This window comes from Protopterus annectens, chromosome 1.part0 (genome assembly GCF_019279795.1).
Source record: "Protopterus annectens isolate FY-2018-M chromosome 1.part0, PAN1.0, whole genome shotgun sequence".
In the NCBI taxonomy this organism is placed as follows: Eukaryota; Metazoa; Chordata; order Ceratodontiformes; family Protopteridae; genus Protopterus; species Protopterus annectens.
The window spans coordinates 288645426-288789604 of NC_056725.1; positions in this window are offsets into that span (position 1 = coordinate 288645426).

Below are 144179 nucleotides of genomic sequence, written 5' to 3' on the forward strand. Positions count from 1 at the left end.
CAGTCGACGACCGCAATACCGAAAAAACGCAAAGACAAGGATAAAGACAGGCATCCGAAGTCCAAAACCTCTTCTAGGCCAGTCGCCGGTTCGCTGGTTCTCAGTGAGGTGCTTTTGCAGCCCCTGACACCCGCTACCTCAGAGCCACAGGCCGGCTCCAACTCCCACGTGGAGACAATTAGGCCTCTGGAAACTCAAGATATTGGGCCAATGGAAACTAATCCCTCAGATGGGTCCGGAGCCGCTGAGCAGGCATCGGCTTCTGGGGGTGTTTTCAGACCTTCACAACTTACCATTAAAGCAACAGCCAAGACAAAAGTACCATTAAACAGCATTCTCCTGGGCAGTCCTCCATGCCTAAGAAACAGATGCTTAAAATGGCCAAAAACCTCATTACTCTAATCAGGGGTTCCCATCCCCCTCCTGAGAAAAGGCCTAGGCAGGATACAGACTATGATTCCTCTGATCAAGTTTCCATTTCCTCGGATTCCTCTTCAGACCAGGGATACTCTCTACCCCCCTATGAGGACTCGGATGCTGAAGAATCTATCCCTTCAGCCTCTCCCCCTGAGGATTATTCTTTTGGGGAAACTTTACATACCATGAGGGAGCATTTCCATTGGGAAAGTCAGGATTACTCAGAATCCAAGAAAAGGCTCAGGGATTTCTTTTTATTACCTCAGCACAGGCCCCTGGCTATTCCGCCTGTGCTACATATTGTGGATGATGTGTTCTCTGAATCCAGCTTATCTCCTGATTCTTTGCCCCCTGCACCAGCCAAGCCAGATAGGTATTATGGAGTCCCTGACTCTCACACGTTTCTGTATAAAAATCCTTCTGCTGATCCAGAAACTATTTCCCAGGGTCCAAAAGGGGTTAAGGCTTCCATTGCAAAAAATCCAGTACCCTCTGACAGAGATTCCAGAGCTTTGGATAGATGGGGGAAGAAAGTATACACTTCTGCAACTTTAGCAGTAAGAGCTTTAAATTGCCAGTTTCACATGCTTAAGTACCAACAATATTTAATGGCTCAGTTAAAACAGAAAATGCTTGCAAGCTCAGAAGCTCAGGATTGTAAAGAAATGCAGGATTTACTGCATGCAGTTGAACAGGTGGGAAAACATACTCTGCAATGTGGTTTTGATTCTTTAGAGGCCTCTTGTAGAGCCGCAGTTACAGGTTCTGTGATTTGAAGACATGCTTGGTTAAAAGAACAGAGTTTACCTGATCATGTTAAGGCAAAATTATTGGATGCTCCTTTACAGCATGATACCTTGTTTGGTGTTAAGGCAGAAGAGGTGTTAAAGAAAATGGAGGATAAAGCTAAATCTATGCAAACAGTCAAGGATTTCTTACTGGTACAGCCACCTCGATTTAGCAGAAATTGGCCAACAAAGAATTGGTCCTTTCCAGTGTCAGACAGGCCACAGAGAGGCAGATACAGACGCCCAAGAGGCAGATCTCAACCCTAAGGCTCAAACAGACCGAGAGTGGGGCACCTCAACCCCAAAAGGAGGTGAGGATATGTCTCAACCTTACAGGAAACAGTCACAATGACTTTCCCCTTTGTACGCCAAGCACTTCCCTTTTGGAAGCCCCCTTAGGGGGAAAACTAGCACTTTTTTTTTTCAAAACTGGCAATCACCAAAGACAAATGGGTTCTGAATATTGTGTCTCAAGGTTACAGGTTCCACTTTCATACTTTACCAAGGCTAAAAGGAATGCCAGACCTGCCACAAAATCAATGGGCAGTGGCACAAAAACAAATTTCAGCCCTCATGGACATGAGAGCTATTCAAAAAGTACCAAAACAGGAACAAGGACAAGGATTTTACTCAAGACTCTTCCTGGTCCACAGAAAGGACAAGGCCTGGAGGCCCATACTAGACCTTTCAATTCTAAATACTTACCTGTATATTCCGAAATTCAAAATGTTGACATTACAGCAGCTTCTACCCATGCTGGGCAAGAAGGCTTGGCTTGTTACTCTGGACCTCAGAGGCATACCTGCATGTCCCTATCAGACAAAATTGCAGAAGATACCTCAGATTCAAAGCTGGTACAATGCACTACCAATTCTCTGTACTGCCCTTTGGCTTATCTACTGTGCCCAGGGTCTTCACTAAGTGCCTGGCACCAGTAATTGCATTCTGCAGACAAAAAGGAATTCAAATATATCCATACCTGGACGACTGCCTCATTCAAGCAGAGATAAAGGACATTTTTCTACAGCATCTGGCGTTTGTAAAAAGGTTGCTAATTTCTCTAGGGTACACAGTAAATGAAAAGTCAAAACTAGTGCCTCATAACAAATTACATTCCTGGGTGCCAGCTTAAATACAACGGCCCAGATGGCTTACCTCACGCCAGACAAGTTCAACTAACTCAATATTTTCAATTACTGGAAAAAAAGTCCCATCTCCCTGCAAGAAAAATTCTGCAGGCCCTGGGATTCATGGCATCCTGCATACTACTAATACCATATGCCAGACTGCATATGAGGAAATTACAACTGTACCTAAAAAGTGTTTGGACTCAACACTCTCACAGTTTAGAAGCAGTAATACCAATGATTCCCTGCCTACAACAGGAGTTTCGATGGTGGGCACAGGCATGTCACCTAAACAAGGGTCAGCCTTTTACTCTACCCGCAGCCAGGTAACAACAGATGCTTTGGATTACGCCTGGGGAGCACACATGGCAGGAAAATGCATTCAGGGCAAGTGGACTACAGACCAGATGCATCTTCACATCAATCAAAAAGAGATGTTGGCTGTTCAAAATGCCCTAACAGCTTTCAAGGACCTTCTACATCCAGGACAATTACTACTAAAGACAGACAATACCACAGTAATGTGGTACATAAACAAGCAAGGGGGCACTCATTCTTATCCCATATGCAGGCAAGCCATGCCCTTGTGGAACACATCTGTAACGTATCAAGTTCATCTGCAAGCACAATTCCTGCCAGGAAAGAAAAATACTCTGGCAGACGATCTATGCAGAAATATCATGGACCCTCACGAATGGAAATTGAATCCACAAATCTTCAGCATGGTAACGCAAAAATGGGGGATGCCCTGACATAGATCCTTTTGCCTCCCCACTGAATTGCCAAATACAAAAATTCTGCACAAGGACTTATCACACACAAGCATGGAAAGTGGATGCTCTCTCATTCAGCTGGAAAACCTAAAAGTTTATGCCTTCCCACCACTGCCTCTCCTTTCAAAGGTACTCCTAAAAGCCATACAAGAAAAACCACAGATGATCCTGATTGCTCCAGACTGGCAACGCCAGCACTGGTACTCAATCTTAAAGAACTTAACTCAAGGCCCACCATGGATTTTGCTTCAAATTCCACACCTTCTGACTCAACAAAACAGATCCTGCACGGTCAGCTCAAAACCCTAAACCTGGCTACATGGCAGATTCATTAGTCAAACAGGCAACACCTCTCTCTAAAGCTGTTATGGATGTCATTTTGGAGGCCAGGAGGCCTAGCACCAGGAAAGCTTACTCAGAAAAATGGAAGAGATTCTGCGCCTGGAACCAGGCTCAAAGCCTTGACCCAAACATTCCTCAGATTTTACAATACTTAACTGAGATGCTTGACAAAGGCCTATCCTTCTTATCAATTAAGATCCACGCCTCTGCCATTTCAGCACATTACAACATGGATCCTCCTTTATTCTCTCATCCCTTGCTAAAGCAGTACCTCAGAGGGGCTAAAAACATAAGACCACCCCAGAGAGCACAAACACCAACTTGGGACCTCAATTTAGTTTTGGAAAAACTGACCCTGCCACCTTTTGAGCCAGCCAATACAGCTGATCTAAAATTTTTATCATGGAAAACAGCTCTGCTCCTGGCAGTAACATCAGCACAGAGTCTCAGAGCTACAGGCATTAATGGCGGTGGAACCTTTTATTATTTTTCATCTGGACGGGGTTTCTTTAAGGACAAACCCTACCTTTATGCCAAAGGTGGTATCTAGTGTGGCTCTTAACCAAACCATCCATTTGACAACTTTTTATCCAATCCCCCAGAATAAAGGGGAAAAACTTCTGCACTCTTTGGACATACACAGGCAGCTATGCTTCTACTTGGACAAAACAAAAGCTTTCAGGAAAACTGAGCAACTGTTTGTAGCGTATGCTCCAGGATCACAGGGCAAAGCTATCTCAAAGCAGACTATCTCCAAATGGATAGGACACTGTATTCATTACTGCTACACACAGCATGGAAAATCAGTCCCTAATAACATTAGGCCACATTCCACCAGGGAAAAAGCCACTTCAACAGCCTTTCTCAGAGGAGTACGTACCAAGGATATTTTGGAGGATGCAACTTGAAGTTCAGTGCACACCTTTACCAAGCATTACCACTTGCCTCTTTACTCTAAATCCAGAGCAGGATTTGCCACTGCAGTTCTGCAGGGCCTCATAGCCAATCCTAACTCTTTATAGACCAGTCACCCAACCTTAGCTTTGGGATTCTACCCAAGTGTAATGACTGCAGCAGTGTAACATGATGAACATAGTACAGTTTTGTACCTACCATAAATGTAGATGTTCGAGTGTTCACACTGCTGCAGTCCAGGTTACCCTCCCTCCATCCCCTCTGTCCTAGCTGGATTTATCTATACCTTTCTATACTATACAACCTTTGTGGTGTATTTGCTTGTAACTGAAGGTATTGTTTTTATTTTATGTATATATATATTTTTTATTAGCAATATGTATTGCCTACCTATTGGGGACACCTGACATCTGGGGCAGGAAAAACTGAAGAAAATGGCGTCGGATGTATCTTGTATACCCCTGGCGCACTGACGTCAGGGAAGAAGCGACAGCAACCGACGCCGGACCAAGACTTTGGAACTCTGGCCGACTGCGGGGACCGCCTGACGACAGGATAACCCAAGTGTAATGACTGCAGCAGTGTGAACACTCGAACATCTACATTTATGGTAGGTACAAAACTGTACTTTAACCATTAAACCCTCTGTTAAGTCTAAGCCCCCACTTAAAAAGAAAAGAAACAGACACAACTCTCTCCAGGACAGGCTTCCATGCCTAAGAAACAAATGCTAAAAATGGCCGAGGACCTAATCACCCTGATCAGGGGGTCCCATCCCCCTCCTGATAAAAGGCCCAGACAGGATGCAAACTATAAATCTTCTGACCAGGTGTCCATTTCCTCAGACTCTTCCTCGGACCTAGGATATTCTTTACCCCCTTATGAGGATTCTGATGCTGAGGAATCAATTCCATCAGCCTCTCCACCTGAGGATTACTCCTTTGGGGAGACATTGCATACCATGAGGGAGCATTTCCATTGGGAAGGCCAGGATTACTCAGAATCCAAGAAAAGACTCAGAGACTTCCTTTTATTGCCTCAACACAGACCCCTTGCTATCCCGCCAGTTTTAGACATTGTGGATGATGTGTACACTGAATCCAGTTTGAACCCTGACTCCTTACCCCCAGCCCCAGTTAAACCTGATGGATATTACAGAGTCCCTGACTCTCACAAATTTCTGTACAAAAGCCCTGTTGCTGACCCTGAAACTATTTCTCAGGGACCCAAAGGGATTAAGACCTCATCAGCAAAAAACCCAGTTCCCTCTGACAGAGATTCCAGAGCATTAGACAGATGGGGAAAGAAGGTATATACGTCTGCAACTTTAGCAATGAGAGCCTTGAATTGCCAGTTTCACATGCTAAAATATCAGCAATTTTTGATGTCTCAGTTGAAACAAAAGATGCTTCCAGATTCAGATCCTCCTAACTTAAAAGAAATGCAGGATTTATTGCATGCAGCTGAACAAGTGAGAAAACATACTTTGCAATGTGGGTTTGATTCCTTAGAGGCCTCCTGTAGAGCAGCAGTTACAGGCTCTGTCATCAGAAGGCATGCTTGGTTAAAAGAAATACGTTACCAGATCATGTTAAGGTCAGATTATTGGATGCACCTTTGCAGCAGGATGTGCTGTTTGGAGTTAAGGCAGAGGAGGTATTAAAGAAGATGGAGGATAAGGCAAAATCTATGCAAACGGTGAAAGATTTGTTACAGGTTCAGCCTCCTCGTTTTAGCAGAAATTGGCCAACAAAGAATTGGTCCTTTCCAGTCACAGATAGACCTCAAAGGGGCAGATACAGACGTCCAAGAGGTAGAGGTCAGACACAAGGCCCTTACAGGCCTCGACAATGGGGCACACCAGGCCAGAAAGAAGGGGAAGATGGGCCTCAACCTTATAAAAAACAGCCTCAATGACTTTCCACTACAGCTGCCAAACAGCTCTCTCTTGGCAGCCCCCTTAGGAGGAAAACTGGCACTTTTCTATCACAACTGGCATTGCATCACCAAAGATAAATGGGTTCTCAACATTGTATCTCAAGGTTACAGGTTCCATTTTCACACCCTGCCAAGGCTAAAAGGAATGCCAAATCTGCCACCAAATCAACAGGCAGAGGCTCAAAAATAAATTACAGCACTCATGGACATGAGAGCTATTCAAAAGGTACCACCACAGGAACAAGGACAAGGATTTTACTCAAGACTCTTTCTGGTTCCCAGAAAGGACAAAGCCTGGAGACCCATTCTGGACCCTTCTACACTAAACACTTACCTGGATGTTCCGAAATTCAAGATGTTGACACTACAGCAGCTTCTTCCCATGCTGGGCAAGAAAGCTTGGCTCGTGACTCTGGACCTCAAAGAGGCATACCTGCATGTCCCTATCAGACAAAACTGCAGAAGATACTTCAGATTTCTAGCTGATTCAATGCACTATCAATTCTCTGCACTGCCCTTTGGCTTATCTACTGCGCCCAGGGTCTTCACAAAGTGCCTGGCACCAGTAATTGCATTTTGCAGGCAAAAAGGAATTCAAATTTATCCATACCTGGACAACTGCCTGATTCAAGCAGAGAGCAAGGCCATTCTACTAAAGCATCTGGCGTACGTAAAAAAGTTATTAAGTTGCCTGGGGTACACAGTAAACAAAAATAAATCAAAACTAGTGCCCTCACAACAGATAATATTCCTGGGTGCCAGCTTGAACACAGTGGCCTAGATGGCTTATCTCACGCCAGACAAGCAAGGACAAACTGACTCAATATTTTCAATTAATGGCAACAAAGACCCAACTCCCTGCAAGAACAATTCTGCAGGCCTTGGGCTACATGGCATCTTGCATACTACTAATTCCATATGCCAGACTGCATATGAGGAAATTACAATGGTACCTAAAGAGCATATGGTCTCAACACTGTCAAAGTTTGGAAACAGTTATACCACTAATTCCTTGCCTACAACAGGAGTTTCGATGGTGGGCACAAGCTTGTCACCTCAATAAGAGACAGCCTTTCACTCAACCCACAGCCAGGCCGACACTGACAACAGATGCATCGGATTACGCCTGGAGAGCACACATGGCAGGAAAATGTATCCAGGGCGAGTAGCCCACAGAGCAAAGACATCTCCACATCAAAAAGATGCTAGGTGTACAAAATGCTATTATAGCTTTCAAGGGCCTACTGCATCCAGGACAATTACTACTAAAGACAGACAACACCACAGTTATGTGGTGCATAAACAAGCAAGGGGGCACACACTCCTACCCCCTCTGCAGACAAGCCATGACCTTGTTGAACATAGCTCTAAACTACCAAGTTCATCTGCAAGCACAATTCCTGCCAGGAGAGAAAAACACACTGGCAAACGACCTAAGCAGAAACATTATGGACCCACACGAATGGGAACTGAACCCACAAATATTCAGAATGATAACACAAAAATGGTGGACAAAAAACACCAAAATACAGCAACAAAACCAAGAAAACTCAGGGATGCCCACTAGTGATGGAAACCAAGACCAATAGTAGTAAGGAAATCCAATCTTTATTGAACGACCACAGAATATATGACAGAATGAAATCCAAAATGAGATCAAGCACTTTCGCTCGGTTAATACCGAGCTTTCTCAAGATAAAAACCAAAGTGCAGTGCCGTCAATAAATAGGTAGTAGTAAGTCACCTGACTCATTCATTAACATAATTGTATAATTAGTAAGAACTTAATAGGCTAAATACAAAAGTATTATTAAAGTTCATATTTAAAAAGCCATTGTTAAAAAACACAATTATATTCATAAAACTTAGTGTGGATATGTATTAATAAACATATAAAAAACATCAAAACCACTTACAATCCTTGCTGCATAAAACTGGTAAAAACCTGTTGTACAAACTCAATTCAAGTGCATAAATGACCCTCATCTGAGCATTTAAATACCTAACTACACTTCCAACCTAATATAAAACTTTAAAGTGCACAGAAGTAAATAATAAATTTATACAAATTGGGAAAAATCTTACTCATCAAGGTCCATGATGAAAAAAACTTAAAAATACATTTAAAAATAAGTAAATGTGTAAAAAATGTGATGTTTAATACATCCTGTTAAAAACACTTGTAAGTTGAATAATGACAAAAAATAAAACAGTAAACTGTGCAAAAACCTTCATGAAGAGATCTATAGAGGTTACTCATAATCGGGCCATCCTCAGCTTCAAGACACTACTGATATTAATGTTTTCATTGAGACCCGGGGGGTTTTCCAGCATCTAACCTAAGTTGCCAGAGGAACTCTTTGTATTCCAACCTGGTCTCCCAGTCCCCACCCCTAGCATCTTGTGTCACTTGTTCTAAAACCATGAATTTAAGCTCCATCTTGGGACAAAGGCTAAAATGTTTATAAAAAGCACTAGTCTCTACTTCTGGAGACATCATAGAGGTGTTCATAAATCCTCCTTCTCAGGGGCCTTTCAGTTTTCCCTGTATAGAAATTGAAACAGCATGCGCATAGACCTAAATAAACTACGCCTTTCGTTCCACAATTCGAGTAACGATCAGCGTGAAAAAGGAACTTCCTGTATGGAATATAGAGTGTACTGTCATTAATAATGGCAGTACACTGCTTACAAGCCCCACATTTATAAGTACCCGATCTGGAATTTCCTGATGATGACCTTGAAATTTGTTTCCTTTCAAACAATTCCTCTAAATTAACATCTCTTCTCCTAAAAAATCTAGGATGTTTTTGAACCACATTCTTCAGTTCGTCATGTAGAGTGAGGACTAACCAATGCCTCGAGACCACATCTTCGATTTCAGAAAAACTATTAGAATAGGTGTAAATAAAATTATTGTGGAACTCAACATAATTGTCCTTTCCATCCCCTTTGGCCAAAGTGACACCACTTCCTAATAGCGGGGGATATTTAAGTTCCCTGTTCTCTATAACTTCTTGGGCCAAGGTATTAACAAGTAAAGTGGGATAACCCCTTTCAGCAAACAATGTTTTTAAAAAATTCACTTCCTCCAAAAAATAATCAAGGGTACTGGACATCCTGGATGCCCGGATGAATTGCCCTTTGACAATGCCTTTCTTTCTTTTGATGGAAAGGATGCCCACTTTCAAAATGCAAATATGAATTGGAGAATGTGGCCTTCCTATATAGCTTGGACTGAAACCTATGGTCAGTGTAGTCTTTGGAAAGGGTAACATCAAGGTAATTTAACTCATCATGACTAACATTGTAAGTAAAGGACAAAAAATGGGTGGTGGAATTAATGTAATTAATGAAATCATAGAAATTCTCAACTGTTCCATTCCATAATAAACAGATGTCATCCAGGTACCTCCTATAATGCATTATGTATTGAGCCCAACTGGTTGAAAATATAAAAGTCTGCTCCCATCTGTGTAACACCACATTTGCATAAAGGGAAGCACAGGAGGCACCCATTGCCACCCCTTTCTTCTGTCTGTAGAGTTCTCCATTAAAATAAATAAAATTATTTTCCAACACAATTTCCATGAACTCTGCTAACAAATTTGTAACCCTATTACCAAGACCAGCCTCTTCAACTAACACTTCATTGAACCATTCTAGGCCTGTGTAGTGGGGAATGCTAGGAAACAGCTCTACTATGTCGGTGGCAATCATCAAAAGATCAGGTTGAAAAAACTGGCACTTAATGCCTTTCAGAAAGTCCCATGAGTCCTTACACACATGTTGCAGAGAAGAAACAAATTTCTTTGCAACATAGTTTATGAACTTACCTAGGGGCTCCGTTATACTCCCTGCTCCAGAAACAATAGGCCTGAACTTAAGTGGATCATGTGTGTGTTAGGGATCCCAAAAATAACTGGGGTCCTGGATTTATCCACATGTAAGTAATTGAATAACCGCTCATTAATGGCCCCTTGTAGTAAATGGTCAGACAATAAAAAATTAATTTTGGAATAAGCAAGATTCATCTCATTCCTAGAAACTGATTCATATTGTTCTGTATCTTGCAACATATTGTGGAGGTATGTATCATAATCAGTGGTATACATTAAAACCGCTCCACCCCCCTTATCGGGTTTCATAACCCTACAACCTTCATTTTTGAGGTAATTAACTGAAACTCATCTAAACTTAAATTGGAAGGTGAATGTAATTTCTTAAAATTCAACATCCTAATATCCTTCTCTACAAGTTCCTCAAATACTTTGAGGGAGGGGTGTGTGGGGGGATTAAAAATACTTGTTCTCAAAAGCCCCTCCCTGTTATATGGCTGCCCCTTAAAATAAAGTGCAAGACTTAGATGTCTGACAAACAGTTTCAAATCCACAAGGGCATTGGCCATATTAAAGGAACGTACTGGTACAAAATGAGAACCTCTGGTAAATAAATCGAAAAGATCTTGATTTAGCTCAATCTCTGTAAAATTGTAAATGACAAAGTTGTTTTTCCTACTGACCGTATATTTACTACCAAATACATACGTAAGGATCTCGAAGGGAACGTTATCAACTAGTTCATTGTCTTGCTCTACTTGTATCCATTGCTCCATCCCTGTTGCTGAAATCCCTGGTCTCAATGAAAATATTAATATCAGTAGTGTCTTGAAGCTGAGGATGGCCTGATTATGAGTAACCTCTACAGATCTCTTCATGAAGGTTTTGTACAGTTTACAGTTTTATTTTTTCTGTCATTATTCAACTTACAACTGTTTTTAACAGGATGTATTAAAAATCACATTTTTTATATATTTACTTATTTTTAAATGTATTTTTAAGGTTTTTTCATCATGGACCTTGAGTAAGATGTTGTCCAATTTGTATAAATTTATTATTTACTTCTGTGCACTTTAAAGTTTTATTTTAGGTTGGAAGTGTAGTTAGGTATTTAAATGCTCAGATGAGGGTCATTTATGAACTTGAATTGAGTTTGTACAACAGGTTTTTACCAGTTTTATGCAGCAAGGATTGTAAGTGGTTTTGATGTTTTTTATATGTTTATTAATACATATCCACACTAAGTTTTACGAATATAATTGTGTTTTTTAATAACAATGGCTTTTTAAATATGAACTTTAATAATACTTTTGTATTTAGCCTATTAAGTTCTTACTAATTATACAATTATGTTAATGAATGAGTCCGGTGACTTACTACTACCTATTTATTGATGGCACTGCACTTTGGTTTTTATCTTGACAAAAATGGTGGAGCCTAGACATAGATCTGTTTTCTACCCCAAAGAACTGCCAATTACAAAAATTCTACACAAGGAGCTACCATCCACAAGCATGGAAAGTGGATGCTGTCTCATTCAGCTGGAAAAAACTACAAGTATGCGCTTTCCCTCCTTTACCTCTCCTTCCAAAGGTACTCATAAAAGCCAGGCAGGAAGAGCCAAAAATGATCCTGATTGCACCAGACTGGCCACGCCAGCACTGGTACCCAATCTTAAAGAACTTAACACAAGAACCACCCTGGATTTTACCGCAAATCCCACAGTTGCTGACACAGCACAATAATCAGATACTTCACAGCCAGCTAAAGACCTTAAATCTAGCTGCATGGAAAATTCCTTAGTCAAGCAAGCAATACCTCTCTCCAAAGCTGTTATGGATGTCATTCTGGAGGGCAGAAGGCCTAGCACCAGGAAAGCATACTCAGATAAATGGAAGAGATTCTGTGCCTGGAACCAAGCGCACAGCCTTGACCCAAACATTCCTCAGATACTGCAATACTTAACTGAGATGCTGGACAAGTGCCTCTCTTTTTCATCCATCAAGATCCACGCCTCTGCTATCTCTGCTCATTACAACACGGATCCACCAATTTTTTCTAATCATTTGCTCAAACAATACCTCGGAGGGGCTAAAAACATAAGACCACCCCGTAGAGCACCTTCACCAACTTGGGACCTCAACTTTGTTTTGGAAAAAGTAACTTTACCTCCTTCTGAGCCAGCTAACACAGCAGAATTAAAATACATCTCCTGGAAAACTGCTCTGCTACTGGCAATAACATCAGCACGAAGAGTTTCAGAATTACAGGCACTAATGGCAGTGGGACCTTTCCTCATCTTCCACCAGGACAGGTTGTCTTTAAGAACTAACCCTACGTTTATGCCAAAGGTGATATCAAGTGTGGCTCTAAACCAAACTATTCACTTGCCTACTTTTTATCCAAAACCACAGAACAAGGGGGAGAGACTACTACATTCTTTGGACATTCACAGACAGTTACGCTTCTACTTGGACAAAACCAAAGCTTTCAGAAAATCTGAGCAATTATTGGTAGCATACGCTGCAGGAGCACAGGGAAAAGCCATTTCAAAGCAGACTATTTCAAAATGGATAGGACACTGTATACATTTCTGCTATACCCACCATGGGAAACCTGTACCTATCAGCATTAGATCTCACTCCACCAGGGCAACAGCCACTTCAACTGCCTACCTCAGAGGAGTACCTACCAAGGATATTTTGGAAGCAGCAACGTGGAGTTCTGTCCATACCTTCACCAAACATTACCATTTGCCTTTATACTCCAAATCCAGAGCTGGCTTCGCCACTGCTGTACTGCAGGGCCTTATAGCCACACCTAATGCCTTATAGATCCAGCCTCCCTACCTCAGCTTTGGGATTCCACCCAAGTGTAATGACTGCAACAGCGTAACAAGATGAACATAATACAGTTTTGTACCTACCATAAATGTAGATGTTCGAGTGTAAACACTGCTGCTGTCCAGGTTACCCTCCCTCCTTCCTCTCTTACTTTCTGGTATTTACCTAGGGCATCTACCCTTTATTACCTATAGGGAGTATTTGCTGGTAACTAAAAATGGTTGTTTGCTTTTCTTTTGTATTTTTTTACTAGCAATTTGAATTGCCTACTATTTGGGGGCACCTGACATCTGGGGCAAGAAAAACTGAAGAAAATGGCATCTGCTGCATCTTATGTACCCCTGTCGCACTGACGTCAGGGAGGAGGTGACAGCAACAGACGCCGGACCAAGACTTTGGAACTCTGGCTGACTGTGGGGACCGCCTGACGGCAGGATAACCCAAGTGTAATTACTGCAGCAGTGTTTACACTCGAACATCTACATTTATGGTAGGTACAAAACTGTACTTTTTGATTCTTTAGAGGCCTCTTGCAGGGCTGCTGTTACTAGGTCTGTGCTTAGAAGGCATGCTTGGCTTAAGGAGCAATATCTGCCTGATCATGTTAAAGCAAAATTGTTGGATGCTCCTTTGCAACAGGGTCTTCTGTTTGGCCGTAAGCCTGAAGAAGTTCTAAAAAAAAGATGGAAGATAAAGCTAAATCTATGCAAACTGCAAAAGATTTCTTACAAGTACAACCTCCTAGATTTAGCAGGCCACTGGCCTACTAAGAACTGGTCCTTTCCAGCTCCTTCCAGAGCCACTCAAGCCAAACCCAGACAATCCAAAAGCACCAGGTTTCAGTCCCAAGGGACTTTCAGAACTAAGCAATGGGGTGCTTCCACTTCCAAATCTGGAAATAACAAGACTCCACCCTATGGTAAACATTCTCAGTGACTTTCCTTTAAAATTACCAAGCACTTGCCTCTTAGCCACCCCTTTAGGGGATAAACTGGCTCTTCATGCAAAAAACTGGCAACTTATAACCCAGGACAAATGGGTCTTAAATATAGTGTCACAGGGATACAGATTTCATTTCCACACACTGCCAACTCCAAACGGGTGGCCAGATCTGCCCCCAAATCAGTGGGCAGAGGCTCATAAACAAGTGCTTTCCCCTCCTAAACATGGGTGCTGTTCAACTAGTACCAGAAGAGGAAAAGGGAGAAGGTTTCTATTCCAGACTTTTCCTGGTACCCAGAAAAGACAAATCATGGCGTCCAATTCTGGACCGGTCTACTCTAAACGCCTTTCTGGACATTCCAAAATTCAAGATGCTGACTCTTCACCAGTTAATTCCAATGCTAGGCAAGGATGCCTGGCTGGCAACTCTAGATTTAAGAGGTTCACCTGCATATCCCAATCAGGGAATCTTGCAGAAGATACCTGCGCTTCAAAACAGGCTACTTGCATTATCAGTTCTCTGCACTGCCCTTTGGCTTGTCTACTGCGCCCAGGGTATTCACAAAGTGCCTGGCTCCAGTAATTGCATTTTGCAGGCATAGAAATATTCAAATATATCCATACCTGGACAATTGTCTAATTCAGGCAGAAAACCAGGCCATTCTTCTAAAACATCTGGCGTTTGTAAAAAGGGTTCTAACTTGTCTAGGGTACATCATAAACGAAACAAAATCACAACTGGTACCCTCTCAAAAAATGACTTTCTGGGTGTAAGCTTGAATACAACTGCCCAGATGGCTTTCCTTACGCCAGAAAAGCAAATTCATTTGGTGACTTGCTTCAAACAGGTGGCCACAAAAACCCTGCCATCTGCAAGACAAATCCTGCAAGCCTTAGGGTTCATGGCCTCCTGCATTCTTCTACTTCCATATGCAAGACTGCATATGAGGAAACTTCAGTGGTACTTAAAAAGTTTATGGAGTCAACATTGTCGCAGCCTGGAAACAATGATTCTTGTCATACCTTGCCTGCGCCTAGAGTTCCTGTGGTGGGAAGAGGCCTGCCACCAAAACAAGGGACTGCCATTCACACCACCCCCTGCCGCCCAAACCCTAACTACAGACTCATCAGACTATGCATGGGGGGGGGCTCATCTGGCAGGGAAGTGCATTCAAGACAAATGAAGCCCAAATAAAATGCACTGTCATATCAGTCAAAAAGAAATGCTAGCTGTACAGAATGCACTGACAGCCTTCAAGGACTACCTTCAACCAGGACAAATAATGGTAAAGACAGACAACACCACGGTTATGTGGTACATAAGCAAGCAGGGGGGTACACATTCCTACCCCCTCTGCAGACTAGCCATGGCATTGTGGAACACGGCCTTGAGCTACCAAGTACAACTACAAGCTCAATTCCTGCCAGGAAAGCTGAATATTCTGGCAGGTGAACTAAGCAGAAATCTCATGGACCCACACAAATGGAAGCTGGAACCATGGATTTTCAACATGTTGACACTCAAATGGGGGAGCCCAGACATAGATCTTTTTGCCTCACCTAAGAACTACCAGTTGGACAAATTTTGCACAAGAACACCTCATAAAAAAACCTGGAAAGTGGATGCTCTGTCCTTCAGCTGGAAAAACATATCAGTCTATGCCTTTCCCCCTCTGCCTTTGCTCTCCAAAGTTCTATTAAAAGTCAAACAGGACAAACCAAGCATGATTCTGATTGCTCCAGACTGGCCTCGCCAACACTGGTACCCACTCCTGCACAGTGTGTCACAAATGTCTCCATAGCAACTGCCTCAGACACCTTCCTTACTGTCTCAGCAGGAAGAACCAAATTCTGCACCCTCAGCTCCAAACATTGAATCTTGCAATTTGGCTAATCATTTAAATTCCCCCATAGCACCCCTCAGCAAACCTGTGATGGATGTCATTTTGGAGGTGAGAAGACTAGAAAATCTTATGTTGACAAATGGAAAAGATTCTGTGCCTGGAATCAATCTCAAAGGATGAGCACAGCAGCACCCAATTTACCTCAGATTTTGCAATACTTAACTGAGCTGCTTCACAAGGGCCTGTTTTTTTCTTCCGTAAAAATCCATGCCTCAGCCATTTCAGCTCATTATAACACAGACCCCCCCCCCCCTCTCCTCTGCTAAAGCAGTATCTAAGAGGGACTAAAAACTTGAGACCACCCAGGAGGGCTACAACCCCTACCTGGGACCTTAACTTTGTATTGGAGAAACTCACTCTAATTCCTTTCGAACCAGCTGCTACTGCAGACTTAACATTTCTTTCCTGGAAAAATGCCTTCCTTTTAGAAATCACTTCAGCTAGGAGGATATCTTAATTACAGGCCCTTATGGCAGTGGAGCCTTTCATCATCTTTCATGTGGGCAGGGTGTCTCTCAGGACAAATCCATCCTTCATGCCCAAGGTGGTATCCAGTGTGGCTCTTAATCAGTCCATTCATTTGCCAACTTTCTTTCCCAAGCCACAGAACAAGGTTGTGCGGATTCTGCATTCATTGGATGTACACAGACAGCTTAGGTTCTACTTGGACAGGACTAAATCTCAAAGAATATCTGAACAACTGCTGGTAGCATTTGCTGCAGGGGCAGAGGAGAAGGCTATTTCAAAACAAACCATTTCTAAATGGATAAGCCATTGCATTCATTTCTGCTATAAGCACCATGGAAAACCTATTCCCCAGGGGATTAGATCTCATTCCACCAGGGCTGCATCTACTTCTACAGCCTTTCTCAGAGGTGTTCCTAGCAGGGATATTCTCGAAGTTGCTACCTGGAGTTCAGTTCATACTTTCACCAAGTATTATCACTTACCAAGTTTCTCTAAATCCAGAGCTGGCTTTACCACTGCTGTTTTGCAGGGCCTTATATCTGGTCCTAATGCTGTATAAATCCATCCTCCCAACCATAGCTTTGGGAATCTACCCAAATGTAATGACTGCAACAGTGAAACACAAAGAACATAGTACAGTTGTGTGCACTTACCATAAATGTAGATGTTCAAGTGTATTCACTGTTGCAGTCCTGGTTACCCTCCCTCCAGCCCCCTGTTTTTCTCTCTCTATACCTCTACTTTCCTTTACTATGCTTAAAAGCCTTTTTGGTGTATTTGCTTTTGTTTGGAAGTATATTTTTGTGTTTTTAATTGCATATATATAGATATATATATTTTGCTCCCCATTTGTGGGGTTACCTGACATCTGGGGCAAGACAAACTGGTGTAATGGTGTCGGCTGCATGTTTTATACCCCTGACGTCATGGAAGAAGGGACAGCAACCGACGCCAGGACCCAGTACTTTGTTAATCAGGCCGACTGAGTGCAACCTGCCTGCAGATTACCCAAATGTAATGACTGCAACAGTGAGTACACTCTAACATCTACATTTATGGTAAGTGTACACAACTGTACTTTCTCAATCTCCGTATTCCGAAATGGCTTTGGTAAGCCATCCAACTACCGATCTTCCGAAAAAATGCAAGGATAAAGAGAAACATACTGCACAGGTCCAAAACTGCTGATGACGCTTCCGTTAAGCTAGTCACCAGTTCGCCAGTACTCAGGTGCTTTCGCAGCCCCCGATGCCCACTTCAGTGGGTTCGCAGACCACTACCGTGACCCATTCGGATGTCTCTACCTTGGATGGGTCCGGAGCCTCTGTGCAGGCACCGGCTTCTGAGAAAGTTCTTCTCATTACCGATATTCGACACAAATCGACGACTTTCACGTCTTCAGATGTTTGTGTTTCACTGTTGCAGTTATCACACTTGGGTTATTTGCCTGCAGGGTAGCCCTCAGTCGTCCTGAATACCCAAGAGTTAGTATTTCTGCGTCGGATGCTGTCGCTCCAGGACTGACGTCAGGTCGTCAAACAGGCAGCCAATGCCATTACATCAGTCTTTCTTGCTGAGGAGCCCAAAGCAGAAGCAGTTTGCAAGTGCCGGTTAGCCGCTACCTGAATTTCCATTTACGACTTGAATAATCCTGAAGTCTTCTAAAGCTAGTACTCCGTTGGGGATCCTTTTTTCTTGCTCTAACCGATGTCAGAACAAGTTAACAATTGTCTTGCCTGTAGAAAGCAAATACCTCACAGAGATTTTCATTCTTACTGCGTCACCTGTTTAGGCCCAGACCATGACGTACCTCGCTGTCGGTTTTGTCTTGTGTAATACCTGAACCATTTGTCGTTGGACTCTTTGTCGCTTAATTGTTTGCTTTCGATCTCCGTATTCTGAAATGGCTTCGGTAAGCCATCTGACAACTGATATTCCGAAAAAACGTAAGGATAATGACAGAGACAGACCGCATAGTTCTAAAGCTGCTGACAATGCTTCCGTTAAGCTAGTCACCAGTCTGCCAGTACTCCAGTGAGGTGCTTTTGCAGCCCCTGCTGCCCACTTCAATGGATTCACAGGCCTCTACCAAGACCCATTCGGAGTCCGCTATGCTGTGAGACTCTTCTTCGACTATGGAACCTGCAGATGTCTCTACCTTGGATGGGACAGGAGCCACTGTGCAGGCACCGGCTTCTGATGCAGTTCTTTGCTCAACCAATGTTCAACTCAAACCGATGACTTGTTTAACGAAAACGACTGCGTTTCTTAGGCCCAGAGTATGCACTATGCCTAGAAAACTGACCAAAACGCTCTGCTCCCACACCACAAAAACAAATGCTTAGAATGGCAGAAGACCTTATTATGCTGATTAGGGGAAATCAGCATTCCCATGCTAAGAGAAAAGAGACCAGTCCCCTACAGCTTCTACAGAGCAAGAGTCCGATGACTCTGAGATTTCTGATTATGAAGACATGCCCTTATCTGCTTATGAGGACTCAGATGCAGATGAATCCATTCCCTCTGCCTCCCCTCCGGAGGATTTTCTTTTGGCGAAACATTGCATACCTTAAGAGAGCATTTCCATTGGGGATGCCAAGACTATCCTCAATCCAAAAAGAGACTCAGAGAATTCCTAGAGTTGCCTCAGCATGGGCCATTAGCAGTACCCCCTGTCCTGGATGTTGTGATGACGCTTCTATGGAATCCAGTCTTATTCCTGACACTTGACCTCCTGCCCCTAGGAAACCAGACAGGTACTAATTTATTTTCAAGAGTCCTACCACTGACCTAGAGATCATTTCCCAGGAGCCTAAAGGTATTAAGCTTACTACAGCCAAGAATCCCACCCTTTTGGACAGGGAGTCCAGAGCTTTGGACAGATTGGGTAAGAAGGTATATACCTCTTCAATTCTTGCTATTAGGGCATTGAATTGTCAGTTTCACATGCTGAAGTACCAGCAGCATAATATGGAACTTATTAAACAAAAAGTGGCAATATTTACAGACTGTGCAGAAAATAAAGAATTGCAGGAGCTTATGCACTCTGCAAGCCAAGTCTGTAAGCATACCTTGCAGTGTGGCTTTGATGCCCTAGAAGCATCTTACCAGGCAGCAGTCACAGGATCTGTACTGAGAAGACATGCTTGGCTCAAGGAGCAGACCTTGCCAGACCATGTCAAATCAAAGTTACTAGACGCTTCTTTGAACAAGGACAGTTTGTTTAGCACCAAAGCAGAAGAGGTTCTTAAAAAGATGGAAGAAAAAGCTAAGTCTATGCAGGCTGTTAAAGAATTCTTTCAAGTGCAGGCCCCTAGATTCAGTAGGTATTGCCCTTCCAAACACTGGTCCTTTCCAGCCCCCTCCAAGCCTTCTCAAACCAGAACCAGGGGAAACAGACCACCCAGACTACAGTCTCAGGGTATGCAGAGATCTAAGCAATGGAGTGCCCCCACCCCTAAAGCAGGGAGTGGTAAGCCACCTCCTTATGGAAACAACTCACGATGGCTTCTTTACTCCACTCCCCAGCCCTGCCCAATTGCTTGTGCCCCTAGGAGGAAAAATTGCCCTTAATGCAAAAAAAACTGGATGTCCATCACACAGGACCAGTGGGTCCTCAACATTTGTATCCTAGGGGTACAGATTTTATTTCCATTCACTGCCAACCCCAAGTGGGTTTCCAGACCTTCCTCCAGACCAGTGGGCAGAGGGTCAAAGCCAAGTAGCTTCCCTGCTCAATATCAGAGCTATTCAGCCGGTTCCAGTAGAACAGAGAGGTCAAGGATTCTACTCCAGAGGGGTCAAGGATTCTACTCCAGACTCTTCCTGGTACCCAGGAAAGAGGGCTCTTGGCACCCAATCCTGGATCTTTCAATTCTCAACACCTTCCTGGTGGTACCAAAATGCAAAATGCTTACCCTGCAACAGCGTCTTCCTATGCTAGCCAATGATGCCTGGTTATTCACCCTAGACTTAAAAGAAGCCTATCTGCACATCCCCATAAGGGAGTCATGCAGGAAGTATCTACATTTTAGGGCAGGATTGATACATTATCAGATTTCTGCACTTCCCCTTGGCTTATCTACTGCGCCCTGAGTTTTCACAAAATACCTGGCTCCAGCCATTGCATACTGCAGGCAGAGAAATAGCCAAATATTCCCGTACTTGGACGACTGCCTGATTCAAGTGGACAGTCAGGAATTGCTGTAGCAGCACCTGACATTTGTGAAACACCTTCTCACTTCCTTGGGGTACACCATCAATGAAAAGAAATCAAAACTGGTACCCAATCAAAAGATTGTATTCCTAGGAGCAAGCATGGACACAACATCCCAGATGGCATTCCTTACTTCAGAAAAGCAAGTCTATCTGACAGCCTATTTCAAACAAATGGCCACCAGAACCCAGCTAGCCACAAGAAATATACTGCAGGCCCTAGGGTTCCTGGCCTTATGTATACTGCTAATCCAATATGCAAGACTGCATATGAGGAAACTTCAGTGGTCCTTAGAAAGTCTTTGGTGCCAACATTCTCAGGACCTGGAAACATACCCTGTCTAAGGATAGAGTTCCTTTGGTGGGCAGAAGCATGCTACCACAGCAAGGGACTACCATTTTCTCAATACCACGCCACCCAGACCCTAACCACAGATGCATTCGACTATGCCTGCGGAGCACACATGGAGGGCAAATGCATTCAGGGCCACTGGTGCCGAAGTCAAATTCATCTGCACATCAACCAAAAACAGATGCTAGCTGTGCAGAATGCCCTGACAGCTTTCAGATCCCTACTCTTTCCAGGACAACTGCTAGTAAAAACAGACAACACCACAGATGTTCTTCGTGTTTTACTGTTGCAGTCATCACATTTGGGTTATCTGCTTGCAGTAGCCCTCAGTCGGCCTGATTATCAAAGTCTTAGGTCCTGCGTCGGTTGCTGTCTCATCTTCCATGACGTCAGGTAGTCAGGGGTATAAAGAATGTAGCCAATGCCATTACATCAGTCTTTTGCCGAGCAGTGCCCGAAGCAGAAGCAATTCGCAAGTGCCAGTCAGCCGGCTCCTGAAATTTTCGTTTTCAAGTTTCAGAACTGAGGCCTTCAACTAAAGCTAAGTACCCCATTTGGGAATCTCTTTCTTGCTCTAAACCAATGTCAGCAAAAGTCAATAATTGTATTTCTTTTGGAAAGCAAATACCTCATAAAGATTTACATTTGTACTGTATTCCTTGCATAGGCCCTGACCACGACGTACCTCGCTGTAGGTTTTGTGCCTTATTTTAACTGCAAACTATTTGTAGTCGGCACATTTTCGCTTCTAAATATTTTGGTACTCAGTTCAATTATCCAGATATGTCTTCAGTAAACCACCCGACTACCGACATTCCGAAAAAACACAAAGATAAAGAAAGAGACAGGCCGCCTAGGTCCAAAGTTACCGACGATGCTTCTCCTAAGCTAGTCGCCAGTTCACCGGTACTCAGTGAGGGGTCTTCACAGCCCCTGATACCCACCACTTCAGGTTCGCAGGCCTCTACTGAGACCCATTCAGAGTCCGGTATGCCGCAAGATGCTTCAACTGTGGAACCTGCGGATGTTTCTACCTTGGATGGTTCCAGAGCCGCTGTGCAGGCACAGGCTTCTGAAGGTGTATTCAGGCCTACTGACTTGCATATTAAACTGACGCTATCTTCTTCTTCTAGGCCTAAAACTCGAACCATGCCTAGGAAACTGACGTCTAGACCGCATGGTCAGGCCTCTATGCCTAAAAAACAAATTATAAGAATGGCTGAAAACCTTATTACTTTAATCAGGGGAAGCCAACCTTCCCCGTCTGAGAGACCTAGGACTGAGTTTGCTTATGATACTTCTGACCAGTATTCTGAAATTTGTCTCCTGTGATGACCAGGATTTACCCTTATCTACCTATGAGGATTCTGATGCAGAGAACTCTATTCCCTCTGCTTCTCCCCCAGAGGATTTTTCTTTTGGTGAAACCTTGCATACTCTTACGGAGCATTTTCACTGGGAAAGCCAGGATTACTGTGATTCTAAAAAGAGTCTTAGAGATTTTTTACTCCTGCCCCAACAGAGGCCTTTAGCTATCCCTCCAATGCTGGACATTGTTGACGATGCCTTTTTGGAATCTAACTTGGCCCCTGACTCTCTACCTCCTGCTCCCAGTAAACCTGATGGATATTAAAGGGTTCCTGATTCTCACAAGTTCCTTTTTAAAAGTCCTACTGTGGATCCTGAGACCATTTCACAGGGACCCAAGGACATTAAGGCTACTGCTCCCAAAAATCCTACCCCCTCTGATAGAGATTCCAGGGCTCTGGATAGATGAGGTAAGGTGTACACCTCTGCAACCTTGGCCATCGGGGCCTTAAATTGCCAGTTTCTTATGTTAAAGTGTCAGCAGCATATTATTAGATTGTTTCACACCTCCAGGTTGGTGGCAACGCATGAAGCTTCGGAAACCATCCAGGTGCAACTAACAATAGGCAAAACTGCTCTACAAATTGTAGCATGCTACAGGCCACCCTCTCAAACTCAGGAACCCCACACAGCCTTCCTGAAGACACTGGAGGGTATAAATGTATCTCCAAACACCATCATATTGGGTGACTTCAACTACCCGAATATAGACTGGGAACATTACTCAAGCCCTAACTTTCTAGCCCAACGGTTCCTGGAGTTCATAAATTCAAATGCCATGGAACAGCTAGTCACTGTTCCCACGAGAGGAAAAAATATACTAGATCTCATTGTCACAAACATGGGGACAAAATGCTCCACACGAAGTATATCCCTCATTGGTGAGATCTGATCATAAACTAATCTCACTGGAAATCCACATCCGCCCCACCCCAAACAAAAAGACCATAGTGAAGAACTTCTCTAAAGCAAACTTCACACTACTCAAGACTGGTGTGGTATCCTTCAAGGCCCCTGAGTCAGAGGAAACCACAACCCAAGCTGCGGAAGCCCTTACAAATGCCTTCTATGAACACCTCCAGGACTGCATGGATCAGGCAATCCCAAATAAAACCAAGACTCTTTCCACAAAGGGCAAACGTCCAGTCTGGTGGACCCCAGCCATTAACAAACTTTACAATAAGAGGAGAAAGCTATTACATGATAGAACAAAATCCATAAAAGGAAGTCACCCTGATCATTATTAGTAAAAAATACGAGCACTCATAAAATCAACTAAGGCCAATTTTGAGAGAAAAATTGCCATGGATTCAAAGGACAATCATAAGGCCTTTTTCAGCTATGTTAGGAACCTGGGTGGAAACTCACAGATATGCTCAGAATTAGTCCAAAATGATACAAAAATCACTGAACCCACAGACATTGCCAACATACTGGCAGACAGGTTCAGTGCAAACTTCACCCCTCTTCCCCTAAAGGAGAGATAACTATCCCAGCCGAGTGTAGCCTCCCGGACATCTCAAATGTGCAGGTGAAAGCTGCTCTCTCTAAAGCTAAAAACACAGCATCAATGGGACGGATGGTGTCCCGGCTGTGTGCTACACGAGCTAAATGAGGAATTAAACCGCACATAAGGCAGCTGTTTAATCTCAGCCTTACCACAGGATACATGCCCAAGGAGTGGCGTACGGCAACTGTTGTCCCACTCCACAAAGGTGGCGCCTCTCGGACCCTGGTAATTACCGCCCATAAGCTTAACAAGTCTAGTCTGCAAAGCTATGGAGAGGATCATAATGGAGCTCATAAACAAAGATATAGGGGACTTGCAGACATTGGACCCGACCCAGTTTGGCTTTGTCAAGGGAAGATCATGCCTTTTGAACTTGGTCGACTTCTTGAAATAGTCACCAAGGCCATTGATGAGGAAAGGCAGTCCATACAGCCTACCTTGACCTTGCAAAGGCTTTGACACAATACCCCACTCGGGTATTGTAGAAAAACTTACCAGCTTAAATGTAAACCCATATGTCACAAGATGGGTTGCAAACTGGCTTAAGGACAGAACCCACAGGGTTAGAGTTGCTGGCGCTGTGTCAGACTCCAAGCCGGTCACAAGTGGTGTCCCACAGGGCTCGGTCCTTGGCCCCCTATTGTTTGGCATCTACTTCTCAGAAGTACAGGCCAACATGGGAGGACTTTGGCTGACAAAGTTTGAAGATGACTGCAAACTGAAGCCATAGTGGAAAGTGCATCGGACACTGATATCCTTCAGAAGGGACTCACGGAAACAGATAGCTGGTGCCAGAGCCATGGCCTGAAGTTAAACGCCAAAAATGTATAGTCATACCCTTCGGGAAAAACAAGGTAACCCCAAGCTACCATATAGGTGGCAATCCACTAAGCACAGAAGAGGTTATCAGGGACCTGGGGACCCAGGTTGACAGTGGCCTTTCTTTTGACACTCACATTGCTAAAGTGGTTAGAAAGACCTTCTACATTGCCCACCTGATCATGAAGGATTCACATCCAGATCTAGTGAGGTCATTGTTCCCCTGTACTCTTCACTTATCAGACCAATGATCGAGTACAATGCCCCATTCGGGATGTATCTCACCCGACATCTGCAGCAATTGGAGAGACCCCAAAAGTTCCTCACCAAAAGGATAAGGGACTCCAAAATCTGTCATATGCTGCCAGATTGAAGAAACTCCAGCTCTATTCAGTTGCATACCGTCTGCTCAGAGGTGACATGTGCCTGACATACAAGGCCATGTCCAACCCGAATTAATGGACATGCTCCACCTCAAAAATCCAAATCCACCAAAACCACTAGAGCAAGCGACTTAAACCTTAGCACGGATATAAATAGGACGTGCTGGAGGGATAGATTTATCACTCAGAGACTCCCTATGCTGTGGAATAAAATCCCGGTCCATGTGAGGCAGAGCACCTCGCTGACTCTGTTCAAGAGAAATCTAGACCTGTGGATGGGAGATCGTAGGTTTACCCCGGGAATCATCTCTGGGTCACTGCTGGACAGAGGCACAACAAACTAATGGGCACAGTATTTTTTCATATAAGGGGTGGCGTAAGCCACAATAATTTGGGCTAGGCTTATAAATGCCTTAGGGCAGATAGCCTAGTATAAACCTATGAACCTATGAACCTATAAACAGAAAATTATGTTGATTAACGATTGTGCTGAAAATGAGGATTTACAGGATTTAATGCATTCTGCTGAACAGGTTGGAAAACATACTTTGCAATGTGGTTTTGATTCACTAGTGGCATCTTGCAGGGCTGCTGTCACCGGGTCTGTACTTAGAAGGTATGCTTGGCTTAAGGAGCAATCTTTGCCAGATCATGTTAAAATTAAATTGCTGGATGCTCCCTTAAATCAGGACCGCCTGTTTGGCAACAAAGCAGTAGAAGTTCTTAAAAAGATGGAGGAAATAGCTAAATCTATGCAAACTTAAAAGATTTCTTGCAAGTGAAGCCTCCTAGATTTAGTAGACAGTGGCCCTCAAAAAATTGGTCCTTTCCTGCCTCTTCCAGGCCTTCTCAGTTCAAACCCAGAACCAGCAGAGCACCCAGGCTTCAGTCCCAGGGTACGCACAGGACTAAGTAGTGGGGGGCTCCCACTTCCAAATCGGGGAGTAGTAAGACTCACCCTATAGTAAGCTGTCTCAATGACTTAACTTTATAACTTCCAAGCACTTCTCAACTGACTACTCCTTTAGGGGGAAAGATTGCTCTGCAAGCAAAGAACTGGGAACTCATTACCCAGGACAAATGGGTTTTAAACATAGTTTCCCAAGGATACAAATTTCACTTCCACACGTTACCAACCCAAAACGGTTGGCCAGAGCTACCCCCAAATCAGTGGGCAGAGGCTCCAAACAAGTACTCTCTCTCTTAAGATTAAAGGCTATTCAGGCTGCACCAGAAGATGAAAAGGGACAAGGTTTCTACTCAAGACTTTTACTGGTACCCAGAAAAGATAACTCATGGCGTCCTATCCTGGACTTGTCTATCCTAGACACCTTTTTGGTGATTCCAAAATGCAAGATGCTAACTCTTCACCAGTTGCTTCCCATGATAGGCAAAGACGCCTGGATGGCAGCACTAGATTTAAAGGAAGCCTACCTGCACATCCCAATCAGGGAACCTTCCAGAAAATACCTACACTTCAAAGCAGGCTGCATGCACGATCAGTTCTCTGCGCTGCCCTTTGGCTTATCTACTGTTCCCAGGGTATTCACAAAGTGCCTATCTCCAGTCATTGCATTTTGCAGGCAAAGAAATATTCAAATATACCCATACCTGGATGATTGTCTAATTCAGGCAGAAAGCCAGGACATACTTCTGAATCATCTGGCATTTGTACAAAGGATGTTAACATGTCTGGGGTACACCATAAACGAAAAGAAATCACATCTGGTACCCTGTCAACAAATTATATTCCTGGGAGCAAGCATGAACACAACTTCCCAGATGGCTTTCCTCACGCCAGAGAAACAAATTCATTTGGCAACTTACTTTAAACTAGTGGCCACAAAAACCCAGCTATCTGCAAGGCAAATACTGCAATCCTTGGGGTTCATGGTCTTTTGTATTCTACTAATTCTATATGCAAGACTGCATATGAGGAAACTACAATGGTATCTAAAAAGCCCATGGTGTCAATATTCTCAGGATCTAGAAGCAATGATTCCTATCATACCTTGCCTATGGTTAGAATTCCTTTGGTGGGCAGAAGCCTGCCACCAAAACAAGGGACTACCATTCACTCTACCCCTTGCCGCCCAAACCCTAACAACAGAGGCATCAGACTATGCATGGGGGGCTCACCTGGCAGGGAAGTGCATTCAGGGAAAATGGAACCCAAGTCAAATGCACCTGCATATCAATCAGAAAGAAATGTTAGCTGTACAGAATGCACTGACAGCCTTCAAAGACCACATTCTTCCAGGACAGTTAATGGTAAAGACGGATAACACCACTGTTATGTGGTATATAAACAAGCAGGGGGGTACCCATTCTTACCCCCTCTGCAGACTAGTCGTGGCTCTGTGAAACACATCCTTGAGCTACCAAGTGCATCTACAGGCTCAATTCCTGCCAGGAAAACTAAATACACTGGCATACGAACTAAGAAATCTCATGGACCCACACGAGTGGAAACTGGAACCAAAGATTTTCAACATGTTTATCAACAAATGGGGGGTCCCAGATGTAGACCTGTTTGCCTCCCCCCAGAACTACCAGTTTGACAAATTCTGCACAAGGACTCCCCACAAACAAGCTTGGAATGTGGATGCTGTATCCTTCAGCTGGAAAAATCTATCAGTTTATGCCTTTCCTCCTCTGCCTCTCCTCCCCAAAGTACTACTAAAGATCAAACAGGACAAACCAAGGATGATACTGATTGCAACAGACTGGCCACACCAACATTGGTGCCCCCCTCTTGCACAGTGTGTCACACCTGGCCCCATGGCACCTACCTCAGACCCCTACCCTGCTGTCTCAGCAGGAGAGCCAGGTTCTGCACCCCCAGCTTCAAACCCTGAACCCGGCAGCCTGGCTAATTACGTAATCTCTCAGTTACCATCCTTCAGTTGAATGTCATTTTGAAGGCAAGGAGGCCTAGTACTAGAAAATATTATGCTGAAAAATGGAAAAGATTCTGCACCTGGAGCCACACTCAAGGGATGACCACAGCAGTGCCCAATTTACCTCAGATTCTTCAATACTTAACTGAGATGCTTCACAAGGGCCTTACCTTTTCCTCCATCAAAATTCACGCCTCCGCCATTTCAGCTCATTACAACACAGAACCGCCCCTCTTTTCTCACCCACCGTTCAAGCAGTTCTTCAGAGGGGCAAAAAAATTAAGACCACCCAGGAGAGTCCCAACTCCAGCCTGGGACCTTCATTTTGTATTGGAAAAACTCACTCTTCCTCCTTTTGAGCCAGCTGTAAGTGCAGAGTTAAAATTCCTTTCTTGCAAAACTGCTTTCCTTTTAGCAATCACTTCAGCAAGAAGGGTATCTGAATTACAGGCTCTTATGGCAGTGGACTCTTTTATCATCTTTCATGTGGACAGGGTGTCCCTCAGGACCAATCCCTCTTTCATGCCCAAGGTGCTATCCAGTGTGGCTCGTAATCAATCCATTCATTTGCCAACCTTCTTTTCTAATCCACAGAACAAAGGGGAACGGATACTGCACTCCTTAGATGTGCACAACCAACAGATTTTACTTGGACAGGACTAAACCTCAAAGGACATCTGAACAGCTGCTGGTGGCATTTGCTGCAGGGGCATAGGGGAAGGCTATTTCAAAGCAAACCATTTCTAAATGGATAGGCCATTGCATTCATTTCTGCTTTAAGCACCATGGCAAACCTATCCCACAGGGGATTAAACCCCATTCAACCAGGGCTGCATCTACCTCTACAGCCTTTCTCAGAGGTGTCCTTACCAGAGACATCCTAGAAGCTGCTACCTGGAGTGCTGTTTATATTCTTTCACCAAGCATTACCATTTGCCAATTTTCTCTAAATCCAGAGCTGGCTTTGCCACTGCAGTCTTGCAGGGCCTTGTAGCTGGTCCTAATGCTAAATAAATTCCTCCTCCCATCCTTAGCTTTGGGAATCTACCCAAATGTGATGACTGCAACAGTGAAACATGAAGAACATAGTACAGTTGTGTACACTTACCATAAATGTAGATGTTAGAATGTATTTACTGTTGCAGTCCTGGTTACCCTCCCTCTAGCCCCCTGTCTTCTTTTGGCTATACCTCTACTGTCCTTTACTATGCTCAAAAGCTTTTTGGTGTATTTGCTTTTTTGTTGGAGGTATAACCTTGTATATATATATGTTTAATTGCTTCCCATTAGGGGGAACCTGACATCGGGGGCAAGAAAAACTGATGTAATGGCGTAGGCTGCATGCTTTATACCCCTGACTACCTGGCGTCATGGAAGATGAGACATCAACTGATGCAGGACCCAAGACTTTGATAATCAGGCTGACTGAGGGCTACTGCAAGCAGATAACCCAAATGTGATGACTGCAACAGTGAATACACTCAGACATCTACATTTATGGTAAGTGTACACAACTGTACTTTATGTGGTACATCAACAAGCAGGGGGGAACCCACTCCTACCCACTCTGCAGGTTAGCCATGGCCGTGTAGCACACAACATTGGACATGCAAGTCCATTTGCAAGCTCAGTTCCTGCCAGGTAAATAAAACTCACTGGTAGATGACTTGAGCAGAACTCTCCTAGACCCACACGAGTGGCAGTTGGAGCCCAGAGGTGGATCTCTTTGCCTCCCCCTACAACCACCAGCTCAGCAAATTCTGCACCAGGAATTCTCACAGCAGGGCCTGGAAAGTGGATGCCCTATCTTTTAAGTGGATAAATCTCTCAATCTTTGCCTTTCCCCCTCTACCCCTTCTCTCAAGAGTATTACTCAAGATAAGACAGGACAGTCCAAGGACAATTCTGATTGCCCCGGACTGGGCACACCAGCACTGGTACCCACTTCTGTGCAGCCTGTCACCGGTGCCACCCTGGCACCTACACCAGAACCCCAACCCTGCTCTCTCAGCAGGAGGGACAGATTTTGCATCCACAACTGCAAACCCTAAATCTTGCAGCCTGGCTTATTCCTTGAATTCTCCCCCAGTAGCCCTAAGCAAGCAGCCAGAAGACCCAGTACAAGAAAATCCTATGCTGATAAGTGGAAAAGGTTCTGCTCCTGGATTCTATCTAAAGGCGGGGACACAACTCTGCCCTCCCTGCCTCTAATGGTGCTCTCCTGGATTACTTAGCAGATCTACTCCACAACGGCCTGTCCTTCTCCTCCATTAAGATACATGCCTCAGCCATTTCGGCTCATTACAACACTGAGCCACCTCTCTTCTCGCACCCTCTTATCAAACAGTTCCTGAGAGGGGCAAACAACTTAAGGCCACCAAGGAGAGCACGCACCCCTGCTTGGGACCTTAACTTTGTACTGGAAACACTCACGCTTCCACCCCTTGTACCTGCTGCATCAGCAGACTTAAAATTCCTCTCTTGGAAAACTGCCTTGCTTCTGGCCATCACTTTGGCTAGAAGAGTGTTTGAGCTGCAAGCACTTATGGCTGTGAGACCCTTCATTATTTTCCATGCTGACAGGGTTTCCCTCAGGACTAACCCTTCCTTTATGCCTAAAGTGATGTCCAGTGTGGCTCTCAACCAATCCATTCATTTGCCAACTTTCTTCCCTAATCCTCAAAATAAAAGGGAAAGGATCCTGCACTCCTTGGATGTGCAGAGACAGCTCAGATTATACATTGATAGGACTAAGCCCTTTAAGAAAATCTGACCAGTTACTAGTCAGCTTTGCAACAGGGGCAGAGGGCAAGGCCATTTCAAAACAAACAATTTCCAAATGGATAGCACACTGCATCCAATTCTGCTACAAGCACCATTGGAAACCAACCCCTCAGGGGGTCAGAATACATTCCACTAGGCTAACATCTACCTCTACAGCATTTCACAGGGAAGTCCCTACCAGGGACATTCTGGAAGTTGCTACCCAGAGTTCAGTACACACTTTAACCAAGCATTACTACCTGCCTATCTTTTCCAAATCCAGGGCAGGTTTTGCAACAACAGTCCTGCAAGGCAAACTAGCCAGTCCTAACTCTTCTTGACTGCCACCACCCTTCTTCAGCTTTGGGAATCCACCCAAGTGTAATGACTGCAACAGTGAAACACGAAGAACATTGTACAGTTGTGTACACTTACCATAAATGTAGATGTTCGAGTGTATTCACTGTTGCAGTCCTGGTTTCCCTCCCTTCAGCCCCCTGTTTTTTCTCTCTCTTTTTTATGACTATTACTCCCCCCTTTAAGAGGTATTGGTATTGTATTTACTTTTTACTCTTGTTTTCTCCACCATAAGTTTGCTCCCTATTTGGGGGGCTCCTGAAATTTGGGGCAAGAAAAACTGATGTAATGCTGTCGGCTGCCTGTTTTTATACCCCTGACGACCTGACATCAGTCCTGGAGTGACAGCATCCAAAGTAGAAATACTAAGTCTCTGGTATTCAGTGCCGACTGAGGGCTACCTGCAGGCAGATAACCCAAGTGTGATGACTGCAACAGTGAATACACTCGGAACATCTACATTTATGGTAAGGGTACACAACTTTACTTTCTAAAACTGCTGAGATGTTCATCGTGTTTCACTGTTGCAGTCATTACACTTGGGTTATCCTGCTGGCAGGCGGCCCGCAGTCGGCCCGAGTTCCAAAGTCTTGGTCCGGCGTCGGTTGCTATCGCTTCTTCCCTGACGTCAGTGTGCCAGGGGTATAAAAGTTGCAACCGACGCCATTTTCTTCTGTCTTTCTTGCCGCGCAGTGCCCGAAGCAAAAGCAGTTCGCAAGTGCCGGTCGGCCAACTCCTGAGATTTTCAAAATTGAATTTCAGAACCGAAGTCTTAAATAAAGCTAAGTACCCCATTGGGGAAACTTTTTCATGCTCCAGACCGATGTCAGTAAAAGTTAATTGTATTTCTTGTGGGAAGTAAATACTTCATAAGGACTTTCACTCTTACTGTATTCCTTGCTTAGGCCCTGACCACGACGTTACTAGTTGTCGGTTTTGTGCTAGATTCAATAAACGCACTATTAAACGTCGGTTTGATTTTGCTTTGCATTATTTTGGATGAAGATTTAATTATATAATGCCATCAGAACAACCGATGACTGGAATTTATTAAAAAAACGCAAAGACAAAGAAAAAGACAGGCATCCGAGGTCCAAAACCGATGACAAAGCCTCTTCTAGACCAGTTGCCGGTTCTCAGTGAGGCACTTTCGCAGCCCCTGACACCTGCTACCTCAGAGCCACAGGCCGTAACAGACAGCCACGGGGAGACACAGAGGCCTGTGGAAACTGAAGGTATTTGGCCTACGGAAACTATACCATCAGATGGGTCCAGAGCCGCTGAGCAGGCACCGGCTTCTGAGGGTGTTTTCAGACCTTCACAGCTTACAATTAAGGCTACTACTGCATCAAAGGCAAAGTCAAAAACTTCATTAAAGACAAGGAAACAAGTGCAGCATTCTCCAGAACAGTCATCCATGCCAAAGAAACAGATGCTTAAAATGGCCGACTACCTTATTACTTTAATCAGGGGCTCCCATCCCCCTCATGACAAAAGGCCTAGGCAAGCCACTGATTATGATTCCTCTGATCGGGTTTCCATTTCCTCTGATTCCTCTTCTGATGAGGGATATTCTCTCCCTCCTTATGAGGACTCTGATGCAGAAGAGTCCATTCCTTCTGCCTCACCGCCCGAGGATTATTCTTTTGGGGAAACCCTGCACACCATGAGGGAGCATTTCCATTGGGAGTGCCAGGATTATTCAGAATCCAAGAAAAGGCTCAGAGATTTCCTTTTTTTGCCACAGCACAGGCCTCTGGCTAATCCCCCCTGTGCTTGATATTGTAGATGTTTTTTCTGAATCCAGTCTGTCTCCAGATACTTTACCCCCTGCTCCAGTAAAGCCAGACAGGTACTACAGGGTCCCTGACTCTCATAAATTTCTTTACAAAAACCCCGCTGCAGACCCAGAAACAATTTCTCAGGGTCCCAAAGGGGTTAAGGCTTCCACTGCCAAAAATCCTGTCTCCTCAGATAGGGATTCCAGAGCTCTGGACAGATGAGGGAAAAAAGTTTACCCTTCTGCTACTTTAGCTGTAAGAGCTTTAAACTGTCAATTTCACATGCTTAAATATCATTAAGTCATGTTAAAGCAGAAATTGGTTACAAATACAGAAAGTCCTGACAGTAAAGAAATGCAGGATTTATTGCATGCAGTTGAACAAGTGGGAAAGCATACTCTGCAATGTGGTTTTGATTCATTAGAGGCTTCTTGTAGAGCCGCAGTTACAGGCTCTGTTATTCGAAGACATGCTTGGTTGAAAGAACAAAGTTTACCTGACCATGTTAAAGTAAAATTATTGGATGCTCCAATACAGCATGATACTTTGTTTGGTGTTAAGGCGGAAGAGGTGTTAAAGAAAATGGAGGATAAAGCAAAGTCGCTGCAAACGGTGAAAGATTTCTTACAGGTACAATCTCCTAGATTTAGCAGAAACTGGCCTTCAAAAAATTGGTCCTTTCCAGTGTCAGGCCACAAAGACGCAGATACAGATGCCCAAGAGGCAGATCTCAGCCCCAAGGCTCCTACAGACCTAAACAATGGGGTGCTTCAGCCCCCAAAGGAGGAGAAGAAAAATCACAACCTTATAGGAAAGAGTCACAATGACTTCCCTCTTCAAATGCCAAGCTCTTACCTGTTGACAGCACCCCTAGGGGGAAAGCTAGCACTTTTTTCAAAAATTTGGCACATGATCACCCAGGACCAATGGGTGCTGAATATTGTTTCTCAGGGTTACAGGTTACACTTCCACACGCTTCCAAAACCAAAAGGTATGCCAGACCTGCCACAAAATCAATGGGCAGAGGCACAAAAAGATTGCTACTCTTATGGACATGGGAGCTATTCAAAAAGTTCCACAAGAAGAACACGGACAAGGATTTTGCTCAAGACTTTTCTTAGTACCCAGAAAAGACAAAGCCTGGAGACCAATACTGGACCTGTCAGTCCTAAATACTTTCCTGGATGTTCCAAAATCCAAAATGTTAACACTGCAACAACTTCTGCCCATGCTGGCCAAGGAAGCTTGGCTAGTTACTTTGGATCTCAAGGAAGCATACCTGCATGTCCCAATCAGACAATTGTGCAGAAGATGCATCAGATTCATAGCAGGCTCAATGCATTACCAATTCTCTGCACTGCCCTTTGGCTTATCTACTGCACCCAGGGTCTTCACAAAATGCCTGGCACCAGTAATTACATTTTGCAGGCAAAAAGGAATTCAAATATATCCCTACTTGGATGACTGCCTTATTCAAGCAGAGAGCAAGGACATTCTTCTAAAGCACCTGGCGTTTGTAAAAAGATTGCTAATTTGCCTAGGGTACACAGTAAACGAAAATAAATCAAAACTAGTGCCCTCTCAAGAAATAATATTCCTGGGTGCAAGCTTTAATACAACTGCCCAGATGGCTTATCTCATGCCAGACAAACAACTGACTCATTACTTTTAAATGATGGCAACAAAGACCCAGCTCCCTGCAAGAAAAGTTCTGCAGGCCCTGGGCTTCATGGCATCCTGCATTCTACTAATTCCATATGCAAAACTGCATATGAGGAAACTACAATGGTATCTAAAAAGTGTTTGGACTCAGCATTGCCACAGCTTAGAGACAGTCATAACCTTGATTCCCTGCCTACAACAGGAGTTTCGATGGTGGTCCCAGGCCTGTCACCTCAACAAGGGGACAGCCTTTCACCTTACCTACAGCCAGGTAGACAGTAACAACGGATGCATCGGATTATGCCTGGGGAGCACATATGGCAGGAAAATGTGTTCAGGGCACGTGGTCCAAGGAACAAATGCATCTTCACATCAATCAAAAAGAGATGCTAGCTGTACAGAATGCCCTGACAGCCTTCAAGGACCTAATACATCCAGGACAACTATTAATAGACAGACAATACCACAGTTATGTGGTACATAAACAAGGGGGCACACATTCCTACCCCCTATGCAGATGAGCCATGACTTTGTGGAACACAGCACTGACCTACCAAGTACATCTGCAAGCACAATTCCTGCCAGGAACAAAAAATACACTGGCAGATGAACTAAGCAGAAATCTCATGGATCCTCACGAATGGAAGCTAAATCCACAAGTGTTCAGCATGATAACAAGGAAATGGGGATGCCCAGACATAGATCTTTTTGCCTCCCCTGACAATTGCCAAATACATAACTATTGCACAAGAACTTATCACTCTCAAGCATGGAAAGTGGATGCTCTGTCATTCAGCTGGGAAGGCCTGACAGTCTATGCCTTCCCTCTGATGCCTCTTCTCACCAAGGTACTACTAAAAGTCAGACAAGAAAGGCCAAAAATGATCCTGATTGCACCAGACTGGCCACGCCAGCACTGGTACCCAATCCTAAAGAGTTTGCCCCAAGGCCCACCTTGGCCTCTACCTCAAATCCCTCATCTTCTGACACAACAAAACAATCAGATTCTACACAGTCAACTCAGAACCTTAAACATGGCAGATAATGTAGCCACTCAGACTGCACCTCTCTCTAAAGCAGTTATGGATGTTATTTTGGAAGCCAGGAGGCCCAGCACTAGGAAATCTTATGCAGAAAAATGGAAGAGATTCTGTGCTTGGAACCAGGCACAAGGACTTGAACCACTTGTCCCCAATATACCTCAGATTTTGCAATACCTAACTGAGATGTTGGACAAAGGCCTATCCTTTTCATCTGTTAAGATCCATGCCTCTGCCATTTCAGCTCATTACAATATGGATCCTCCTATTTTTTCACATCCTCTACTACGACAGTACCTCAGAGGGGCAAAAAATATCAGACCCCCAAGGAGAGCACCAGTACCTACTTGGGACCTCAATTTTGTTTTAGAAAAACTAACACTGCCTCCCTTTGAACCAGCCAGCACAGCTGATCTAAAATTCTTGTCATGGAAAACTGCTCTTCTCCTAGCAATAACTTCAGCAAGAAGAGTCTCAGAGTTACAGGCATTGATGGCTGTGGAACCTTTCCTCATTTTTCATCAGGACAGGGTTTCGCTTAGGACAAACCCAACATTCATGCCAAAAGTGGTCTCCAATGTGGCCTTAAACCAAACCATTCATTTACCAACTTTCTACCCAAATCCCCAGAATAAACGGGAAAGACTTCTGCACTCTTTGGATATACACAGGCAGCTACGATTCTACTTGGACAAAACAAAAGCTTTCAGGAAAACTGAGCAACTGTTTGTATCATATGCTCCAGGATCACAAGGAAAGCCTATTACAAAGCAGACACTCTCCAAATGGATTGGACACTGCACCCGCTTCTGTTATGCACAACATGGCAAATCTGTGCCTAAGGGCATTAGGCCTCATTCTACCAGAGCAGCAGCCACTTCATCAGCTTTCCTCAGAGGAGTACCAACCAAAGACATTTTAGAAGCTGCAACCTGGAGCTCAGTGCAGACTTTCACCAAGTACTACCACTTGCCTCTCTACTCCAAATCCAGAGCAGGCTTTGCCACTGCAGTTCTGCAGGGCTTGTTAGCCTCACCAAATCCATTTTAGACCCAGCCACCCAACCTCAGCTTTGGGATTCTACCCAAGTGTAATGACTGCAACAGTGAAACGTGATGAACATAGTACAGTTGTGTACCTACCATAAATGTAGATGTTCGAGTGTATTCACTGTTGCAGTCCAGGTTACCCACCCACCATCCCCCTTTTCTTTGCTGGGACTTTTCTGTACTTCTCATCTCTATACAACCTATGTGGTGTATTTGCTTGTAGATGAAGGAAATGTTTATAGTAATATATGCATGTTTTTTGGCATATTTATATCTTTACAGCCTTCCTATCTGGGGGCACCTGACATCTGGGGCAAGAAAAACTGAAGAAAATGGCGTTGGTTGCAACTTTTATACCCCCTGGCGCACTGACGTCAGGGAAGAAGCGACAGCAACCGACGCCGGAGCAAGACTTTGGAACTCGAGCCGACTGTGGGTCGTCTGCCAGCAGGATAACCCAACAGTGGGCAGTGCCGCCTAATTGGGTTTAAACTATTCCTGGCTCCACAAAGTCTGCTCTTAACTTTTTCCCTTAGAACTGCTCTATCTCTCAATTTAAACACCATATTCTCATTCTAAGGCCCTTCACTGGTCCAATTAAGTAATCCTACAAGTTAGCACTATTAAACCATAAGCACTACTTACTCTTATACTCTCTACGATTACCCTGTCCTCTATTGGTCCATCTTAAATTCAGTTTCCCTATATTACTCTAGCATGTCCAAAGGTCAGTCAATGGTTTCCTCTCCAGTCCAGCTGGTGAATCTGGGAATTTTGAGGCAATGTTACAACTGTCTCATGTACACGGACAACCCTCTCCTCCTCCAAACAGGTTCAAATATATGTGAGAGATGCAACTATTTAGCCAAACTGGAGGCTGAGCTCTCTCATCTCAAAACTGGTGTAACCAGTCAGGAGGAGAAGGTAACCTCACACAACACAATTCTAGTATCACATAGTCCCACCACATCAGCGAACCAAACACATAAATACACAAAAACATACTCGGAGGCTCTAAATAAGAATCTACCTAAGCAACAGAGACCTCCAAAGCAGACATCCAAGCAAACGCTACCTCAAAACAAAACAAGAACAACACATAACCCACAGAGTCAGTGTGCCAAGCAGCCACAGCCCTTAAGGCTAAATAACACACCTGATACTCTTGTAACAGGTGACTCTATTGTCAGACACACTGATGTCCCGCTCACCAGGCTGAATAAAGAGAAGGTCACGGTGAGCTGCCTGTCGGGTGCTAGGATCCGCCACATAATGCAAGCACTCAGGTCACTCCAAAGCAAATACAAATATGACTCAGTCATTGTACATGCTGGTGTGTATGACCTGAGATGTACCTCCCTGGACTACATGAAAAGAGACATAGAGGAGCTTCTCTGATCATGTAGCCCAGGCTGGTATGACCCTGACCTTGAGCAGCATCTTACCCTCACCTAGAATGATACCACAGTACAAAGACAAAATGATCTATTTTAACAATTGGCTAAAATTTTGGTGTCATTCAAAGGGGATCCATTGTCTGTCAGCCTGGGATGACATGCTCGACAAGCCACGTTGCTTCCCTAGGGACGGCTTGCACCTGTCACCACTGGGCTTTCGGATATTGGCAAAGGCTCTTGCCACCCCCATAGTGCCTTTTTTAGGCAAGGCTCAAAAGTCAAACTCACCCCCATAGACAGCACAAGGAACAAGAAACTAAGGGTAATGCTGCTAAACACCAGAAGTCTTAACCTCAAGATGCACCCACTCGAAGCTCTCCTCAGTATGGAACATCGATATCTGTGCAGTGACAGAAACCTGGTTCAAGGCTCCAGAGAGCACCCCAGCACTACCAGGCTATACCTCATATCATAAAACCAAACAAGCGTTCAAACTTAGAAGACGTAAAACCGGACACAGGACACAATCAAGCAAGCCTGCGTACACCAATACAAATTTATTTTAAAAGCGTTGCACTCAGTGAGTGCACTTCATCAGAAACAATAAAACCATATGCAAATAAGGTTTAAATAAACCTGACAATTAATTCATTCAATTAAGTTTTTAAAAACCCGCCTTCCTTTCCTTAAAGTTACAATAACTAAATAATACATGGTGAACATACTTATCCTACTGCCACACTATGCATATCATATAAAAATATAAAAGTAATAATATAATCACCTAAACTGGTATTTTATGTAATCTATTGAATCACAGTACTAAATAATACATAATGAACTGATTGTCCTATTATTATATTATATATATATCATATAAAAATAGTGTAGCATATAAAAATAATAATAATGATAATGATACAAACACCTATACTGATCTAATTATGCAAACGAGGCATATATTACATAAATTAAAATGCAAAATAGTGTTTGAAAACACATAAATATATCTACATGTCACATAAGGACAACAATCAGCATTTAATGGACTTTAACTATATACAAGTTATGTATAAAGGTAAATTTTTAACAAGATCATAAACAACTATACAGTAAAAATAATAAAAATAATAATAATTTTATGAATAATAATAATTTTATGAAGGCAAATCAGCGTTTCAAACTCTTAAGTTTCAAAATGCTGCTGATTGAACAAGATTCATTCAGCCCCGGATAATTGTAAGCATTAAGCCTTATTTGCCATTCTAACTCTAATTCTTCCAACTGTAAGCAGGCTGGACCACCTCTTCTAGTTGGAATCACTTGATCAATCACTGCAAATTTAAAGCTATGGTTGCTATGTTTAAGGTTATGTTTGGCAAGTGCATTATCCAATTTCATTCTACTAATGGCATATTGATGTTCATATAACCTCTCACAGAGTCTATGCTCCGTTTTACCCACATAAAATGCAGGACAATTTTGACATTTTGCCACATAAACAACCATTCTACTATTACAATTAAATTTAGCTTTAAATTTAATATGGTGGCCATTAATCATCAAGGAATATAAATTATCCACAAATTTGCAATAATTACAGTCCTGACATTTAAACATCCCAGTAATCTTAGGGATTATTTATTATGTCCTCTCCTATATGTAACACTTGGGCCACCCCCCAATTTTACACAAATGGTGTGATTAATACCAAAAAGTTCCCAATTCTTTCTGACCATCTCATAGCATAGCTGACTGTGTATATTATATGTGGTTATCAAATTGGGAACCTTCTGAGACTCAGTGTCTTGTCCTATTATGGAGGGGTTAACACAACTTACTACCATATTATCAACAGTGGATAGTTGGTTAATACTTAATAAAGGTTGGTATATACCATTAGATCTTTTAAATTGGACTTCAACAATTAAATCATCCAACAAGGTTTTTTCTTTTTTATTATGTATATGTATGTATTTGAAAAACAATGTTTAGAATACATAAAATCTCAGAACATACGTATTTGCAAACCTGATAAAGGTGGGGGACTTGTAGTTTTTGACAATATTGACTATGAGGAAAGAATGCTTTCAGTATTGGACAATCCCGCTTATGTTTTAAGCTCTAGATCTGAGGTTAATGGAGCATACAATAAGATCAAGAGTTATATTGAAGATTTGTACATAGAAGGGAGAATTGAGCAAAATATCTACAACTTCCTTTATACATCCTTTCCTAGATATCCTTGTATTTTTGGTATTCCAAAAATACATAAAAACGAAGTTAACCCTCCATTGAGACCATTGGTTGATGGGAGGGGTTCTCCCACCTACGTATGTGCTAAAGTCGTTGATTCAATTTTGGTAAAATATGTAACCAAACAAACCCAGATATGTAAAGATTTGTGGTCTTTCCTTAAAAACCTGAATAATTTGGAACTTAGGATGGACTACAATTTCTTTACGGTGGATGTTCTCTATACTTGTATTCCACAAGAGTTGGGTATAGAATGGGTGGGTGCCCTATTACGGAAGGAAGGGGCACCAACGGACGAAATATCATTAGTTATCGAACTAATGGAAATTGTTCTTAACAATTTCTTTGTTTGGTGACAATAATTTTTACCTTCAGAAAGTTGGAGTAGCTATGGGTTCCCCGTGTGGTGCGAGTATAGCTAACTTAGTGATGGCATATTGGGAGACTGAATATGTCTTCAGTAATGAAGTGTTTAAAGAAAAAATAATATATTACACGCGGTTTTTGGATGACATTTTCATCTTTCTTAAAGGTGATCTAACTAGTAGTAATAATATATTACAAATATTTAATGAATCTACCCAATTTTTGCAATTTACGGCTTCCTTTGATACGGAATCTATAGCTTTCTTGGATGTATGGCTTGTGAAGAATAGGGAATTGGGTATAGTCACAGCTTCAATTTATAGGAAAAGAACTTACTCCAATTAATTTTTGCACTTTATATACCATCAAAAACGTTCCATTGTCAAGGGACAACTTGTGTGAGCGGCATGTATCGTGAGTGAGGATGGTGCCTTTAAGCAGGAATGCCAATTTTTAAAATCTCTGTTTTTACACAGAGGTTATCCAGCAACCTTGCTGGATGATTTAATTGTTGAAGTCCAATTCAAAAGATCTAATGGTATATACCAACCTTTATTAAGTATTAACCAACTATCCACTGTTGATAATATGGTAGTAAGTTGTGTTAACCCCTCCATAATAGGACAAGACACTGAGTCTCAGAAGGTTCCCAATTTGATAACCACATATAATATACACAGTCAGCTATGCTATGAGATAGAAAGAATTGGGAACTTTTTGGTATTAATCACACCATTTGTGTAAAATTGGGGGGTGGCCCAAGTGTTACATATAGGAGAGGACATAATCTTAAAAACCACCTTGAACGCCAACAAAGGGTAATCCCTAAGATTACTGGGATGTTTAAATGTCAGGACTGTAATTATTGCAAATTTGTGGATAATTTATATTCCTTGATGATTAATGGCCACCATATTAAATTTAAAGCTAAATTTAATTGTAATAGTAGAATGGTTGTTTATGTGGCAAAATGTCAAAATTGTCCTGCATTTTATGTGGGTAAAACGGAGCGTAGACTCTGTGAGAGGTTATATGAACATCAATATGCCATTAGTTGAATGAAATTGGATAATGCACTTGCCAAACATAACCTTAAACATAGCAACCATAGCTTTAAATTTGAAGTGATTGATCAAGTGATTCCAACTAGAAGAGGGGGTCCAGCCTGCTTACAGTTGGAAGAATTAGAGTTAGAATGGCAAATAAGGCTTAATGCTTACAATTATCCGGGGCTGAATGAATCTTGTTCAATCAGCAGCATTTTGAAACTTAAGAGTTTGAAACGCTCATTTGCCTTCATAAAATTATTATTATTATTTTTACTGTATAGTTGTTTATGATCTTGTTAAAAATTTACCTTTATACATAACTTGTGTATAGTTAAAGTCCATTAAATGCTGATTTTTGTCCTTATGTGACATGTAGATATATTTGTGTTTTCAAACACTACTTTGCGTTTTAATTTATGTAATATATGCCTCGTTTGCATAATTAGATCAGTATAGGTGTTTGTATCATTATTATTATTTTTATATGATACACTATTTTTATATGATACACTATTTTTATATGATATATATATAATATAATAATAGGACAATCAGTTCATTATGTATTATTTAGTACTGTGATTCAATAGATTACATAAAATATCAGTTTAGGTGATTATATTATTACTTTTATATTTTTATATGATATGCATAGTGTGGCAGTAGGATAAGTATGTTCACCATGTATTATTTAGTTATTGTAACTTTAAGGAAAGGAAGGTGGGTTTTTAAAAACTTAATTGAATGAATTAATTGTCAGGTTTATTTAAACCTTATTTGCATATGGTTTTATTGTTTCTGATGAAGTGCACTCACCGAGTGCACGAAAAGCGCTTAAAATAAATTTGTATTGGTGCACGCAGGCTTGCTTGATTGTGTCCTGTGTCTGGTTTTACGTCTTATACCTCATATCATGCTTTTCGGCCCCAAAACCAGGACCAAACCACAAAAGGAAGGGGAGTTTCCATATTTATCAAGGATATCCACACCTCCAGGTTAGTGGCATTGCACGAAGTATCGGAGACAGGTTAGTGGCATTGCACGAAGTATCGGAGACCATCCATGTGCAACTAACAGTGGGCAAGACTGCTTTTCAGTTTATAGCATCCTACAGACCACCCTCTCAAAGTCAGGAATCACACTCCGCTTTCCTGAAAACATTGGAGAACATGAAGATCTCTCCGAACACCATTATATTGGGCGACTTCAACTACCCAAACATTGACTGGGAGCACTACTCAAGCCCCAGCACCTTAGCCCAAAGGTTCCTGGAAATTATAAACTCAAATGCTATGGAACAACTAGTCACCACTCCCACAAGAGGGAACAACTTACCAGAAGTATATCCCTCATTGGTAAGATCAGACCATAAATTAATTTCACTGGATGTCCACATCCCGACCCCACCCCCAGCCCAGAAAACCACAGTGAAAAACTTCTCAAAAGCGAACTTCTCAAAACCGAAGTGGAATCCTTTAAGGCCCCAGGGCCAGTGGAAACTATGGCCCAAACTGCAGAATCCTATGTAAACGCATTCTACGGACATCACCAGGAATGCATGGATCATGCTATCCCAAACTAAACCAAGACCCAATCATCCAAAGGCAGGCGTTCAGTCTGGTGGACCCCTACCATAAATAAACTGTACAACAGAAGGAGGAAGCTACTACATGATAGAGCAAAATCCCTAATAGGGAAGGCATCTCTGATCAGTACTAGCAAAAAATTACGATTCCTCATAAAATCCTCCAAGGCCAGCTTCAAGAGAAAAATTGCACAGGACACCAAAGACAATCATAAGGCTTTTTTCAGTTATGTTAGAAACATGGGATGCAACTCCCAGACTTGTTCTGAGTTGATTCTAAACGACAAAAAATACACTGAACCCACAGACATCGCCAATATCCTGGCACACAGGTTCAGTGCAAACTTCTCCACCCCCCCCCCAAAAGAGCAAGTATCTATCCCAGCAGAGGGCTGCCTCCCAAACATCTCTGATGCTCAGGTGAAGGCTGCCCTCTCCAAAGCAAAAAACACTGCTTCCATGGGACCAGATGGCATCCCAGGTTGTGTCCTACATGAACTCCAAGAGGAACTAATCCCTCAAATAAAACAGCTATACAATCTCAGCCTCACTACAGGATATGTGCCCACAGAATGGCGTACAGCAACAGTGGTCCCACTCCACAAAGGTGGAGCCTCTACAGACCCTGGAAACTATCGCCCCATAAGCCTGACTAGCTTAGTCTGCAAGGCTATGGAGAGGATCATCATGCAGCTCATAAACAAAGACATTGGGGACCTACAGACACTAGATCCTGCCCAGTTCGGCTTTGTCAAGGGCAGATCCTGCCTTTTGAACCTGGTTGACTTTGAAACAGTCACCAAAGCCATAGATGAAGGGAAGGTAGTCCACACAGCCTATCTGGACCTTGCAAAGGCATTTGACACAATACCCCACTCGGGCATCATAGATAAGCTATCCAGCTTAAATATAAACCCCTATGTCACAAGATGGGTCACAAACTGGCTCAAATACAGAACCACAGAGTGAGAGTTGCTGGAGCCATGTCCGACTCGAAACCGGTCACAAGTGGCGTCCCACAGGGTTCTGTCCTGGGACCACTCTTGTTCGGTATATACTTTTCCAAGGTACAGGCAAACGTGGGAGGACTATGGCTCACCAAGTTTGCAGACGACTGCAAACTGGGCGCCATAATCAACTCTCCAGCTGACACAAACATCCTTCAAAAAGGTCTCACAGAGACAGATAACTGATGCCAGCGCCATGGTTTAAAGTTAAATGCCAAAAAATGTATAGTCATACCCTTTGGCAAAAACAATGTGCCCACAAATTACCACATAGGCGGAAACCCATTAAGTACAGAGAAAGTTATTAGGGACCTGGGGACCCAAGTTGATAGCAATCTCTCCTTTGAAAACCACATTGCCAAAGTGGTTAGAAAGACCTTCTACATAGCCCACCTCATCACGAAGGGTTTCACATCTAGATCAAGAGAGGTAATCGTGCCCCTTTATTCATCCCTCATCAGGCCCATCATAGAATACAATGCCCCTTTTGGGATGTACCTTACCCGACACCTGCAGCAATTAGAAAGACCCCAAAAGTATCTCACCAAGAGGATCAAGGGTCTCAAATAGATGCCATATGCTGCTCGGTTAAAAAAACTCCAGCTCTACTCAGTTGCATACCGCCTACTGTGAGGCGATCTATGCCTGACATACAAAGCTATGTCAAATCCAGAATTAATGGACATGCTCCACCTCAGTAAATCTAAATCCCTTAGAGCCACACGCTCGAGGGACTTGAACCTCAGCACAGAAATAAATAGAACTTGCTTGAGGGACAGGTTCATAACCCAGAGGCTCCCTTTGCTCTAGAATAGAATTCCAGTTCATGTGAGGCAGAGCACCTCACTGAATCTCTTCAAGAAGAATCTCGATAGGTGGATGGGGGGATCGTAGGTTTGTCCCAGGGATTACTCCCGTGTCACTATTGGACAGAGGCACAGTAAACTAAACCTTAAAAAGGGCACAGTATACTCCAATCAAGGGGTGGTGTAAGCCATACAGAATCGGGCTAGGCTTATAATTGCCCCAGGGCAGATAGCCTAGTATGAACCTATGAAGTGTAATGACTGCAACAGTGAATACACTCTAACATCTACATTCATGGTAGGTACACAACTGTTCTTTTCTAAGACCAAGAGTACGAGCTATGCCTAAAAAAATGATGACCAAATCTCAAGTGCCTGCTTCCTTGCCACAATCTCAAATGCTTAAAATGGCAGAAGACCTGATCATGTTGATTAGGGGAGGCCAGCCTTCCCCTGCTAAAAAAGAGAGAGAGACCTGTCCCCAGCAGCTTTAACTGACCAAGTGTCCGACTCTGAGGATGTTCATCGTGTTTCACTGTTGCAGTCATTACAATTGGGTTATCCTGCTGGCTGGCTACCTGCAGTCGGCCTGAGTTCCAAAGTCTAGGTCTGGCGTCGGTTGCTGTCGCCTCCTCCCTGATGTCAGTGCGCAGGGGTATAAAAGATGCAGCTGACGCCATTTTCTTCAGTCTTTCTTGCCACGCAGTGCCCGAAGCAAAAGCAGTTTGCAAGTGCCGGTCGGCCGACTCCTGAGATTTTCAATTTCGAATTTCAGATCCGAAGTCTTCATTAAAGCTAAGTACTCCATTGGGAAAACTTTTTTCTTGCTCCAGACCGATGTCAAAAAAAGTTAATAATTGTATTTCTTGTGGGAAGCAAATACCTCATGAGGATTTTCATTCTTACTGTATTCCTTGCCTAGGCCCTGACCACGACATTGCTAGTTGTCGGTTTTGTGTTAGATTTAACCAACGCAGTATTAAGCGTCGGTACGATTTTGCATTTCATTATTTTGGAAGAAGATTTAACTATATAATGCCGTCAGAGCAACCGACTACCGGAGTTTATAAAAAGCGCAAAGAAAAGGACAGGCACCCGAGATCCAAAACTGATGATGAGGCTTCCGCTAGGCCTGTCGCCAGTTCACCGGTTCTCACTGATGCGCTTTCGCAGCCCCTGATGCCCGCTATCTCAAAGCCACAGGCCGCTTCCAACTTCCACATGGAGCCGACTAGGCCACTGGAAACTCAAGGTGTTGGGCACTCGGAAACTATTCTCTCAGATGGGTCCGGAGCCACTGAGCAGGCATCGGCTTCTGAGGGTGTTTTCAGGCCTACACAGTTATATGTAAAACCAACTTCAGCTTCAAAGGCAAAGTCTAAAGCAGCTCTAAAGACAAAGAAACAAGTACAGCATTCTCCTGGACAGGCCTCCATGCCTAAAAAACAGATGCTTAAAATGGCCGAAGACCTAATTACTTTGATCAGGGGTTCCCATCCCCCTCCTGATAAGACGCATAGGCAAGAGATAGAATATGCATCTTGAGATCAGGTTTCCATTTCCTCTGATTCCTCTTCTGATCAGGAATATTCTCTTCCTCCCTATGAGGATTCTGATGCTGAAGAATCTATTCCTTCAGCCTCTCCTCCTGAGGATTATTCTTTTGGGGAAACCCTGCATACTTGTTGTTGTTGTGTCTTTTGGCTTTTCCCAGTTAGGGGTCGCCACAGCGGAACTCCGGTCCGCTAATGATTGGCAGTTGATTTTTACGTGCCGAGTTGCCAGCCCTGATGCACAAACTTCAAAGAAGGTACGCCCATTCACGCATGTCTCCACACAGAAGACAATCTAGCTGAGAGTCGAACCGGTCAGTGTCTTACTGTGAGGCGACAACGCTACCGCAGCACCACCACCACCCCGGATCTGGGAAACCCTGCATACTATGAGGGAGCATTTCCACTGGGAGAGCCAAGATTACTCAGAATCTAAGAAAAGGCTCAGAGACTTCCTTTTATTACCTCAGCACAGGCAGCTTGCTATTCATCCTGGTTTAGACATTGTAGATGATGTATTTTCAGAGTCCGGACGGTCTCCTGACTCTTTGCCACCAGCTCCGGTTAAGCCAGACAGATACTACAGGGTTCCTGATTCACATAAATTTCTTTATAAAAACTCTGCTGCAGACCCAGAAACAATCTCTCAGGGTCCCAAAGGGGTCAATGCGTCCACTGCAAAAAACCCTATACCCTCAGATAGGGATTCAAGAGCCCTGGACAGATGGGGGAAAAAGATATACCCTCAGATAGGGATTCAAGAGCTCTGGACAGATGGGGGAAAAAGATTTATACTTCTGCTACCTTGGCTGTAAGAGCTTTAAATTGTCAATTTCATATGCTTAAATATCAGCAATATCTAATGTCACTGCTTAAACAAAAAATGTTGACAAATTCAGAATGTGCAGAAAACAAAGAAATGCAGGATTTATTGCATGCAGCTGAACAAGTAGGAAAGCATACTTTGCAATGTGGTTTTGATTCTCTAGAGGCCTCTTGCAGGGCCGCTGTTACAGGTTCTGTCATTAGGAGACATGCTTGGTTAAAAGAACAGAATCTGCCCGATCATGTTAAAGCAAAATTATTAGATGCTCCATTACAACATGATACCTTGTTTGGTGTTAAAGCAGAAGAGGTTTTGAAGAAAATGGAGGACAAAGCTAAATCTATGCAAACAGTCAAGGATTTCTTACAGGTACAGCCTCCCAGATTTAGATTAGTACTAGGCTAGTTGCCCTTGCGAGCCGTTTTAAGCCCAGCCAATTATCCCTTGTGAGACTCAAACCCTGCACCTTGTGTTTGTAAGGCAAACACCTTAACCATTAGGCCACCCTCCCAACTTTTAGCAGGAACTGGCCTGCAAAGAATTGGTCCTTTCCAGTGTCAGACAGGCCACAAAGAGGTAGATACAGACGCCCCAGAGGCAGATCACAGCCCCAAGGCTCATACAGGCCTAAACAATGGGGTTCTTCAACCTCCAAAAGCAGAGAAGAAAAATCACAGCCATACAGGAAACGGTCTCAATGACTTTCCCCTGCCAGCACCAAGCACTCATCTTCTGGCAGCCCCTTTGGTGGGAAAACTAGCACTTTTTGCTCAAAAGTGGCATATGATCACCCAGGACAAATGGGTCTTAATATCGTATCCCAGGGCTACAGGTTCCATTTTCACACCCTGCCAAAGTCAAACAGTATGCCAGACCTACCACGCAATCAATGGGCAGAGGCACAAAAACAAGTTTCATCCCTCATGGACATGAGGGCCATTCAGCAAGTACCACAGCAAGAGCAGGGACAAGGATTTTACTCAAGGCTATTCTTGGTGCCCACTAAGGACAAAACCTGGAGACCAATATTGGACCTGTCTATCCTGAACACATTCCTGGACATTCCAAAATTCAAAATGTTAACTCTGCAGTAGCTCCTGCCCATGCTGGGCAAGAAGGCTTGGCTTGTGACTTTAAACCTAAAAGAGGCATACCTGCATGTTCCAATCAGACAATCAAGCAGAAGATACCTCAGATTTATAGCTGGCTCAATGCATTACCAATTCTTTGCACTGCCCTTTGGCTTATCTACTGAGCCCAGGGTCTTCACAAAGTGCCTGGCACCAGTAATTGCTTTTTGCAGACAAAAAGGAATTAAAATATATCCTTACTTGGATGACTGCCTTGTTCAAGCAGAGAACAAGGACACTCTACTATAGCATCTGGCGTTTGTAAAAACATTACTAGCAGGCCTAGGGTACACAGTAAACGAAAAGAAATCAAAACTCGTACCCTCTCAAGAGATAATATTCCTGGGAGCAAGCTTAAATACAACTGCCCAGATGGCTTATCTCACGCCAGACAAACACAGACAACTGACTACTTATTTCAAAATGTTGGCAACAAAGACCCAGTTAATCTGCAAGAAAAATTCTGCAGGCTTTGGGCTTCATGGCATCCTGCATTCTGCTAATTCCATATGCAAGACTGCATATGAGGAAACTTCAATAAAAAGTGTTTGGACTCAACATTGCCACAGCCTGGAAACAATAATTACTCTCATTCCCTGCCTGCAACAGGAGTTTTGATGGTGGGCAAAAGCCTGTCACCACAACACGGGACAGCCATTCACCTTACCCACAGCCAGGCAGACATTGACAACAGATGCATCAGATTATGCCTGGGGGGGCCCATATGGCATGAAGATGTATTCAGGGCACATGGTCCGCAAGTCAAATGCATCTACATATCAATCAAAAAGAGATGCTAGCAGTTCAGAATGCCCTGGCAGCCTTCAAGGATCTACTTCATCCAGGATAGCTACTGATAAAGATGGACAATACCACAGTCATGTGGTACATAAACAAGCAAGGGGGCACACATTCCTACCCCCTCTGCAGACTAGCCATGAACTTGTGGGACACAGCATTGACTTACCAAGTACATCTGCAAGCACAATTCCTGCCAGGAAGTATAAATGCTCTGGCAGACGAATTGAGCAGAAACCTAATGGAGCCCTACGAGTGGAAATTGGATCCACAAGTCTTCAGTATGATGACAAAGAACTGGGGATGCCCGGACATAGACCTATTTGCCTCTCCTCACAATTGCCAACTATAAACATTCTGCACAAGGACTTATCACAAGCAAGCATGGAAAGTGGATGCTCTATCATTCAGCTGGAAAAACCTAACAGTATATGCCTTTCCTCCTCTGCCTCTCCTCCCCAAGGTACTCCTCAAGATCAGACAAGAGAAGCCAAAAATGATTCTGATTCCCCCAGACTGGACCCGCCAGCACTGGTATCCAATCCTAAAGAGCTTGTCCCAGTGCCCAGCTTGGACGCTACCTCAAATTACTCACTTATTGACTCAACAAGACAGTCAGATACTGCACAGCCAACTCAGGACCCTAAACCTGGAAGTATGGTGGAAAATGTAGCCATTCAAGACACACCTCTTTCTAAAGCAGTTATGGATGTTATTTTGGAGGCCAGGAGGCCTAGCACCAGAAAATCTTATGCAGAAAAATGGAAGAGATTTTGTGCTTGGAACCAGGCACAAGGTATTGATTGACACGATTGTTCCAAATATTCCTCAGATTTTGCAATACTTAACTGAGATGCTGGATAAAGGCCTTTCCTTCTCATCCATTAAAATTCATGCCTCTGCCATTTCAGCTCATTACAATACAGAACTGCCTATTTTTTCCCATCCATTACTAAGGCAGTACCTCAGAGGGGCCAGAAACATAAGACCCCCCAAGGAGAGCACCAATACCTACATGGGACCTCAACTATGTCTTAGATAAAACTTACACTGCCTCCCTTTGAGCCAGCCTCTGCAGCTGATATAAAATTCTTATCCTGGAAAACAGCTCTGCTCCTAGCAATAACCTCCACTAGACTAGTCTCAGAGTTACAGGCATTCATGGCTGTGGAACCTTTTATCATTTTCCATCCTGACAGGGTTTCTCTGAGGACAAACCCTACATTTATGCCTAAGGTAGTGACCAGTGTGGCCCTTAACCAAACAATTCACCTGCCAACTTTTTACCCAAACCCACAGAATACGGGTGAGAGACTTCTGCATTCTTTGGACATTCACAGACAGCTACACTTCTACTTGGACAGAACCAAAGCTTTCAGAAAGACTGAACAACTTCTAGTAGCATATGCTGCAGGATCACAAGGAAAGCCTATCTCAAAGCAGACTGTTTCCAAGTGGATAGGCCACTGCATTCGTTTCTGCTATTCACAGCATGGCAAATCAGTGCCTAAGGGCATTAGGCCACATTCCACCAGAGCAGCAGCCACTTCAGCAGCCTTCCTCGGAGGAGTACCAACCAAAGACATCTTAGAGGCTGCAACTTGGAGTTCAGTGCATACTTTTACAAAGCACTATCACTTACCTCTCTATTCTAAATCCAGGGCAGGCTTTGCCACTGCAGTTCTGCAGGGCCCGTTAGCTTCTCCTAATCCTGTTTAGCACCAGCCTCCCGACCATAGCTTTGGGATTCAACCCAATTGTAATGACTGCAACAGTGAAACACGATGAACATAGTACAGTTGTGTACCTACCATAAATGTAGATGTTCGAGTGTATTCACTGTTGCAGTCCAGGTTAACCTCCCTCCATCCCCCTTTTCCTTGCTGGAACTTATCTGTACTTCAATATTCTATGCAACCTATGTGGTGTATTTGCTTGTAGATGAAGGAAAAGTTGTTTTTTGGTTATGCTTTTTGGCATTAGTGAGCCTACCATTTTAGGGGCACCTGACATCTGGGGAAAGAAAAACTGAAGAGAATGCCGTCTGCTGCATCTTTTATACCCCTGGCGCACTGACGTCAGGGAGGAGGTGACAGCAACCGACGCCGGACTTAGACTTTGGAACTCAGGCCGACTGCGAGTAGCCTGCCAGCCGGATAACCCAATTGTAATGACTGCAACAGTGAATACATTCTAATATCTACATTTATGGTAGGTACACAGCTGTACTTTTCTGATTATGAAGACATCCCTTTGTCTGCCTATGAGGATTCAGATGCAGAGGACTCCATTCCTTCTGCTTCCCCTCCAGAGGATTTTTCTTTTGGTGAAACCCTACATACCTTGAGAGAGCATTTCCACTAGGAATGTTAGGATTATCCTCAGTCCAAAAAGAGACTCGGGAGATTTTTAGATTTACCACAGCACAGACCTTTAGCCATCCCTCCTGATGTTCTTCGTATTTCATTGTTGCATTCATTACATTTGGGTAATCTGCTGGCAGGTTGCCCTCAGTCAGCCTGATTAACAAAGTCTTGAGTCCTGCGTCAGTTGCTGTCCCTTCTTCCATGACGTTAGGTCATCAGGGCTATAAAACATGCAGCCGACGCCATTACATCAGTCTTTCTTGCTGTGCGGTGCCCGAAGCAGAAGCAGTTGGCAAGTGCCAGTCGGCCGACTCCTGAAATTTTTGTTTTCGAGTTTCAGAACCGAAGTCTTCAACTTAAAGCTAAGTACCCCGTTGGGGGAACTTTTTCTTGCTCCTTAACAATGTCAGTAAAAGTTAATAATTACATTACTTGTGGAAAGCAAATACCTCAAAGATTTTCATTCGTACTGTATTCCTTGCCTAGGCCCTGACCACAATGTAGCTTGCTGTCGGTTTTGTGATTTATTTAATCAACGCACTATCTGTCGTCGGTACATTTTTGCCTCTAAATATTTCGGTTCTCGGTTTAATTATCCAGAAATGTCGGTTTGCCATTTGACTACTAGGATTCTGAAAAAATGCAAAGATAAAGACAGAGAGAGAGGCCGCAAAGGTCTAAAACCACTGCCGAAGCTTCTACTAAGCCAGTCGGCAGTTCGCCCGGTACTCAGTGATGTGCTTTCGCAGCCCCTGATACCCGCTACTTCTGATTCACAGGCCTCTACTGAGACCCATTTGAAGTTCAGTATGCCGTGAGATGCTTCATCTATGGAACCCGCGGAGGTCTCTACCTTGGATGGGTCCGGAGCCGCTGTGCCTGCACCGGCTTCTGAGGGTGTATTCAGGCCTACTAACTCGACTCCACCTTCATTACTAAGGCCTAAATCTTGATCTATGTCTAAAAAAAACGATGCCCAGGCCACATGATCAGGCCCCTATGCCTAAAAAGCAAATGATCAAAATGGCTAAAGATCTAATTACTCTAATCAGGGGTAGTCAACCCCCCATCTAAGAGGCCTAGGGCTGAGCTTGATTATGAATCTTCTGAACAGGATTCTGTTTCTTCTGACTCTTCTAATGACCTGGATTTGTCCATACCTACTTATGAGGATTCTGATGCAGAGGATTCCATTCTGTCTGCTTCCCCTCCTGAGGATTTTTCTTTTGGGGAACCTTTACATACTTTAAAGGAGCATTTCCACTGGGAAAGTCAGGAATTTTCTGATTCAAAAAAGAGGCTTAGGGATTTCCTTCTTCTGCCTCAGCATAGGCCTTTGGCTATACCTCCTGTACTACACATTGTTGATGATGTGTTTTTGGAATCCAGTATGGCCCCTGATTCCCTGCCTCCGGCTCTTAGTAAACCTGACAGGTACTACAGGGCACCTGAGTCCCACAAGTTCCTTTTCCAAAATCCTGTTGCAGATCCAGAAACCATTTCTCAGGGGCCCAAGGGCATTAAGGTTTCTACTGCTAAAAATCCTACCCCTTCTGATAGAGATTCAAGGGCGCTGGATAGATGGGGTAAAAAGGTTTATAGTTCTGCAACCTTTGCAATCAGAGCTTTAAACTCCCAATTTCATATGTTTAAATATCAACAGCATATTATTGGACTGCTTAAACAGAAAATGATGTTGATTCCGGACTGTGTGGAAAATAAAGATTTACAGGATTTAATGCATTCTGCTGAACTTGGAAAACATACTTTGCAATGTGGTTTTGATTCTTTAGAAGCCTCCTGCAGGACTGATGTTACTGGGTCTGTGCTTAGAAGGCATGCTTGGCATAAGGAGCAATCTTTGCCTGATCATGTTAAAGCGAAATTGTTGGGTGCTCCTTTAAATCAGGACTGTCTGTTTGGCAATAAGGCTGAAGAAGTTCAAAAAAGATGGAAGATAAAGCTAAATCCATGCAAACTGTTAGATTTCTTACAAGTGCAACCTCCAAGATTTAGTAGGCACTGGCCTACTAAAAATTGTTTTTTTTTCAGCTCCTTCCAGATCCTCTCAAACCAAACCCAGACACAGCAAAAACCCCAGGTTTCAGTCCCAGGGGACTCTCAGAACTAAGCAGTGTGGGGGGGGGGGGGTTCTCCACTTCCAAATCTGGAAATAACAAGACACCCCCCTATGGTAAACAGTCTCAATGACTTCCTTTTAAAATTACCAAACACTTACCTTTTAACCGCCCCTTTGGGGGGAAAGAGTGCTCTTCATGCAAAGAACTAGGAACTCATAACCCAGGACAAATGGGTTTTAAATATAGTGTCCCAGGGATACAGATTTCATTTCCATACATTGCCAATACCAAACGGGTGGCCAGACCTGCCCCCAAATCAGTGGGCAGAGGCTCAAAAACAAGTACTTTCCCTCTTAAACATGGGGGCTATTCAACCAGTACCAGAAGAGGAAAAGGGACAAGGTTTCTATTCCAGACTTTTTCTGGTACCCAGAAAAGGCAAATCATGGCGTCCAGTTCTGGACCTGTCAACTCTAAACACCTTTCTGGACATTCCAAAATTCAAGATGCTGAGTATTCACCAGTTACTTCCTATGCTAGGCAAAGATGCCCATTTGGCAACTCTAGATTTAAAAGAAGCATACCTGCACATCCCAATCAGGGAATCTTGCAGAAGATACCTAAGCTTCAAAGCAGGATACTTGCATTATCTGTTCTCTGCACTGCCCTTTGGCTTGTCTACTGCGCCAAGGGTTTTCACAAAGTGCCTGGCTCCAGTTATTGCATTTTGCAGGCCAAGAAATATTCAAATATATCCATACCTGGACGATTGTCTAATTCAGGCAGAAAACCAAGGCATACTTCTAAATCATCTGGCATTTGTAAAAAGGGTTCTACCTTGTCTGGGGTACACCATAAACGAAAAGAAATCACAACTGGTACCCTCTCAGCAGTTTACATTCCTGGGTGCAAGCTTGAATACAACTGCTCAGATGGCTTTCCTCATGCCAGAGAAACAAATTCATTTGGTAACTTACTTCAAACAAGTGGCCACAAAAACCCTGCTATCTGCAAGACAAATACTTGCAAGCCTTGGAGTTCATGGCCTGTTGCATTCTTCTAATTCCATATGCAAGACTGCATATGAGGAAACTACAGTGGTACTTAAAAAGTCTGTGAAGTCAACATTGTCACAGCCTGTAAACAATGATTCCTATCAAACCTTGCCTATGCCTGGAGTTCCTATGGTGGGCAGAGGCCTGCCACCAAAACAAGGGACTGCCATTCACACTACCCCCTGCCGCCCAAACCCTAACTACACATGCATCAGACTATGCATGGGGGGCTCAACTGGCAGGGAAGTGCATTCAGGGCAAATAGAACCCAAATCAAATGCACCTACATATCAATCAAAAAGAAATGTTAGCTGTACAGACTGCTCTGACAACCTTCAAGGCTACATTCTTCCAGGGCAACTAATGGTAAAGACAGACAAAACCACGGTTATGTGGTACATAAACAAGTAGGGGGGGTACACATTCCTACCCCCTCTGCAGACTAGCCATGGCATTGTGGAACACAGCCTTGAGCTACCAAGTGCACCTACAAGCTCAATTCCTGCCAGGAAAATTGAATACACTGGCAGAAGGACTAAGCAGAAAACTCATGGACCCACACAAGTGGAAACTGGAACCAGAGATTTTCAACATGTTGACAAGCAAATGGGGGAGCCCAGACATAGGTCTATTTGCCTCCCCCCAGAACTACCAGTTGGACAAGTTTTGCACAAGGACTCCTCACAAAGAAGCCTCGAAAGTGGATGCTCTGTCCTTCAGCTGGAAAAATCTCTCAGTCTACGCCTTTCCCCCTCTGCTCTCCAAAATTCTGCTAAAAGTCAAACAGGATAAACCCAGAATGATTTTGATTGTTCCAGACTGGCCTCACCAACACTGGTACCCACTCCCACGCAGTGTGTCGCAAATATCTCCATGGCACATGCCTCAGACCCCTTCCCTGCTGTCTCAGCAGGAAAACCAAATTCTGCACCCTCGGCTTCCAACATTGAACCTTGCAGCCTGGCTAATCACTTAAATTCACCCTTATCATCCCTCAGCAAACCTGTGATGGATGTCATCTTGGAGGCGAGAAGACCTAGTACTAGAAAATCTTATGCTGACAAATGGAAAAGATTCTGTCCCTGGAACCAGTCTTGAGGGATGAGCACAGCAGCGCCCAATTTACCTCAGATTTTGCAATACTTAACTGACATGCTTCACAAGGGCCTGTCTTTTTCCTCTATTAAAATCCATGTTTCAGCTATTTCAGCTCACTATAACACAGAACCACCCCTCTTCTCTCTTGCCCTGCTCAAGCAGTATCTCAGAGGGGCAAAGAACTTGAGAACACACAGGAGAGCTCCTACCCCTGCCTGGGACCTTAACTTTGTTTTGGAGAAGCTCACTCTACCTCCTTTTGAGCCATCTGCTACTGCAGACTTAAAATCTCTTTCTTGGAAAACAGCCTTCCTTTTAGCAATCACTTCAGCTAGAAGGATATCTGAATTACAGGCCCTTATGGCAGTGGAGCCTTTCATCATCTTTCATGCAGACAGGGTATCTCTCAGGACCAATCCATCCTTCATGCCCAAGGTGGTTTCCAGTGTGGCTCTTAATCAGTCCATTCATTTGCCAACCTTCTTTCCCAATCCACAGAACAAAGGGGAACGGATTCTGCATTCCTTGGATGTGCACAGACAACTTAGATTCTACTTGGACAGGACTAAATCTGGAAGAAAATCTGAACAATTGCTGGTAGCATTTGCTGCAGGGGCAGAGGGGAAGGCTATTTCAAAACAAACCATTTCTAAATGGATAAGCCATTGCATTTGTTTCTGCTATAAGCACCATGGAAAACCTATCCCCCAGGGGATCAGATCTCACTCCAGCAGGGCTGCATCTACTTCTGTAGCCTTTCTCAGAAGTGTTCCTACCAGGGATATACTAGAAGCTGCTACCTGGAGTTCTGTACATACTTTCACCAAGCATTATCATTTACTAATTTTCTCTAAATCCAGAGCTGGCTTTGCCACTGCTGTCTTGCAGGGCTTTATAGCTGGCCCTAATGCTGTATAAACTCCTCCTCCCAACCATAGCTTTGGGAATCTACCCAAATGTAATGACTGCAACAGTGAAACACGAAGAACATAGTACAGTTGTGTACACTTACCGTAAATGTAGATGTTCGAGTGTATTCACTTTTGCAGTCCTGGTTACCCTCCCTCCAGCCCCCTACATTTCTCTGGCTATACCTCTACCTTCTTTTACTATGCTTAAAAGCCTTTTTGGTATATTTGCTTTCGGTTGCAGGTATAATTTTGTGTTTCTAATTTTATTTGCTCCCCATTAGGGGAGCACCTGACATCTGGGGCAAGAAAAAATGATGTAATGGCATTGGCTGCATGTTTTGTACCCCTGACGACCTGACGTCATGGAAGAAGGGACAGCAACCGATGCAGGACCCAAGACTTTGTTAATCAGGCCGACTAAGGGCAACCTGCCAGCAGATTACCCAAATGTAATGACTGCAACAGTGAATGCACTCAAACATCTACATTTATGGTAAGTGTACACAACTGTACTTTCTGGATGTTGTGGATGATGTCTCTATGGAATCCAGTCTAACTCCTGAAACTTTACCCCTTAATCCAAAGAAACCAGACAGGTACTATAGAGTCTCTGACTCTCACAAATTTCTTTTCAAAAATCCTACTGCTGACCCAGAGGTCATCTCCCAAGGACCTAATGGAATAAAAGTAACTACAGCTAAGAATCCCACCCCTTCGGATAGGGATTCCCAAGCTTTAGACAGATGGGGTAAAAAAAGTATACACCTGTGCAACTCTCGCCATTAGAGCATTGAATTGTCAGTACACATGCTGAAATACCAGCCACATACTATGGAAGTTATTAAGCAAAAATTATCTACCTTTCCTGACTGTGCAGAAAATAAAGAATTACAGGAGCTTATGCATTCTGCAAGCCAAGTCAGCAAACATACCCTGCAATGTGGGTTTGACGCCCTAGAAGCATATTGCAGGGCAGTTGTCACCGGTTCTTTACTTAGAAGGCATGCTTGGCTTAAGGAGCAGACCTTGCCAGACTACATCAAATCAAAATTACTGGGCGTGCTTTAAACAATGACAATCTGAACAACAAAACAGAAGAGGTTTTAAAAAAGATGGAAGAAAAGGCTAAGTCTATGCAGACAAAAGATTTTTTGCAAGTGCAGCCTCCAAGATTCAGTAGGCATTGCCCCTCGAAACATTGGTCCTTTCCAGCCACCTCAAGGCCATCTCAAACTAGACCCAGGGGAAAATGACTCCCCAGATTACATACTCAGGGTATGCATAGATCTAAGCAATGGAGTACCTCCACTTCTAAAACAGGGAGTGCTAAGCCATCCCCTTACGGAAAGAATTCACAATGACTTCTCAGCTCCACTCCTCACCTCTGCCCAGTTGCTCATGCCCCTAGGAGGAAAACATGCCCACCATACAAAAAACTGGACCTCCCATCACCAATGATCGATGGGTCCTCAACATAGTATCCCAGGGGTACAAATTCTATTTCCACACGCTGCCAACCCCAAAAGGATTCCCAGACCTTCCTCCAAACCAGTGGGCAGAGGCACAAAACCAAGTTCAATCCTTGCTCTCCATAAGGGCAATTCAGCTTGTTCCTACAGAACAGGTAGGCCAAGGTTTTTATTCCAAACTTTTCCTGGTACCCAGAAAAGAGGGCACCTGGCACCCAAGCTTAGATCTATCCATTCTAAACACCTTCCTGGTGGTACCAAAATTCAAAAAGCTCCCCCTATAGCAGCTTCCCCTTATGCTTACCAAAGATGACTGGTTAGCCACCCTAGACCTAAAGGAAGCCTATCTGCACATCCCTATCAGGGAATCATGCAGGAAATATCTACGTTTCAGGGCAGGATCTATGCATTATTAGTTCTGTGCACTTCCCTTTGGCTTATTCACTTCTCCCAGAGTCTTCACAAAATGCCTGGCTCCAGCCATTGCCTATTGCAGACAGAAAATTTCAAATTTACCCTTACTTGGACGATTGCCTGTTTCAGGCAGACAGGAAAAGCTGTTGCAGCACCTGACATTTGTAAAGGACCTACTAACCTCCCTGGGGTACACTATCAATGAAAAGAAATCAAAACTAGTCCCCAGTCAAAAAATTGTATTCCTGGGAGCAAGCTTGGACACCGCATCCCAGATGGTATTCCTTACTTCAGAAAAACAAGTCTGACAGGCTACTTCGCTCAAATCACTACCAGAACCCAGCTATCTGCAAGGAAAATCCTGCAGGCTCTAGGGTTCATGGCCTTCTGCATTCTACAAATTCCATATGCCAGACTGCATATGAGGAAACTTCAGTGGTACTTAAAAAGTCTTTGGTGCCAACATTCTCAGGATCTGGAAACTATCATACCTTGTCTGAGGACAGAGTTTCTTTGGTGGGCAGCAGCATGCAACCATAACAAGGGACTTCCCTTTACACAACCCCACTCTGCCCAGACCCTAACCACAGACTCATCAGACTATGCCTGGGCTGCACGTCTGTACGGCAGGTGCATTCAGAGCCACTGGAGCCCAAACCAAATTCATCTGCACATCAACCAAAAAGAGATGCTAGCTGTTCAGCACGCTCTGATAGCTTTCAGATCCCTACTATCACCAGTGCCCTTTCTAATAAAAACCGACAACACCACAGTGATGTGGTACATCAACACGCAGGGAGGAACCCACTCATATCCCCTCTGCAGGCTATCCATAAACTTGTGGAACACGGCCTTGGCTATGCAGATTCACCTGCAAGCTGAATTCCTGCCAGACAAACAAAACGCTCTGGCAGATGACTTGAGCAGAAATCTAGACCCACATGAGTGGCAGTTAGACCTCATCACCTTCAGCCTTCTAACCCAGAAATGGGGTACCCCGAAGGTGGACCTGTTCGCCTCCCCCTACAGTCACCAGCTCTGCAAATTCTGCACCAGGGTACCTCACAGCAAGGCCTGGAAAGTAGATGCTCTATCCTTCCAGTTGGTAAACCTCTCAAATCTATGCATTTCCCCCTCTGCCTCTTCTTACAAGAGTACTACTCAAGATAAGGCAGGAAAAAAACAAGGGCAATTCTGATTGCCCCAGACTGGCTATGCCAATACTGGTACCCACTACTGCGTAGTCTGTCATCCGTGCCACCATAGCACCTACCCCAGATCCCAACCCTCCTCAGTCAGCAGGAGGGATAGATCTTCCATCCCCAACTGCAGAAACTGAACCTACCAGCCTGGCCTATTCCTTGAATTCTCCACCAGTGGCCAGCCTAAGCAAGCAGGTGCTGGACGTCATTCGTGAATCCAGAAAACCCAGTGCAAGGAATTCTATGCTAAGTGAAAAAGGTATTCATGCTAAAGGAGTGGATACAGCACAGCCCTCCTTACCTCTCATCCTGGATTACCTAGCAGACCTACTCCACAGAGGCCTATGCTTCTCTTCCATTAAGATCCATGCCTCTGCCATCTCTGCTCATTACAGCACTGAGCCACCTCTCTTCTCCCACCCTCTCATCAAACAGTTCCTGAGAGGGGCTAACAACGTAAGGCCACCAAGAAGAGCCCACACCCCTGCTTGGGACCTTAACTTTGTGCTGGAAAAGCTCACACATATCCCCCTTTGAGCCTGCAGTGTCAGCAGAGTTAAAATTAGTCTCTTGGAAAACAGCCTTGCTTCTGGCCATCACTTCAGCTAGATAAGTTTCAGAGCTACAAGCACTTATGGCCATGGAACCCTTCATTATTTTTCATGCTGACAGTGTCTTCCTCAGGACTAATCCTACTTTTATGCCTAAAGTGGTGTCCAGTGTGGCTCTCAACTAATCTGTCCATTTGCCCACCTTTTTTCCTAATCCTCAAAATAAGGGGGAAAGGATCCTACACTCTTTAGACGTGCACAGACGGCTCAAATTCTACCTTGATAGGACTAAGCCCTTCAGGAAATCTGACCAGTTACTAGTCAGCTTTGCACCAGGGGCAGAGGGTAAGGCCATATCAAAACAGACCATCTCCAAATGGATAGTACACTGTATCCATTTCTGTTTCACCATGGGAAACCACTCCCCCCTCAGGGGGTCAGAACCCAATCCACTAGGGTAACTTCAACCTTTACGGCTTTTCTCAGAGGAGTCCCTACCAGCAACATTCTGGAAGCTGCTACTTGGAGTTCTGTTCACACCTTCACCAAGCATTACAACCTGCCTATCTTTTCCAAATCCAGGGCGGGTTTTGCAACAGCAGTCCTGCAGGGCATACTAGCCAGCCCCAACTCATCTTGACTGCCTCCACCCACTTATCAGCTTTGGGAATCAACCCAAGTGTGATGACTGCAACAGTGAAACACGAAGAACATAGTACAGTTGTGTACACTTACCATAAATGTAGATGTTTGAGTGTATTCACTGTTGCTGTCCTGGTTTCTCACCCTCCAGCCCCCTTGTCTGTCTCTCTCTCTCTCTCTTTCTCCACTTCTCTATTATCTTACTCACCCCTTACAGGGCTATTGGTATTTACGTTTTGCTGGTTGTGTTTTTTCACCATAACATGGCTCCCTTTTTGGGGGGTCCTGACATTTGGGACAAGAAAAACGAATATAATGGCATCGGCTGCCTGTTTTTATACCCCTGACATCAGTCCTGAAGCGACAGCAACCGATGCAGAAATACTAAGTCTCTGGTATTCAGGCCAACTGAGGGATACCTGCTGGCAGATAACCCAAGTGTGATGACTGCAACAGCGAATACACTCTAACATCTACATTTATGTTAAGTGTACACAACTCTACTTTTTCCTCCCCTCTGTAATAAAAACAGTGGACAACAGTTCCACATCTTTCTGTTTTTTGTTATATCTGCTGCTGTGTTCTTGACATTAGCAGTATTAATTGCCCATCTAAGATTGACAGCAGTACCTGACAAGGTAAACTACAGATTATACTGTCTCTATGATATGTCATGCAGGTGGAGACAAATTTCTCTGGAAAGTATGTGAGAAGTTGAGTTTAAAAAAAAAAAAAGTAGGTGGGTTTTCCCTTTCTTTGACTCTAGTGAAGGAAATAAATGTTTTAAAAAGTACAAGCAGGTTTCTGGTACCTACACAGTGCTGGAACCATATTGTAGGGAGAAAAGAAACCGGATGATTGAGTTAAACTGTATGAGAGGGTGGAATTTTCCTTTAAAGTAAGCCAGCTGGTTAAACTCTGCTGTCCCAGTAACATCTGTTAAAACATATACATTTAATTCAGTTACAATAACACACACATGATGTTCGTGTTTCACTGTTGCAGTCATTACTCTTGGGTTATCCTGCTGGCAGGCTACCCGCAGTTGGCCTGAATTCCAAAGTCGTGGTCTGGCGTTGGTTGCTGTCGCCTCTTCCCTGATGTCTGTGCGCCAGGGGTATAAAAGATGCAGCTGACGCCATTTTCTTAAGTCTTTCTTGCCGCGTGGTGCCCGAAGCATAAGCAATTTGCAAGTGCCGGTCAGCCGACTCCTGAGATTTTCAAAATCGAATTTCAGATCCGAAGTCTTCATTAAAGCTAAGTACCTCATTGGGGAAACTTTTTTCTTGCTCCAGACCGATGTCAGAAAAAGTTAACAATTGTATTTCTTGTGGGAAGCAAATACCTCATAAGGATTTTCATTCTTAATGTATTCCTTGCCTAGGCCCTGATCACGACGTTGCTAGCTGTTGGTTTTGTGCTAGATTTAACCAACGCACTATTAAGCGTCTGTACGATTTTGCCTATGTTCATCGTGTTTCACTGTTGCAGTCATTACTCTTGGGTTATCCTGCTGGCAGGCCACCCTCAGTCGGCCAGAATTCCAAAGTCTAGGTCCGGCGTAGATTGCTGTCACCTCTTCCCTGACGTCAGTGTGCCAGGGGTATAAAAGATGCAACCGACGCTATTTTCTTCAGTCGTTCTTGCCGCACGGTGCCTGAAGCAAAAGCAGTTCGCAAGTGCCGGTTCGCCAACTCCTGAGATTTTCAAATCCAAATTTCAGAACTGAAGTCTTCATTAAAGCTAAGTGCCCGTTGGCGAAACTTTTTTCTTGCTCCAGACAGATGTCAGAAAAAGTTAACAATTGTATTTCTTGTGGGAAGCAAATACCTCATAAGGATTTTCACTCTTACTGTATTCCTTGCCTAGGCCCTGATCACAACGTTGCTAGCTGTCGGTTTTGTGCTAGATTTAACCAACGCACTATTAAGCGTCGGTTCGATTTTGCATTTCATTACTTTGGCCGAAGATTTAATTATATAATACCGTCAGAACAGCTGACAACCGGAGTTTACAAAAAACGCAAGGACAAGGATAGACATCCAAGGTCCAAAACCGACGACGAGGCCTCTGCTAGACCAGTCGCTGGTTCGCAGTGAGGCGCTTTCGCAGCCCCTGGCGCCCGCTACCCCAGAGTCACAGGCCACTTCTGACTCCCACGTGGAGCCGACTAGGCCTCTGGATACTCGAGGTATTGGACACTCGGAAATCATTCCCTCAGATGGGTCCGGAGCCGCTGAGCAGGCATTGGCTTCTGAGGGTGTCTTCAGACCTACACAACTATATATTAAGCCATCTTCAGCTTCAAAGACTAAAGCAGCTCTAAAGACAAAGAAACAAGTGCAGCATTCTCCTACTCAGTCTATCATGCCTAAAAAACAGATGCTCGAAATGGCCGAAGACCTAATTACTTTGATTAGGGGCTCCCATCCCCCGCCTGATAAGAGGCCTAGGCAAGAGACAGAGTATTATTCTTCTGATCAGGTTTCTATTTCCTCTGATTCCTCTTCTGAACAGGACTATTCCATGCTTCCCTATGAGGATTCTGATGCTGAAGAATCCATTCCTTCAGCCTCTCCTCCTGAGGATTATTCTTTTGGGGAAACCCTGCATACCATGAGGGAACATTTCCACTGGTAGAGCCAAGATTATTCTGAATCTAAGAAAAGGCTCAGACTTTCTGCTACTTCCTCAGCACAGACCCCTTGCTGTTCCACCTGTTTTAGACATTGTAGATGTATTTTCAGAATCCGGCCTGTCTCCTGACTCTTTACCCCCTGCACCTGCTAAGCCAGACAGATACTACAGGGTTCCGGATTCTCATAAATTCCTATATAAAAACCCTGCTGCTGATCCAGAAACTATATATCAGTGTCCCAAAGGGGGTTAAAGCCTCCACTGCAAAAAACCCTGTCCCCTCTGATAGGGATTCTAGGGCTCTAGACAGATGGGGGAAAAAGTATACACTTCTGCTACCTTGGCTGTAAGGGCTTTGAATTGTCAGTTTCATATGCTTAAATATCAGCAATATTTAATGTCACTGCTTAAACAGAAATTGTTGACAAATACTAAATGTTCCGAGAACAAGGAATTGCAGGGTTTATTGCATGCAGCTGAACAAGTGGGAAAGCATGCTTTGCAATGTGGTTATGATTTACTGGAGGCCTCGTGCAGGGCCGCTGTCACAGGTTCTGTTATTAGAAGGCATGCTTGGTTAAATGAACAGAATCTGCCTGATCATGTTAAAGCAAAATTATTAGATGCACCATTGCAGCATGATACTTTGGTATTAAAGCAGAAGAGGTTTTGAAAAAATGGAGGATAAAGCAAAATCCATGCAGACAGCCAAGAATTTCTTACAGGTACAGCCACCCAGATTTAGCAGGAACTGGCCTTCTAAAAATTGGTCCTTTCCAGTGTCAGACAGACCACAAAGAGGCAGATACAGGCGTCCCAGAGGCAGATCTCAGCCGCAAGGCTCAGACAGGCCTAAACAATGGGGTGCTCCTACCTCCAAAAGCGGAGAAGACAAATCACAACCTTACAGGAAACAGTCCCAATGACTTTCCTCTGCCAGATCCAAGCACTTTTCTTTTGACAGCCCCCTTAGGGGGAAAACTAGCACTTTTTTCATCAAATTGGCAAATGATTACCCAAGACAAATGGGTCCTGAACATAGTGTCCCAAGGCTACAGGTTCCATTTTCACACTCTACCAAGGTCAAAAGGTATGCCAGACCTGCCGCACAATTAGTGGGCAGAGGCACAAAAACTAATTACAGTCCTCATGGACATGAGGGCCATTCAGCAAGTACCACAACAAGAGCAGGGGCAAGGATTTTACTCCAGACTTTTCCTAGAACCAAGGAAGGACAGAACCTGGAGGCCAATACTGGACCTATCTATACTAAATACGTTTCTGGAAGTTCCAAAATTCAAGATGTTGACTCTACAGCAGCTACTGCCCATGCTGGGCAAGAAGGCTTGGCTCGTAACTTTGGACCTAAAAGAGGCATACCTGCATGTCCCAATCAGGCAATCTTGCAGAAGATACCTCAGATTCATAGCTGGCTCAATGCATTACCAATTCTCTACACTGCCCTTTGGCTTATCTACTGCGCCCAGGGTCTTCACAAAGTGCCTGGCACCAGTAATTGCATTTTGCAGACAAAGAGGAATTCAAATATATCCCTACTTGGACGACTGCCTAATTCAAGCAGAGAACAAAGACATTCTTCTAAAGCATCTGGCATTTGTAAAAAGATTATTCATTGGCCTAGGGTACACAGTAAATGAAAAGAAATCAAAACTAGTGCCCTCCCAAGAGATAATATTCCTGGGTGCAAGCTTAAATACAGCTGCCCAGATGGCTTATCTCATGCCAGACAAACAAAAGCAATTGACTTCTTACTTCAAGAAATTGGCAACAAAAACACACTTATCTGCAAGGAAAATCCTGCAGGCCCTGGGTTTCATGGAATCCTGCATTCTACTAATACCATATGCCAGACTGCATATGAGGAAACTACAATGGTATCTAAAAAGTGTTTGGACTCAGCATTGCCACAGCCTGGAGACAGTAATTGCACTCATTCCCTGCCTGCAACAGGAGTTTCGATGGTGGGCAGAAGCCTGTCACCACAACACGGGTCTGCCATTCAATTTACCCACAACCAGACAGACACTGACAACGGATGCATCAGATTATGCCTGGGGGTCCCATATGGCAGGAAAATGTATTAAGGGAACATGGCCTGCAAACCAGATGCATCTTCCCATCAATCAAAAAGAGATGCTAGCTGTTCAAAATGCCCTGACAGCTTTCAAGGACCTGCTTCATCCAGGACAACTACTGATAAAGACAGACAATACTACAGTCATGTGGTACATAAACAAACAGGGAGGTACCCATTCCTACCCTCTCTGCAGACAAGCAATGACCTTATGGGACACAGCATTGGCTTTTCAAATTCACCTGCGAGCACAATTCTTGCCAGGAAAAACATACACTCTGGCAGACGAACTAAGCAGAAACCTCATGGATCCCCACGAATGGAAACTGGATCCACAAGTCTTCAGCATGATAATAAGGAAATAGGGATGCCCAGACATAGATCTATTTGCCTCCCCTCACAACTGCCAATTGCAGAGATTTTGCACAAGGACTTATCACAAGCAAGTATGGAAAATGGACGCCCTATCCTTCAGCTGGAAAAATCTAACAGTATATGCCTTTCCTCCACTGCCTCTCCTTCCCAGGGTACTCCTAAAGGTCAGACAAGAGAAGCCAAAAATGATACTGATTGCACCAGACTGGCCCCCGCCAGCACTGGTACCCAGTCCTAAAGAGCTTGTCTCAAGGTCCTGCATGGATATTGCCTCAAACTTCTCACTTGCTGACCCAACAAAACAATCAGATCCTGCACAGCCAAATCAGGACCTTAAATCTGGTAGCATGGCGGATAATGTAACCATTCAGAACACTCCTCTTTCAAAAGCTGTTATGGATGTTATCTTGGAGGCCAGGAGGCCCACTACCAGAAAATCTTATGCAGAAAAATGGAAGAGATTCTGTGCTTAGAACCAGGAACAAGGCATTGACACGTGTGTACCAAATATACCTCAGATTTTACAATACCTAACTGAGATGCTGAACAAAGGCCTTTCTTTCTCATCAATTAAGATTCATGCCTCTGCCATTTCAGCCCATTACAATACGGAACCACCTATCTTTTCTCATCCTTTAATAAGGCAGTACCTCAGAGGGGCCAAAAACATTAGGCCTCCAAGGAGAGCACCAATTCCGGCCTGGGACCTAAATTATGTTTTGGAAAAACTCACACTGCCTCCTTTCGAGCCAGCTTCAACAGCAGATATAGCATTTTTATCCTGGAAAACGGCTCTACTCCTCGCAATAACCTCTACAAGGTGAGTCTTGGAGTTACAAGCACTCATGGCTGTGGAACTTTTATCATTTTTCATCCAGACAGGGTTTCTCCGAGGACAAATCCTACATTCATGCCTAAGGTGGTATCCAGTGTGGCCCTCAACCAAACCATTCACTTGCCTACCTTTTATCCAGATCCACAGAACAAGGGTGAGAAAATTCTGCATTATTTGGACATACACAGGCAGTTACGTTTCTACTTGGACAGAACTAAAGCTTTCAGAAAAAATGAGCAACTTTTAGTGACATATGCTGCAGGATCACAAGGAAAGGCTATCTCAAAACAGACTATTTCTAAATGGATAGGCCATTGCATCCGTTTCTATTTTCAACATGGCAAATCAGTGCCTAAGGGCATTAGGCCTCATTCCACCAGAGCAGCAGCCACTTCAGCAGCCTTCCTCAGAGGAGTACCAACCAAAGATAACTTAGAGGCTGCTACTTGGAGTTCAGTGCACACTTTCACAAAGCACTACCACTTAACTCTTTACTCTACGTCCAGAGCAGGCTTTGCCACTGCAGTTCTGCAGGGCCTCATAGCCTCTCCTAATCCTATTTAGCCCAGCCACCCTTCCTCAGCTTTGGTATTCAACCCAAGAGTAATGACTGCAACAGTGAAACATGAACATAGTACAGTTGTGTACCTACCATAAATGTAGATGTTCGAGTGTATTCACTGTTGCAGTCCAGGTTACCCACCCACCCACCATCCCCCTTCTCTTTGCTAGGACTTTTCTGCATTTCTCTATCCTATACAACCTATTTGGTTGTATTTGCTTGTAGACAAAGGGAATGTTATTTTTGTGCATGTATTTTTATTGGCATATTTTTTCAGCCTACCAATTTGGGGGCACCTGACATCTGGGGCAAGAAAAACTGAAGAAAATGGCGTCTGCTGCATCTTTTATACCCCTGGCGCACTGACATCAGGGAAGAGGCGACAGCAACCGACGCCGGACCTAGACTTTGGAATTCTGGCCGACTGAGGGTGGCCTGCCAGCAGGATAACCCAAGAGTAAAGACTGCAACAGTGAATACACTCGAACATCTACACTTATGGTAGGTACACAACTGTCCTTTCATTACTTTGGCCAAAGGTTTAATTATATAATGCCGTCGGAACAGCCGACGACTGGAGTTTATAAAATGCGCAAGGAAAAGGACAGGCATCTGAGGTCCAAAACCAACGAGGCCCCCACTAGGCCAGTCGCCGGTTCACAGTGAGGCGCTTTCGTAGCTCCTGACACCCGCTACCTCAGAGCCACACAGCTCTAAAGACAAAGAAACAAGTACAGCATTCTCCTGGACAGACTTCCATGCCTAAATAACAGATGCTTAAAATGGTCGAAGACCTAATTACTTTGATCAGGGGTTCCCATCCCCCTCCTGATAAGAGGCTTAGGCAAGAGACAGACTATGACTCTTCTGATCAGGTTTCAATTTCCACTGATTCCTCTTCTGAACAGGGATACACTTTTCCTCCCTATGAGGATTCTCATGCTGAAGAATCTATTCTTTCAGCCTCTCCTCCTGAGGATTATTCTTTTGGGGAAACACTGCATACCATGAGGGAGCATTTTCACTGGGAGAGCCAAGATTACTCAGAATCTAAGAAAGGCTCAGAGACTTTCTTTTACTACCTCAGCACAGACCTCTTGCTATTCCACCTGTTCTAGACATTGCAGATGATGTATTTTCAGAGTCCGGCCTGTCTCCTGACTCTTTACCCCCTGCACCTGCTAAGCCAGACAGATACTACAGGGTTCCAGACTCTCATAAATTTCTAGATAAAAACCCTGCTGCTGACCCAGAAACTATATCTCAGGGTCCCAAAGGGGTCAAGGCTTCCACTGCAAAAAACCCTGTCCCCTCTGATAGGGATTCTAGGGCACTGGACCGATGGGGGAAAAAAATTTACACTTCTGCTACCTTGGCTGTAAGGGCTTTAAATTGTAAGTTTCATATGCTTAAATATCAGCAATACTTAATGTCACAGCTTAAACAGAAAATGTTGACAAATTCTGAATGTTCTGTTAACAAGGAAATGCAGGATTTATTGCATGCAGCTGAACAAAGTGGGAAAGCATACTTTGCAATGTGGTTTTGTTTCACTGGAGGCCTCTTGCAGGGCCGCTGTTACGGGTTCTGTCATTAGAAGGCATGCTTGGTTAAAGGAACAGAATCTGCCTGATCATGTTAAAGCAAAATTATTGGATGCTCCATTACAGCATGATACATAACGCACGTGTTTTTTTTTCATTCCAGCATGGTGCAATGTTGATACATTTTAACACAAGCAAACCTCACAAATACATTTTCAGCACAAGCATCTGTACAAATTGGTACGATATACAAATGACAGTTATTTATAACATTCCAGCTAGCTGTGATGGCATGTTACAAATCCACTACCCTATTTCTCCTGGCATGTCTCGCAGTACCTCCTGTCATCACACCTCTCCCCCCTTTGAAGACTCAAACTAGTTTTTCAAGTGCCCCTTGAGAAATGCTTGAGAGGAATGAGTGTATCTGGGAATACATTATGCCATACCCTGTCATAAGATCTCATCTGCCTTGGCATTACAGACCCCACTACAGTACTGCCCTGTCATATGTCTGCAGCTTGTTGTGTCTGACAGGAATGAAAACCATAACCTGCTGCTCCACAGCATTCACTCTGGCTTGAGCATTCCTGTCATACCAGACCTTTTTCTGCTGTTGGGCTCCTGACAGGTTCTTCTGGGCCAAACCCATGGGCTTCCCTGAGCCTTGTCCTGAGGTTTAGGACATATTCCACATGCCACAACAGACTCCTTGTGGGAGTCACACTCACCCTCCCACTCATCACGAATCATCTAAAGGTCCCCTCACCCTATGCCCATACAGCAACTCAAATGGTGAAAAACCTGTGGATTCCTGGGGTTTCTCTCTCTGAAATAAACAGCAGGTTGGGCAAATATTTGTCTCTCTCTCAAACTGGTTGCAAATGCCCATAGCATGTTTTTTAGTGTATAGAATTTAATCTCGCCACAAGACCATCAGTCTGGAGGTGGTAGGGGGTGGCCTTTAGCTGCTTCACCCCACAGCACTCCCACAGACAAGCCTGCAGGTCTGATATGAAATTGGCACCTCTGTCAGTCAGTATTTCTCTTGGGGAAACTTACCGTGCCTCTAGCAAAACATTTGCCACCTTCTCTGCCTCAGTGGAGGACAGAGCTATGTATGGCCTTAGGGTATCTAGTAGCATAGTCTACTACCACTAGGATATACTTCCCTGTAGAACATTGGGTACTCAGAGGCCCCACACTATCCATAGCTACCTCTGAAATGGCTCCTCAGTTATAGGCAAAGGCATCAAAGGGGCTTTGACCTTGTATCCTGCTTTGCCTACTTATTGGCACAGCTCACAGGTCCTGCAGTACCCTGTTGCATCCCTGGCAATCCCAGGCCAGTAAAAGTTCTGCATAATATCTCTCTTGGTACATGACCTGCAAAAGGAATGTCATGGGCTGTGGCTAGAAGTGCCAGATGATATGCTCGGGGCACTACCAACTGCTGTGTTACCTCACTCTTCAGCCCTCCCTCAGGGGTTTACTCTCTGCACAGTAACCCTTTGATGTTCTTCCTGTTTCACTGTTGCAGTCCTCACACTTGGGTTATCTGCCTTGCAGGTAGCCCTCAGTCGGCCCAAATACAAGAGAGGTAGTCAGGGGTATACAAACAGGCAGCCAACGCCATTACATCAGTCTTTCTTGCTGAGGAGGAGCTCGAAGCAGAAGCAGTTCACAACTGCTGGTTGGCCACTATCTGAAGCTTTTCATTTTCGTTGAATAATCCTGAAGTCTTCTAAAGCTAAGTACCCCGTTGGGGACCCTTTTTCCTTGCTTTAACCGATGTCAGAAAAAGTTAACAATTGTCTTGCCTGTGGAAAGCAAATACCTCACAGAGATTTTCACTCTTACTGTGTCTCCTGTTTAGGCCCAGACCACAGTATCCCTCACTGTCAGTTTCGTGCCTTAACGCCCGAAGTATTCATCGGGCTTTTTTTTGTCGTTAAAGTATTTCACTCTCTATCTCCGTATTCTGAAATGGCTTCAGTAAGCCATTTGACTACCGATTTTTCAAAACGTAAGGATAAAGACAGACTGCATAGGTCAAAAACTGCCGACGACGCTTTAAGCTAAGTTGCCAGTCTGCCAGTACTCAGTGAGGCTCCTTTGCAGCCCCTGATGCCCGCTTCAACGGATCCGCAGGCCTCTGCTGAGACCCATTCGGAGTTCTGTATGCCGCGAGATGGTTCTTCGACTATGGAATCTGCTGATGTCTCTACCTTGGATGGGTCCAGAGCCGCTGTGTAGGTACCGGCTTTTGAGGCAGTTCTTCGCTCTACCGATGTTAAACCGACAACTTCATTTCTAACCAAAACTACCGAGTTTCTTAGGCCCAGAGTATGCACTACAGCTAGAAAACAGACAACCAAAGTGCATGCTCAGGCCCTTATGCCACAAAAACAAATGCTTAGAATGGCTGAAGACCTTATTACACTGATTAGGGGAAGTCAGCCTTCCCCTGCAGAGAGACGAAGAACGCAGTCCCCTTCAGGTTCTACAGACCAGGAGTCAGATGACTCTGACATTTCTGATTATGAAGACATGCCCTTATCCTCCTATGAGGATTCAGATGCAGAGGAATCCATTCCCCCTGTCTCCCCTCCAGAGGACTTTTCTTTTGGTGAAACCTTGCATACTTTAAGAGAGCATTTCCTTTGGGAATGCCAAGACTATCCTCAGTCCAAAATGAGACTCCGATAATTTTTAGAGTTACCTCAGCACAGGCCTTTTGCTATATCCCCTGTCCTAGATGTTGTGGATGATGTTTTCATGGAGTCCAGTCTTACTCCTGACACTTTACCTCCTGCCCCTAGGAAACCTGACAGGTACTACAGAGTACCTGATACTCACAAGTTTCTGTTCAAGAATCCTACTTCTGACCCAGTGATCATTTTCCGGGGGTCTAAAGGTATCAAGGCTACTACAGCCAAGAATCCCATCCCTTCGGACAGGGATTCCAGAGCGTTGGACAGATGAGGTAAGAATGTATATACCTCTGCAACTCTTGCTATCAGGGCTTTGAATTGCCAGTTTCACATGCTGAAGTACCAGCAACATATTATGGAACTTATTAAACAAAAAATGGTAACTTTTCCAGACTGTGCAGAAAATAAAGAATTGCAGGAGCTTATGCACTCTCCAAACCAAGTCAGTAAGCATATTTTGCAGTGTGGCTTTGATGCCCTAGAAGCATCTTGCAGGGCAGCAGTCACTGGCTCTGTACTGAGAAAACATGCTTGGCTGAAGGAGCAGACCTTGCCAGATCATCCCAAATCTAAGTTACTAGACGCTCCTTTGAGTATGGACTCTTTGTTTGGCACCAAAGCAGAGGAAGTTCTTAAAAAGATGGAAGAAAAAGCTAAATCTATGCAGACTGTTAAATAATTCTTCCAAGTGCAACCCCCTAGATTCAGTAGGCATTGCCCTTCGAAACACTGGTCCTTTCCAGCCCCCTCCAGGCCTTCTTAAACAAGACCCAGGGGAAACAGACCACCCAGACTACAGTCTCAGGGTATGCAGAGATCTAAGCAATGGAGTGCCCCTACCCCTAAAGCAGGGAGTGATAAGCCACCTCCTTATGAAAAAATCACACAATGATTTCTTCAATCCACTTCCCAGCCCTGTCCAACTGCTTGTGCCCCTAGGAGGAAAACTTGCCCTTCATGCAAAAAACGGGATGTCCATCACCCAGGACCAATGGGTCCTCAACATTGTATCCCAGGGGTACAAATTTTATTTCCATTCTCTGCCAACCCCAAGCAGGTTTCCAGACTTTCCTCCAAACCAGTGGGCAGAGGGTCAAAACAAAGTACTTTCCCTGCTCAATATCAGAGCTATTCAGCATTTTCCAGTAGAACAGAGGGGTCAAGGATTCTACTCCAGACTCTTCCTGATACCCAGGAAAGAGGGCTCCTGGCACCCAATCCTGGATCTTTCCATTCTAAACACCTTTCTGGTGATACCAACGTTCAAAATGCTTACCCTGCAACAGTTTCTTCCTATGTTAGCCAAGGATGCCTGGTTAGTCACCCTAGACTTAAAGGATGCCTATCTGCACATCCCTATAAGGGAGTCATGCAGGAAGTATCTACGTTTCAGGGCAGGATCTATGCATTATCAGTTCTCTGCACTTCCCTTTGGCTTATCTACTGCACCCAGGGTATTCACAAAATGCCTGGCTCCAGCCATTGCATATTGCAGGCAGAGAAATATCCAAATTTACCCATACTTGGACAACTGCCTGATTCAAGTGGACAGTCAGGAATTGCTACTTCAGCACCTGGCATTTGTAAAAAAAACCTTCTCACTTCCTTGGGGGTACACTATCAACTGGTACCCAGTCAAAAGATTGTATTCCTGGGAGAAAGCTTGGACACAACTTCCCAGATGGCGTTCCTCACGCAAGAAAAATACTGCAAGCCCTAGGGATTATGGCATCATGTATACTGTTAATGCCATATGCAAGACTGCATATGAGGAAACTTCAGTGGTACTTAAAAAGTCTTTGATGCCAACATTCTCAGGACCTGGAAACAGTCATTCTTATCATACCCTGTCTAAGGACAAGAGTTCCTTTAGTGGGTAGAAGCATGCAACCACAAGGGACTGACATTCACTCTACCCCACGCCACCCAGACCCTGACCACAGATGCATCAGACTATGCATGGGGGGGGCTTACATGGCTGGCAAATGTATTCAGGGCCACTGGAGCAAAAGTCAAATTCATCTGCACATCAACCAAAAAGACATGCTAACTGTGCAAATTGCCCTGACTGCTTTCAGATCCCTACTCCTTCCAGGACAACTGCTGATAAAAACAGACAACACCACAGTTATGTTGCACATCAACAAGCAGGGGGGAACCCATTCCTACCCACTCTGCAGGTTAGTAGTGGCCCTGTGGACCATGGCCTTGGACATCCAAGTCCATCTACAAGCTCATTTCCTGCCAGACAAACTAAACTCACCGGCAGACAACTTAAGCAGAAATCTCCTAGACCCACATGAGTGGAAATTGGAGCCTAGCACCTTCAATCTTCTGATTCAGAAATGGGGACCCCAGAGGTGGATCTCTTTGCCTCCCCCTACAACCACCAGCTCAGGAAATTCTGCACCAGGAATCCTCACAACAGGGCATGGAAAGTGGATGTCCTATCCTTTCAATGGGAAAACCTATCAGTCTATGTCTTTCCCCCTCTGCCCCTTCTCTGAAGAGTATTACTCAAGATAAAACAGGACAGGCCAAGGACAATTCTGATTGCTCTGGACTGGCCACGCCAGCACTGGCACCCACTCTTGCGCAGTATGACAATGGTGCCAACCTGGCCCCTACCTACACCAGATCCCAACCCTACTCTCTCAGCAGGAGGGACAGATCTTGCATCCACATTTGCAAACCCTAAATCTTGCAGCCTGGCTTATCCCTTGAATAAACGAACATCAAGCGAAGAGCCACCAAACTGGAAGAACAAATATTTTATTTAAACACTGAGATATAATAAAGCAATAAAAAGTTTCTCTGTTATCACTTCTCTGTGGATCACTTGTGGATTAACAGAGAAACTTTTTATTGTTTTATTATATCTCTGTGTTTAAATAAAATATTTGTTCTTCCAGTTTGGTGGCTCTTCGCTTGACGTTCATTTCTTCAGTTTGTTTGGTCTTGTTTTTTATTTATCCCTTGAATACCCCACCAGCAGCCCTAAGCAAACGGGTGCTGGATGTCATCCTTGAAGCCAGAAGGTCCAGAATTAGGAAATCCTATGCTAAGTGGAAAAGGTATTGTTTTTGGATTCAGTCGAAAGGAGAGGAGACAGCAGTGCCCTCCTTACCTCTAATCCTGGATTACCTAGCAGAACTACTCCACAGAGGCCTATCCTTCTCCATTAAGATCCATGCCTCTGCCATCTCGGCTCATTACAACACTGAGCCACCTCTTTTCTCTCACCCTCTCATCAAACAATTCCTGAGAGGGGCAAACAACTTAAGGCCACTAAGGAGAGCACTCACCCCTGCTTGGGACCTTAACTTTGTACTGGAAAAGCTCACGCTTCCCCCCCTTTGAACCTGCTACTTCAGCCTTGCTTCTAGTCATCACTTCAGCTAGAAGAGTGTCTGAGCTACAAGCACCGATGGCTGTGGAACCCTTCATTATTTTCCATGCTGACAGGGTCTCCCTTAGGACTAACACTTCATTTATGCCTAAAGTGGTGTCCAGTGTGGCTCTCAACCAATCCATCCATTTGCCAACCTTCTTCCCTAAGCCTCAAAAGAAAGGGGAAAGGATCTTGCACTCTTTGGGCGTGCACAGACAGGTCAGATTCTACCTTGATAGGACTAAACCGTTCAGAAAATCTGACCAGTTACTAGTCAGCTTTGCAACAGGGGCAGAGGGCAAGGCCATTTCAAAACAAACCATTTCCAAATGGTTAGCACACTCCATCCATTTCTGCTACAAGCACCATGGAAAACCAACCCCTCAGGGGGTTAGAACACATTTCACTAGGGCAACATCTACCTTCACAGCATTTCTCAGGGTAGTCCCTACCAGGGACATCCTGGAAGCTACCTGGAGCTCTGTACACACCTTCACCAAGCATTACCACTCGCCTATCCTTTCCAAATCCAGGGCAGGTTTTGCTACAGCAGTCTTGCAACGCTTCCTAGCCAGCCCTAACTCTTCTTGACTGCCTCCACCCTTCCTCAGCTTTGGGAATTCACCCAAGTGTGATGACTGCAACAATGAAACATGAAGAACATAGTACAGTTGTGTACACTTACCATAAATGTAGATGTTCAAGTGTATTCACTGTTGCAGTCCTGGTTTCCCTCCCACCAGCCCCCTGTTTTTTGTCTCTCCTCTCTATGGCTATTTCTACTGGTATTGGTATTTACTTTTTACTGGTGGTGTTAACCCACCATAACCTAGCTCCCTATTTGGGGGCTCCTGACATTTGGGGCAAGAAAAACTGATGTAATGGCATTGGCTGCCTGTTTTTATACCCCTGATGTCAGTCCAGGAGTGACAGCATCTGACACAGAAATTCTAAGTCTCTGGTATTCGGGCCGACTGAGGGCTACATGCAAGGCAGATAACCCAAGTGTGATGACTGCAACAGTGCATACACTAGAATATCTACATTTATGGTAAGTGTACACAACTGTACTTTCCATTGTACAGACTCCCCTTTTCCTTGAGAATCAGGCACCTCCCTAGCTACCTCCCTCAAGCCTTGTAATGTAGGGTCTGAGAGCTGAGCCTTTCTCAACTCTATCTTTGTGACTTTTCCCAGCTCCCCATCCACAGGAAGCCTGATATCTTTTGACAGTGGTGCCTCACTGTCAGCCCGGGTACTACCACTCACCTCAGCCCTTGCAGTCACCCTCTCCCGGGGAACATTGATACTTCCCAGCAGTTGTGGTTCATCTTCAGGCTCACTGCTACAGGATAGGTCCCTCCCTGAATTAGTCACATCCCCAGTCCTGGCTTCAGGGATGTGGTCTCACCCTCTCCCGGGGAACATTGATACTTCCCAGCAGTTGTGGTTCATCTTCAGGCTCACTGCTACAGGATAGGTCCCTCCCTGAATTAGTCACATCCCCAGTCCTGGCTTCAGGGATGTGGTCTGTCTGGGTCTCCCCCAGGCTACCAGACCCACATGCCTTTCTCCAAGCCTGACTGCATGTAACTACATGCACACAAGGTACTACATTATCAAAATCATTCCCCATCAAGACATCTGCAGGGATATCCTCAAACACTCCTTCTTGCTTGTTTCCTTTACCCTCCCAGTCAAAACGAACCCTGGCCGAAGACATTTGGAATGGGCTTCCTCCTAAAGCTCTGACTGGAGTGGACTGGCCAAGCAAGTACTGCTACTGTTTAACCCCTACAGGCTTCACAATGGATAAATCAGCGGCTTTGTCTTTGTTGCTATTGACCTGTTTTCCATCCACCAAAATAGGATACAAACTTTGGTGGTAGTATGGTACCCCTGTTGTCTGCAGACAGCTTGCCACTGGCATTTTGTTGTTTCCACTTGCTGACTCCCCATTTTTTGTTCCCCACCTTGCCTCTGTGAACATCTATATGGTACATGACCCCACTGGTTACATTTAAAACATTTAACTCGATCCTGTCCATGTACCTGTACTAGTGGCTTCCCCAGTTACTGGCGGAGTCTGTTAGGATAGTTTAGGCTGCCCACCATGGATTTCCTTATGTCCATGTGCAGCGCTGTGTATCCCTTTCCTGTGCAGTGATGCCCTGTTTGCTAAGCAAAGATCCCCTTGTTTCCCCAGCTCATCTACAGAGTTGTGTTCACTGTTTGTCAACCAGATTCTCATGTCCTCAAGCAAAGTGCTAAGAGCTTGTTCCCTCACCAAAAGGTCTGCCAGCCCTTGAAAAGTGGTGACCTGACACCCACTTACCCACCTATAAAAATAACTGCTTAACTCCGCAATTTAATCACACATTTTCATCTGCCTTGCATCTATGAATTCAAAACTTTTTTTTCTGTAAGCTTCAGGTGTTAATACATTCCAATAAACATTTTTTTAATTGTATCATAGTTTAAGATGTTCTTCATGTTTCACTGTTGCAGTCATTACATTTGGGTAATCTGCTGGCAGGTTGCCCTCAGTCGGCCTGAATAACAAAGTATTGGTTCCTGTGCCGGTTGCTGCCTCCTCTTCCATGACGTCAGGTCGTCAGGGGTATAAAACATGCAGCCGACGCCATTTTATTCAGTCTTTCTTGCACGCGGTGCCTGAAGCAGAAGCAGTTCGCAAGTGCCAGTCGTCCGACTCCTGAAATTTTCGCATTCGTTTTTCAGAACCGAAGTCTTCAACTAAAGCTAAGTACCCCATTGGGGAAACTTTTTCTTGCTCCTTACCAATGTCAGTAAATGTTAATAATTGCATTACTTGTGGGAAGCAAATTCCTCATAAGGATTTTCATTTGTACTGTATTCCTTGCCTAGGCCCAGATCATAACGTGCCTTGCTGTCAGTTTTGTGCTAGATTTAACCAATGCACTATTAAGCGTCTGTATATCTTTGCTTCTAAATATTTTGGATCCAGATTTAATTACCCTGAAATGTCGTCGGTTAGCAATCCCGACTACCAGAGTTCACAAAAAACGCAAAGAAAAAGACAGAGACAGACCATCGAGGTCCAAAACCGACGAAACTTCTCCCAAGCCTGTCACCGGTACTCAATGAGGCCCTTTCGCAGCCCCTGATACCTGCTACTTTTGAGTCGCAGGCCTCTACCGAGACCCATGCGGAGTCCGGTGTGCCGCGAGATTCAGAGTATTGAACCCGCAGATGTCTCTCCCTTGGATGTGTTCGGAGCTGCTGAGCAGGCACCAGCTTCTGAGGGTGTTTTTCAGGCCTCAACATTTTTATATAAAACTGACGCCAGCCTCAAAAACAAGATCAAAAACATCTATGTCTAAAAAAACCGACGCATGAGCAGCGTGCTCTGGGCCCTATGCCTAAAAACAGATGATTAAAATGGCAGAGGACTTCATTACCTTTAATGGGGTTCCCAACGCCCCCCTTCTAAGAGGCCTAGGCAAGGCACTGATTATGAATCTTCAGATCAGATTTCCATTTCTTCTGATTCCTCTTCTGATCAGGAATTTTCTATTCCACCCTATGAGGATTCTGATGCAGAAGAATCCATCCCATCTGCATCTCCTCCTGAGCATTATTCTTTTGGAGAAACCTTACATACTTTAAGGGAACATTTTCACTGGGAGAGTCAGGATTTCTCTGAATCAAAAAAGAGGCTTAGGGATTTCCTCCTCCTTCCTCAGCATAGGCCTTTGGCAATACCTCCTGTATGAGACATTGATGATGATGTGTTTTTGGAATCAAGCATGGCTCCTGATTCCCTACCTCCGGCTCCTAGTAAGCCAGACAGATATTACAGGGTTCCTGACTCCCACAAATTTCTATTCAAAAATCCTGCTGCTGATCCTGAGACTATCTCACAGGGTCCCAAAGGTGTAAAGGCCTCTACAGCCAAACATCCTACCCCCTCTTATAGAGATTCCAGGGCACTAGATAGATGGGGAAAGAAGGTTTATACGTCTGCAACCTTGGCAATTACGGCTTTAAACTGCCAGTTTCATATGCTTAAATATCAACAGCATGTTATGGGCTTATTGAAACAGAAAATGATGTTGCTTTCTGATTGTGTGGAAAATAAAGAATTGCAGGAATTATTGCATTCAGCAGAACAGGTTGGAAAGCATACTTTGCAATGTGGTTTTGATTCCTTGGAGGCCTCTTGCAGAGCCGCAGTTACTGGATCTGTGATTAGAAGGCATGCCTGGCTCAAGGAGCAAAATCTGCCTGATCATGTTAAAACTAAATTGTTGAATGCCCCCTTGCAGCATGATACTGTGTTTGGTAATAAGGCAGAAGAGGTTTTAAAGAAAATGGTAGACAAAGCTAAATCTATGCAAACTGTAAAGGATTTCTTACATGTGCAGCCAGCCAGGTTCAGTAGGCACTAGCAATCACAGGGTTCTTACAGGTCAAAGCAATTGGGTGTCTCCACCTCCAAATCTGGAGGAAACAAAGCACAACCCTACAGTAAGCAGTTGCAATGACTTCCCTCTACCTTCACCAAGCACTTATCTTTTGGCAGCCCCCTTGGGGGGGAAATTAGCACTTCATGCTCAAAATTGGCAGTTAATTACCCAGGACAAGTGGGTATTAAACATAGTATCCCAGGGGTACAGATTTCATTTCCACACTTTGCCAATTCCAGACGGTTAGCCAGATCTGCCACAAAATCAATGGGCAGAGGCTCAGAAACAAGTTATGTCCCTCATGGATATGGGTGCTATTCAACCAGTACCAGAAAAGGAAAAAGGACAAGGTTGTTATTCAAGACTTTTCCTGGTACCCAGAAAAGACAATGCCTGGCATCCAATACTGGACTTACCGATTTTGAACATGTTCCTGGACATTCCAAAATTCAAAATGCTGACTTTACAGCAGCTACTGCCTATGCTGGTTGGGAACGCTTGGTAAGTGACTCTAGACTTAAGAGGCATACCTGCATATCCTAAGAAGGGAATCATGAAGAAGATACCTCCGCTTCAAGGCAGTTTTTTTGCATTACTAATTCTCTGCACTGCCCTTTGGCTTATCTACTGCGCCCAGGGTCTTTACAAAGTGTCTGGCACCAGTAATTGCATTCTGCAGCAAAGAAGCATACAAATTTATCCTTATCTGGACTGTCTCATTCAAGCAAAGGACAAGGACACTTTTCTTCAACATCTGGCATTTGTAAAAAGGCTTCTAACATGCCCAGGGTACACAGTAAACAAAAAGAAATCCCAACTGATGCCATCTCAAATAATTACATTCCAGGGTGCAAACTTGAATACAACTGCCCAGATGGCTTACCTTACGCCAGACAAACAAAGGCAACTGACAACATACTTCAAACAAATGGCAACAAAAACCCAGTTATCTGCAAGACAAATTCTGCAGGCTTTGGGGTTCATGGCATCCTGCATTCTACTAATTCCATATGCAAGAGTGCATATGAGGAAACTTCAATGGTACCTAAAAAGTTTATGGAGTCAACATTTTCACTGTCTGGAAACGATTCCTCTCATTCCCTGCCTACAACAGGAGTTTCTTTGGTGGGCAGACACATGTCACCAAAACAAGGGACTGTCATTCACTCTACCCCCTGCCACCCAAACCCTAACTACAGATGCATCAGACTATGCTTGGGGGGCCCACCTGGCATGGAGATGCATTCAGGGCAAATGGAGCCCAAAACAAATGCATCTGCATATCAACCAGAAAGAGATGCTAGCTGTTCAGAATGCTCTGACAGCCTTCAAGGACTAACTGCTGATAGACGGACAACACTACAGTTATGTGGTACATAAACAAGCAGGGGGGGTACACATTCCTACCTCCTTTGCAGACTAGCCATGGCATTGTGGAACACAGCTTTGACTTACCAAATACATCTTCAACCTCAATTCCTGCCAGGAAAACAAAACACTCTGGCAGACGACCTAAGCAGAAATCTTATGGACCCGCACGAGTGGAAACTGGATCCACAAATCTTCAGCATGTTAACACAGAAATGGGGGAGCCCAGAAATAGATCTATTTGCCTCTCCCCAAAATTATCAACTGGACAAATTCTGCACAAGGACTTATCACAGACAAGCATGGAAAGTGGATGCCCTATCCTTCAGTTGGCAAAACCTATCAGTCTATGCCTTTCCCCGTCTGCCTCTTCTCTCCAAGGTCTTACTAAAGCTCAGACAGGAAAAACCAAAAATGATCATAATTGCTCAGGACTGGCCTCACCAGTACTGGTACCCAATTCTAAGGAATATGTCTCAACTCCCTCCTTGGTACTTGCCTCAAATACCTCATCTACTGTCTCAGCAGAACAATCAAATTCTGCACACTCAGCTCCAAACTCTGAACCTTGCAGCATGACAGATCATTTAATTATTCAAACAACACCTCTCAGTAAAGCTGTGATGGATGTCATTTTGGAAGCTAGAAGGCCTAGTACTAGAAAATCTTATGCTGATAAATGGAAGAGATTCTGTGCTTGGAACTAAGCACAAGGAACAGACACAGCAAAGCCCAATATCATTCAGATTTTACAATATTTGACTGAGATGCTTGACAAGAGCCTATCTTTTTCTTCAATAAAAATCCATGCCTCTGCCATCTCGTCTCATTACAGCACGGAGCCTCCCCTCTTTTCTCATCCCCTGTTTAAACAGTATCTTAGAGGGGCCAAAAATTTAAGGCCTCCCAGAAGATCTCCGACTCCTGCATGGGACCTCAATTTTGTGCTGGAAAAACTTACCCTGCCTTCTTTTGAACCAGCAGCTACTGCAGATATAAAATTTTTATCTTGGAAAACAGCTTTCCTCTTGGCAATCACTTCGGCAAGAAGGGTTTCAGAACTACAGGCCCTCATAGCTGTGGAGCCTTTTATTACATTTTACCCGGACAGGGTGTCCCTCAGGACCAATTCTTCTTTTATGCCTAAGGTGGTATCCAGTGTGGCTCTTAACCAAACAATTCACCTGCCAACATTTTACCCAAATCCACAGAACATGGGGGAGTGGATTCTGCATTCATTGGACGTACACAGACAACTAAGGTTCTACTTAAACAGGACCAAATCTCTAAGAAAGTCTGAGCAACTACTGGTGGCATTTGCTGCAGGATCAGAGGGGAAGGCTATATCAAAGCAGACTATTTCTAAGTGGATAAGCCACTGCATTCGTTTCTGCTACTTGCACCATAGTAAACCTGTGCCCAAGGGGATTAGGTCACATTCCACCAGGGCTGCCTCTACCTCGGCAGCTTTTCTCAGAGGAGTTCCAACCAAAGAGATTCTAGAAGCTGCTACTTGGAGCTCTGTTCATACCTTCACAAAGCATTATAATTTGCCTCTCTTCTCCAAATCCAGGGCAGGCTTTGCCACTGCAGTTCTGCAGGGCTCCCATCCATAGCTTTGGGATTCTACCCAAATGTAATGACTGCAACAGTGAAACACGAAGAACATAGTGCAGTTGTGTACACTTACCATAAATGTAGATGTTCGAGTGTATTCACTTACTGCAGTCCAGGTTACCCATCTTCCATCCCCCTTTTCTATAACTTCTCTTTCCTTCACTATATTCTAAAGCCTTTGTGGTGTATTTGCTTTTAGATGAAGGTAAAGTTTATGTTGCTAAAAGTGCATTTACATATATTTCTGTTTATTTATATATATATATATATATATATATATATATATATATTTTTTTTTTTTTTATTTGCTCCCCATTTGCGGGGCATCTGACATCTGGGGCAAGAAAAGCTGAATCAAATGGCATCGGCTGCATGTTTTATACCCCTGACGACCTGACATCATGGAAGAGGAGACAGCAACTGACGCAGGACCCAAGACTTTGTTATTCAGGCCAACTGAGGGCAACCTGCCAGCAGATTACCCAAATGTAATGACTGCAACAGTGAATACACTCAAACATCTACATTTATGGTAAGTGTACACAACTGTACTTTATCAGGCAATTCAGAAACAGCAGATGTCCTATTCCCATGTTGCCGTATTCTTACTGTGGGATCCTTCACCTCAGGCGACCTGTACATCCGGCTCCTGTGGAAAAGCTTAAGCCTGGTTGCTGCTAGGTGCATGGGACGTCACACGCAGGGCCATAAACCAGAGGCCTTAAATGTGACTTCTGCATACACAGACCTCAGAACTTTTCTGCCACAGTCAGTATCAGATCGATTGCTTCACTCTGCTGTCTTCAAGACATCTAAAGATAAGTACCCCATTTGGGAAAACCTTTGTCTTGTTTGAGCTTTGGTAGCTTGCTTGCTGTTATTCTTAGCCATTGTCTGCTAGAAAGGGGGAACTGTAGGTGCGGATGTCAAATTCCGCACAAAGATTCACATGAACTTTGCTTGTTCTGCTTAGGCCAGGGACATGACCACAGCACCTGTAGTATCTGCCAGTCTTCCATACCAAAAACCCTCTGTAGTCATCTGGCAGCCTTAAACTTTACCTTGATAACCAGAGGTTAAAACACCTGGCCCTACGTATGGATCTGGAATCGGCCGTCAATGCGGATCTGCCTAAAAAGAAGGCCAAGGTTGCAAGGCCTACCACTTCTGCCCTTCCGTAGTCAAATGTCTTCCAGCCACCAATTTAGGGTTGTGGGTTGTATGCTAGAACCGGCATTTTCAGTGACTACCCTCTTGGCAGCCGCCTCTGAAGCACCGGCAGGCATGGCCTCGGAGGTTCGGTGTTGGCTTCTGCTGAGGTTGATGGGGAACCAGGCTCCACTGGAAGCTCGCCTGCAGTCCAGGAATCGGAATCCTCTCCTACACGCCAGATGCCTAATACTAGGCCCTTTGTCTCTGTTAAATCTTCTATTCTTAAGAGGAAACAAAAAAATAGGCATTTGTCCACTTCTTTGAGGAGTAACCAGACTGGCATACCTTCTCACAGTATTTGCTGCAGGCCTTTATGGCTCTTAATGCCTTCAGCCTCTCCTGCTTTCACATTGCCTGCCCTCAGCCCCAGGCTAGCCTCAGCTGTTTCCATCCCTCCTACTCACACCCAGGAGGAAGATTCCTCTTCCTCCTCCTCCTCGGATGAGTCTATCGCCTACTCACAGATGGCTCCCCCTTTGGACTACTACTCCCCAGATGAGGACTTTTTAGAGGAAGATTCTCCCCATAAAGACATTTCCTTTAGGGAAACAATTACTAAAATGAGGGAATACTTCAAGTGGGATGCAACTCGGATGACAGATATCTAAAGGAGATATTTTGAATTACTCCAGGTGGAATCACCATTCCCCCGTCATTCCTGCTTACCTACATGCATTTGCATCAGCCTCAAAGATAACAGAATCACAGCCACCAGCTTCCAAAAGACCTGCCTGCTTTTACAAGGCCCCTGATGAGCACAAATACCTCATAAAGCCACCAATGGAACAGTCCAGACTTGTACCTTCCTCTTCCCTCTTGCCATCAGATAAGGACAGCAAAGTCATGTATAGACTGGGAAAAAAGATGTACACATCTTCATCACTGGCTTTCAATTACCAAACCCACATGGTCAAATATGCTGTAGATTTGGTCACTCAGGCTTCTTCCTTGCTTTCCTCCATTCCTGACTCTCCAAACAAATCTCAGGTAGCATCTAACCTGTCCTTGGCATCTGAGGTTGCCAGACACACTGTAAAGTGCAACTGTGATGCAGCTGAGGCCTCCGCTAGGTCTGCAACTTCAGCTTCTGTTCTGCGCAGGTACTCCTGGCTTAGGCTTCAGCCCCTTCCTGAAGATTTTAAAACCCAAGATTTTGGACACACCACTGAACAACAAATTCCTGTTTGGCAAACGGTCTGCTGAACTGTTCAAAATCCTCCAGGAAAAAAGCAAGGAGCTTCAGGACCTAAAACATTTGCTGGTCTCCCCAGTCCCTAAATTTTACAGAAACTACCCTGCCAAAACCTCCTTTGTCAGAAGTGCCCCAGCTCCATCCATCCCCTCCACTTATAGGCACAGAAAAGGGTCCAGGAAGGCATCCTTGACAAGGACAGCCCCTCCTCAACCTACCACTAGGCAGCCCTTTCAAGACAAACAATAATGTGCGACTGCCTCCACCATCTCCCCCTGTCATCCCGCCTCTCTCACTGCCTACCCCTCTGGAAAAAAGTCACTTCAGATCGCTGGGTACTGGCAATAGTGGAAAAAGGATGCTTCATGTCCTGGCAGGAAAAGTCCCTTTCACAAGGCATTCCCTTCCCTCCTAATAAACAGGTACACCTAATCCCTCAGGTTATCCAAGAACTACTGTCCCAGGAGACCATGGAAACCATCCCCTCAGGACAAGAAGGGAGGGGGGTTTACTCCAGGCTATTCCTAGTACCAAATGAGAATGGCACTTGGAGGCCCATTCTGGATTTATCCTTCCTAAATCTCTTTCTGAAGGTCCCTTCCTTCAGAATGCTGTCACTGCAAAGCCTTCTTCCACTATTGCCACCCAAAGCTTTCATGGCCACTTTGGACCTGAAGGAAGCATACCTCCACATTCCCATCCACCCAAACTATAGGTTCATAGGTAGGTACTAGGCTATCTGCCCAAGGGCATTTAAAAGCCTAGCCAGAGTGTGTCGGCTTTCACCACCCCATTGATTAATTAACTGAGCCTCTGTCAAGCAGAGCTAATGAAGTGATCCCGGGGTGTATTTTCTGTTACTCATCCACTTGTCAAGGTTTCTCTTGAAAAGTGTTAAGGGGCTCTGCCTAATGTAGTTAGGAATTTTGTTCCAAAGCATGGGGAGTCTCTGTGACAGGAATCTATCCCTCCAGCATGAAATATAAATCTTCATATCTGTAAAGCTCTTTCCAGTGGGGAGAATAAACCTTGCACCTTGTGGTTGAAAAGCATACACCTTAACCACTGTACCATTTGGCCTTTCAGGCGTTGAATATAGAACCTACAGAAAGTATTTGTGTTTTGCTGGACCCCCTTCACACTTTCAATTTACTGCCTTGCCCTTTGGTTTATCTACTATACCAAGAGTCTTCACAAAGTGCTTAGTCCCAGCAGTAGCCTACTGCAGAACAAAGGGCATTCAAATCTACCCCTACATAGTTGACCACCTCATTCTAGCAGAAGAGGAAGTCACTGTCAGGAACCACCTACTATTCAACATGTCCCTACTCCAGAGATTGGGATTCACTCTCAACCTGGCAAAGTCATCCCTCGCTCCATCCCAAGACAAAACTTTCCTGGGCTGCAGGATAGGAACCGACCTGATGAAGGCTTTCCTTCCTCAGGACAAAGTATCCTCCCTAGTCAGCCACTTCCATGACCTTCTCCAGGTCACCCACCTCTCAGCCAGGCAGTTCATACACTTATTAGGCCTCATAGCAGCCACAATTCCTATGCTTCCACTAGCCAGACTGCACATGAGGAAGTTCCAGTAGTACCTAAAAACATCTGGTCACAACACAGTCACCCCATGGACTTTCAGGTACCCTTCTTACCATGCCTGAAGACAGAACTAAGGTGGTGAATCCAGCAAGTACAACAGAATCCAGGCCTTACCCCTGCAACCCACCAGCCCAATACAATACATGCACACACCTGCTTCCAATCTAGGGTGGGGAGCAACTGTGAATGGCCTCAAGGTGCAGGCCCAATGGCAGCCCTCCCTCCAGAAAAAGCATATCAACATAAGGGAGAGGACTTGGGTCCATCAAGCCCTACAGACCTTTCTCCTTCTTATGCAACCAGGACCCCTCCAAATCTTCACAGACAATACAACTGTGATGTGGTAGATCAACAAACGGGGGGACCAGTACTGCTCTGCAGGCTAGCAAATCAGCACAACATCTCACTGCAGGCAGTCTATATTCCATCCAAGGACAGCCATCAAGCAGATGTCTTCAGCAGGTCCTTCTCTGTGCATCATGAGTGGATGTTGCACAGAGATGTATTTTTAGGCGTTATCCACCAGTGGGGCACACCTCAGATAGATCTATTTGCCTCCCCCCAGAACAGACAGTTGCAGCTTTTCTGCTCCATGGATCCCTCCCCACTAGCCTGGAGAGTGGACACCTTCTTCATTTCTTGGGAGGGACTGTTCTGTTATACCTTCCCTCACAATCAGAAAGTCCTTCTAAAAATCCAGAGGGACAAGCCAAGAATCTTGCTGGTGACACCCTATTGGTCAAGGCAGCATTGGTTCCCCTCTTTTCAATATCTTGCCAAAGGCAATCACCACAAATTGCCTCACAAGGTGGACCTGCTCACACAACAGAAAGGATGCATCTCTCATTCACCCACACCTGGATATGCTCTGCTTAACCCTTTGGGTGGTAAACTGTTGATCCCCTCCAGACACCGGTACACAGAGGACATGCTATCCATTTTGAAGGAGGCCAGAAACCCAGTACCAGGAGGTCCTATGTTTCCAAATGGAAAAGATTCTCCAAATGATGTCTTCAAAGACAAATGGACCCTTTCCAAGTGGAGGTTCCTGTAGTCCATTTGTGAGCTCATATAATCAGACCTTTCATATTCTTCAGTGAAACTCCACTTATCTGCAATCCCTGCGTGCTTACCTCTGGACTTACCCCTACTTTCCAGATTGGATGTCAAGCTATTCTTAAAAGGGGTTCTCCACATTAGGCCAACAAAGAAATCTATTCCACTATTTTGGAACCTAAAACTATGTACTAAAAAAACTGACAGTTGCACCCTTTGAACCAGCTAGCTAGCTCTGCTTCTCTGCAGATGTGCACATGGAAAACTGTCCTACAAGTAGCCCTTACTTCAGCCAGAAAGGTTTCAGAATTACAAGCACTAATGGCATCACCCCCCTACTCAGTTTTCCACAAAGATAGGGTGACCCTGCACACCAGTCCCTCCTTCATGCCAAAAGTGGTCAATAAGCTGTCCCTGAATCAGTCTGTCCATTTACCCACCTTCTTTCCCTCCCCACAGAATGACAGTGAGAGAGTACTCCACTCCCCCTTAATGTCTGCAGACAAGGTTCCATCTGGACAAAACCACAGCTATCAAGACGTGTAATCAGCTCTCTGTGCCCTTCCACCCCAGGGCCCTGGGCAAGGTGGTACCTAAACAAACTTATTTCCTCCTGGATAAAGAAAATTATCTCTTTCTGCTATTCCTGCCACAGAAAAGACTTTATCTTATGGGGTTAAGACAACACACTACAAGAGCTGTGGCCTCTTTTGGGGCCTCCCTCAAAGGTCTGGACACAACTACCATTCTTGAGGCAGCCATGTGGTCCTCTGTGCATGCCTTCACCAAACATTACAAATTGGACCAGTCTCCAGAGTCAGGGCAGGATTTGCAATGGCAGTCCTGCATGGATTCCTAGAATCTGCAACTTCTTCCACCACCCTTCCTTCTTCTTGAGCTGTGGCACTCTCCCACGGTAAGAATACTGCAACATGGGAATAGGACATTTAGTTTTGTAAAATCTTACCATAACCATAGATGTCCTTGTTTTCCATGTTGTAGTATTCTTTCCACCCACCTACCCCCCTTCATTACATTTACCCTGTCTAGAGGACATCCTTTTTGTTTTCCTTAGACTATTGTCCCACTGGGCAGTCAGTTCTGAGGTCTGTACATGCAGACGTAACATTTAAGGCCCCTGGTTTATGGCCCTACGTGTGATGTCCCACACACCTGGCAGCAATCAGGCTTAAGCTTTTGCATAGGAGCCAGACGTTCGGGTCACCTGAGGCAGAGGATCCCACAGTAACAATACTGCAACATGGAAGAGAAGGACATCTATGGTTATGGTAAGATTTTACAGAACTATTATTTACAGCTTTATCATGGAGTAAGGGAGTGAGGAACTGTACCCAGAGCTCTCAGGCAACATTATACTGTTAGTTTTATTCATATATTTAAAAGAATATGCAATCACAATTATCACCTTCTTGGTACTGAGGAAGAAGTGTACTGACCTTTATTGCTTCTGGGGTTTGGTTACTCCCTTCCCCATTACCTCCATGACCTTGGCAAAGAGTCAGCATTTCCTTTTCATTTTGACTCTCCCTCTCATTTTCTTTGGCTTCCAAATGTCTCAGTGCTTTTTTGTCATTCTCCAAGTACTGCAATTGCTCTGCTGATTCTAATTCCAACCATTTGGCCTACAGTTCAGTTTTTTTTTTAATTCCAGATCGATTTTTAAATCCTCTAAGGTAAAGTTGAACTGTCCTGTTTTCTAAGAGCTGTACATCCCCAATGCCAGATTCATCTTCCTGGTTGCTGGTCTATGCTGCAGCTGTGATTAAGGCTGCAATCATTTCTCCTAGAGTTAGGTTAGCATGAACCAGTCCTTTGGCTTAGCATATCTCAGCCAACTGATTCCTTGTCAGCTTGCCATAATCCTCTGCTGACATCCTTGCCTGTTCTCTCTGACTGACTAAGCTAAGAAAAAGTAAATAAATAAAAGTATTATGTTATGAAACTCTGAATGTCTACTTTTTAGCTACTTGAGAGTACACCATTTTTACTGACAACTGCTTACAGGCTACAGGAGTTCAATTAATATCCACATCACTGTTCAATATGTGACGTCCCCATGCTGGGTCACTAATCAAGGAGCCTGAATCCTCATCACTGACACTGGAGAGAGGGACATGCACTTGGAATACAAATGGATACACTCAGTATTTCCAGATGCAGACCTCTCTGTATCAAGCACAATTTCCTGGTAGAGCACACAGGGAACACGCACAGTCCAGGGTCTGTATCTCTCCATCTGCCTCCCTCCAGGTCCCCAATAAGATTCCCCACCGGTACAGCTGTAGGGTTAGGTCCTCATCTGAGTGTCCAAGCCAAGACTTCCAGCACCCTCTCTGTAAGCCCAGTGCTTGGTATCCCTGCCCCAAGTAGCTGACACATACGTGCACACACACCAGGGAAAGGGTGGCACAGATTTACTGTGTCACCTTCTGCTCAAGAGTATAAGGTAGTTACCACCACCAGACACTCCACAATCAGCTATTCTAAGGCCCTTAGCAAAGGGTGCCCAATTATACTGTGTAATGTTAATAGTAATACAAATGGTAGTAGTTGACCAGGACAGCTAGACCTTCAGGAGTGGCCCACACAGTGTCACCAAATAAATATAAGCACACTCAAGGGTTAAATTCTTTCCTACAAGGACCAACAACAATAAAAGAGTTAAATGTATTTAATAATAAATAATAAAAGCACATGAAAATACTGGATATATATGTACAGTAAACCACAGAGTTCAAATCACGGGAAATATTGAAAACAACATTGATGGACAGACTCGTACAAATACAGAAAAACAATCTCTAAACTAAGCTTCATTATATTCCTGACTGAATCTAGGAAAATTACTATTCCCTAATAACTTGATAGAGCAAGGCACAATGAAGTGCGTGAGCAGTCTTTCTAGTCCGGTTCCCCAAAACGCAATACTCAGTACTCTGACTATACTCCCTGTAAAATATAATATCCAAGATGGCTTGCAGAATGATTTCATCTGGTCACCTGACTCTAGGTTCTCACAGTATCCCACTTTGAAACTTTAGAGACAAGAATTTAGCATAGATGGCTACAATATACATCTAAATATTTATCCAGTGCTTAATGAGCTAATGAACACTGGCTTCTTCCAGACCCACCATCTCCGGTCCTATTCAGCACTGTGGGGTGATTTTTTAATGGTTTTAACAGCTGATTTGCATTTCCCTTACTTCTTAAAGTAAGCTAGCTGGTTATCCTGTGCTGTCCCAGTATCCTCTATTAAAACATGTACATTTAATTCAGTTACAATAGTACATGTACATTTATTTTCGTTCTAGCAGGGTGCACTGTTGATACATTTTAACATAAGCAAACCTCACAAATACATTTTTAGCACAAGCATCTGTACAAAACAGTTTAATATACAAATGACATATAATTATTTGCAAAATTCCAGATAGCTGTGCTGGCATATGTTACAAATCCACTACCCTATTTCTCCTGGCATGGCAGCAGTGACTCGTTTCGTCACACCTTGCAAATAGTCAGAGACCAGAAATTATAATCCGTTTATTTTGCTACAATAAAAGAGGAGCAAGCAGTGTCAAAATAGCCTGTATCTAAATAGCTAGTATATTGCATGTTTTTCTGCTATGAAACTCAGGGTAAGGAACTGGCAGATGGCCTATTCCTATGTTGCAGTATTCTTAGTGTGGGATTCTCCACCTCAGGTGACCCAAACTTCGGCTACTATACAAAAGCTTAAGCCTAGTTGCTGCAGGTGCATGGGATGTCACAACTAGGGCCGTAAACCAAGGATCTTAAATGTGACGTCTGCATGCACAGATCTCAGAACTTTTCAGCCACAGTTGACCATCACCTTGATCACTTTGCTCCTCTACTTTCAAGACATCTAAAAGCAAAGTTCCCCATTGGGGATTTTGTTTTGTTTTGCTTGCTTGAGCTTGGTTTGCTATTCATCCCCTGGTAGCCGATGTCTGCTAAGAAGGTAAATGCTGATGTGGGCATCAGATTCCACATAAGGACATGCACGACAGTTGTGTATGTTGCCTAGGCTGAGAACACGACCATACCTCTTGCCCTATTTGTCAATCCTTTGTGACGAAGATGCTCAGAAGCCATCTGGCCACCCTTAATTTGTACCTAGAAAGCCAGATGCTTAAAAATTAGCACTCAGGATGGATCCCAATTCAACCGCCCCAGCAGAACCACCACGAAAAAAGGCCGAGTACTTCTGCCACTCTGCCTTCGGAGGTCCCACAAACTGACAATTTAGGGGTTGAGGGACGTCTGTTAGAGCTGACTACTTCGTCGACTCCCCTCAAGAAAGCCACTTTGGAATTAATGGCTGACATGTCTACGGAGTCAGTTCAGATGTTGGTCCATACTTAATGTCGAGGGGGAATCAGCCATCGCCGTATGACCGACTGGGACACCACTACCTGAAGCCCCAGCTCCCATCCAAGCCCCTGAAACTAGGCCTTCTCCTAGGACTACTCCTTTAAAAAGAAAGCAGAAAATTAAACACCCCCACTCCACGGAGGGAGTTCCTGACTGGCAGTCTTTCACCAACTCCTTGATGCAGGCTTTCATGGCCCCTTCACCCTCCCACCATTCCTGTTCTCAGATCTAGGCCTGCCTCAGCTTCTTCTATCCACCTTCCCACTTCCAGTGAAGGAGATGAACAGCAGGTTTACTACTCATCTTCTGATGAGTCCATTACTTATTTATCTCAAATTGCCTCTCTAGTAGGATACTATTCCCCTGATGAAGAATCCATAGAAGGGGACTCTCCATCAGAGGATATCACCTTTGGGGAGACTATCACAAAGATAAAAGAATACTTTAAATGGGACACTTCCCAAATGACTGAAACTCAAAAGAGATACTTTGTTACTTCAAGTGGAATCTCCCGCCCCTTCAGCCATTCCACCAGTTATTCCTGCCTACCTTGATGCATTCTGTTCAGCATCAAAAAACTCAGACTCACAACCACTGACTCCTAAGATACCGGACAATTTCTAAAAAGTGCTGGATGACCAAAAATTCATGGTAAAACCACCCCTGGCAGACCCAGCAGTGATTGCTGTATCTCCTGGTAAACAGTCAAGACTGATTCCCTCTTCATCTCTTTTACCTACTGACAAAGACCGTAAGAACATGGACATGATTGGAAAGAAGGTTTATACCTCCTCCACCTTAGCCTTCAGATCTATCAACTATCAAACCCATATGATAAAATATGCTCTGGACCTAGTTTCCCAAGCTTCTACCCTCCTGTCATCCATGGCTGACTGCCCCAGCCAAACAGAGGTAGCATCAAAACTGTCCCTGGCTTCTCAAGTGGCCAGACATTCTATTAGATGCAGTTATGATGCAGCAGGGGCCTCTGCAAGGTCCGCTGCTTCTGCATCAGTTCTACGCTGATATTCATAACTATGCCTTCAAGCCCTACCAGAGGACTTCAAGTCTAAAATCCTTGATGCCCTTCTAGACCACAACCTCCTGTTTGGTAAGCAGTCTTCAGCCTTCTTTAAAATCCTTCAGGAGAAAAGTAGAGAGCTTCAAGACATTAAGCACCTTCTGGTGTCTCCCAATTCACAAATATTACAGAAATTGCCCTGCTAAGACTACCTTTGTCAGGAGGGCCCCCTCATCTGCTACTCCATCCTCCTCCAGGCATAGTAAAGGAGGCAGACCACTTCCAGACCAGCCACCTTTCAACCTACTCAAAGACAGCATTTTCATGATGGAAGCAGCTCCAACATTGTGTGACTGCCTTACCCACCTCCCCTTGTCAGCCCGCCTCTCCCACTGCCTTTCCCTTTGGAGAGCCATCACCACAGACCACTGGGTGCTGGCAATAGTACAAGAGGGATATTTCCCCTCTCAGAAAGAAAAGCCCCTTGCAATGAGCATCCCATTCCCCCCCCAAAAAAAACGACTACACCTTTTTCCTCAGATCCTAAAGGATCTTCTGAACCATGGAACTATAGAATCTGCCCTTTCAGAACAAGAAGGAAAAGGCTTTTACTTTATTATTTCTTGTCCCCCCCCCCCCCCAAAAAAAAAGGCCCTTGGAAACCAATTCTGGATCTGTCCTTTCTAAACCTCTTTCTAAAAGTGCCATAATTCAAAATGTTATCCCTACAAACCCTTCTCCCACTGTTGCCAGCCCAGGCCTTTATGGCCACACTCGATCTAAAGGAGGCCTACCTCCATATGCCCATAAAACCCTCTCACAGAAAATATTTGTATTTTACTGGGCCTTGTTCTCACTTTCAATTTACAGCCTTGCCCTTTGGTTTATCTACTGCAGCCAGGGTATTCACAAAATGCCTGGCCCCAGCAATAGCCTTTTGCAGAACCAAAAGCTTTCAAATTTACCCCTACCTAGACAACATCCTCATTCTGGCAGAAAGAGAGGACACCCTACAAAACCACCTACAGTTCACCGTTTCCCTGCTACAAGGCTTGGGGTTCACCTTCAACATCCCCAAATCATCCCTAACCCTTCAGCAGGACAAAATCTTTCTGGGGTTGCAGAATCAGAACAGACCTGATGTGGGCATTCCTCCCTCAGGACAAAGTTTTCTCCCTCTCTACCCACTTTCAAGATCTGATGCATGTCCAACAGATATCAGCAGTACTAATCCTGTGTGTTCTGGGTCTAATGGCAGCCACCATCTGTATGCTATCTTTGCCCAGGAGGCATATGTGAAAACTGCATTGGTACTTGAAGAATGTCTAGTCCCAACACACACACCCTCTAGAGTTTCAGATTCCGCTCTTGCCCTACCTCAAAGCAGAACTAAGGTGGTAGATACAACAAATCCAAATGAACCCAGCCCTTGCACTTCAACCCTCCACCCCATATTCAGTGCATGCATGCAGACAGATCAGACCTAGGCTGGGGAACTACCATGAAAGGCTTCATGGTACAGGAGACCTGGCAACCTACTCTCCAAAAGAAACATATCAGTGTGAGGGAAATGACAGCAGCCCTTTTTGCCCTGAAAGCTTTTCTCCCAATCCTGCATCCAGGGCCCCCTTCAAATCTTCACAAACAATACCACAGTCATGTGGTACCTCAACAAACAAGGAGGGAGCAAGTCCTACCTCCTTTGCCTGATAACCATCCAAATTGGGGACCTTGCCTCCTGAAACAACTTATCCCTGCTAACAACATACATCCCTTCCCAGGACAACCAACAAGCTGATGTTCTCAGCAGATCATCTGGTCTACAATATGAGTGGATGCCGAACGGGCATTTTTCTAGACATTGTCCACCAGTGGGGCACACCTTAGGTAGATTTGTTTGCCTTCCCCCAGAGCAGACAATTGAAGAAATTCTGCACCAAGGACCACACTCCACTTGCCTGGAGAGTGGACACCTTCAGCATTTCATGGAAGGGATGGTTTCTATATGCATTTCCACCCTTCCCTCTCATTCAAAAGGTCTTCCTGAAGATCAGGAAGAACAAACCAAAAATCTTACTGGTGACTCACTACTGGCTAAGGCAGCACTGGTTCCCCCTACTGCTTTCAATCGCCGTGGGCAATCACCACAAGGTACCGCACATGGTAGACCTACTCGCACAACAGAAGGGAACACTGATTTATCCTCACCTACAGACGTTCTGGTTAACACTCTGGGTGATAAACTTTTAATTCCCTTCAGACACCACTATTCTGAGGACGTGTTCTCAGTCCCGAGGGAGGCCAGGAAACCTAATGCAAGGTCAAAATGGAAAAGATTCTCCAAGTGGTGTCTTTAGTGGCACAGGGATCCCTTTCAAGCAGATACCCCTCTAGTTCTTACCTATGTGTGTGAACTTCTCAAGGCTGGCCTTTCGTACTCCTCAGTGAAAGTCCACCTATCTGCAATTTCTGCCTGCTTACCTTTAGAACCCCCCTCTACTAGCCAGGCTAGATGTTAAATTATTCCTGAACTGGGTATTGCACATCAGACCACCAAGAAAGCCAGTCCCACCCCCTTGGAACTTGAACTTTATCCTAGAAAAACTCACACTGCCTCCTTTTGCGCTAGCCAGTTCTGCAACACTCCAAATGTGCACATGGATGACTGTTCTGCTGGTGGCTCTTACCTCTGCATGAAGGGTGTCAGAGTTGCAAGCTCTCATGTCCTTCCCCCACCCTACAATATCTTCCACAAGGATAGGGTGACCCTGCGCACCAACCCCTTCTTTCATGCCAAAGGTGGTCAATGAACTGTCCTTAAACCAGTCCATTCACCTGCCCACCTTCTTCCCCTCTCCCACTAATGGCAGTGAGAGGATATTCCAATCCCTGGATGTTCACAGGCAACTAAGGTTTTATTTAGACAAAACTAAATCAATCAGAAAGCCAACCAACTATTTGTATCCTTCCACCCCAGGGCCCTGGGCAAGGCAGTCTCCAAACAAACCATCTCCTGCTGGACCAGAAAAACTATCTGCTTCTGCTTCTCCCACCATGTCAAGGACCTACTTCAAGGGGTAGCAGCTCACTCTGCCAGGGCTGTGGAATCCTCCAAAGCCTTCCTGAAAGGTCTGGACACAGCCTGCATTCTGGAGGCAGCCACCTGGTCCACTATACATACCTTTGCCAGACGCTACAAATTGGACCATGTCTCCAGAGCCAGGGCAGGGTTTGCTAGGGCAGTCCTGCATGGCTTTCTGAAGTCAGCTACCTCTACCTCCTCCCTTCCTCCTTCCTAAGCTGTGGCACTCTCCCACACTAAGAATACTGCAACATAGGAATAGAAGAACGAGAATAGTTGTGAAAAATCATACCATAACCATAGATGTCCTACTCTTCCATGTTGCAGTATTCCTACCCTCCCACCTGTCCCCCTTCATTCCTATTGACGTGTCTAAAGGGCACCTTGGAGCATCACCTAGACTAAGTTCAGACTAGCCAGCAAGTGGCACTTTACACTTCTTGTGGACATCATTTTGCTCTTTTTACTTGACTGTCCAGCTGGTCAATTAAGTTCTGAGGTCCATGCATACAGACAACACATTTAAGGTCCCTGGTGTATGACTCTGTGTGACGTCCCACACACCTGTAGCAACCGGACTTAAGCTTTTGTATAGGAGCCAACGTTCAGGTCACCTGAGGTGGAGAATCCCACACTAAGAATACTGCAACATGGAAAAGAAGGACATCTATGGTTATTGTATAAGATTTTACACAATTATTCTGTTCTATTAAAATGTATTGTACTGGGGACAGCCCCAACTATGACCTATGTTAAGGGAGTCAATGCACAAACAATTTTTGAAGCAGCTGCTTTAGCATCCACACACCTTTTCAGAATGTAAACTCGACATTGCTTGTAAGGCTAGAGAATGGCTTGCTATAGCCATACTTGGACTGTGCAGTGGTTAGCGTTGTTGCCTCACAGCAAGAGATTCTCTGGTTTGATTCTTGGCTTGGGTGCCTTCTGTGTGGGTTCTGCATATCCTCCCTGTGTTTGCATGGGTTTTCTCCCACATTCCAAAAACTTGCATCTCCTCTGAAAATGGGCGCTGTCCAAGTTGGACTTTCCTGGTAAACAAATGTTAAATGGGTATGCTATGCCCCAGCCATGCTGTTCTGGCCATGTACCTTTCATGCTAGAGTTGTGGGAATTGTCCCAGTAGTTAGGAGTACAGCAGTGATCTGTTGAAGAATCAAGTGCAGTTGTATAAGAACTTAGCATAAAAGTAAATGTCTTGAGTAGATCACTGCAGTACAATCTCCCTTCCACTATCCTCTCTCAATATTGGGCATCCTGGTCTGGGTGGGCTACTCTGTCATTAGTTCTTCCTTTTCCTCATCCTCCCTTTCAAGGCCCTGATCTTGCTCATGTCTGAGCAGAAGTTGGGGATCCCTATTCCTCAGCATCTCCACTTTATTAAATGAGAGTATCCTTCTGTAATTCTTTGTCCCACTTAACATTTATGCACAGTTTTCATGGCTCAATATCTGGTTCACTAGGTAATAAAGCTCTTATATGGAATAGCATGGGCAGATGCCTATTTTTTGCTGGAAGCACACTGATGTGTCAGAGAGGGAGGGAGCCTACCATGCCTGAAGGATGAAGGGTTCTGAACTCTGAATGTCAGAATAAATGTCCTAGCCTTCTGCAGCAGAAGCTCCAGTAACCAGGGCTACTGCAACAGTGATTTACTTTATCATTTGGTAGTATTGCAGGTTTTTGCACAATTGTACCTTCTTTTATGCCAGTATTTCCTTTCACTTTACTGTCAAATGGTCAGCAAGATACCCTTTGCCAAAGGGATATTACACTCCCCTTAGCTTTCTTTTTTTGGATTCTAATGCACTGCATGCCTTAGACTTTGGGCAGCTGTTTTCCTTTTAGGTTCCTTTGTGCAGGTTTCTGCTGGCATTTTCTTGTGGATAAGGTAGTCCCTCTGTAAGTTCCTTCCCTTTTGGACTGTTTTTCACTTGAGCTTTTCTGAAGGCATAGTTTTCCTTTGGCCTTTGAAAATTACATGCAATTCTAGTTAAGGGGAATACTACCCTTCTTGCCAGGCCAAGTCCGTCTCTGTTCTTGAATGTGACTAACTACCCTTTATCTAACCATTGATCCTTGCTTCTCACTTTTTTTAAGTTTGTTTTTCTTTAACTTGTATCCTTTGAGAAATCTGCTAGTTTTTGACTGATATCACGTTATCCTTAGGTTCTTTGCAGTTTGACTCGTATCATTTCTTGTGGAGGAAACGTTTGCCTGTAGCTTGCTGATGTCATAGCTGTCATGTAATGCAATCTGCTTTACTTTTGGTACCAGCACAGTTGCCAAATAAAATATTGATGTGTCATTTTCTGCTATTATGACATCAGTAATATGCCTGTCATCTCTGTAGCACATACTCCATATTTCTTTCACTTTTAAAAAGTCATTTTTACCCTTGGGCTACAGATTATTGATTAAAAGTAAGGTTTAGATGTAATTCAGAGTCCTTGAGTGGCATTTAGAACCATGTACTGATTATCTCTCTAACTGAGGCGGTGCTGTCTTTCACATTCCCCCACAGGAGATAGACTCGCCCTCCAGATTGGGTGGCATTATTCATGCCAAAGATTTGGCAGTAGTTTTAGCTATGTGTATTTCCATGTCAAAAAGTATCTTTCTCAGGTGCACTCTTAGCCTCCAAACTGATTTCAGCTCTGCCAGCCTTGGGAATTTGCAACATTACCTGAAACCTATTTAACATTCATATCTGTAGCCTAAGGTATTTTTTTTTTTTGAAGATCACTGGTGCATTTAACTGTACTACTGGGGCTTCATCAGTAGAAGACCCGACATCTAGCCTGACTTTCATTGTTCAATACCCTTCCCCACCAGATTGGGCAAATGTCTGCCCCTCAAGGGTGTTAAGGACATTCTGTCCACTTGCTCCATTTTAGAATTTTCTTGGTGCAGTCTGCTGCATATATATTTTGTGTCTCCATAGTCTGCCATTGTTTAGTCTGCTCTGAAGCTTCCCAGGTAAATACTTTGTTGGGGAAAATATTTTCACGTTTTGTGTGATTTTTTTTTGACGACAGTTAGTTGTGTATTCTAGTAGACTTAGATGCTCATTAAGATGTTTTAGGGCATATATACACCTCTTACAAGAGAAGGTAGGTGCTCTTGCATTAGAGCAGTTCTACACAAAGACTACTTTACTTTTGTGCTTTTTCTGTTTGGGGTCAACGTATTAGACAGTATAGTAGGGAATGTGAATACACCAAAAACTCTTAAGAAAAGGAGAGAATACCCTGCAGAAGAAGACAGGAAGAGGCTCATAGTCTTGACTAATACTGCCATGATGTTCTCTAGTTTATCCTCAAACCTGGCTGTTTCTCCTAAGAAGGTAATAAAAAAGAATCTAAGGAGAAGATGGAACTATCTTACTCAGCTGCACCTGATATCTTTGCTTGGTTCAAGCATGCCAGCTCTGGTTGAAGGGCTTTTATACCACACTGCCCTTTCATCTTGGGGAAACAGGACCTTGGCAAACTCCTCTTGGAAGTTGTCATGTCTGCATATCAAGGTATATCCAACCTAGCTAAGATCCATCATGTAGTGCTCATACTAGACACCTAACTATGATGCATGTGGCTGAAGGGTGATTTGTGGTTTAGAAGAAGCAAAAGGTGTACCCACTATTTTAGTCAGGGAGGATGTCCAAGGTGAATGTGTGGATGTCTGGGATTCCTGATGTCAGTCATGAGTCTTCAAGGTGGCAGCCTAACTTAGGACTGAGAAGCTTAAACATCTTATGGTCACAGTAGTTGCCAGTACATCAGGCAGTGACAGATCTCTGCCTCTCCAGAAATCTCCTTTCTCAGGGGTTCCTACAGGTCCTGCAGAACTTCCAGATAAGTACAGATACCCCTCCATGCCTGAGTCCCCTTTGCCAAGCGAGAAAGATGGTGTCTTAGAGTGAAAAATTGGACTCACCCTCTTCCCCTTCAAGTAAGACACAGGCACTAATGATATCATGCCCTTTACTTAACTCACAAAAAAAAAATCTAATGTAAATCCATTCTGTATAGGACGAAGGTCTACTTCAAGTAGGAAACCAAAGAGATATCAGACATCCAGAAAAAGTTATTTTGATTTACTTTGTCTGGATCCTGCTAAACCTGTCTATTCCTCCACCTTTTTTGAATTCTGGAGTATGTAGATTTCAAAGAACTGCACACATGCCTTCTGCTCCCAAGAAGCTTGTTATATTCTACAGGATCCACTAATTCCACAATTCTTTCACAAAAGCCTTACGGCAGATGTAGCATTGGTGGTTGTGGATCCATACACAGGGACAAAAACTGATTCCTAGTTTCAGGACTCCACATGATAAAGGAAATCAGAGTTATGTACTTGCTTGGGAAGAAAGTGTACACAACAGCATTCTGGCCTTCAGAGCCATTAATAATCAGATGCACATGACCAAGATTTAAATTAGTCCCTTTAACTAGATGGAGAAGATTAGAAAGACATCTAATGGGAAGATGAGGGTAGAATTATTAGACCTCTTTCAGTCAGGTGGCTAAACACTCCCCAAGTGTGGGTATGCTGATGCAAGTGCAACATTCAAAGCAGATGATATGGGAAGAATAATCATTACAGTTGCCTTACCCACGACTACAACCTCTGCCATATGATGTCAAAGTGCAGCTGTTTAATTCTTCCCTGGATAAGGCACTGCTGTGTGTGAACACTACTGGTAAGGTATTTTAAACGGTAATGGAACAAGGTAAGAGTGTTTAGTCAAACAACTTATTTTTTACCTCTCAATATCTGTGTGACAGAAATTGGCCATCTAAACTTGTCCCCACTACAGGCAGCAAAAAAGTAAGCAAGCCACTTGTAAGAAGGGCCAATATAAGAAAAGATGGCAGAGAGATCAGAAGGGGAAACCTAAAGGCCTCACTGTCTCTTATGAAGTAGCAATGACTACATGAATCCCCCCTTCATGTCCCCAGCAGTCCACACTGTAACCTCATCCACATCCATCCCTGCAAATAGTATCTTTGTGATACATACTACAGCTTTTGCAACTTGGTATCATAGAATCTGTACCAAAATTGGACCAGAAGAGAGGCTTCTACTAAAAAAAAAATCCTCCTGTTAGCTAGAAAGAAAGGCACCTCTAAGCCTGTTCTGGACTGATAAAGGCTGAATAGTAGTCCCCAGATTCAAAATGCTGACATTTCAAACCCTGTTACCACTCAAATTCACCTCAACACTTTGAGGCATGCATTAGTTCTCAGGGAAGCCAGTTGATCTGCTGAGCACATTTATTTTGAATGTCATTCAATCAAAAATTAGTTGCTAAAAATCACTTACAACAGTCATTGAGGATACATTTTCACCACAGTTGTGCAACTGTGGACTTTCACAATGAAGGTGGTAGTCTTCCCCTACATGGGAGTTTTCGCCCTTGTGTTTGAAAACAAAAACCTGTTCCTTGATCACTGAAAAGCACTCTCAGTGAAAAGTGTTAAACTGAGCAGCATTTTGAGTAAATGTGTTTGGCAGATTGACATGATTCTAAACTTGGAGATTCCTATCTTTACACACCTGTGCACATGGACCATAGGTGCTTTGTTAGATTTGAGACAGTGGCTCCCAATTGTCAGTGTATCACCAGGCCCTTTGGATTCAGCTGAAGCCAGGGTTTTTATAACATGCCTGGTTCCACTAATTGCTTTTTGCAGAACCAAATGTATTCACATTCATCTCTTTCTGGATGAATGCTTCATTCAGGCACTATCCCAAAAAGAAGTGGAAAGGGCTTTACAATTCACCATAAACTGCTTTCAAAACCTGAAGTTTTCTTTCAGCATCTCCAAGTCAAATTTCAGTCCATCCAAAAAGTGGTGTTCCTTGACTTCATACTGGATTCCAGCAACTAGGCCTACCTCCCCAGAGAAAGAGGAATTTCTGTCTCACTGCTTCCAGCAGATGACTCTACAAAAAATGACCACAGCCATGAAATTACTGAGGATGGTGGGATTCATGATCTCCACAAATTGGATGATTCCACTGGTCAAGCTGCATATGAGAAAAATCCAGTGATACCCAAGAAGTGCACGTAGTCTGCATCCAAAGTCCTCTGAGATTATCCCTGTGCTACCCTGTGTCTATAAAGAGCATGACTGGTCCAACTAGTTGAGACAGAACCAAGGGGTGACATTGAAATTAGGACCTTATAGCCAAGCACTAACCTTGGGGGCCTTCATGTCTAGCTTGAGGCACCACACGTTAGGAGATCTCAGAGTGGGAAAAGTATGGATACAAATGAAAGGAGGAACCATGTAAGCTGAAGATGATGACCCTGGTTCAGGCACTCAAAGGCTTAAGGATAATCTGGAAGAAAATGGTTTTAGAAGTGGCAAACACTACTGTAATGCTGTTTTTCAACAAACAAGGAGTGATGCATTCTTAACCTTGTGCAAGACTACTTTGACTACCTGGGAGATGGCTGTTTAGTCCCAACCTAGTCTAACTTAATGGTGGACCAAATAAGTGTAACAGCTGCAGATCCATGTGAATATATACCACACAGGGATATTTTTCCCCATGTTATTCACAGATGGGGTTCTATAAGTAGACTCGTTTGCCTCTCTGAGCAACAGTTTGGGAACTTCTGCTTCAGAGCGCCACACAAAGAAGCCTGAGCAGTGGATGTCTTCTCCTTCAGATATACAAGACCCTCTGATCTTTCTCCTTTGGCTGTACTCCCCCACCCCATGCTTATCCTCTGCTGCAGTTTATGTATTCTGTAGGAGTACTGCAGTGCAATCCATTTAGCCAGCCATTCACTCCCATTACCTCCCACTGTGTCCAGTCCCATCATTGATTTATAGGACATTACTCTTGTCTTCTTGTCATTCAAAGTGTTCCAAACTTGAAACAATTGTCTAGTGTGAATCTGATTTCTTAGCAAAGTTCTGTTTCTGATCTGCAGTAGTTAATATTCCTTAGACAAATCTCATCCTGTAAGCATCAAAACAGGGAATGATTAAAATCCAGTGTCACTAGACAGAGCAGTATAAGAATAATGATGTTAGAGACCAGTATCTATCAGTTGTGTTTATGGAAATATGTGATTAACAAAAGGGAATATGTTGCTTTATATGGATATTATTTGAGCCGTATATCAAATCAAATCTTGAGTCATAAGATGGGGAAGATTGTTAAAGATTCTTAGAGGTGAAACTGATAAAAGTATAATCAAGGAGGAAATGAGAAAGGAAAGGGGGTACTAAGATAATAAATGCAAGAAGTCTAAAAAGGATGTTATTTTGGAAGAGAAGGCTGATATAAGGGAAACTAAAACTTGATTTAGTGACTCAAGTAAGCCTTTGAAACATTGCATACCATCATCTTAGGAAAAAAGGTAAGGCTATTTGGGGTTTCAGTATATGTAAGAAAATCTGCTTGTACAATAGTGAAAGATCTAAAGTCTTGTCAGTGTTACATTACAGCCTGGTGATACCTCTTAAGTGTTTCTGCAGTTACATCTTACCAACGCCTCTAGGTCGTCTAATATACCCTGTTCATATTTGTGTTAAAAATTTCAGTTATTTAAATATTTAATCTTGAAGCTTACATGATGTGCAACACCACTGCCTGGTATTTGAACTCTTTCTAGTGGTGCTTAAGAGATGTTAATTGTTCATGTTCTACTGTTTTTCATATTTTTCTAAATATTATAACAAAGATTAAAAACATAACTGCTTAGCCACATACAGATGGAATAATAAAATGCTGCTGATAAGTATGTGTGTAGCTTGATAGCTTGAGTGGATACCAGGATATTGAAAGATGTCCTTCTCTTCACTTGCTGCAGTATTCTTCACTTGAGAGAGATCCCCATCAGATGGTGCCCTGACGTCAGCCAGTATACCAAAAACTTTCACCATTGTAGGGTACATGGTATGTCTGACATAGGCCATAAAATGGACGTACACACGTACCATCCTCAGAACTTTTCTGCCACCAGTCAGAAAGCCAGCTACTGAACGTCGGTCTTGCAGTTTCCAGCGTTTTCATCTTTGTATTCTCAGATAAGTGCCCCTTTAGGGAATTTTTTCTTTGTTCTTTTCTGTTATGTCATCCTGGAAGGGCAAGTGCCAGTGTGGAAGACAAATTCCACATAAGGACAGCCATAACCAGTGTCTCTTCTGCCCATGTCCCAACCACGACCATAGGTCATATAGTATTAGCCATTCATTTGTTCCGAGGACCCTTAGAAGCAGGCTTAACTCCTTAGCTTTATATTTGGAAAACCAACATTTAAAACTTTTAACTAAACAAATGGAGGGTAACCTAAGTTCCGAAACCAGGCCACTGAAGCATAAGGCCAAGAAAGCTTGGCCTACGCCTTCCATTGCACCTCTGCCATCCAGCGTCCCTCCTGAGGTGTTCATCGGCCCAGGGGCACGTGGGATCTCTGGCTTGGAGCCAAAGGCCGAACCCATTTCTGAGGTTGCCTTGACTTCAGCCGTGAGCACGTTGCTAGAGGTTGAGCAGATGTCTGACTTGGATGTTGGGAACCGAGACTTGAATGCATCGAGGACACAGGGGGCGAGCTCACAGCACTGTATCCAAAGTCCCAGAGTCTGAGCCGTCCAATGCTAGGCCATCATCTGGCCCTCCCACCCTGCATAAAATAGTCTCCAGCTCAGAAAAAGTAAAAGACAAAACACGTATCCACTACTATAGAGGCCCTTCTGAATGGCAGGCCTTTTCCCAAAGTCTTTTCAAGGCCTTCATGGCCCTTAAACATACTTCACCAATGCGTACTCCTACCTCAAGCTTCCCCAAAAAGTGTTAGGGATCCTGAATCAGGCTGTAAGTGAGGAAAACAAACTGCAGTGAAGAAAGAGAACGATAGAAAACTCTCCAGATGACGTCCGACGCTCTGAATCAAATCACCAGCCACTATTTTATTTACTTATCCTTATTAGGTGGACTCGCCCACTGGGGCTCATTTTCAACCAAGACTTGGTTATTGCAGCAACAGCAGTGTATAAAGTGGGAAAGTATCTTTTAGGTTGAACACAAATTCCCTTGAAACTCTGTTTTTGGGCAAAAACAAAAATGCATTGCAGAACTGCTCTAATTCCTTGTGTAAAGATTGAATCATCAGAAGATTCCTCTTCTGAAGAATCCTTATTCAACTCAAATACCTCCTCCTTTAAATATGTATTATCTGAAGAAGAATATATGGGTGCCATGTGCCCCACGGAAGAAATTTCCTTTGGAGAAACCGTCTTGAAAATGGGAGGAGCACTTCAACTGGGATACCTCCCAAAATTTCAAATGTACAAAACAGGTACTACCAGCTGTTACAAATGGATTTTCCTAGTTCTTCTACAGTACACCAGTTCACCCAGCATTCAGAGATCATTTCCCAGGGACCTAAAGGTATTAAGGCTACTACAACCAAAAATCCTACCCCTTTGGACAGGTATTCCAGAGCTTTAGACAGATGGGGTAAGAAGGTATATACCTGTGCAACTCTTGCTATCAGGGCATTGAATTGCCAGTTTCACATGCTGAAGTACCAGCAACATATTATGGAACTCATTAAACAAAAAAATGGTAATGCAGAAAATAAAGATTTGCAAGAGCTTATGCTTTCTGCAAACCAAGTTAGTAAGCATAATTTGCAGTGTGGTTTTGATGCCCTAGAAGCATCTTGCAGGGCTGCAGTCACTGGCTCTGTACTGAGAAGACATGCTTGGCTGAAGGAGCAGACTTTGCCAGATCATGTCAAATCCAAATTACTAGATGCTCCTTTAAACAAGGACGTTTTGTTTGGCACCAAAGCAGTTGTTCTTAAAAAGATGGAAGAAAAAGCTAAATTTTTGCAAACTGTTAAAGAATTCTTAAAAGTGCAACCACCTTGATTCAGTAGGCATTGCCCTTCAAAACACTGGTCCTTTCCAGCCCCATCCAGGCCTTCCCAAACAAGACCCAGAGGAAACAGACCACCCAGAGTACAGTCTCAGGGTATGCAGAGATCTAAGCAATGGAGTGCTCCCACCCCTAAAACAGGGAGCCATAAGCCACCTCCCTATGGAAAAAGTTCACATTGATTTCTCAACTCTACTTCCCAGCCCTGCCCAATTGCTTGTGCCCCTAGGAGGAAACTTGCCCTTCATGCAAAAAACTGGATGTCCATCACTCAGAACCGATGGGTCCTCAACATTGTATCCCAGGGGTACAGATTTTATTTCCATTCACTGCCAACCCCAAGCGGGTTTCCAGACCTTCTTCCAAACCAGTGGGCAGAGGCTCAAAACCAAGTTCTTTCCCCTGCTCAACATCAGAGCTATTCAGTCAGTTCCAGTAGAACAAAGGGGTCAAGGTTTCTACTCCAGACTATTCCTGGTACCCAGGAAAAGAGGGCTCTTGGCAACCAATCATGGATCTTTCAATTCTCCACACCTTCCTGGTGGTCCCAAAATTCAAGATGCTTACCCTGGAACAGCTTCTCCCTATGCTAGCCAAGGATGCCTGGTTAGTCACCCTAGACTTAAAAGAAGCTTATCTGTACATTCCCATCAGGGAATCATTCAGGAAATATCTACGTTTCAGGGCAGGATCTATGCATGATCAGTTCTCTGCACTTCCCTTTGGCTTATCTACTGCACCCAGGGTATTCACAAAATGCCTGGCTCCAGCCATTACATACTGCATGCAGAGAAATATCCAAATTTACCCATACTTGGACGACTGCCTGATTCAGGCAGACAGCCAGGAATTGCTGCTTCAGCACCTGGCATTTGTAAAAAGCATTGTCATTTCATTGGGGTACACCATCAATGAAAAGAAATCACAACTGGTGCCCAGTCAAAAGATTGTATTCCTGGGAGCAAGCTTAGACACAACTTCCTAGATGGCATTCCTCACTTCAGAAAAACACTTTTATCTGACAGACTACTTCAATCAAATGGCCACCAGAACCCAGCTAACTGCAAGAAAAGTACTACAAGCCCTAGGGTTCATGGCCTCATGTATTCTACTAATTCCATATGCAAGATTGCATATGAGGAAACTTCAATGGTACTTAAAAAGTCTTTGGTGCCAACATTCCCAACACCTGGAAACAGTCATTCCCATCATACCTTGTCTGAGGGCAGAGTTCCTTTGGTGGGCAGAAGCATGCAACCACAGCAAGGGACTGCATTTTACTCTACCCCACGCTGCCCAAACCCTGACCACATACATCAGACTATGCATGGGGGGCCCACATGGCTGGAAAATGCATTCAGGGCCACTGGAGCACAAGCCAAATTCTCCTGCACATCAACCAAATGGAGATGCTAGCTGTACAGAATGCTCTGACAGCTTTCAGATACCTAATCCTTCCAGGAAACTGCTGATAAAAACAGACAACACAACAGTTATGTGGTACATAAACAAGCAGAGGGGAACCCATTCTTACCCACTCTGCAGGTTGGCCATGACTCTGTGGCGCACAGCTTTGGGCAACCAAGTCCATCTACCAGCTCAATTCCTGCCAGGCAAACAAAATTCACTGGCAGACTTGAGCAGTAATCTCCTAGACCCACACAAGTGGAAATTGGAGCCCAGCATCTTCAACCTTCGGATCCAGAGGTGGGGGGACCCCAGAGGTGGATCTCTTTGCCTCCCACCACAGCCACCAGTTAAGCAAATTCTGCACCAGGAACCCTCACAGCAGGGCCTGGAAGGTGGATGCCCTATCCTTTCATTGGGAAAACCTCTCAATCTATGCCTTTTCCCCTCTGCCCCTTCTCTCAAGAGTACAACTCAAGATAAAAGAAGACAGGCCAAAGACAATTCTGATTGTCCCAGACTGGCCATGGCAGCACTGGTACCCACTCCTGTGCAGCCTGACAATGGTGCCACCCAGGCACCTACACCTAACTCCTATCCTGCTGTCACAGCAGGAGGGACATATTTTGCATCTACAATTGCAAACCCTAAATCTTGCAGCCTGGCTTATTCCTTGAATACTTCACTAGCAACCCTAAGTAAACAGGTGGTGGACGTCATTCTTGAAGCCAGAAAGCCTAGTACTAGGAAATCCTATGCAGAAAACTGGAAAAGATATTGTTCTTGGATTCAGTCTAATGGAAGAGATACAGCAGTGCTCTCCTTACCTCTAATCCTGGATTACCTAGCAGAGCTACTCTACAGAGGCCTAGCCTTCTCCTCCATTAAGATTCATGCCTCTGCCATTTCAGCCCATTACAATACTGAGCTACCTTTATTTTCTCACCCTCTCATCAAACAGTTTCTGAACAACTTAAGGCCCCCAAAGAGAGCACCCACCCCTGCTTGGGACCTTAACTTTGTACTGGAAAAGCTCATGCTTCCCCCTTTTGAACCTGCTGCTTCAGCAGAGTTAAAATTCCTCTTTTTGAAAACAGCCTTGTTTCTAGTCATCACTTCAGCTAGAAGAGTGTCTGAGCTACAGGCACTGATGGCTATGGAACCCTTTATTATCTTCCATGCTGACAGGGTTTCCCTCAGGATTAACCCATCCTTTATGCCTAAGGTGGTGTCCAGTGTGACCCTAAACCAATCCATCCATTTGCCAACCTTCTTCCCTAACCCTCAGAATAAAGAGGAAAGGATCCTGCACTCTTTGGATGTGCACAGACACCTCATGTTCTACCTTGATATGACTAAGCCTTTCAGAAATCTGACCAGCTGCTAGTCAGCTTTGCAACAGGGGCAGAGGGCAAGGTAATTTCTAAACAAACCATTTTGAAATGGATAGCACACTGCATCCATTTCTGCTACAAGCACTATGGAAAAACAACCCCTTGGGGTCAGAACACATTCCACTAGGACTACTTCTACCTCTACAGCATTTCTCAGGGGAGTCCCTACCCAGGGACATTCTGGAAGCTGCAACCTGGAGTTCTGTACACACCTTCACCAAGCATTACCACTTACCTATCTTTTCCAAATCCAGGGCAGGATTTGCTACAGCAGTCTTGCAGGGCCTACTAGCCAGCCCTAACTCTTCTTGACTGCCTCCACCCTTCCTCAGCTTTGGGAATCAACCAAAGTGTGATGATTGCAACAGTAAAACATATGAAGACCATAGTACAGTTGTGTGCACTTACTATAAATGTAGATGTTTGAGTGTATTCACTGTTGCAGCCCTGGTTTTCCTCCCTCCAGCACCCTGGTTTTCTCTATATTTCTCTCTCTCCTCTCTATAGCTATTCCTAATGGTATTGGTATTTAGTTTTTACTGGTGGTGGTTTCCACACCATGTGCTAGCTCCCTATTTGGGGGCTCCTGACATTAGGGGCAAGAAAAACTGATGTAATGGCGTTGGCTGCTTGTTTTTATACCCCTGACGACCTAACGTCATGGAAGAAACAACAGCATCTGATGCAGAAATACTAAGATTCTGGTATTCGGGCCGACTGAGGGATACCTGCAGGCAGATAACCCAAGTGTGATGACTGTAACAATGAATACACTCTAACATCTACATTTATGGTAAGTGTACACAACTGTACTTTCTTCTACAGTACCACCAGTTCACCCAGCATTATTGGATGCATTCATCAATACCTTTTGAAGTCCAGATTCTCAGGCTTCTGTCCCTAAGAAACCTGATCATTTCTACAAAGTCCATGAGGTCTGCAATTTTCTTTTCAGATGCCTGGCAGCAGACCCAGCAGATGTTCTTCGTGTTTCACTGTTACAGTCATCACTTGTGGGTTATTCCTGCTGGGTAGCCCTCGGCTGGCACTAATAACAGAGTAAAGGATATCCCTCCTGCATCGGCTGCAGGTCACCTGAGACTGACATCAGGACTGTACAGGAAGGCAGCCCATGCCATTACATCAGTCTTTTTTGCTATGGAGCCCGAAACAGTTTGCAAGTGTGTCGGTCGACCATTGCCAGAGTGAGGATGAAAAACTACTAAAGCTAAGTGTCCCATTGGGGATCTTTTTATTGCTCTTACCCGATGTCCGAAAAGTAAATAATTGTCTCCGCTGTGGAAAACAAATACCACACTGAGACTTCCATAATCTGTGTGTGACTTGTTTAGGCTCAAACCATGACGTTCCCGGATGTAGGTTCTGTGCTTTATTTAAAGCTAGGACCATCCATAGGAGAGCTGAATTTGTAGCCAGACATTTCAGGGAGAGTAGTTACCAGTGTGAAATGGCATCCATCGGTCAATCTACTGTGGAAATTCTTAAAAAGTGAAAACAGAAGGAAAAAAAACACAGAAGATTAGCCCCTACAGATGACATGATCCTGAAGTCAGCCAGCCAACCGTCAACTAGCACATTGGAACTCAGTGTGGCACCTATGCAGCCTCTGATGACAGCTGTACAGCCACCGCAGGCCTCTACCGAGACTTTTTTAGAATCCGGTACGCTGCCGGAACAGATTTCTTCTGAAATGTCAGTTGTCAGCCCACGGTTGGGTCCAGAGTCGATTTGCAGACACCGGCTTCCAAGGAGACTTTTCAGTTGACCGACGCCAGACAAAGACCAGTGGCCATGCCACCAGCCAAAACCACACCCAGGCCCATTGAATTACTGAGGCCTAAAAGCAAGGTCACTCCTAGGAAAACTCCTCCCTTGTTGCTCAGTCACCCACCCAACCTGCTGAGTCACAGGCGTTGCTTAGGATAGCTGAGGATTTAGTCACTCTCAGCAGAGGAAACCAGTCTGCTCCAGCTACCCCAGCCAAAAGAAAAAGGGAACTTTCTCCAGAGGTGCTTTCAGAGCCAGTGTCAGAGGAATCAGAATTTCTGGAATCAGACACTGAACAACAGCCCCTTACAGCATTTGAGGATTCAGATGCTGAAGAATCCATTCCTTCTGCATCCCCTCCTGAGGATTTCTCTTTCGGGAAGGCCTTAAATAACCCTCAGAGAGCATTTCCTTTGGGAAGCTCAGGACTACCCCAATCAAAGAAGAGATTGAGAGAGTTTCTGGACTTACCATAGCACAAACCCTTAGCCATCTCTCCCATTCTGGATGTGTTGGAGGATGTCTTTCTGGAGTCTGGCCTCACCCATGATGCCCTCTCTCCTGCACCCAGAAAACATGAAAGATATAGGGTGCCAGATACTCATAAATATTTATTCAAGAACCCTGCAGCCGACCCAGAGGTAATCACTCAGGGACCCAAGGGGGCTAGGGCCAGTTCCTCCAAAAACCCAATATCCTCTGACAAAGAGAGCAGAGCCTTGGACTGATTGGGTAAAAAGGTATCCACTTTGGCTACCTTAGCCATTAGAGCTCTCAACTGCCAATTCCATTTGCTTAAATATCAACACAACATGCTGGAATTATTAAAGCAGAAAATTTCCTCCTTACCAGAGAGTACTGCTACCAGAGAGCTAGGAGATCTGATGCACTCCAGCTCTCAAGTGGCAAAACATTTTCTGCATTGCAGATGTGATGCTCTAGAAGCCTCTAGCAGGGCTGCTGTTTCTGGATCAGTCATTAGAAGACATGCATGGTTGAAAGAACAACCTTTGCCTGATCATATTAAATCAAAATTTCTGGACGCCCCCTTGGATAGGGAACAATTGATGTTCTTCATGTTTCACTGTTGCAGTCATCACATTTGGGTTATTTGCTTGCAGGTAGCCCTCAGTCGGCCTGATTATCAAAGTCTTGGGTCCTGCATTGGTTGCTGTCTCATCTTCCATGACGTCATGTAGTCAGGGGTATAAAGCATGCAGCCGATGCCATTACATCAGTCTTTCTTGCCATGCGGTGCCCGAAGCCGAAGCAGTTCACAAGTGCCGGTCGGCCGACTCCTGAAATATTCATTTTTGAGTTTCAGATCCGAAGTCTTCAACTAAGCTAAGTACCCCGATGTTCATCGTGTTACCCTGCTGCAGTCATCACACTTGGGTTATCTTGTCGTCAGGCAGTCCCGCAGTCAGCCTGAATTCCAAAGTCTTGGTCCGGCGTCGGTTGCTGTCGCTTCTTCCCTGACGTCAGTGCATCAGGGGTATATAAGAGGCATCCGACGCCATTTTCTTCAGTCTTTCTTGCCGTGCGGTGCCTGAAGCAGAAGCAGTTCACAAGTGCCAGTTGGCCGACACCTGAGATTTCCGAATCGAATTTCAGTCCGAAGTCTTCAAAGCTAAGTACCCCATTGGGGAACCTTTTCTTGCCTCAGTCCGATGTCAGAAAAAGTTAACAATTGCATTTCTTGTGGAAAGCAAATACCTCATAAGGACTTTCATTCTTATTGTATACCTTGTCTAGGCCCAGACCACGACGTCACTGGTTGTCGGTTTTGTGCTAGGTTCAATAAGCGAACTATAAAGCGACGCTTTGATTTTGCATGACACTACTTTGGTAGGAAATTTAATTACACTATGCCGTCGGAGCAACCGACTACCGGCGTGCATAAAAAACACAGAGATAAAGATAGGCAGCCTAGATCCAAGCCAGACTCCGAGGCCTCGGCTGGGCTGGTCGCCGGTTCTCCGGTTTTCAGTGAGGCACCTACACAGCCCCTGATGACCGCAGAATTGGAACCACAGACCGCTTCAGATTCTCAAGCAGAGAGTCCTAGGCCAACGCAGCCATTTTCTTTAGGCCCTACCGACAACATTGCAGAAGGAGAAGCCGGTGCTGCGGAAACACCTTCGGTTACAGAAGGTGTCTTCAGACCGACTACTCTCACCATAAAATCTTATGCTAAGCTTAAGACTCCTCTAAAACCAAAAAAGACTGCACATCAGTCTCCAGTTCAAGGCCCCATGCCTAAGAAACAGATGCTTAAAATGGATGAAGATTTGATTTCTTCAATCAGGGCCCCCCCCCCCCCCCCCAGACAAAAGGCCTAGACAAGAGGAGGATTATGCCTCCTCTGATCAAGTGTCTATTTCCACAGGTTCCTCTGAGGAACAGGATTACTCCTTTCCCCCTTATGAAGATTCTGATGCTGAAGATTCCATTCCCTCAGCTTCTCCCCCTGAAGACTATTCCTTTGGGGAAACCTTACATACCATGAGGGAACATTTCCACTGGGAAGGTCAGGACTACTCTGACTCAAAGAAAAGGCTCAGAGAGTTTCTTTTACTCACCCAGCACAGACCACTTGCTATCCCTCCAGTTTTAGACATTGTGGATGATGTTTACTTAGAATCTAGTCTAAATCCAGATTCTCTGCCTCCTGCTCCAGCCAAACCAGATAGATATTATAGAGTGCCTGACTCACACAAATTCCTTTACAAAAGCCCTGTTGCTGACCCAGAGACAATCTCCCAGGATCCCAAAGGGGCTAAGGCTTCTATGGCAAAAAATCCTGTACCCTCTGAAAGGGACTCCAGAGCACTAGATAGGTGGGGGAAGAAGGTTTACACTTCAGCTACTCTAGCTATGAGAGCACTAAATTGTCAATTTCACATGCTGAAATACCAGCAATTCCTTATGTCTCAAATAAAATAAAAGATGAGCACGCACCCTCAACAGTCTGAATTCAAAGAAATGCAGGATCTGTTGCATGCAGCTGAACAGGTGGGCAAGCATACTTTACAATGTGGATTTGATTCCTTGGAAGCTTCCTGTAGAGCAGCTGTTACTGGGTCTGTTATACGTAGGCATGCTTGGTTAAAGGAACAAACTCTGCCTGATCATGTTAAAGCAAAGTTACTAGATGCACCCTTACAGCAGGATGTCTTATTTGGGGTTAAAGCAGAAGAGGTTTTAAAGAAAATGGAGGATAAGGCAAAATCTATGCAGACGGTCAAAGATTTCTTACAGGGACAACCCCCACGCTTCAGCAGAAATTTGCCAGCAAAAAATTGGTCCTTTCCAGCTTCTGACAGACCACAGAGGGGTAAATACAGGCGCCCAAGGGGCAGAGGACAAGCACAAATCCCTTACAAACCTCGCCAGTGGGGCACTGCAACACAGAAGGGAGGAGAAGACAGGTCCCAAACTACTAGATGACAAACACAATGACTTAAACCTCAAACTGCCAAGCAAAAATCTCTTGGCAGCTCCCTTGGGAGGAAAATTAGCATTTTTTATAGACGACTGGCGCATCGTCACAAAGGACAAATGGGTCCTAGACATTATCTCACAAGGATACAGATTCCATTTCCACACCTTGCCAAGAATAAAAGGAATGCCAGACTTGCCACAAAATCAATGGGCAGAGGCACAAAAACAAATTACAGCTCTCATGGACATGAGAGCCATTCAACTGGTACCTACACAGGAGCAAGGCCAAGGATTTTACTCAAGGCTCTTTCTAGTCCCCAGAAAGGACAATGCTTGGAGACCCATTCTGGACCTTTCAATTCTAAACACCTTCTTGCAAGTACCCAAATTCAAGATGCTATCACTACAGCAGCTTCTTCCCATGTTGGGCAAGAAAGCTTGGCTAGTAACTGACCTCAAGGAGGCATACCTGCTTGTCCCTATCAGACAAAATTGCAGAAGATACCTCCGTTTCATTACAGGCTCAACCCATTACCAATTTTCTGCACTGCCCTTTGGCTTATCTACTGCACCCAGGGTCTTCACAAAATGCCTGGCACCAGTAATTGCATACTGCAGACAAAGAGGAATTCAAATATACCCATACCTGGACGACTGCCTCATCCAAGCAGAAAGCAGGGACATTCTCTTACAACATCTGATTTTTGTAAAACACCTTCTAAGTTGCCTAGGGTACACAGTAAACAAAAAGAAATCAAAACTAGTGCACTCACAAAATATGACATTCCTGGATGCCAGCTCGAATACAACGGCCCAGATGGCTTATCTGACACCAGACAAACAACTACAACTAACTCAATACTTCAAAATAATGGCAACAAAGACCCAACTCCCTGCAAGAAAAATTCTGCAGGCCTTGGATTTCATGGCATCTTGCATACTACTATTACCATTTGCAAAACTGCATATGAGGAAATTACAATGGTACCTGAAAAGCGTAGGGACTCAACACAGCCACAGCTTGGAAACAATGATACCTCTCATTCCCTGCCTTCAACAGGAGTTTCTATGGTGATCACAGGCATGTCACCTCAACAAGGGTCAACCTTTCACCTTACCCCCAGCCAGGCAAACTATGACAAAAGATGCATCGGACTATGCTTGGGGGGCACACATGGCAGGACGGTGCGTTCAAGGCATATGGACTGCAGATCAAAGGAATCTGTACATCAATCAAAAAGAAATGCTTGCTGTACAGAATGCTCTGACAGCCTTCAAGGACCTCTTACATCCAGGACAACTTATAATAAGGACAGACAACACCACAGTAATGTGGTACATAAATAAACAAGGGGGTACACACTCCTACCCTCTGCAGGCAAGCAATGACCTTGTGGAACACAACACTGGCTTACCAAGTTCAATTACAAGCTCAATTCCTGCCAGGAAAAAAGAACACACTGGCAGGCGACCTAAGCAGAAACATCATGGATCCCCACGAGTGGAAACTGGATCCACAAGTATTTGCAATGATAACTCAAAAATGGGGGCGCCCAGACATAGACCTGTTTTCCAACCCCCAAAACCATCAACTTTCAAAATTTTGCACAAGGACATTTCACCATCAAGCTTGGAACGTGGACGCACTCTCATTCAGTTGGAAAATGCTGACAGTGTATGCATTTCCTCCATTGCCCCTTCTCACAAAGGTGCTGCTGAAAGTCAGGATGGAGAGACCTCGAATGCTACTCATTGCCCCGGACTGGCCACGCCAGCACTGGTACCCACTACTAAGGAACATGGCCCAGGACCCACCATGGATTTTACCACAAATTCGTCATCTACTCACACAGAAAGGCAGTCAGATTCTGCACAGCCAGCTCAAAACCTTAAATTTGGCTGCATGGCACATCACCTAAGCAACCAGCCAACCCCTCTTTCACAAGCTGTTATGGATGTCATTCTGGAGGCCAGGAGGCCCAGCACCAGGAAAGCCTACTCAGACAAATGGAAAAGATTTTACGCCTGGAACCAAGCTAAAGGCCAAAATACCCTTCAGCCGGACATGCCTCAGATTCTACAATATTTAACTGAGATGTTACACAAAGGACTTTCTTTTTCATCTAAGAAAATCCACGCCTCAGCTATTTCAGCTCACTACAACACGGATCCTCCCTTATTTTCACATCCACTTCTAAGGCAGTATCTCAGAGGGGCAAAAAACATTAGGCCTCCCAGGAGAGTGCCAACACCAACTTGGGACCTAAATTTTGTTCTGAAAAAACTTACGTTGCCACCTTTTGAGCCAGCTTTCTCAGCTGACTTAAAGTTTATATCATGGAAGACTGCCCTGCTGCTAGCAATTACTTCAGCCAGAAGAGTCTCAGAGCTACAGGCACTAATGGCAGTGGAACCTTTCCTCATTTTTCATCAAGACAGAGTTTCTCTATGAACTAACCCCTCCTTTATGCCAAAGGTGGTATCCAGTGTGGCTCTAAATCAAACCATCCACTTATCCACCTTCTTTCCAAATCCACAGAACAAAGGAGAAAGACTCCTGCATTCCTTGGGCATTCACAGGCAACTACGTTACTACTTGGATAAAACTAAGGCTTTCAGAAAATCTGACCAACTTTTTGTATCCTATGCTACAGCATCACAAGGAAAAGCTATCTCAAAACAGACCATTTCCAAATGGATAGGACATTGCATACATTTTTGCTACACCCATCATGGAAAACCAGTTCCTGCTAGCATAAGGCCCCACTCCACCAGGGCAGCAGCTACATTTACAGCCTTCCTCAGGGGAGTGCCAACCAAGGATATTCTGGAAGCTGCAACTTGGAGTTCAGTGCACACCTTCACCAAACACTATCACTTACCACTTTACTCTAAGGCTGGAGCTGGCTTCGCCACTGCAGTTTTGCAGGGCCTTCTAGCCTCCTCTAACCCTGTTTGAATCCACCTCCCATCCTTAGCTTTGGGATTCTACCCAAGTGTGATGACTGCAGCAGGGTAAGACGATGAACATAGTACAGTTTAGTACCTACCATAAATGTAGATGTTAGAGTGTATACCCTGCTGCAGTCCAGGTTACCCTCCCTCCATCCCCTCTGACCTAACTAAAACCTTTCAATACCTTAAAACCTAATACAACCTTTGTGGTGTATTTGCTTTATAGCTGGAGGGATGTTTTGTTTGTGCTAAGTTTTTATTATTGGTACTATCTACTGACCATCTTTTGGGGGGCACCTGACATCTGGGGCAAGAAAAACTGAAGAAAATGGCATCAGATGCCTCATTATACCCCTGGCGCACTGACGTCAGGGAAGAAGCGACAGCAACCGACGCCGGACCAAGACTTTGGAATTCAGGCAGACTGCGGGACCGCCTGACGACAGGATAACCCAAGTGTGATGACTGCAGCAGGGTATACACTCTAACATCTACATTTATGGTAGATACAAAACTGTTCTTTGCGGATCCTTTTTCTTGCTCTAAACCGATGTCAGTAAAATTTAATTGTATTTCTTGTGGAAAGCAAATACCTCATAAAGATTTTCATTTGTACTGCATTCCTTGCCTAGGCCCGGACCACGACATACCTCACTGTCGGTTTTGTGCCTTATTCTAACCCCATACTATTTGTCGTTGGTTCATTTCCCCATCTAAATATTTTGGTACTCTGTTTAGTTATCCAGAAATGGCTTCAATAAGCCACCCGACTACTGACATTCCGAAAAAATGCAAAGATAAAGACAGAGAGAGACCGCATAGGTCCAAAGCTGCCGACGACTCTTCTCCTAAGCTAGTCGCCAATTTGCCATTACTCAGTGAGGTGCTTTCGCAGCCCCTGATACCCGCTACTTCAGATTCGCAGGCCTCTACTGAGACCCATTGTCAGTATGCCGTGAGATGCTTCTTCAACTGTGGAACCTGCGGATGTCTCTACCTTGGATGGGTCCAGAGCCACTGTGCAGGCACCAGCTTCTGAGGGTGTATTCAGGCCTGCTGACTTGCATATTAAACCAATGCCATCTTCTTCTTCAAGGCCTAAAACTCAATCAATGCCTAGAAAACTGACTCCCAGACCGCATGTTCAGGCCCCTATGCCTAAAAATCAAATAAGAATGGCTGAAGACCTTATTACTCCAAGCAGGGGAAGCCACCCTTCTCCCTCTAAGAGACCTAGGACTGATTTTCCTTCTGATTCTTCTGATCAGGATTCTGAAATTTCTGTTTTCTCTGATGACCAAGAGTTACCCTTGTCTACCTATGAGGATTCTGATGCAGAGGACTCCATTCCCTCTGCTCCCCTCCAGAGGATTTCTCTTTTGGTGAAACCTTGCATACTCTTAGGGAGCATTTCCGCTGGGAAAGCCAGGATTACTCTGACTCCAAAAAGAGGCTTAGGGAATTCTTACTCCTACCTCAACACAGGCCTTTAGCCATCCCTCCTGTACTGGACATTGTAGATGATGCCTTCTCGGAATCTAGCCTGGCTCCTGACTCTCTACCTCCTGCTCCTGGAAAACCTGGCAGGTATTACAGGGTACCTGACTCTCAAGTTCCTTTTTAAAAATCCTACTGTGGCTCCTGAGACCATTTCACAGAGACCCAAGGGCATTAAGGCTACTACTGCCAAAATCCCTATCCCCTCTGATAGAGATTCCAGGGCCCTGGATAGATGGGGTAAGAAGGTATACACTTGTGCAACTTTGGCCATTAGGGCCTTAAGCTGCCAGTTTCATATGTTAAAGTATCAGCAACATATTATTGGATTGCTTAAACAGAAAATTATGTTGATTTCTGACTGTGCTGAAAATAAAGAATTACAGGATTTAATGCATTCTGCTGAACAAGTTGGAAAACATACTTTGCAATGTGGTTTTGATTCATTAGAGGCATCTTTCAGGGCTGCTGTCACTGGGTCTGTACTTAGAAGGCATGCCTGACTTAAGGAGCAATCATTGCCATATCATGTTAAAGCTAAATTACTGGATGCTCCCTTAAACCAAGGCCGCCTGTTTGGCAATAAAGCAGAAGTAGTACTTAAAAAGATGGAGGAAAAAGCTAAATCTATGCAAACTGTTAAAGATTTCCTGCAAGTACAGCCTCCCAGATTTAGTAGGCATTGGCCTTCTAAGAATTGGTCTTTTCCTGCCTCTTCCAGGCCTTCTCAGTCCAAACCCAGAACCAGTAGAACACCCAGGCTTCAGTCCCAAGGTACTCACAGGCCTAAGCAATGGGGGACTCCCACTTCCAAAACTGGGAGTAGCAAGACACCCCCTTATCAGTTTTTCTTGCCATGGAGCCTGAAACAGAAGTTCGAATGAGTGCCGGTCGGGCACTAAAGTTTCATTTCTGAATTGAAGTTGAAGTCTTCGAAAGCTAAGTACCACGTTGGGGATCCTTTTTTCTTGCACTAACCGATGTCAGAAAAAGTTAATAATTGTCTCACCTGTGGAAAGCAGATACCACACCGGGACTTCCATTCCTACTGCATCACTTGTCTAGGCCCAGACCACAATGTCCCTTGTTGTCGGTTCTGTGCTTTGTTTAACGCCAGAACTATTAGTTGTCGGGCCCTTATTGTAGCCAGATATTTCCGTTTACAGACCTTGAATTCCGATATGGCTTCCGTAAGCCATCCGACAGCAGTCCTTACAAAAAAATTTAAAGATAAAGACAGAGACCGCACAGGACTAAACCTTCTGATGATGCTACCACCAAGCTGGTCGTCGGCCCTCCAGAATTCAGTGAGGCAATTTTGCAGCCCCTGATGCCCAATTCAGTTAATTTGCAGGCCTCTACCGAAACCCTTTCGGAGTCCGGTGTGCCGCAGAACTCTTCTTCATCTAAGGATTCTGCGGTCGTCTCTTTCTTGGATGGGTCCAGAGCTGCTGTGCATGCACCAGGTTCCAAAGAAGTCCTTTGCAACACCGAATCAAGACATAAACAGATGCCTTCTTTCAAGGCTTCCATTCTTTCTAAACCAACCAAGTTCCTTAGACCCAGGGGTTGAACCACCCCCAAGAAACCACCTTCCAAACATTCTTTGGCACCTGCACTCTTGCCTCAGTCACAAATGCTTAGAATGGCAGAGGACCTTATCATGCTGATTAGGGGAAGCCAAGCCACTCCCTTAAAAAGAAAGAGATCAGTCTCCAGAAGTTTTGTCTGAACAAGAGTCAGATGAATCTGATGCATCTGACTATGAAGACATGCAGCCCCTCTCTACATGTGAGGATTCCGATGCAGAGGAATCTCAACCTCTCCCCCAGAGGATTTTTTCTTTGGGGAAACCCTGAGTACTTTAAGGGAGCATTTCAAATGGGAGAGTCAAGACTACCCACAGTCTAAAAATAGACTCCGAGAGTTCCTGGACCTTCCACAACACAGGCCCTTAGCCATCCCCCCAGTCCTAGATGTGGTAGATGTCTTCCTTGAACCCAGCTCTGACTCTCACAAATCGCTCTTTAAAAACCCAACAGCGGACCATGAGGTTATTACTCGGTTTACTATCAAAAATTTGAAACAAACTCGGTCGACCCACATATGGTCAACCGAAAGAATTAGAAACTCGCATTGTCGAACATCAAGACTGCCGAATCACAAACCACATTCAACCTACAGACGGGTTTTAACATGGGTTGAGATAGGGTTGAGGTTTGTAGTTCGGCAATATCGGCGTTCGACATTGCTGAGTTCGACATTCCGATTCTCGACGGAAGTGGAGTCGACTGAGTTTGCTTCGAATTTTTGATAGTAAACCCATTACTCAAGGTCCAAAAGGGGTTAAAGCCACTTCAGCTAGGAATCCAACCTCCTCAGACAGGGATTCCAGAGCACTGGACAGATTGGGTAAAAAGGTATACACCTCAGCTACTCTTGCTATCAGGGCACTAAATTGTCAGTTCCATATGCTTAAGTATCAGCAACATCCCTTGGAACTCCTTAAATGACCTCCTTTCCTGCATGGGCAGAATCTAAAGATTTACAGGAATTAATGCACTCTGCTGCTCAACTAAACACACTTTGCACTGCGGTTTTGATGCCCTAGAAGCTTCTTGCCAGGCAGCAGTCACTGGATCTGTCATTAGAAGATATGCATGGCTTAAAGAACAAACCCCTGCCAGACCATGTGAAATCAAAATTGTTGGATGCACCCTTGCACAAAGATAACTTGTTTGGTACTAAAGCAGAAGAGGTTTTAAAGATGGAAGAGAAAGCAAAATCTATGCAGACTGTTAAAGATTTCTTACAGGTACAGCCCCCTAGGTTCAGCAGGCATTTCCTTCCAAACATTGGTCCTTTCCTGCACCTAGTAAACAGGGCCAGCCTAGGCCCCATGGAAACAGACCTCCAAGACAGCAGTTCCATGGGTTGCAGAGATCTAAGCAGTGGACTGCCTGCACTTCAAACTCAGTGAATTCTAAGCCACCCCCTTATAGCAAAAACTCACAATGACTCACCCAATCCCTACCTCACCTCTGCCCACCATCACATACCCCTAGGAGGAAAACTCTCCTCTCACTTAAGCACCTGGGCCACCATTACCAAGGGCCAATGGTTTCTGAACATTCTGTCTCAGGGGTACAAATTCTCCTTCCACACCCATCCAACCCCCCAAAGGGTTCCCAGATCTACCACTAAATCAGTGGGCAGAGGCTCAAAAGCAAATCCACACCCTGCTCTCCTTGGGAGCAGTAGAACACATTCCTGCAGAGCAGATAGCCCAAGGCTTCTACTCCAGACTTTTTCTGGTACTCACAAATGAGGGTACCTGGCACCCCCCCCCCCCATCCTCAATCTGTCCATTCTAAACACCTTCCTGGTAATCCCAAAATTCTCACCCTCCAGTAGCTGCTACCCATGCTGTCCAAGGATGCTTGGCTAGTCACCCTGGACCTAAAAGAGGCCTACCTCCACATTCCCATCAGGGAGTCCTGTAGAAAATATATTTGCTTCAGGCCAGGATCTCAGCACTTTCAGTTCTCTGCTCTTCCCCTTTGGCTTATCTACTGCTGCCAGAGTTTTCACAAAATGCCTGGCTCTGGCCATTGCTTTTTGCAGACAAATAAATATTCAAATTTATCCCTACTTAGACAACTGCCTTATTCAGGCAGACAGCCAGGAAAAGCTGCTCAAAGACCTGGCCTTTGTAAAGGACATACTAACCTCCTTAGGGTACACAATCAACAAAAAGAAATCCAAACAGGTACCCACCAAAAGGATAATCTTCCTGGGCACAAGTCTGGACACAGCATCCCAGATGGCATGCCTAACAGCTTACTTCTCTCAACTGGCCACCAGGCCCCAGCTTTCTGCAAGGGAAATCCTGCAAGCCCTGGGGTTCATGGCCTCTTGCATACTCCTCATTCCATATGTCAGGCTGCATATGAGGAAACTTCAGTGGTACCTAAAGAGCCTTTGGTGTCAACACTCTCAAGATCTGGAAACTCTTTTACCTATAATTCCTTGCCTGAGGGAGGAATTTCTTTGGTGGGCAACAGCCTGCTCCCACAACAAGGGACTGCCTTTTCCCCACACCCCACCACCCAGACCCTCACCACAGATGCATCAGACTACACTTGGGGTGCACACCTGGATGGCAGGTGCATACAGGGCCAATGGAACCCCCAGCAACTATCAGTCTAAAAGAGATGATGGCTGTGCAACAGGCCTTGATAGCTTTCAAACCCCTTCTCTCGCCAGGGTTTCTCCTGATCAAAACAGTCAACACCACAGTGAATGTGGTACTTCAAGAAGCAGGGAGGGACTCGCTCCTACCCGCTGTGCAGGCTGGCTATATGACCCTTTGGTTCACAGCCTCTTCCATGCATCTACACCCATTAGCACAATACCTGCCAGCCTCTCTCAACTCCCTGGCAGACCAATTAAGTAGAAAACTGTTGGACCCCCACAAGTGGCAGTTCAACAGAAATACTTTCTTACTAATAACTCAGAAATGGGGAATCCCGGAGGTCGGCCTCTTTGCCTCCCACACCAGCAATCAGCTCAACAAATTTTGCACCAGGGAGCATCACTGCGTGGCATGGAAAGTAGATGCCCTGTCCTTCCCCTGGGTAAACCTCTCAGTCTATGCATTTCCTCCTCCTCTACCTCTCATTCCCAAGGTACTGATCAAAATAAGGAAGGAAAAACCAAGGACCATTCTCATAGCTCCCAAACTGGCACAGACAGCATTGGTACCCCTTGCTGGGCAGCCTGTCCCCACTGCCTCCATGTAATCTTCCTCAGGTTCCCAACCTCCTAACCCAGAGGGCAGGGGAATTCATGCACCCCCATTTGCAGACACTCAATTTGGCAGTTTGGCTTATAACCTGACCACTGACCAATCTGCTCTCCTCAGTAAACAGGTTCTGGATGTTATCCGAGAGGCCAGATGCCCTAGCACCAGAAAGTCTTATGCAGATAAATGGAAAAGGTTCTGTACCTGGATCTAAGCTAAGGAAGCCAATATGGCACAGCCCTCCATCCCTCTCATCTTGGACTACTTAGCTGACCTACTACACAGTGGTCTCTCTTTCTCCTCTATAAAATTTCACGCCTCTGCTATTTCTGCTCATTTTCCCACTAAGCAGCCTCTTTTTTCCCACCCTCTGATCAAGCAGTTCCTCAGAGGGGATAATAACTTATGGCCTCCACAGAAGGGCACCAGCATCATCTTGGGACCTTAACTTTTTCTTGGAAAAGCTCACCCTGCCTTCATTCAAACCAGCTTCTTCTACTGAGCAAAAATGTTTCTCCTGGAAGACAACCCTCCTCCTGGCCATCACTTCAGCCAGAAGAGTCTCTGAGCTGCAAGCACTAATGGCAGTGGAACCCTTCATCGTCACCATGCAGACAGGGTATCCCTCAGAACTAATTGATTCTTCATGCCCAAGGTGGTATCCAGTCTGGCTCTCAGCCAATCCATCCATTTGCCCACCTTCTTTCCTAACCCTCAAAACTAGGGGGAAAGGATTCTGCACATTCTAGATGTGCACAGATAGCTCAGATACTATGTGGACAGGACTAAACCCTTCAGAAAATCCTGATCAACTGCTGGTTAGCTTTGCTTCAGGGGCAGAGGGCAAAGCCATCTCCAAGCAAACCATTTCCAAATGGATAACACACTGCATCCATTTCTGCTACAAGCAGCATGGCAAGCCTCCCCCCAAGGGGGTTAGTTAGGACCCACTCTACAAGAGCAGCCTCCACCTCTGCAGCATTCCTCAGAGGGGTCCCCACCAGGGACATCCTGGAGGCTGCCACCTGGACATCTGTTCACACCTTTACCAAACATTACCACCTGCCTCTCTTTGCTAAATCCAGGATAGGCTTTGCCTCTGCAGTCTTGCAGGGCATGCTAGCCCCCCACTAGCTTCCTTGACCGCCTCCACCTTTTTCCTCAGCTTTGGGAATCTACCCAAATGTGATGACTGCAACAGTGAAACACGAAGAACATAGTACAGTTGTGTACACTTACCATAAATGTAGATGTTCGAGTGTCATCACTGTTGCAGTCCTGGCTTCCCCCTTTTTCTCTTTGTTACCTTTCTCCCTTGTTGATGTTCTTCGTGTTTCACTGTTGCAGTCATTACATTTGGGTTATCTGCCTTCAGGTAGCCCTCAGCTGGTCTGAATACCAGTCTCTTGGATTCCTGCATCGGATGCTGTCCCTTCCTCCATGATGTCAGGTCGTCAGGGGTATAAAACATGCAACCGATGCCATTACATCAGTCTTGCTTGCCATACAGTGCCAGAAGCAGTTCGCAAGTGCCAGTCGGCCAACTCCTGAAATTTTCATTTTCAAGTTTCAGAACCGAAGTCTTTGAAAAAAGCTAAGTACCCCATTGGGGATCCTTTTTCTTGCTCTTAACCGATGTCAGTAAAAGTTAACAGTTGTCTTACCTGTGGAAAGCAAAGGTCTCATAAAGAATTTCATTCGTACTGCATTCCTTGCTTAGGCCCAGACCACGATGTCCCTCGCTGTCGGTTTTGTGCCTTATTCAACCCCCGAACTATTCGTTGTCTATTTTCACAGCAAATTATTTTGGTACTCGGTTTAACTATCCAGAAATGGCTTTGGTAAGCCATCCGACTACTGATATTCCAAAAAAACATAAGGATAAAGACAGAGGCAGTCCGCATAGGTCCAAAACTGCCGATGATGCTTCCGTTAAGCTAGTCGCCAGTTCGCCAGTACTCAGTGAGGTGCGTTTGCAGCCCCTGATAACCGCTACTTCTGATTCGCAGGCCTCTACTGAGACCCATTTGGAGTCGGTATGCTGCAAGATGCTTCTTCAACTATGGAACCTGCAGATGTCTCTACCTTGGATGGGTCTGGAGCCACTGTGCAGGCACCGGCTTCTGAGGGAATATTCAGGCCTACAGATTTGCTTTTTAAACTAACGCCATCTTCTTCATCAAGGCCTAAAGCTCGACCCATGCCTAGAAAACCAACGTCCAAACCACATGGTCAGGCCCATATGCCTAAAAAACAAATGCTTAAAATGGTAGAAGACCTTATTACTTTAATTAGGGGAAGCCAGCCTTCCCCCTCTGAGAGACCTAGAACTGATTTTCCTTCTGAATTTCTGTTTCATCTGATTACCAGGATTTGCCCTCATCTACCTATGAGGATTTTAATGCAGAGGATTACATTCCCTCTGCTTCCCCTCCAGAAGATTTTTCTTTTGGTGAATCCTTGCACATTCTTAGGGAGCATTTCTGCTGGGAAAGCCAGGATTACTCTGACTCCAAAAAGAGGCTTGGGGAATTCTTACTCCTCTCTCAACACAGGCCTTTAGCTATCCCTCCTGTTCTGGACAATGTAGATGATGCTTTCTTGGAATCTAGCCTGGCACCAGACACTTTACCTCCAGCTCCCGGAAAACCTGGCAGGTAAGGTAATACAGAGTACCCGACTCTCACAAGTTTCTCTTCAAGAATCCTACTGTGGATCCAGAGACCATTTTCCAAGGACCAAAGGGCATTAAGGCTACTGCTGCCAAAAACCCTACCCCCTCTGATAGAGATTCCAGGGCCTTGGACAGATGGGGTAAGAAGGTATACACTTCTGCTACTTTGGCCATTGGGGCCTTAAATTGCCAGTTTCATATGTTAAAGTATCAGTAGCATATTATGGGACTACATAAACAGAAAATTGTGTTGATTCCTGACTTTGCTGAACATAAAGAATTACAGGATTTAATGCATTCTGTTGAACAAGTTGGTAAACATACTTTGCAATGTGGTTTTGACTCTAGATGCATCTTGCAGGGCTGCTGTCACTGGGTCTGTAAGTAGAAGGCATGCTTGGCTTAAGGAGAAAAACTTGCCAGATCATGTTAAAGCTAAATTACTGGATGCTTCCTTAAACCAAGACCACCTGTTTGGCAACAAAGCAGAAGAAGTCCTTAAAAGGATGGAGGAAAAAGCTATATGCAAACTGTTAAAGATTTCCTGCAAGTACAACCTCCCAGATTTAATAGGCATTGGCCTTCTAAGAATTGATGCTTTCCAGTGTCTTCCAGGGCTTCTCAGTCCAAACCCAGCAACAGCAGACCACCTAGGTTACAGTCTCAGGCTGCACACAGGCCTAAGCAGTGGGGGGGGGGGCTCCCACTTCCAAAGCTGGAAGTAGTAAGACACCCCCCTATGGAAAAATGTCACAATGACTTAAACCTTACCCCTTCCAAGCCTTGTTCAACTGCCTGCTCCCTTCGGAGGAAAGCTTGCCCTACATGCAAAAAACTGGGAACTTATTACCCAGGACAAATGGGTTTTAAATATAGTTTTCTAAGGATACAAATTCCACTTCTACACTTTACCAACCCCAATCAGTTGGCCAGACCTACCCCCAAATTAATGTGCAGAGGCTCAACAGCAGGTTCTCTCTCTTCTAAGTATTAGGGCTATTCATCCTGTCCCAGCAGAAGAAAGGGGACAGGGTTTTTACTCAAGACTTTTCCTGGTACCCCGAAAAGACAGTTCCTGGCATCCTATCCTGGACCTCTCTATTCTAAACACCTTTTTGGTAATCCCAAAATTCAAAATGCAAACACTTCAACTGCTTCCTATGCTAGGCAAAGATGCCTGGTTGGCAATCTTAGACTTAAAGGAAGCTTACCTGCACATTCCAGTAAGGGAATCTTGCAGGAAATACCTACGCTTTAGAGCAGGCTCCATGCACTATCAGTTCTCTGCACTTACCTTTGGCTTATCTACTGTGCCCAGGTTATTCACAAAGTGTCTAACTCCAGCCATAGCATTTTGCAAGCAGAGAAATAGTCAAATATACCCATACCTGGACGATTGTCTAATTCAGGCAGAAAGCCAGAACATGCACGACAATCCCAAGCAAACTGCTAATGTCATTAATACCTTTTTCACTGAGGCCATTCAAACCCTTGCCAGTCAGCTATCCACTCAGGACATACCTGTATCCAAATATATCACTAACCCACCCCCTCCATTTCTCTTCCAACCAGTCCCAACTACATATATCCGTGCCCTTATCCAAAAACTTAAACCGTGCACTCCTTCCGCAGACCAACTACCTGCTGAATACATACAAAAGGCAGTCAAATTTATTGCTTACCCCATTTCCATTCTTCTCAATAGAACTATCAGTGAAAGACACATCCCTAGCATATGGAAGGTCTCCCATATTATCCCCCTTCGTAAGGGAGGTAACTCCACTGAACTCTCCAATTACCATTTCATTGTCCTACTGTCTCCCCTAGCAAAGATCATGGAAAATGCATCCATAAACAATTGCTAGACCACCTAATCCAAAATAACTTACTTTCCAACTCTCAACATGGTTTCAGACCTTCCCACAGCACTACTACTGCCCTCCTTTCCTTCACTCACTGTATCAACAAAAACTGCAACCTCAATATGCTTTCCTCTGTACTATTTATAGATCTGTCTAAGGTGTTCGATATAGTAAATCACCAGATACTTATAAATATCCTCAAATCTCTGTCACTAGATGTATTAGCTATAAAATGGTTCCAATCCTATCTGGACAACAGACAACATGTCGTGCTTTTGCATAACATTCTATCTGCCCATCTGCCTGTCAACGTAGGGGACCCCCAAGGGTCCATATTAGGACCTGTCCTATTTTCTATATTTATCAATGACCTTCACCTAGCAATCCCCCAAGCTACATGCATACAACATGCAGATGATTCAACACTTATATGCTCAGCCACATCAATATCTGAACTTCACTCCCTTACCCAAAAGGTCTTTAACACAGTTGAACTATGGTTTACTCAATGCTGTCTCCTTCTAAACCCCCCAAAAAACTAAACTCCTCCTTTTCATTCCTACTTGTAAGTCCCCCCCAATAGATTTCACAGTAACATCCAATAACAGTACTCCTATATCCCCAGACCCCAGACCCAACTACCAATCTACTAGGTATCACCACAGATAACAACCTTAACTTTGACACCCATATTAACAATACTCTAAAATCCGTTAATAGAAAACTGGGCTCTCTCCACAGAATCAAACCCTTTCTCTCTCCTGCAGCAAGAATAACTATTGCTCACACTCATCTAATTTCTGCTCTCCTCTATGCCTCACCCATATACACTAACCTCTCTAAAACCAACCTTAATAAAATGGAAAGTGCCTACAATAGCATAGCAAGATTTGCCACAGGAAACCCTTTCAGAACCCACCACTGTATTAACCTAAAGCAACTAGAATGGCTTGAATTACAAAATCAGCTTAAATTCCACCAACTTACCATTGCCTGCAAAACCCTTTGCCATCCTACCAATACCCCTATACTATCTACCCTCATTGCCCCCTACAACAATCTAAAGACCTTACATTCATCACATAGACTTCTTGTAAATATTTGTAAGTCAAACAACAGGGCTGGAGAGACACTTTTCTTTAATGCTGTTGGAAAATCCTGGAACCTTCTTCCTAGTGAACTTTCCTCTGTTCCCTCTGTATCACTCTTTAAAAACAAACTGAAACTTTTTCTCAGAACACACTGGTTGTGCCCCTGTACCAAACCTGACTGATGTACTACCTCTCTTACTTGGATCTACCTACCCTCCTCTTCTCAGTAATCTTGTTCCTTTTCTTAGAAACAACTGACCTAGACCTTTCTAGATATTTTACTTACATCCTCATAATTTCTTTAAGGAGACTAGTTTTTTACTCTTATACTGATTATTACAGCTCCTACTTTTTGTTTTCCTTCTTTATGTCAACTTGTTTACCAATATATTATCTAACTTAGCTGCTATCTTTTTACATGTTGTATTGCAACTACATTTGTATTGTATTAATTGTATTTGTATATTTAGCACTATGCTATGAACAAACAACCACTGTGATTATTCTCTGTTCTTTACCTGCAATGTTCAACATACAAATTTATCTTTGTATAATCTGATTATATTTTGCTTCCTCGGAGCTTATCTCCCCGGGCCTCTACTGAAAATGGACATATATCCAGTTAGACTAGCCCAGTCAACAAATGTAAAATAAAATAAATAAATGCTATTACAACATCTGGCATTTGTAAAGAAACTTCTAACCTCGCTGGGGTATACCATAAACGAAAAGAAATCTCTTCTGGTACCCTGCCAACAGATTGTATTCCTGGGAACAAGCTTGAACACAACTTCCCAGATGGCTTGCCTCATGTCAGAGAAAAAAGTTTGACAGCCTACTTCAAACTATTGGCCACAAAGACCCAGCTATCTGCAAGGAAAATTTTGCAAGCCCTGGGGTTCATGGCCTCTTGCATTCTACTAATTCCATGTGCAAGACTGCATATGAGGAAAATACAATGGTATCTAAAAAGCCTATGGTGTCAACATTCTCAGGACCTGGAGTCAATGATTCCTATAATTTCTTGTATAAAGACAGAGTTCCTTTGGTCGGCAGAGGCCTGCCACCTCAACAAGGGGCTCCCTTTCAATCTACCCCCTGCCACCCAAACCCTAACTACAGACTCATCAGACTATGCATGTGGGGCTCACTTGGCAGGGCAGTGCATTCAAGGCAAATGGAACCAGAGTCAGATGCACCTGCATATCACCCAAAAAGAAATGTTAGCTGTACAGAATTCCCTGACAGCCTTCAAGGACCACATCCTCAAAGGACAATTATTGGTAAAGACAGACAACACCACAGTTATATGGTACATAAACAAGCAGGGGGACCCACTCATACCCTCTCTGCTGACTAGCCATGGCTCTGTGGAACACAGCCTTGAGCTACCAAGTGCACCTACAAGCTCATTTCCTGCCAGGCAATCTAAATTCACTGGCAGACGACATAAGCAGAAATCTCCTGGACCCACACAAATGGAAACTGGAACCAAAAATATTCAACCTCTTGAGGAACAAATGGGGGACTCCAGAGATAGACCTGTTTGCCTTCCCCCAGAACTACCAACTGGGCAAATTCTGCACAAGGACTCCCCGCAGTCAAGCTTAGGAAGTGGATGCCCTGTCCTTTACCTGGGAAAGCCTCTCTGTTTATGCCTTTCCCCCTCTGCCTCTCCTCTCCTCTCAAAGGTTCTGCTAAAGATCAAACAGGGCAAACCAAGGACAATTCTTATTGCACCAGACTGGCCTCACCAGCACTGGTACCCCCTCTTGCACAGCATGATACTGCTGGACCCATGCCATCTACCTCAGACACCTTCCCTGCTGTCCAAGCAGGTGGGCCAGATTCTGCACTCTCAGCTTCAAACCCTGAACCTTGCAGCCTGGCTAATTCCTTGAACTCTCCAATGGCATCCCTCAGTAAGCCGGTGCTAGAGGTCATTCTGGAAGCAAAGAGCCCTGGTACTAGAAAATACTATGCCGAAAAGTGGAAAATATACTGTTCCTGAAGCCAGACCAAGGCTATGGGCACTACAGTGCTCAGTTTACCTCATATTCTTCAGTACTTAACAGAAATGCTCCACAAGGGCCTATCCTTCTCGTCAATTAAAATTCATGCCTCTGCAATTTCAGCACATTATAATACTGAACCACCCCTCTTCTCTTACCTCCTGTTAAAGCAATTCCTCAGAGGGGCTAAAGATTTAAGACCCCCCCCCCCCAGGCGTGCCCCTACTCCAGCCTGGGACCTTAACTTTGTATTGGAAAAGCTCACTCTCCCTCCATTTGAACCAGCTGCAACTGTAGAGTTGAAATTCCTTTCTTGGAAAACAGCCTTCCTTCTAGCCATCACTTCAGCAAGAAGAGTGTCTGAATTACAGGCCCTCATGGCAGTGGAGCCCTTCATTATCTTCCATGCAGACAGGGTTTCCCTCAGAACCAATCCTTCCTTTATGCCCAAGGTGGTGTCTAGTGTGGTCCTAAATCAGTCCATTCATTTGCCTACCTTTTTTCCTAATCCACAAAACAAAGGGAGAACAAATTCTGCACTCTTTGGACGTGCACAGACAACTTAGATTTTATCTGGATAAGACTAAGTCTCTCAGAAAATCTGAACAGCTGTTAGTTGGCTTTGCAGCAGGGGCAGAGGAGAAGGCCATTTCAAAGCAAACCATTTCTAAATGGATAGCCCATTGCATTCATTTCTGCTATAAGCACCATGGAAAACCTACCCCACAGGGGATAAGATCACATTCCACCAGGGCTGCATCTACCTCTACAGCCTTTCTCAGAGGGGTCCCTACCAGGGACATCCTAGAAGCTGCTACCTGGAGCTCTGTTCATACCTTTACCAAGCATTACCACATGCCTATTTTTTCTAAATCCAGAGCTGGTTTGCCACTGCAGTATTGCAGGGCTTAATAGCTGGTCCTAATGCTCTGTAACTTCCTTAGCTTTGAGAATCTACACAAATGTAATGACTGCAACAGTGAAACACGAAGAACATAGTACAGTTGTGTACACTTACCATAGATGTAGATGTTCGAGTGTATTCACTATTGCAGTCCTGGTTACCATCCCTCCAGCCCCCTGACTTCTCTTGGCTCTACTTTTCCTTCTTGTTTGGTGTATTTGCTTTTTGTTGGAGGTATAACATAACATATAATTGCTTCCCATTATGGGGGCACCTGAGATCTGTGGCAAGAAAAAGTGATGTAATGTCTTCGGCTGCATGTTTTATACCCCTGACGTCATGGAAGAAGGGACAGCATCCGACGCAGGAATTCAAGACTCTGGTATTCAGGCCAGCCGAGGGCTACCTGCAGGCAGATAACCCAAATGTAATGACTGCAGCAGTGAATATACTCAAACATCTACATTTATGGTAAGTGTGCACAACTGTATTTTCTCCATTCCTTGGAAGGGACATATTGGTGTTTTCTTTCCACTGGTGGGGTCCTGCCACCTGAGCCTGACCTCCTACTTTGGGGGCTCCTGACCAGTTAGGGCAAGAAAAATTGATGTAATGGCATCGGCTGCCTTCCTCTATACCCCTGATGACCTGACGTCAGTCTTCAAGTGACAGGAACCGACACAGAAATACTAAGTCTCTGGTATTCAGGCTGGCTGAAGGCTACCCCAACAGGGATAACCCAAATGTGATAACTACAACAGTGAAGACACTCTAACATCTACATTTCTGGTAAGTGTACACAACTGTACTTTCCTGCACATAGTTCACCAATGGGGTATTCCAAAAGTAGACCTATTTGCTTCCCCTCTAAACAGGCAACTTCCAAAATTTTGTGCCAGAGTCCCAACTCCTCTGCGTTGGAAAGTGGACACCCTCTCTTTCTCATGGAAGAGGATGTTTCTCTACACATTCCCTCCTCTTCCTCTAATACCAAAAAGTCCTGCCATAAAGCAGGCAGGACCAACCAGAAGCCTTGCTGGTGACTCCCTTTTGGCCAAGACAAACTGGTTTCCCCTCCTCCTTCAGTTAGCCAATCCCCTCCTCCTTCAGTTAGCCAATGATCATCATCATCACAACTTACCCCACAGATTGGACCTTCTTGCACAAAACAGAGGGTCCCTTGTTCACCTACACCTTTCAACTCTTCAGTTGACTTTGTGGATGGTAGGATTCTAATTCCTTTCAGACACCTTTTTTTCTGAAGATGTGCTCAAGGTTCTGCAGGAGGCCAGAAATCCCAACACTAGAAAATCTTGTTTCCAAATGGAAAAGATTTTCATTATGGTGCCAATCTAAGGATCAAAATCTGTTAACCATGGAAATTCCAGTGGTTTTATCTTACTTGTGTGAGTTGCTCTATGCTGGCCTGGCTTATTCATCAGTCAAAGCTCACATCAGCTATTTCTGCATGTCTGCTCTTATCTCCCCTTCTCACCCCCAGGTTCAAGGTGAAGCAGTTCCTTAAAGGCATCCTCCACATTAGACCTCCCAGGAAACATATCCCTCCTTCTTGGGACCTCAACTTTGTACTAGAGAAATTGACTCTGCCCCCCAGCCCCCTTTGAACCAGCAATGTCTGCTTCCCTCAAGCATTGCTCCTGGAAAATGATCTTGTTAGTTGCCTTGAATTCAGCTAGAAGGGTGTTGGCACTCCAAACCCTCATGGCTGTTCCCCCCTTTCTAGTCTTCCATAAGGACAGGGTATCTTTGAGGACTAACCGATCCTTTATTCTAAAAGTAGTTAAACTCTGTCTCAACCAATCCATCCAACTCCCCACCTTCTTCCCCATCCCACAAAACTGCAGTGAGAGGATCCTACATTCCAAAGATGTTCATAGACAACTGAGGTTCTACTTGGTTAAGACTAAATCCTTCAGGAAATTTGACCAGCTCTTGGCTAATTTCCATCCCAGGGTGCTGGGTCCCCCTGCTTCCAAGCACACTATATCCTCTTGAATCTCCAAAACCATCTCCTTTTGCTACACTAACCATGGAAGGACTCTTTCCTCCCCTGTAAAGGCCCCCACTACCAGAGGCCATGGCTTCTTCCAATGGATTCTTCAAATGACTGGATAACAGTGCCATTCTTGAAAGGTCTACCAGTCATAGCTTTACCAAATGTTACAAACTGGATTCTATCTCCAGATCCAGAATTGACTGTGTCAGAGCCATTCTCACTGGCTGCATTGAGAGTTCTTTACTCCTGCTTCCTCCAATCTCTGTTGAGCTTTGGCACTCTCCCTCAAGTGAAGAATACTGCAGCAAATGAATAGAAGGCCATAGAAAAGTTGTGTAAAATCTTACCTCAACCATAGATGTCCTTCTCTTCACTGCTTCAGTATTCTATCCCTCCTGCCTTTCCTGGTGGTCTGTTGTATTTCCTGGATGCACACAGCACTTAATCCTTAGTCTGCCTTTCCTACTGGGACATTCAGTTTTGGGGATGGTATGTGCATACGGCTGACTGCAGCCTACACCAGATGTACCACATACCCTACAGTGGTGAAAGTATTTTTTATACAGGCCAACGTCGGGATGCTATCTGGCGGGGATATCCCTCAAGTGAAGAATACTGCAGTAGTGAAGAGAAGGACATCAATGTTTAAGTTAAGATTGTGCACAACTTTTCTTTCTCAAAATATTACACAGTTAATATTTACTGCGTTTATTATGACTTACAGAATCCAGTTTAATACCTAGAATATAAAGAACATTACCACTGTAAAGATAATTTTGTGCTGAAGTGTTTGCCATTTACATTTCTAGTAACCCTTATGGCTTCAGAGATCATAACATTTGTTTGACATATGAGGCTGTAACTTGATTTTGTCAAAAACTCAGCATGTAATGTCTGGGAGTTGAGTTCAAAGTTCCAGAACACAACTGGAGTGAATGAGTTATTACATAGGATCATAGGAAGTTACTAGGCTAATGGGCCTAGAGCCCTCACAAATCCAAACAATATAGGTGGCAAAAAAGCCTAGCCAAGTTCTACCCTTATTTTCACATTCAGCATCTATTGCCCCTGTCCAAGAGGGACACAGGTGGAACCCCCAGGGTTATGAATTTACAGTTATCCATCCAATCTTCCTGATTGCATTTCAAGAGGGCCAATGAGGTGCTCTGTTTGAGATGAAGTCGGATCTGTTCCAAAGGTGTGGTAACCTCTGGGAGATGAATCTGTCCCTCCAGCAGGTTCTATTAATGTCATATACCCAGGGTAAGGTTCTTAGAGTGAGAAACCCATATAGCATTTGACTTGCAGATATGTAGCATTTCCACTAAAACAGGATCAGAGATTGCCTTATATGCAAGGCAGAGATTGCCTCTGAGTAGTCTGTATGAAACAGAATAAAGTGTCAGTGATTTTAGATGATCTACATAGGGCAGATGCTGAAGACCTGGGACAAAGTCACGTACACAGACCCGAAGTTTTTATGTATCTCCATCTTTAAGCAGCTAAAAAACTAAGAAATGGGTACATGAATTAAAAAGATTGGTTAATTAGCTATGTCATGGAGAGATCTTAATCTTCCAGGTATTAATTTGAATAAAGTGATGGGATAGAACAGTTTGGAGGATGCCTATGATCTTTCAGTAACCCAACAAGTTAATTGTCCTAACAGAGAAAGGGAATATTCTGATGGCATTCAGTCTTCTGCAGAAATAAAAATATCAACAGTTGCTGATAAGAGAACCATTGAGAAATTGTTAACATTCTGTTCTTGGATGTAATATAAACTGGGAACTAAAGAATCTATTGAAGCAGTTAAATGTTATAGGGCATATTCTTCTATACATATTGTGAGGAAGTACTTTCTGGGAATCAAGGTGCAAGATATATGGAAAGTGTTTTATGAGAAAATGAGTTTTTAATAAGTGTTCCAGAGAGGAAAACCATGGCCCCGTGGATGAAAGCTAGTATTAAAAAATGTTAAAGAAAAGGAAATTGAACATTAAAATTATCTATTTATATTTGTTTTCTGGGTTAGAGCACTGATCTCCATGGTTCTTTTTCAGACTCAACCCAGGAGATGTGTCTGGTTACAATAATGTAGGCTGAGGGAATCAAACTTTCTACCACTTGGCCACATGAAACAGCTCTTTAATCCTCTAAACTAATAGCCAGGTAAAGTAGAATAAATCCAGTAGAGAGATAAACTTGTATACAGGAATTGCTTTTATAAGCACATTATCACTTTTGTAACACAAAGGGAGACTATGAATTTAAGCTGGGTGAATATACGTCCGATGCAAATGTTATCTAACTATGAGAAAACAGTGCAGGAATGAGATAATAGTAACATGTGGATTAGTGATGAAGATGATTACATTTTGTGTCCAGATAATGTTGTGGCATGTTTTGCAGATACTTTTTCAAACTTAGAAGGGGATGGTAATGGATTAATAGGAGATAGGTATGAATGTTCTGTACATCATTCCTTGTGTTCGGTAATAACAGGATGTAGCTGAGACACTGTCAAATACAAGGGAAGATATTTGTGAGAGCAATACATGCAGAATTATGATAAAATAAGGAGTGAGATTTAAGGGAAGGCAGGAATTGAGTAAATTTAATTTTGGACTGAATGACAGTTTTGATAAAGAAGGAAAACACAGATGTAATGAATGTTAGTATGGTATGATGATCTTTGTGTTTCACTGTTGCAGCCATTACATTTGGGTAATCTGCTGGCAGGTTGCCCTCAGTTGGCCTGATTAACAAAGTCTTGGGTCCTGTGTCGGTTGCTGTCCCTTCCGTGACGTCAGGTTGTCAGGGGTATAAAACATGCAGCCGACGCCATTACATTAGTCTTTCTTGCTGCGCAGTACCCAAAGCAGAAGCAGGTTCGCAAGTGCCGGTTGGCCGACTCCTGAAATTTTCATTTTCGAGTTTCAGATCCGAAGTCTTAAACTAAAAAGCTAAGTACCCTGTTGGGGAAACTTTTTCTTGCTCCTTACCAATATCAGTAAAAGTTAATAATTGCATTACTTGTAGGAAGCAAATACCTCATAAAGATTTCCATTTGTACTGTATTCCTTGCCTAGGCCCTGACCACGACGTACCTTGCTGTCAGTTCTCTGTTTTATTTAATCAACGTACTATTAAACGTCGGTACATTTTTGCTTCTAAATATTTTGGCTCATGCTTTAATTATCCAGAAATGTCATTGGTTAGCAATCTGACTACCGGAATTCCTAAAAAACACAAAGAAAACAACAGAGACAGGCCGTTGAGGTCCAAAACTGCAGACGACACTTTTCCTAAGCCAGTCGAGGTGCTTTTGCAGCCCTTGATACCCACTAATTCTGATTCTCAGGCCTCTACTGAGACCCATTCGGAGTCCAGTATGCAGCGAGATGCTTCAATTATGGAACCCGGGGATGTCTCTACCTTGGATGGGTCCAGAGCTGCTGTGCAGGCACCAGCTTCTGAGGGTGTTTTCAGGCCTACAGATTTGTATATTAGACTGACGCCATTTTCAAAACTAAGGCCAAAATCTCGACCCATGTCTAAAAACTGACACTTAGGCCACATGTGCAGGCCCTTATGTCTAAGAAACAAATGATCAAAATGGCTGAAGATTTAATTACTCTGATCAGGGGTAGTCAACTCCCCCCCCCATTCTAAGAGGCCTAGGCAAGATATTGACTATGAATCTTCTGAATGCTATGAATCTTTTGAACAGGATTCTATTTCTTCTAATTCTTCTAATGAACAGGATGTTGGACTGAATGACAGTTGTGATAAAGAAGGAAAACACAGATGTAATGAATGTTAGTTTGTATGATGTTCTTCATGTTTCACTGTTGCAGTCATTACATTTGGGTAATCTGCTGGCAGGTTGCCCTCAGTCAGCCTGATTAACAAAGTCTTGAGTCCTGCATCGGTTGCTGTCCCTTTCTCCACGACGTCAGGGGTATAAAACATGCAGCCAATGCCATTACATCAGTCTTTCCTGCAGTGCGGTGCCCGAAGCAGAAACAGTTCGCAAGTGCTGGTCAGCCGACTCCTGAAATTTTCGTTTTCGAGTTTCAGAACCGAAGTCTTCAACTAAAAGCTAAGTACTCCATTGGAGAAACTTTTTCTTGCTCCTTACCTGTCAGTAAAAGTTAATAATTGCATTACTTGTGGGAAGCAAATACCTCATAAGGTTTTCATTTGTACTGTATCCCTTGCCTAGGCCCTGACCGCAACGTACCTTGCTGTCATTTTTGTGCTAAATTTAATCATTGCGCTATTAAACGTCGGTATATTTTTGCTTCTAAATATTTTGGCTCAAGATTTAATTATCCTGAAATGTTGTCTGTTAACAATCCGACTACCGGAATACCTAAAAAATGCAAAGAAAAAGACAGAGACAGACCGTTGAGGTCCAAAACTGATGACGCTTCTCCTAAGCCAGTCGCCAATTCACCGGTACTCAGTGAGGCGCTTTTGCAGCCCCTGATACCCACTACTTCTGATTCACAGGCCTCTACTGAGACCCATTCGGAGTCCGGTATGCCACGAGATGCTTCAATTATGGTACCTGTGAATGTCTCTACCTTTGATGGGTCCAGAGCTGCTATGCAGGCACCGGCTTCTGAGGGTGTTTTCAGGCCTACAGATTTGTATATTAGACCGACACCATCTTCAAAACTAAGGCCAAAATCTAAATCTATGTCTAAAAAAACCGACGCCTGGGCCACATGTGCAGGCCCCTATGCCTAAAAAACAAGTGATCAAAATGGCCGAAGATTTAATTACTCTGATAGGGGTAGCCAACCCCCTCCTTCTAAGAGGCCTAGGCAAGACATTGATTATGAATCTTCTGAACAGGATTCTATTTCTTCTGACTCTTCTAATGAACAGGGTTTGTCTATTCCTACTTATGAGGACTCTGATGCAGAAGATTCCATTCCTTCTGCCTCTCCCCCTGAGGATTTTTCTTTTGGGTAAACTTTACATACCTTAAGGGAACATTTCCACTGGGAAAGTCAGGATTTCTCTGAATCTAAAAAGAGACTTAGGGATTTTCTTCTTCTTCCTCAGCATAGGCCTTTGGCTATACCTCCTGTTCTAGACATTGTTGATTATGTTTTTTCAGAATCTAGTATGGCTCCTGATTCCCTGCCTCCAGCTCCTTGTAAGCCAGACAGATACTACAGGGTTCCTGACTCCCACAAATTCCTTTTCAAAAATCCTACTGCTGATCCTGAAACCATTTCTCAGGGTCCCAAGGGCATTAAGGCCTCTACTGCTAAAAATCCTACCACTTCTGATAGAGATTCCAGGGCGCTGGATAGATGAGGTAAGAAGATTTACACTTCTGCAACCTTGGCAATCAGGGCTTTAAACTGTCAATTTCTTATGCTTAAATATCAACAGCTTACCATGGGACTACTTAAACAGAAAATTATGTTAATTTCTGACTGTATGGAAAATAGAGTTACAGGATTTATTACATCCAGCTGAACAAGTTGGAACCTGCCAGCAGATTACCCAAATGTAATGACTGCAACAGTGAATACACTTGAATATCTACATTTATGGTAAGTGTACACAACTGTACTTTTTATTTCCTCTTAATGTGTGTGCTCCTGCATCTCAAGTGATAGTTTAATAATGAGAAGACCTGGTTCCCCCTTGCAGTCTCCTTCTCTCAAACTGCACTCTACTAGCCATTGCTTCTCTTTACTGGCCCCAAAACCATTGCAGTAATTCCCCCCGATTTAACTGATCGCGTATAGTACTCCCTTTTCAGGCCACAGTCCAAACAATACAATTTGAATACAACTGTCCATCCAAAGAAAATGTATTACAAGCAGATATTTCCAAATGGCAGTACCTCTACCTCCCATAAATCTGATCCACTTGATTAAGTCTCTCCAATTAAACAGCTTACCATACTATTACTGCTTTAAATCCTCTACAACATGTAATCTAATCCCCTCTTTCATCCTACTGGCCTCTATTAGCTTTCCTAACCTAGCAACTACTTCTCATATCTCCGGCACTTCAACTTTTCTTGCTTAAACTTTATTGTACCTTTCTATTCTAGTTATGTCACTGTAAATGTATTTAGTTATGTCTATACTTACTAATAAATGTAAACCGTTGCTATTTGTGTACTTTACAATTTTTATTACAGTATGACGGTACCTGGGATGAGTTTGAATTTGGTCATTCTTTGATTAGTGTTCTACTCCAGTAAACAAATTTAAATAAATAAAACAAAGGTATTTTAAAATCGCAAAGAAAGATACTGCATCAGGTCCAGATGAAATTCATGAGATCTTCTTATGAAGTGTTAAGGAATGTGTATATTAGGACCCTTAACTTTTTTCTTTCATTAATCCCTAATATTAAGCATTGTACTTCAATGGAAATTTGTCAGCATCATTTCCATGCATAAGGTGGAAGTAGCATTGACTGATATTGCCAGTCTCATTGGAAAATGTTTTGAAAGGATATTTATTAAGATTATTTGGATGAGAATAAATATTTTGATCTACCCCCATGTGAGTTTACTCAGGGAAGGTCAACTACAACTAATTTTACAATTTTTAATGTTGATGTGGTGCATTCCTTAGACAATGTCAGTTGATGTGGTATATCTCAACTTGACAAAGATTTTTCAATTCAGTGCTTCATCATGCCAGACCATATTAATGTCAATGGAAAAGTGGGGCTTTATCATGCATGCAAATCAGTGGATAGCAAATTGGATAAATGGTGGGTAAGCAAGGGGGCTTGTATGTAGGGAGCCAAGTCAAAAGAATTTGATACAAAAGGAGAATAAAAAAGTTCAGTTTTGGGTCCATTTTTGTTTCATGTATTTATGTCCTGCTTTCCAGTGACAGGAAAGTGTTGTCAAAACTTGTAGACATTGCCAAAATAGTCTGAGTAGCCAGTTGCATAAAGGCTAAAATGGATTTACAAATGTATCTGGATAACCTTTTATTTGTGGGCCCAGTCAAATGTGGCTAAGTTAAACAACTTGAAGTGTAAGGTGTTACATTTGGGTAATGAAAACCCAAGGCACCCACATAGTGTATATAGCTCAATTATTAGAAAATCTCAGGAACAGAGATGTTTAAAGTTAGAGATGTTATTCTACAAATAATATTAAAAACTATAACTTTGAGATGAAATTGTGGTGCCATCTATCTGTAAAACAATAGTTAGACTTGTTATGAAATATATCACTGGTTTCTACTTGAATAACAGGTCTGACATAAATTGAAAAAAAAATGCATAAATATTTTATTAGGAATTTTGAGGCTTGAAACGTGAAATTTGAGGAACGTCTAAAAAGTATTAAATTCAGTATATTGTATACAATTAAGAAGTGAAGTAATATGAGTATATAAAGCTTAAAGAATAAGAGTATTGAATGCATAGTAGGAATTACATTTCTGAGGTATGAAAGTAATATTAGGAATAATCAGCTACTGGTTTGTTGGAAGGTATAAAAAGATAAAATTAGAAACTGTTTTCAGGTTAGGGCTAGAAGTAAATGGAATTAGTTACCTCCAGAAGTTAGACAAGCAGTTAATCTAGTGTTTCTAAATATAAATTTGATTTGCATTATGGAGACAGAGACATTTGGATGCTGTCAACCCCGGGAGATGGCCAGTAATGATCTTATATGAGGTTCTAGGCCAATTTTAAACATAACATTATTAGAGAGTCAGACATTTCACCACTACCTTTTGTAAGGCATTTTAAGGTACTTAGATCTCCACATCAACTATCCTTGGAGATTTTATTTATAGGTATTTTTTGTTTGGATCCACCCATCATTACAAGCTTGGCATCATATCCTCTGTTTAGCGGAAAAAAGACCAGTCTTATGACAAGTGAAAGTTGTGTAAATGTATATGGAAGGGTCTATCTTCTTGTCCAACCCATCCTCCTTTGATTTGCTCAGGAATTTTTTTTTTGTTTCCTTCATGGTGCTCTTGCATGCTTTGCCTTAATGCAGGCCTAAGGCCTAAGGATATGTGGACTGGAGTCCTTCTGTGCATATAACTATGGATAAAGGGGTTGGACTTTTGTAGTCTGGAGAAATTATAGATGCTGATCTGACAAGAGTCCTGTGGATAGAGAAAGATGGTCATGGTCTGTTCATATTTATCATTATAGCAAGTCTTTCATTTCATATCTCTTCCATCCTTTATGGGGATGCCTCCCTTCTCTGCAGTCCAAAATAAATCTTGCTGTTCTTTTCTCAATCAACTTCTGCTTCGAGCAACCATAGAGGTAATCCTCAAAGAGGAGGAAGAGTCCATTTTTTTCTGGTCCCCCAAAAAGCAGCTCTTGGAGGCCAGTTATGTTTCAGTGTTTTAGAAGTGCCAGGGTTCAAAATATTTATTTGTAGTCCAGCCTACTCCTGCCCAGGGTCTTTTTTCCAATGGTAAGCTTGAAGAATACATATCTTCATGATGCTCATCTTAGTGTACATTGTTGCTTTCCTTTTGAGAATCCTGTCTACAAGTAGCCCAGCATGCTGGCCTGACTTCCACGGATTTACCTTCCCCAGGAATTCAGCTAAGGTCCTCCCACCAATAGACCTTGGTGGTATGACATCGACTGGCCGATGTCAAATTTAGCTCTTTCTTGCTATGTAGTTTGTGTAGCCATTTATTTCAAAGTGCTGTCAGTCTGTTGATCATCTTCCAGGAGCCACATATGTACCCCTTAGGGGATATCTCTTATCTTTGTTGCAGCCAATGTAGCTAGTGTCTGATAATGATTCCATTTCTGATTCTGAAGATGTTCACTGCAGTGTTCACTGATGCAGTCCTCACTTTTGGGATATCCTGCTAAGAAAGTAGCCCACAAAACTCTTCCGTCATCCCTGACTTAGGCTGCTGCCCTCCATCTAGTGCAAGGATGTCAGTTGTATAAAGGTGTGTTGAGTGAAACCAGCTTCACATCTTTCCAGCCATGGAGTTATATTTGTGTCAGAACACCACATATATAGCCTGTCATCCGAGTTAAGTCTTTTGAGAGGGACAGATATGTACCCCATAGGGGATTTCTTTCCTAATTATTTGATGTACAATTATAGCTAATAATCTGACACAGAATGTAGCTCTTAATGAATTTACAGCTAATAATCATTTGGTCTTTGGTAAGCAGATATTTCAGAAAGACTATAATAGGTGTATTTTTTGCCTCAGACTGGAGCACATTGTGGATGCTTGCCTCCACTGCAAATTGTTTATCCTAAGGGCAATCCACCATCACCAGAATTCCCTCTATGAGCTTACTCACAAAAGGGAGGAGGTGCAAGCCTGGTGAAGGGTTGCTATGGCATCATCCAAGGTATCTGGGAGAACTTCCTTCTAAGAAGAAACATTCCAAGAAGAAAGGGAAAAAGCACATGGAAAGCAAGGACTTTACTGACAACTCATGGTTTCCATGGCCTAGTGATTCTGTATTACATGAGGCACCTTTTCAGCCCCCAACTACAGAATCTGTTGTGCTGGGGCCTCTTATGGAATCCGTGTGTAAGCACTCATGCTTTTGGTTTTTGCCGTGTCCTCCTGTGCCATCATTCCCAAGGTATCATTGATAACTATTTATTTATTTACATTTGTTTACCGGGAAGTTCCGACTGGACACAGGTCCTTTTTCAGCAGAGGCCCGGGGAAAAAAGCTCCACAGAAGAAATGGTAAACAGATAAATGAAATACAAATAGTATTAATAGTACAAGCAATACAACACAGAAAATGAACAGATTACAAGCAGAGCTATAGATAACATAAATAGCCAATGATACAATCAATAGCATTTAGTATACAAATAAAATGGCACATAGTAGTTGTTGGTAATACTCCAGCCGGAAGCTAGATGCTGTTAAGGCAGGTTAGTAATATATTCATAGAGCTGACAGATAAACCTATAAAGCAGATGTTAATCCAGATGGTGGAATGAGCTGGGTAAGAGCTAAGGGAATTTGTCTGGAAGAAGGTAGGAGTAGAGAGGTAACAGGGAGATGGAGGATGCGGTGTTGAAAGTATGGTAGGAGTGAGGTGGTTGAAGTTGTATTAGACTTAGAGATGAGGGTAAGGTAGTTGAGAATGTTAGAGGAGGGTATGAGAGATCAAGTACTAGTGGGGAAGGAGGAGGTGAAGCCAGTG